The sequence below is a fragment of the Microplitis demolitor genome, chromosome 2 (genome assembly GCF_026212275.2).
Source record: "Microplitis demolitor isolate Queensland-Clemson2020A chromosome 2, iyMicDemo2.1a, whole genome shotgun sequence".
In the NCBI taxonomy this organism is placed as follows: Eukaryota; Metazoa; Arthropoda; class Insecta; order Hymenoptera; family Braconidae; genus Microplitis; species Microplitis demolitor.
In genome coordinates, this window is record NC_068546.1 from 16,681,319 (window position 1) to 16,825,497 (window position 144,179).

At 30.8% G+C, this 144,179-nt stretch overlaps 3 protein-coding genes across 5 annotated transcripts; 1 reads left to right on the top strand and 2 right to left on the bottom strand.

Moving 5' to 3' along the window:
• Positions 1–7,762: 7,762 nt before the first annotated feature.
• On the bottom strand, positions 7,763–100,353 carry LOC128667378 (uncharacterized). Of its 2 annotated transcripts, none has more exons than XM_053737111.1 (6): positions 100,179–100,353; positions 11,394–11,608; positions 10,100–10,221; positions 9,823–9,995; positions 8,512–9,163; positions 7,763–8,439 (listed from the first exon to the last, which is right to left on the bottom strand). In XM_053737111.1, the coding sequence occupies exons 2-6, from the start codon at positions 11,593–11,595 to the stop codon at positions 8,035–8,037; spliced, it is 1,554 nt and encodes a 517-aa protein (XP_053593086.1). In that variant the 5' UTR covers positions 11,596–11,608; positions 100,179–100,353; the 3' UTR covers positions 7,763–8,034. The 2 variants fall into 2 exon arrangements, with proteins under 2 accessions (XP_053593086.1, XP_053593087.1); XM_053737112.1 differs by lacking the exon at positions 100,179–100,353 and adding an exon at positions 14,131–14,215.
• LOC128667377 (uncharacterized) lies at positions 18,017–20,552 on the top strand. Its single transcript, XM_053737110.1, has 4 exons — positions 18,017–19,499; positions 19,596–19,893; positions 19,978–20,390; positions 20,464–20,552. Exons 1-4 carry the CDS (start codon positions 18,366–18,368, stop codon positions 20,515–20,517), a joined length of 1,899 nt encoding a protein of 632 aa, XP_053593085.1. The 5' UTR covers positions 18,017–18,365; the 3' UTR covers positions 20,518–20,552.
• Positions 100,354–112,992: 12,639 nt separating the features above from the next.
• On the bottom strand, positions 112,993–116,476 carry LOC103574395 (uncharacterized). Of its 2 annotated transcripts, XM_008553836.2 has the most exons (4): positions 116,293–116,476; positions 115,740–115,818; positions 115,548–115,610; positions 112,993–115,450 (listed from the first exon to the last, which is right to left on the bottom strand). In XM_008553836.2, exons 1-4 carry the CDS (start codon positions 116,335–116,337, stop codon positions 115,272–115,274), a joined length of 366 nt encoding a protein of 121 aa, XP_008552058.1. In that variant the 5' UTR covers positions 116,338–116,476; the 3' UTR covers positions 112,993–115,271. The 2 variants fall into 2 exon arrangements, 1 of the variants encoding a protein (XP_008552058.1); XR_549239.3 differs by having other exon boundaries at positions 112,993–115,651; positions 116,293–116,471.
• Between the last annotated feature and the right edge of the window lie 27,703 nt (positions 116,477–144,179).

Genomic DNA, 144,179 nt, shown 5'->3' on the forward strand with positions numbered 1-144,179 from the left:
ACCTATTGCAACCATGCGTTCACAGTCGCTACTTCTATAAGTTTGTATTGCGAGAAATAAAATTATTTACTGATCAATACTGTAAATTTTGACTTATTTCAACTAAACATTCTTAGTTGCCATTCTTATGATTTAGTATTGCAAAAAACCAAATAATTTACTTAACTGTACAACAGACTCAGACCTATTGCAATCATACATTCACAGTTGCTACTTCTATAAGTTTTTATTGCGAGAAATAAAATTATTTACTGATCTATACTGCAGATTTTGACTTATTTCAACTAAACATTCTTAGTTGCCATTCTTATGATTTAGTATTGCAAAATACCAAATAATTTACTTAACTGTACAGCAGACTTAGACCTATTGCAACCATGCGTTCACAGTTGCTACTTCTATAAGTTTGTATTGCGAGAAATAAAATTATTTACTGATCAATACTGTAGATTTTGACTTATTTCAATTAAACATTCTTAGTTGCCATTCTTATAATTTAGTATTGCAAAAAACCAAATAATTTACTTAACTGTACAGCAGACTCAGACCTATTGCAACCATGCGTTCACAGTCGCTACTTCTATAAGTTTGTATTGCGAGAAATAAAATTATTTACTGATCTATACTGCAGATTTTGACTTATTTCAAATAAACATTCTTAGTTGCCATTCTTATAATTTAGTATTGCAAAAAAACAAATAATTTACTTAAGTGTACAGCAGACTCAGACCTATTGCAACCATGCGTTCACAGTTGCTACTTCTATAAGTTTGTATTGCGAGAAATAAAATTATTTACTGATCAATACTGTAGATTTTGACTTATTTCAATTAAACATTCTTAGTTGCCATTCTTATAATTTAGTATTGCAAAAAACCAAATAATTTACTTAACTGTACAGCAGACTCAGACCTATTGCAACCATGCGTTCACAGTCGCTACTTCTATAAGTTTGTATTGCGAGAAATAAAATTATTTACTGATCTATACTGCAGATTTTGACTTATTTCAAATAAACATTCTTAGTTGCCATTCTTATAATTTAGTATTGCAAAAAAACAAATAATTTACTTAAGTGTACAGCAGACTCAGACCTATTGCAACCATGCGTTCACAGTTGCTACTTCTATAAGTTTGTATTGCGAGAAATAAAATTATTTACTGATCAATACTGTAGATTTTGACTTATTTCAACTAAACATTCTTAGTTGCCATTCTTATAATTTAGTATTGCAAAAAAACAAATAATTTACTTAACTGTACAGCAGACTCAGACCTATTGCAACCATGCGTTCACAGTCGCTACTTCTATAAGTTTGTATTGCGAGAAATAAAATTATTTACTGATCTATACTGCAGATTTTGACTTATTTCAACTAAACAGTTTTTTTATTCAATAGTCAACATATTATATATCTGGTCGAGAATTCTGATTCACTTCAATAGAATTCAATGGGAAATTTTCGATAGAATCTTATTGGAATGAATCGGAAATTTCCGATGATAATATTAATTCCGATTGAAACCGATTCATTCGGATAAAACTCAATCGGATTTCTATCGGTCTCAATCGGAATCCTGAAACAGGAAGTTTTAAAAACCTGTCATATTCTTAAAAATGAAACAAATAGAAACTTTTTTATTTCTCGGTTGCTTTTGAATAAACTTTAAAAAAAATAGAAATAAATTATTCCAAGTAGTCTCCAGGGTCAACAAAATAACTTGATTTTAACTTTTCTGACTTATTTGACTTGCTTTTGACTTAATTAACTTGATTTTGACTGCTATAATGCTTTTGACTTAAATATGACTTTTTTAACTTAAAAATTTAACTCAAATCCAAGATAACGAGTCTTTAATTTGACTTGGTTGGCGTAAATGGGTACTCAGTAAGACAACTGAGTCGAAAGCAAATCAAAACCGAATGAATTTTCGTGTCTCAAAATATGAAGACACATTCGGTTTTGATTTGATTTAGACTTAGTTGTCTTACTTAGTACCCATTTACGCCTACCATGTCAAATTGAAGACTCGTTATCTTGGATTTGAGTTAAATTTTTAAGTTAAAAAAGTCATATTTAAGTCAAAAGAATTGTAGCAGCCAAAATCAAGTTAATTAAGTCAAACGCAAGTCAAATAAGTCAGAAAAGTTAAAATCAAGTTATTTTTTTGGACCCGGACTACTATTTTTCCCTATATTTTCTGAAAAAATCAAAATTTCCTTGAATACATCTCAGTACTTCAATATCTGAATTAGCTTTTCTACAGCTTATAAAATTATTTACATGCTCTTTCAAGTGCGTTACATATAAAAACTCTTAAATGATTTTTAGGTTCATGCAAAAATTCCAAATATTCATGAATATATTGATCTCTATATTTTTTATTAATAGTAATTGGTAATAACAGTCTTGACATCGAAATCTACAAGCCTGTTTTTTTCTTTTATAGCTAGGAAATAATATTTATTACAGAACAAACAAGTCATTCGAATATTCTTTGTAACTTAATTATTTTATCAAATCGCACTAGTTAACATTATTATTATTTAAAAATACTGTAATGAGAATACTAAATATAAGAAATGAAAACAATGAGGATATTTTTGTCGTCCTCAATATAAAAAGATAGAGCTATGTTATTTTGTTAAACACTAGATAACTTATACAAATTAAATTCTCTTTATATATATATATATATAGTTAACATAAATGCCAACAATATTAGATCTTACTTTTTTCATTTACATGTCATTTTAGTTTACTCATAAACTGGATTAGATAATTAAAATTATAGTATTTATTTGTTTACTGCGATACTTAAAATAATAATAGTGAATAAATTATGATATCACTATTTCGTAATTTTTGTATTGATATGTTATAATTGTAAGATTTGAAGTAAAAAGTAAGTATGTTTTTTATAATGTATGTTCACTAAAAGAAAAGTAAGTAAATTAAAAGTGATATCAACGCATGTGATTGTCATAAACAACAAATGCCTTATTATCTAATGGTAAATAAATATATATATATATATATATATATATATAGTTAACACAAATGCAAACAATTTTAAATGCTACTTTTTTTGTAATTTCTGTGTCATTTGAGATTACTCATACATGAGATAATTAGACTTTTTTGTCACAACAAAATTATGGTATTTGTTTTTTTACTGCAATACTTAAAATAATAATAATAAATAAATTATGATATCACTGTTTCGTAATTTTTATATTGATGCATGTTATAATTCTAAGATTTGAAGTAAAATGTACGTATGTTTTTATATAATGTATATTCATTAAAAGAAAAGAAAGTAAATTAAAAGTGATGTTAAAACATGTGATTGTCGTAGGCAACATATGCATTATTATCTAATAACGTTACTATATTTCGCGGTTCATAAAAATGAAGAGTTTGATAAGTTATGAACTCATATTTATGCATTTTTTTGAGTTCGTAACTTTGTAAAAGATCATTTTTTTTTAAACTGCTGTAAATATTAACGATGAAAGCAACTTTACATTCATCTATTTGGCTAATTTTTTCTTTATATATGCTACATATACGACCATATACAGGTAAGTCACCTGTAGTAAGTTTAATAATAGTATCCGTATTGTACTTGATATTCTTAATTGTTACGCTTTTAATTTGAAAATAATTATCTAAATTAATATGTGCAATATTTATGTTATGAGATTTAAAATTTTTATCAAGATCTTCATAAGTAATTGATGCTTTAAAGCTTTCGTTGCTATAAAAAATTTTAGCTGAAGAGAGCTGTTGTTTTATAGCAATTGTTTTAGGTAAGTTTATTGTATTCATTGAAACTAATGCTCCTTTTTTAACTGGTTGATGTTTCGCCTCAAAACGCATGGACCAAATATGAATCAGCGGACCTACTATTTTCATAATTGTTGAATAATGTAACATAAAATGATGTTTAGGCTTCATAGTTTGTTTAAAAAGTTTTACATACAAAATATGATGTTGCTTAACAAGTGTATCAAGTAACTGTATATCATCGTCACAAATTTCTGTTTTTAGTACAAGACAAACTATTTGACGCAATAATAAGTTTAGTTTCCAAAGATTTATATTTTTACGGGGGACAAGATCAGCCATTATTAAAGAAGCATGTAAAATAAAATTTTTCATTTCAGCTGCTGTCATCTTTAGATATTTATTTGATAGTTGAGTAGGAGTTATAGCTGGTGGTTTATTGACATTATTAGGATAATTAAAATGAATAATTCTGAAATTTAGCTCATCTAGTGAAAATAATTTATGAACGGTAATTAATTCATATAAAATTAACCCCATATCATAATTACAAACCCCTTCGAAAAGATCGTGCATGATATCAACGCAATAATTTTCCGTTACATGGAATCCATCAACATTATTCCATATACATTTTTCTTTAACTCCAGTTTCTTTTACATCATTTTCTAAAAGATCTGCATTATAATTAATCTTATCACGTAACAAACAATTATTGATATTAGATTCTTGACAAGACATATTTTTATCAATTTTGCAAAACCTACAAAAGTAATTTGAATTAAAGCTGTTAGTAAATCCGAGCATTGTGTTCAAACCTAGATTATCTCCAATTATTAACGTTAGTTTAAAATAAATTTTTATTTTGGTTCCCTCTATATCTATATCTACGCCATCAGAAGATAAAGCATTCAATTGCTTAATGATATTGTCATACACAATTTTAGATCCAAATCTTTTTATGTCACTAGTGTACGCAATTTGAACAAGAAATATATTGCTAAGTTGAGATCGGAATTCCGGTGGTAAACAAGGTATAGAAAGATACATTGCCGTCATACTCTGAATACCTGCATGCGAACCTAAAGGGTTTCCCGATTCGAACGCATCTTCATAAATAAAAACGGGTAAATTTAAGCATGTGAGATTTGAAATTTTGGATTTCCAAAAATCTGTCTGGATTATATTTTCAATTTTTGTTTTAATTTCTAATGTTTTCATATAGTTCAGAGTCATTGTTAACACGTTTTTCATTTCAAAATAATTCTTCAAAAATTTTGCTAATGGTATAACAAATCCTTCGCATTTTACGAGCTCTATAACATTTATACGCAGTTCTTCGCGATAGCCATATATTACCGGAATAGGGTCTATGAAATAATTTCGTTCGCGTAATTCTTTGAGGAACATATGCTCAGTACTTATATTTACAAAACTTGATTGAAAATTATCAAACTGCTTGTAAACATCATTCGCAAGTGTTGGGTTAACTGATTTTATGATAAACGCTTTTAAAGAATTTATTTCATTACTATTTAAAATACTAGTATTAATTATTTTTATGATATTTTCTGCTTGACTACGAGTTAAACTCAAGTCACCATATAAATTTGTAGCAATACCTAAAGCATTCTTAAAGAAAGATGATTTGTTTGCTTCTAATGTAGTTATTAATTCATTTACGTTCAAGCTGCTGCAAGGTATATTGTGGATTGGAGAGTTTGATGACTCTGGTCTCGAATGACAAATCGGCTCGAAATTAACATCTTCATTATTACAACTAAGTGAACTATCTGAAAGATCTGATTTTTGATGACTTTTTTTATTATGATTGCGTAAGGAACTTAAACTGTTAAATGATCTACAGCATGCGCTTTCAGCACAGTTGTAAATTGCAACAAATCGTTTATGAATGTATCTAAAGTGATCTGGTATTGATTTTGCTAATACTATTTGATGACATTCTGGGCAAGAAGCTTTCAAAGTATCCATAGTGCTTTGTAATTATTATGCTAATTGATATTGTTAACTTAGTTCTTGAGTAATTTTTCATAAAGTTACAGTGTTTTAGAAACTACTAATAAGTAAATATTTTTTTAGACTCAGTATTTTAAAATTAATTAATATTAATACTATTATTTCAAAATTATTCATTAATTAATGATGAATTAAAAAAACAATTAAGTACTTTTTACTTTAAAACCGTTTATCTTTCTAAACTATAAAATAACTTAAACAATTAGTGTTTTATAAAATATTATAATTTTGACTTTTATAGTCTTCAATAAAGTGAAAATAATAATAAATGTTTTAAATCTTTGTCAAAGATTTGTTTCAATTAAAAATTGTTCATTATAAACTAAACAGTATCTATTTTAAAATAAGATTCTAATCATAACTTATATAATTTAAAATACCTCGAGGAAGAACAGCGTCTTAAAGAATATTCTAAATTATTCATAAGCTATTGAATCTTTTAATTATAACATTTAACGAATTATTTATGTCACAAATAAGGTAGCGTAGCGATCACCAGATAAAAATTAAAGTTGTAGTGTTTTAAAAACTACTAGTAAGTGAAATATTTTTGTAGTCTAAGTATTTCAAGATTAATGAATATTAATACTGGGTTTGAAATGGTTCATTAATTAATAATTATCAATTAAAGAAAAAATTAAGTACTTTTTACTTCAAAACCTTTTCATCGTTTATCTTTCTAAACTATAAAATAACTTAAGCAATTAGTATTTTATAAAATATTATAATTTTGACTTTTATAGTCTTCAATAAAGTGAAAATAATAATAGATGTTTTAAATCTTTGTCAAAGATTTGTTTCAATTAAAAATTGTTCATTATAAACTAAACAGTATCTATTTTAAAATAAGATTCGAATTATAACTTATATAATTTAAAATACCTCGAGGAAGAACAGCGTCTTAAAGAATATTCTAAATTATTCATAAGCTATTGAACCTTTTAATTATAACATTTAACGAATTATTTATGTCACAAATAAGGTAGCGTAGCGATCACCAGATAAAAATTAAAGTTGTAGTGTTTTAAAAACTACTAGTAAGTGAAATATTTTTGTAGTCTAAGTATTTCAAGATTAATGAATATTAATACTGGGTTTGCAATGGTTCATTAATTAATAATTATCAATTAAAGAAAAAATTAAGTACTTTTTACTTCAAAACCTTTTCATCGTTTATCTTTCTAAACTATAAAATAACTTAAGCAATTAGTATTTTATAAAATATTATAATTTGGACTTTTATAGTCTTCAATAAAGTGAAAATAATAATAAATGTTTTAAATCTTTGTCAAAGATTTGTTTCAATTAAAAATTGTTCATTATAAACTAAACAGTATCTATTTTAAAATAAGATTCGAATTATAACTTATATAATTTAAAATACCTCGAGGAAGAACAGCGTCTTAAAGAATATTCTAAATTATTCATAAGCTATTGAACCTTTTAATTATAACATTTAACGAATTATTTATGTCACAAATAAGGTAGCGTAGCGATCACCAGATAAAAATTAAAGTTGTAGTGTTTTAAAAACTACTAGTAAGTGAAAAATTTTTGTAGTCTAAGTATTTCAAGATTAATGAATATTAATACTGGGTTTGCAATGGTTCATTAATTAATAATTATCAATTAAAGAAAAAATTAAGTACTTTTTACTTCAAAACCTTTTCATCGTTTATCTTTCTAAACTATAAAATAACTTAAGCAATTAGTATTTTATAAAATATTATAATTTTGACTTTTATAGTCTTCAATAAAGTGAAAATAATAATAAATGTTTTAAATCTTTGTCAAAGATTTGTTTCAATTAAAAATTGTTCATTATAAACTAAACAGTATCTATTTTAAAATAAGATTCGAATTATAACTTGTATAATTTAAAATACCTCGAGGAAGAACAGCGTCTTAAAGAATATTCTAAATTATTCATAAGCTATTGAACCTTTTAATTATAACATTTAACGAATTATTTATGTCACAAATAAGGTAGCGTAACGTTCACAAGATAAAAATGAAGATTTTTTGAGTTTTTATAAACTATTGTTAAGATAAAATAAAACAAAAAGTTTCATTATTTTATCTAAGAAGTAATTAGCTATGCTGAAGATTGGTTACCTGATATTTAAAAAAAAATTATAGTCTCTTAAAAAATATTTGACAAGACAACAATTTCCCAAATTAAAGAAACTATTCCTTTCTTAATGAATCAATCTTCATTCACATCTGAATTATCTTCCGGTTCTAGAACTTCATTCGATGCTAAGTTTCGTAACACTTTTTGCAGTTTACTGACGCTTTGATAATTAATTTCCGAATTTTCGTTAGACTCTCTTTTTTTACTCTGAATGATGAAGATTTCCTTTTCTATAAATGACCAAACTTGAGCACTTGAAGTTGTGTACTGAGTATTAAGAGCAAAAGAAGCTTTCAAACAAAAATCAACTGCACTAGTAACACTATCACACTTGATTTTTTCATCATTTATGATTGTATAAGCCGCTACAATGTTCTCCAAAGGTCCCACAGCGATAACAAAAGGCTGACGTGTAATTTTATACTTGACACACAAAGTTTCTTGGGTTTTGATTGCATTATCTAATTGATCAATGGTCTGTAAAAGAACAAAAATTAATAACTGTAACAAGACCAAAAAAAAAAAAAAAAAAAAAATATCACTACGTACATTAATCCAAGTTATAAATCCATTAGCTTGTTCAGCATTAGATGGTCTCCACGCTTTTTTTACACCTACTTTCATTGATACTGGCTTCAATAAATAAGGCAACACTTGCCAAGCTAAAACTTCACGTGGTACTTGGTCAGTAGTAATAAAAAAATTCGTACACACTTTTTTAGATTTTGCGATTTGCAAAATTTGTTTGTGCAGTATCGGCCACCTATTCAATAATGCTTTAGGATCGGCAATGTCTAATAACTTAAAATCTAACTCTAACAATTCTTTCGCGAATGGTGTTCTGAGTTGCATATAATTTTCAAAGTAAAGGAAAATAGTATCAATGTTATCTCTTCGATACTCGTGAGTTTTTTCCCACAGATATAAAATTGTCTTTTTATCATCTAAAGACACGTTGGCTAATTGACGAATAAATACTTGACTGGATTCCACCAACTTCTGTTTTTTTTCTGATGCTTCTTTTACTTTTAATTTTTTAAATGTTGACCTATACTTGCTGGCAGTGTTAGTGATTCGGTTATATAATTTACCAGAAGGAGCTTTACGTTTATGGCCAAGTTGGTACCAATCTGTTACATTTTCATCAGGCCAAATAGCTTGAATTTCTTTTCTCCAGATTAAATATTGTTCTTTTGTTCCACTGCAATAAAAATAAAATATTTAAAATATCTAGAAATGCAAATTGCTAGCAGTTATTGTTTTTCAAAATTAATTAAAGAAGTTAAGGAAAGAGGCTGATGAATAAAAACTAATTATTTTAATAGCTTTTCGAGCTAAAAAGAAGTTCAATTTGATAAACTGAAAAAAAACAATACTGTTTTCAAGTTTCTGCGTGTTTGAATCCTCCCGAGTGTATATTTGTTCCATCATAGTAAAAATATACTCCAAGCAAGAAACATTTTCTTGATTTAAGAATTTTTATACTTATTTTAAGAAAATATTCTTGGTTGGAGTACATTATTACTAAGATTAAACAAATAATTTTCTCGGGAGGATTAAAACACGCAGATACTTGAAAACAGTATTTTTTTTTCAGTGTACGACTCTCCAAGAATACAAAAAGTTGAAAGTAATCATTGAGGATCCCTAGACAGCATTCAAGTTGAAATGACTGTTTTACGACGTCTTCTTGAAGGTGTCATTTTTAAGAACTCATAATTAATATTTCTTAAAGACTCCATAAATAAGACAGCAGTCTTGTGACTCATCAAGACGTCATTTTGCTATCTGGGTTCCCGAATTTTTAGGAAATCGACGATTTTCTTAGTGGAAAGTTGAAGAAGGTTTTGTACTACTTACTATATTCCTTTATTCTGAGATATTATATGATCCCCAATAATCTTCGCTAACTCGTCAGCATTCTCGGTTAAATGTGACTGATCAAGAATGCATTTTCCTTGGACTGATGACTTTAAAAGACTTTTCAATTGATTTCCAGGCACATATGCAATTTCTACTGGTGCCCTTGGTTCCTATAAAAACAATGTAAATTTAATTTTTATTTCTTCTATCAGCTAAAATAAAGTGTAAGCCTTTAGTAAAAACATTAATGATATTTGTCATAACAGATACGTACAAGCTCTTTTAATAACTGCTTCCTATTAAGTATAAATCGATGACGATCTCCATAAAGAGGAATGAGTTCTTTAATGTGATCATCTGGCATTTGTAGTAATACATCTTTGGTTATTTTTTCTCCTAGTGAAGGTGAATTTGGAAATTTGAAGGATATTTATTACTATCAATAATAATAATAATAATAATAATAATACAAATAATTTATTTGTATTATAAAAGTATTACAAATAAATCTTAAACTCTTGGAAATCAACCCTATACAATATTTAAAACTTGATGAGTAATAAATAGGTGTAATATTATTTATTTTCAAAGACTAATCTGCAAAAGAATTTTTTTTTTTATTTAATATGAAAAAGAACAAAAAATAAGTTCTGTAAAGAATCTATTTTCGAACCAAATTAGTTAAAGAACTGAACGCTGAAGAGCTATATCGATATACTCGAGTAAATTATATTTTTTTTATCAATATATGTTTATTGTTTTCCTACTACTATTAGCATTTTTCTATGATATATAAATAATAAAGTAATCTTTAATAATTTAACAATGTGTACGATTATTGGTAATGTCACAGTTCATAACATAAATGGCACGTGGCCCAATTGGGACGATAGCCAAAAGAAAAAACATAAATTAAAAAAATGAATTAGTATGTCAATAATGGGATTCTTATTAATAATAGAGGCTAATACTTTGCGTTAAAAAAAATACTATTTCTGATTTCATTAAGAACAACTAATAAGTAAGGTAAAAGCCCCTATACCCGCCCAGTACCATTAGTCGTTCACTTAAACTGTTTAAAGCGTTTTTTTCTAATTTTTATAAAAAAAATCTTAACTAAAAAAATTATTATTGATAAAAAATTATTTGTGAGTCTAAATATGTTAAAACATAATGCATCAAATAATTTTATAATAAATTATAATAAATCGGACTGACTATTTCTTATAAAATATATTTTTAAAATTTAATAAGTTTTATACTATGAAAAAATAAAGTGTTGATTGAATAATGGTACGTGACAACTTTCAGTGAGCAACTACGGGTAAACTCAAGGATCTTATTTCAAAAATTTACAGACATCAATTATCAACATTATTCTTCAAGCTAAAATTTTATTCTAATACTAAACACTACAAAAAATAACTATAAAAAAATATGATTATTCATTTTATTTGTTAATTTATATTAAGTGATTTTATCTCACTCCAATGAAAAGTGAGCTGGTATAGGGGCTTTTACCTTATGACCTTATTTTACTAACTTAAATATCAACACCTGGCACTTACGTTCGAAAATATCAACATATTCTTGAAGATTCCATTGAATCAATGTGTTTCTGAGGAAATAAGCCTCATGAGTATCATTTTCGACATAAGATGCAGTTGATGACAATTGATTGGAAGTTGATGCTGCATCAGCAGTTGAAGACGAAGTAGATAGATTTTGGTTGGCCACGTTTAATAAATTTCTCCGTTCAGGATCTGCCATTTTACAGTAAATCCTGTGGAAAAAGTCCATAAAAATTTTATAAAATGTAAACTAATGCATACATAAGACCTCTATTGGATCTCACAGATTTAAGATCTTAAGGGGATCTTATACATACATTTGTCACTATTTTGTAAATTTCAATAAACTTTTTTCACAGAGAAGAATTACAAGATTACGAACTGCAGATCATTTGATATTCTTCAAAAGTGCCAGTAGTAACTTAGCTGTAATTCCAGCTTTTTACTTGTGTCCGCTGAGGAAGTCATTTTTCCCATGAAATTGACATTTACTGACTTGCGGAACGTAAACCAATGAAAGTACACTGGAAACTTTAATAGGATTTCATAGGAAATTATATTCCCTTCAAAAAAAGTCCTATGAGTCAAGTCGCTAAAGTCCATAGTTTCCAAGTTATAGTGACATTAATAATTTTAAAAATTAAATATCAATTGTCATTTTTTTTTTTTTTTTATTATATTTTCCAAATTATTGAAATGACTATAGCTCGGAAACTATGGGCTCTGATGACTTGACTCATAAAACTTTTTTTGAGGGGAATGAAATTTCCTATAAAATTCTCGTTAACATTTTTAGTGTGCATTAATTGGTTAACTTTTTGCAAGCCAGTAAAGGTCAACTTCAAAGGAAAAATAACTTCCGCAACGGACACAAGTGAAACAGCTGAAATGACAGCCAAGTTACTACGGTCACTTTTGAAAAACACCAAATGCCTTACAATTTGAGACCAAAACCGCGTCGATATCATAAAACGCAGCTGAGTATTAGAGAGTTAAAAAAAAATTCATTTAATTTACGTGTATTTTAAATGGGAAATCTTTGAAATCAAATGAAAAGTACTGGATTAGAATTAAAAGCTCAAAATTGGCAGAAATTTTTGTTTTAGCATAAAAAACAATATTTTGCTTGATGAGCAGCAAAAAATATACTTTCGCCGAATACGAAACACCCTATTATATAAATATTTATATGTTCATTAAAATTTATAAAACTTATAATACCTTTGTCATAAATACCTTAAAACATTCTAGCTCTACAAAGTCAAGTGACTTTTGTATTAATTAATAGTAAATTTTGATAATAAATTCGAAACAAGTAAAATTTCAAAACATAAGAACTTTGAAACGTTATTCACGGACTAACTGGGCTGAATGTCGACCGGCGTCTAGCCTACTACTGAAACAAACCGAAGTTATAAACCAGGAGCGTATCATGTGATGGCACGACGGTAATATTTCTATGACATTAAAAATCCAGAGAAAAATTCTTTACGCAAATTTTTATCGATTTTAAATATGTTTGGTAGTTGTTTCGAGAAATATTTTTTTATATTTTTATTAATTTTGAATTTAATAAGCATAATATGATTTAATAATTTAATAATAAATTGAATGGTGTAAGTAATTCTATAGTTTTTTTTTCTGACATAATGTACACAGTTTATAATAAAATATTATTTAGAATATTTTTTAAGTCGTCGTTGCGTCAAAAATTACCACAGGAACGTTCTCGGCACTTGTGAATCTTAGCCTGTCACCAAAGACTCGGATCGAGTATGCACGCGTGACTGATACTCGTGATCGTAAGCGGCGAAGTTACAAAATTAACAAATTTTTAACGTTGAACAAAATATTATTTAAAAATTATACTATTTCAATGCGCAAAATATTCAATTTTTCAAATACGATCTGTGATACTTGTAAAAATAGGCAAGAAATCACAATGACAACAATAGTGTCGCAATCGTAAAAGCAGCAAAAGCAGTTCCTCTTAACAAACCGGATGTTAACAGTACCAGCGACACTACTGTGATGCGATGCGAGCGGGAATTTTAAGTAACATGGCGTCGCGACGTTAATACCTTTTACGTTCTTTTAAGTTATTTTTTTCTATCAATTTAATTTTATACATCTATTTAATTCAAGAAAAAATAATATAATCATATAGAAAATAAAAGCGAGTTAATAAAAAATGTTTTCCAGTATTATTCTGTTATGATAAATTGTGAATTTTTGAAACAAAATTTAACCCTTTTTCAATTAAAATTTTAGTAATTGTAAACCAACAACATTGCGCGAAACAATCAAATTTCTATACAAAAATTAATAAATCACCAATTATTTATTCTCAATATCACAATTGCAGCTTTCGTAAAGAAAAAATTTATTTCATTAAATGCGTTTAATATCGAGAATTTTCTTAAAAACAAAAGAAAAACTGCGTCTTTCCGCGACACTACTAATATGTCAGCAAAGAAAGCGCAAGCGACCTTACACCAATGAAATTAGCGGGCTTTGTATTTGTGTAGACTAAATTTATTCCGTTATTATTAATTATTTTGGTTCCCACTGACAAACGAAGATTCAAACGCAATTTTAAAATTGCGTGTATCGAATAAGATAATAAAGAACGGATTTATATAACTATATAAATATATATATATATACATACATGTGTATGAATATGAATGTTGATCAAAATTTATAAAAATTAAAATACCTTTGTCATAAATACCTCAAAATATTGTAGTTCTACAAAATCAAGTGACTTTTGTATCAATTAATAGTAAATTTTGATAATAAATCCAACACAAGTAAAATTTTAAAACATAAGAACTTTGAAACGTTATTCACGGACTAACCAAGCTAAATGTCGACCGGCGTCTGGTTTACTACTGAAACAAACCGAAGTTATAAACCAGGAGCGTATCATGTGATGGCACGACGATAATATTTCTTCGACATTAAAAAGCGAGAGAAAAATTCTTAACACAAATTTTTAACGATTTTACATATGTTTGGTAGTTTTTTCGAGAAATATTTTTTTCATATTTTTATTAATTTTGAATTTAATTAGCATAATATTATTTAAGAATTTAATAATAAATTAAATGGCGTAAGTAAATGTATAGTTTTTTTTTTCTGATATTATGTACACAGTTTAGAATAAAATCTTATTTGGAATATTTTTTAAGTCGTCGTTGCGTCAAAAATTACTATAGGAACGTTCTCGGCACTTGTGTATCTTAGCCTGTCACCAAAGACTCGGATCGAGTATGCACGCGTGACTGATACTCGTGATCGTAAGCGGCGAAGTTACAAAATTAACAAATTTTTAACGTTGAACAAAATATTATTTAAAAATTATACTATTTCAATGCGCAAAATATTCAATTTTTCAAATACGATCTGTGATACTTGTAAAAATAGGCAAGATATCACAATGACAACAATAGTGTCGCAATCGTAAAATCAGCAAAAGCAGTTCCTCTCAACAAACCGGATGTTAACAGTACCAGCGACACTACTGTGATGCGATGCGAGCGGGAATTTTAAGTAACATGGCGTCGCGACGTTAATACCTTTTAAGTTCTTTTAAGTTATTTTTTTCTATCAATTTAATTTTATACATCTATTTAATTCAAGAAAAAATAATATAATCATATAGGAAATAAAAGCGAGTTAATAAAAAATGTTTTCCAGTATTATTCTGTTATGATAAATTGTGAATTTTTGAAACAAAATTTAACCCTTTTTCAATTAAAATTTTAGTAATTGTAAACCAACAACATTGCGCGAAACGATCAAATTTCTATACAAAAATTAATAAATCACCAATTATTTATTCTCAATATCACAATCGCAGCTTTCGTAAAGAAAAAATTTATTTCATTAAATGCGTTTAATATCGAGAATTTTCTTAAAAACAAAAGAAGAACTGCGTCTTTCCGCGACACTACTAATATGTCAGCAAAGAAAGCGCAAGCGACCTTACACCAATGAAATTAGCGGGCTTTGTATTTGTGTAGACTAAATTTATTCCGTTATTATTAATTATTTTGGTTCCCACTGACAAACGATGATTCAAACGCAATTTTAAAATTGCGTGTATCGAATAAGATAATAAAGAACGGATTTATATAACTATATAAATATATATATATATACATACATGTGTATGAATATGAATGTTGATCAAAATTTATAAAAATTAAAATACCTTTGTCATAAATACCTCAAAATATTGTAGTTCTACAAAATCAAGTGACTTTTGTATCAATTAATAGTAAATTTTGATAATAAATTCAACACAAGTAAAATTTTGAAACATAAGAACTTTGAAACGTTATTCACGGACTTACTGGGCTGAATGTCGACCGGCGTCTAGCCTACTACTGAAACAAACCGAAGTTATAAACCAGGAGCGTATCATGTGATGGCACGACGATAATATTTCTTCGACATTAAAAAGCGAGAGAAAAATTCTTAACACAAATTTTTAACGATTTTACATATGTTTGGTAGTTTTTTCGAGAAATATTTTTTTCATATTTTTATTAATTTTGAATTTAATTAGCATAATATTATTTAAGAATTTAATAATAAATTAAATGGCGTAAGTAAATGTATAGTTTTTTTTTCTGACATTATGTACACAGTTTAGAATAAAATCTTATTTGGAATATTTTTTAAGTCGTCGTTGCGTCAAAAATTACTATAGGAACGTTCTCGGCACTTGTGTATCTTAGCCTGTCACCAAAGACTCGGATCGAGTATGCACGCGTGACTGATACTCGTGATCGTAAGCGGCGAAGTTACAAAATTAACAAATTTTTAACGTTGAACAAAATATTATTTAAAAATTATACTATTTCAATGCGCAAAATATTCAATTTTTCAAATACGATCTGTGATACTTGTAAAAATAGGCAAGATATCACAATGACAACAATAGTGTCGCAATCGTAAAATCAGCAAAAGCAGTTCCTCTCAACAAACCGGATGTTAACAGTACCAGCGACACTACTGTGATGCGATGCGAGCGGGAATTTTAAGTAACATGGCGTCGCGACGTTAATACCTTTTACGTTCTTTTAAGTAATTTTTTTTTATCAATATAATTTTATACATCTATTTAATTAAAAAAAAAAAAAAAATGTTTTTCATCATTGATTGAGTACAAAACTATCCTTAAAATAGGAGTCCACTCTATTTCACTACTTCAAATCTCCACGACAAAGACAGTACTATTTTATCATAAAGAATTGTGAATTTTTGAACCAAAGTTTAACCCTTTTTTAAATTCCAATTTTAGTAATTTTAAACCAACAACATTGCGCGAAACGATCAAATTTCTATACAAAAATTAATGAATCACCAATTATTTATTCTCAATATCACAATTGCAGCTTTCGTAAAGAAAAAATTTATTTCATTAAATGCGTTTAATATTGAGAATTTTCTTAAAAACAAAAGAAAAACTGCGTCTTTCCGCGACACTACTAATATGTCAGCAAAGAAAGCGCAAGCGACCTTACACCAATGAAATTAGCGGGCTTTGTATTTGTGTAGACTAAATTTATTCCGTTATTATTAATTATTTTGGTTCCCACTGACAAACGATGATTCAAACGCAATTTTAAAATTGCGTGTATCGAATAAATAATAAAGAACGGATTTATATAACTATATAAATATATATATATACATACATATGTATGAATATGAATGTTGATCAAAATTTATAAAAATTAAAATACCTTTGTCATAAATACCTCAAAATATTGTAGTTCTACAAAATCAAGTGACTTTTGTATCAATTAATAGTAAATTTTGATAATAAATTCAACACAAGTAAAATTTTGAAACATAAGAACTTTGAAACGTTATTCACGGACTTACTGGGCTGAATGTCGACCGGCGTCTAGCCTACTACTGAAACAAACCGAAGTTATAAACCAGGAGCGTATCATGTGATGGCACGACGATAATATTTCTTCGACATTAAAAAGCGAGAGAAAAATTCTTAACACAAATTTTTAACGATTTTACATATGTTTGGTAGTTTTTTCGAGAAATATTTTTTTCATATTTTTATTAATTTTGAATTTAATTAGCATAATATTATTTAAGAATTTAATAATAAATTAAATGGCGTAAGTAAATGTATAGTTTTTTTTTCTGACATTATGTACACAGTTTAGAATAAAATCTTATTTGGAATATTTTTTAAGTCGTCGTTGCGTCAAAAATTACTATAGGAACGTTCTCGGCACTTGTGTATCTTAGCCTGTCACCAAAGACTCTGATCGAGTATGCACCCTGGACTGATTCCTAATTAGTTTATTTATTATCGAGAAAATGTTATTTGTTGACTATAAATATGAGCGTAAGTTATGATACTGAAGTTAGACGACGTCTAATAATTTTAGTATTTTTTCAAAAACTATAAATTAAAAAAAAAAAAAAACATTTTCAATAATTGCACTTATAGTTCTTTTAATTTTCTACATGTGTGTTTTTTTTTTTTTAATGAAATGGTTGAAAAAAAATTTCAAAATTTTTTAATTGTCTGCTAACTTCAGGATCATGTGTAAGTTATCAATAAAACTTGACTGATCTATATTATATCGAAATGTAGATAATTGGAAAGAGTTTTTCTTTATATCAATTTATTTTTATTATAAGTATTTAATAAAATTACGTACCTTATTGTAGATTAATGATTAAGTTTTAATATTGGCACTTTGCATTCACTCTAACTATTGAAATTGCGCGCGTTAGATTTTACAGATTCACAGCGTTTCCAGAGTTACCAATGCGTTCACGCATGCGTCACTTTTTGGCTGATCTCACGGTAGAGAATAATAGTTATAGTAGCTTGTGCTTTCGTTTTGTAAGGAGGTTATCTACAAATGTAATTTAAGATTCTTAATTTTTCTTATTAAAAAGTAATATAAACATTTTATTATGGAACTCTGTCCAGAAGATATGGACTTAAACGTCATATTAGACAATTATATTCGTCGTGATCAGGAAAAATCAATTGTCAAGGATAAGTTATCTGCAATGAAATTAAAAATATCAAATGTTTTACCTGCTTGTTACCGAAGACCACTTGGTGAAAAACGGTATTTCCTACCGATTGAAAAACCAAATCTTCGAGAGTATCCGAAACTCAAAAATGATAAAGGCGAGTTTATTTTAAATTTAATTTTGACTCCTTTACCGCTGAATGTGACTCAAGCGGAGATTGAGTACTTACTCCGTAATACTAGAGTATCTTATGAATCAGTGAGAGTTATTAAACGTCATAAAAGAGCTATGGCGTTTGTAAAAGTAAAAAATTTACGTGCTTCTCTTCGATTTCAACTTAACGGAAGAGAATGTGTATACATATTAAGAAATTCGTTTATTGCCCGAGTTATACCAGCGCATATACAAACAGAGTCTTCAACTTTGACTCCAGTCATCGGTCGACTAAATGATGAAGATAAGTTCAGCACGATACCTGAACCAGCCTTTAGTAAAATTGTAAACTATCTGGAATTTAAAGATCAAGTATCTCTTATGCTAACCTCAAAATTTTTGACCGATAAAATTTGGAAAGTCAAAAAAAATTTAGAAGTTATCGCTAACAATCATAAAAATACGCAATGTATTCCATTTTATGTATTGCAGTACTATTTATCCCCGTTCAACGCAGGTTTAATGTATTATTTTGAGAAAATATTATTGTCTGATCCAATCCAGTGTCAACAATTGAACATGGATTTGTCGCCATTGATAATTCCAAAATATAAAAATTGTAGCACGTTAACAGAACTTGATTTATCAGCGGTTAAAATCTCATCAATGGCAATCGAAGATTTAAAAAATTTCTCTAATTTAACTTCACTGAAAATTGGAGCTACTACTGGGTCTTGCGATTATCAAATAAAAAGCTTATTTAAATATACGTCAACGAAAAATACACTTATCACATTTGGTGTTTATAACAATATATATTTTTGTGGATCATCACTTGCAAGCAGTACAGCATTGAATATAAAAAATTTATTCTTGGTTTATTGCCTGAAACTTCATCTCAGAGAAATACAGAAGGTATATAAATTAAAAAAATATTTACATATTAAAATGAGTTCTGTTAGTCTCAGAAATTGAATAAATTCAAACCAACCTTACATTTTTTGCTTATAGTTTATCACCAGTTGTAAAACATTAGATGTCCTACGCATTGAGAGATGCTCACATGTCGATAACACCCATTGTTTTTCTCAGTTGTTTCAAAATTTGGAAAATTCCGAATTAAAAAGAATTGAACTAATAAATAGCTCAACTCATGTTCACCACTATTTTGGTTTTCAATTCCCATATTGGGAAAATCCTGCTATAAATTTAAAACATTTATCTATCACCGGTTTTGACAGGATCGATCCAGGTGTTATTGATGTAATAATAAAAAACTGTCCTATTCTAGAGGAATTGAATATAATTGGTTTGTACTAATATGTATAATAGTAGTGTTTTAAGTTGTAAAATTATTCACGACAATGAATTAAAATTTATCTTTACATTTTAGATTTCGATTTACAAAAATATTCTATCGAATTTTCATTAGCGAATAACTTGAAAAGCATAAGCTTGGTAAATGTAATTAACATCAATAAAGACTTTTGGAAAACCAAAATGCCAGCTGTGGAATTAGCTTGCTTCAGATTAAAACACATATCATGCAATGACATATCGTTATTTATTAAAGAAAATGCAGATAGTCTGGTTGAGATCAATGTGCTTGAAAACTCTCTATATAATCTTGCAATGTTAAGTGACATGGAAGCACAAGAAAATTTATATACATGGAAAAATCCAGTAAAAGTAATTGTAGCTAATAAATTTATATATAAATTGCAAAAATCAAGGTCATACTTATATAAAAATATTTTCCCTGTGAACCCGTTGGTAAAATTCGTAAATAAATCGTCATTATATCAGGTAAAATATATTTGACTCAAAATTAAGTAATATGTGCATTGAAATGTAATAAATTTCATTTATATTTTTGTAGGAATTGAAATTATCACCAAAAACACTCATCGAGTATAAGCGATTTTATCCTTAGCGTCTGTTAAAGTAAACTCTTCATTCCAATAAATCTTTACTCGTAGGTTATGATATAATGAAAACTTATTTTATTTATATTTTTTTAATTATAATAAAATTTATTATGTAATGATTTTATTTCTTTTTCTTGTAAGAAATTCATTTTTTTTTTGTTCAGGGAAATTAGAATAAGTCTACATAAATATTTAAACAGGAAATAATATCTGTTGTTAGTGGCTTGTAAATTATTCAAAAAGTAAAAAAAACATTTTTTTTGGATTGTCCTTTTTTTTTTACATAACTCATAAACCACTTGACTGATTTGTCTAATATGATCGAAGTACCTAATGGTTGATAATACCACAAGAACTAAATTCACGTACAAACGAAGTTCGCCAATAATTAGCGAAGATTACTGAACGATTACCGTCCGATGCAGAGTAAAAATTATAGAAATTGAAAGTGAATTTCATTGGAATAACGAATTAATTTTCACCAACACTCATTGACGTTCGTGGAATAAACATATCATCGAATAAGACATTTCTTAAAGTATTTTTAAGATTTCTGGATGAATGAATTTTTTTAAAGGATGTAATAGATACTTTGATATTCAAAAAAAAGTAATTGGAAAATAAGTTTGAAAAAATTTTTGTCGTTCAATTATTATTCGATATTTCAAAAACGAATGAGCCGATTGAGATCTGCGACACGGCATTTAAAAGGGTTGATTGAGACTTAGATCTGATTAGTTTTTGGATTTGGTCGTTTTAATCATTTTAAAGATATTTCAAAAATAAAAATTAAAAAAAAATTTTACTTTTTCGTTTTTTTAAAAAAACTTTTAAATGGTCCATTCAATTGATTTTTAATTTCTGTTCCGAACGGTGCACACCGCTTTAAAACTTATCTGAGATTCTAAAATAAAGCAGTCAATTTTCAAATTCTTTTATCCTATAAAATTGGATCAAATCTTCTAGAACGCTCAATAGAAATTGATATTTGTTAAATAAATATCGATTTTTAAGTATCTTGGAGTCCTAAAATAAAACCGATAAAAAAAAATTAAATAAAAACTTATGGTGTTTGTATTTTCAACTCTTAAAGTCACGAAAATGAGCCATGATTTAAAGTTTTGAGTCCGAGGGGCTTAATGTGGAGATCGTCATATTTTATAGTTCAAAGAGCTTAAGACAGAAACGTATTATTTACTGAGTTCGTAGAGCTCAATAACAAACATATACATACAATTTGAAGCGTTTTGAGCCATTAAGTTATGCTCATTCTAATAATCTAATAATTGGACTCTCATAAGCGACAGTTTATTATGTTTCAGACAAATCAGAAGTGCTTCACACTCATTCTCAACAGAGCCCACTTATTACAGTAATTAGAAATCGTTTCCTTGGGAAGCTATGATAATATAGTATAGTTAATGATTATATCAGTAGTAAAAGGAACTAAATATATACAGTTATATAAACCGACAACTATGCTATTAGTTAAATCAACTATTAAAATTATTTTGTTTTACTATTTAATATTAAATAAATCAAAATGGTTGCAGGTACTTATTTCTGTTTTGCATTACACTGAAGCAGTTGTACATTATTTAAATATAAATATATTGTTAGAGTTACTACATGTTGACAGTCCTCATAACTATATTTTCCTTTGAATTTGTTTTTATACTCGATGGTTAGTCAGCAGAAATATCCTACAATTGTTAAATAAACTTGAAATTGACTGTTTAGGGAACTAAGATGAAATAGTACAGTTGATGCTTTTATCAGTAGTAAAAGGAACTAAATACATACAGTTATATAAACCGACAACTATGCTATTAGTTAAATCAACTATTGAAATTATTTTTTCCAACTATTTAATATTAAATGAATCAAAATAGTTGCAAGTACTTATTTCTTTGTTGCATTACACTGAAGCAGTTGTACATTATTTAAATATAAATATATTGTTAGAGTTACTACATGTTGACAGTCCTCATAACTATATTTTCCTTTGAATTTGTTTTTATACTCGATGGTTAGTCAGCAGAAATATCCTACAATTGTTAAATAAACTTGAAATTGACTGTTAAGGGAACTAAGATGAAATAGTACAGTTGATACTTTTATCAGTAGTAAAAGGAACTAAATACATACAGTTATATAAACCGACAACTATGCTATTAGTTAAATCAACTATTGAAATTATTTTTTCCAACTATTTAATATTAAATGAATCAAAATAGTTGCAAGTACTTATTTCTTTGTTGCATTACACTGAAGCAGTTGTACATTATTTAAATATAAATATATTGTTAGAGTTACTACATGTTGACAGTCCTCATAACTATATTTTCCTTTGAATTTGTTTTTATACTCGATGGTTAGTCAGCAGAAATATCCTACAATTGTTAAATAAACTTGAAATTGACTGTTTAGGGAACTAAGATGAAATAGTACAGTTGATACTTTTATCAGTAGTAAAAGGAACTAAATACATACAGTTATATAAACCGACAACTATGCTATTAGTTAAATCAACTATTGAAATTATTTTTTCCAACTATTTAATATTAAATGAATCAAAATAGTTGCAAGTACTTATTTCTTTGTTGCATTACACTGAAGCAGTTGTACATTATTTAAATATAAATATATTGTTAGAGTTACTACATGTTGACAGTCCTCATAACTATATTTTCCTTTGAATTTGTTTTTATACTCGATGGTTAGTCAGCAGAAATATCCTACAATTGTTAAATAAACTTGAAATTGACTGTTAAGGGAACTAAGATGAAATAGTACAGTTGATACTTTTATCAGTAGTAAAAGGAACTAAATACATACAGTTATATAAACCGACAACTATGCTATTAGTTAAATCAACTATTAAAATTATTTTTTTCAACTATTTAATATTAAATAAATCAAAATAGTTGCAGGTACTTATTTCTTTGTTGCATTACACTGAAGCAGTTGTACATTATTTAAATATAAATATATTGTTAGAGTTACTACATGTTGACAGTCCTCATAACTATATTTTCCTTTGAATTTGTTTTTATACTCGATGGTTAGTCAGCAGAAATATCCTACAATTGTTAAATAAACTTGAAATTGACTGTTTAGGGAACTAAGATGAAATAGTACAGTTGATACTTTTATCAGTAGTAAAAGGAACTAAACAAATTATATTGTATGAGACGACAACTAAACTCTTAATCGAGTCAACTATTGAGATTATTTATACGAACTATCACACAGTCACTAAGCTAACATAGTTACTGTAACTAGTTCATGTTAATCGAGTTAATGATAAAGGTTATATTGTGTTCACTACTAAGCCTTGTTTTAAAAAATTGCAGTTTTGTAGTGACCATAATAAGGCAAAAATAGTTTCATAAGTTTAGTTAATGTAACTATTTTTTTGTGCTGATTCACACTAGTGCATAGTTCCAGTAACATTAAAAATTGGTTAGGGCCACTATTTTTCCATATCTGACGCTGATTAGTTAAGGCTACTAAGCACTTTTCTCTCAGTGAAATACAATTTATATCTAAGAAATCAATAAAGCATCATTAACGCAATAATTAAATAAAATCTTACATGTAAACAAACAATAAGTATAATAACAATGTCGGATGAGACGTGTGAGCAGCGTGTGCTGCCCTCTGTTGCTGACCGACCTGATGCAAGACTGCCGCGATATTTAAATATCGTGACAGTATTAAGTGCACATCTGTATATTAAAAACTAAAATATATTGGACACAATCTTTTTCAAAACAAAATATTCTAGCATTGAAAATCTCTAACTTTTTGTAGTTACGATAATGCTATAATTTTGGCTACGAATGTCGCGAGTGAACCTTAAAAATTTTGTATTGTGGATAGTATCATTAAATTCTCTCCGTGTATGGATTGATTCCAAAATCAAATAAGCTCCAAAAGTCGATAAGTCGCGTCGAATGCCGCCTCAACCACCAAAATTAAATAATTTTTTTAAGAGATCGTTAACGAAAAAATTCAAAATAAGTGTTTTTTTCTAACAAAATCAAAATTGTTCAATTGATTCTTTTCAAAAAATTGCCAGTGTCACAGGCTTTAAATTGCGTCGAATACCATCTCAAAAGTCAAAAGATGTCTATTGGTTCAAAAGATATCGACGATGAAATATTTAAGAAATAACGATTATCCTCATTTTCCCAGGATAACTCACTATATAATGTCAAATATATCCCAAATTAAACAGAGTCTAACATATTACAGTATTTTTGATCACGATGGGTTATATTACAATCGTTTTATTAGTTTAAGGTAGTTCACTCGCGACATTCGTAGCCAAAAGTATAGCGTAATCGTAACGACAAAAAGTTAGAGATACTCAGTGCCAGAATATTTTATTTTTGTGAGAGACTGTATCCAATACCTTTTAGTTTTAAATATGCAGACACACACCAATACAATCATACTGATGAGTATAATAAATATGGCAACGCTGCAAACATTTATGTTGAATAGTCTACAGATTAAACGTATAAGTAGCAATCTTTATATAGTGTGAGTTTAATATACATGTAGTTTGTTATTGTTGACAATCACAAATTTTGGATAAAATAAATTTTTGTGCATATTTTCATAATTTTTTTTTTTAAACTTACAAGAAAATCCCTTATAAAAAGAATAAAATTGTCCGATATGTACTACTTTCGATATCATAATTTTAAAAAATTCTAAAGCTATTAGAAAAACTATCATTAATATGAGTTAATACCAAAAAATATTTTTTTTTGTTTGTTTAATATCATTGAATAAATGTTTAACATTCATAAAAATTATTTCGAAAACTTTTCCAAAAATTTTTTAACCTCCAATACTTTCATGTTCAAAAATTAACCTAACTGAATGACATTTAAATTTCCGCGGGTTAAGTATGACGACTGCAACGTTGCCGAGTTGTGATTACTGTACCCCACCAGACGTCAAGTATTTTAAAATTATTTATATTTTAGGAATCAATATTTTTTAAACAAATCGGTCAAGAAATTCAGAGATTATTTCAAAAAATTTCTAATTTTTTCATTCAACAGTGGATAAGTTTTTAAAAAAATGGTAAGAACCGTTTCCAAGATATTCAGGAAACCACATGTTTTTTTTATACTTGGTAGATCTCCGGCATGTTAATTATGAACTTTTTGATTGTTAATATCTCGTCTTACAATCGGTGAAAAAATTTCGTTTTTTTATTTCATTAAATATTAGACATTTTTGTTAATCTCATGTTTTAATTTCATCGCATTCCTAAGAAAAGTCGTTTTGAGAGTGAACTAACTTAAGTAATATTATCGAAAATATAGAAAAAAATTTTCTGTTTTTTACATTTTGTGCGGATGTTTTATAAATATACGATTACATTTGATTTAAAACTCATTTAACTTACTATTAAGATTGAATTTACTGATTTTTGTCGGAATTCATTGACTTCATTGAGCTGGATCGTAAACAAAAATTTAAAAACTGCTTGTTGGAGCTCGAAGAACACATAAATACGAATGTTTAAACAAAGGCTATTCGGCAGCCGAAATAGAAGTAGATTTCTCCATATTTGATTATTTTCATCTTTCAAATGAAAGTTAATTGCGAAATAAAATTTGTTTGACATTCGTCAAAATTCTTAAGGCAATAAAACAAAAAAAATTGGCAAAATTTTAAGTTTGATGCGATAAATTGAACCTAACTGAATGGGCTTCAGAAGAATGTTTAACGATACTGCACTATGAGTTTTGGTTTAAAAGTTATTTAAAGATACGTATACATATGTTTGAACTTTTGAACCACTCATACAAAGTCGCCGTTAATGGAAAAAATGCCGTATGATGGCCGATGTCTGACTGGCGTTGCTCGGCCAACCATTAGCAATTAGCAATGGCCCAAACCTGATTAATCACCAGCAGCCGTTAAATTTTATTATCAAGATGACATAGTCAAATCGAAATGAGTTTACATTAGAATTTTTAGATGTATATGTTATAGTATTACTGGTTTCATTTCAGAATGTGATTTTTCATAAAAAAAAACGCCAATCATATAACGCTGCCGATGACTGGCAAATGAATGGCTCTTTGAGACTGGCTGATTGGTTCGCAACGTTGAGCTACTGTTGGTTAATCAGTGTTTAATGACTGATTTCTGTTAAATGAAAAAATCTACTAATCAATTATTGATTATTTAAATAACTTGTTATTGTAATTTTCTTTAATTAATAATTATTCATTCATGAAATAAACTAAGTTTTAATGAATATTTCAATTTTCTGATTAAAGTTATTCACAACTAACAAATGATATATTTTTTTAATTCGTTATTATTTGCAATGAACAACCGCAATTTTATAACTTTACTTACAAAAATTAATTTAATTAAAAAATAACTCATAAATTTTTTAAATAAACGTCATTTTTAATAATGGTGATAGAGCAAGATAATTCAACTGAGTTCTTGATTAATAATCGATTAAATTTAATGAGTTTTATTTAAAAAATTATGTATTTATAATAAAAACAGTACGAAATTATAATTTTTTTTATTATTATCTAAATAATAGAAAATATTAATTAAATTGCTCTCTATATTTCATAAAATCAAGTAGTTGCAGTAGAATGAATAAGTAGATCATTCAAAGGTATCAGCTCAACATTAATAGGTTCGTCAAGTAGCCAGCATTCAGACCCAGCAATTGGAAGGTCGGCAGTTCGCGCTCAGAGTCCAGCAGAATTTTCAACGAGTTTCTATTATATCATATACCCCACTTAAATATTTGAAATGTTATTGACCATGAATTCTACTAGGATAATAAAAAGAAAATTAAAAAAAAAAATTTATTAGCTTGCTGGCTACCATTAATTAACCGATATTCAAGCGCTACTAATGGGCCAAGGTTATCATCCCGCTATCACTGAGAGAAACCTCAGTAGATGCCACAACTCAAAAGAGACAACTATTTTAATTTAGTTGGTGTAACAAATTTAAATAGTTATTGTAACTATTTATTGTTCATATGACTTTAAAAAAATAGTCGAAGTAACTAAAATTATTTTTTTATTTATTTTTAGTTATCGCTATACTCAAGGTTTAGTAGTCACAACAAATACTAACTAGTTGAGTCAAATATTATTTAGTACTTAATCAAACTAAAATCGGGACTTAGAAAAAATTTCGGTGTTATAACAATACATTTTTTCGACATGATCTACATATAAATCGTTAAATTTGCATTTGAAAAGTGTTATTTTTTTTTTTTTTTTTGAGCACTGAAATCTTTTCAGCCCCACAACTTAAAATTTTTTTAAGTCTGAAAAGTCTAAATTGTTCTGAGTACCTGAGCCAAAAATTTATAAGACAAAAAAATTTGACCAAAATTTGTGTATTTTAGTCGATTCGGAGTTCCGTCACATAAATTTCTATTTTATAATCAAAATATATTTTTTTTCAGTGTGATATGTGAGTTTTTTTAAGTCCTGAAGGATTCATTGTGAGCGAAAACAATGCGGTTGCCGTAATTAAATTAATTTTATTATTTTAACGAAGTGAATACTTGTATAATTTATTCAGATAACTTTATGATATCAATAAGATGACTTTCTGACATTCATGCTGGACGGGAGTACATCGTCGGTCTTGCGTGCGTAGGGTACTCAGTTCGAATCCTTCTTAGGGCGACTGTGGAATAATTATTTAAGAAGCATGGGAAGGTTGTTAAACTTTTAATTTTAAGCGCGTGCGTCAGATAAATTTGACCAAAATATACATAAGTCACCTCTCATAACAAAAAAAAAATCAATAAATAAATAAACCTAACAAACCATTAAAACTAACATTTTAAAAAAAAAATTTTTTTTTTCTTAAAATCCACTAAATTTTCATGAAGAGAACAACTAAGTTTTTTTTGTTAGATCAAATATAATTTCATCATACTGATGAATGAAAATTAGTTGTTCTCATAACTACATATATATGGTTAACCGCACTATCCTACTTTAGTTACTGTACCTAAATATTATTTGTGTAAGTAATTATGAAATAAAGTTAATATTCGCTATTATTTTAAAGTCTTAGCAACTTTGAAAATTACGTTATGTTTAGTAAAAAATCTCAGTTGATTTAACGATTAGGGTTAGTTCTTTAAATGACTTCTTTGGATTTAATATAACTATTTTTAGTCAGTTACAGTAACAATAAAATCGTTGAATTAACTACAAAATAGTTATTGCAACCAAATTTAATCGTTACATTAACTAAAACTGATTTTTTATCGTAACTTAGAAAAAATATTTGTCTCCGTATTTCACTATTTTTTTGTAGTTGCAGTTACTGATTTTTTTTCTGAGTGGATCCCCATCCCAAATGTGCGTAAAGAAGCTTAACTTCAAAAACAATTGCAGGTAATACCATTTTCGAGCTCGAAGAGCTCGAAAATATATTCACAGCAATGTTTTTAAGCTCTTTGAGCTCGAAAACAGCGGGAAGTTTTGGGACTGGCCCGAAGGGCCAACTGACGCCCAGATTTTTCTAATAACTTTTACAAGTGACAATAGTCTAATGTAAATAATTAAGTTGGATACGACATATGCAACACGAAAAATAAAATCTAGCAAATTTATTATTTTTAAAAAAAATTACTATTTTACTGAGACAAACTTGAAACGGTCCAAAAATAATTTTATCTTAGTGTTCTTAACTACGCGTTTGTCTTCAATTTTTTGACAATCATTAATACATTAGGCCAAGTATTTAATAATGGTTATATTAATTACCATTAAGACGTTAATTAAAGTAACGTATCACAGTTCAATCGATCTATTCATCAGTAGCTGGAGAAACTATTTATGCGTAGTGTAATACGGTGACTACATAGTCAGGGCAGTTGCGTTGAATATTTAAGGTAGTTACAGGAACTATTGGATGATAAGCAAACTAAAATAGTCACTCGTACATTCTTTATTTGTAGTGGTGAACTAAAAAAGTATTGTCATTATTATTGCTGAAGTATAAGTTCTGAGAAGTTATATTAAATAGTTATCATAAATTTTACTGATACTTAGTTAAAACTACTATTTTCAAATAGGTTCGGACACTATAACATAGACAAAAGAAGTATAAATATTAGTTAAGATTACTATTTTTTCATACTCATCCCTTTCTAGTTACCACAACCATGCACTTTTCTCTTGGTGTAGTCCATTATTATAGCTTAATCCTACAAGATAGTTTCAGAATCTTGTGAGATCAGTTTAGATTTTATTATTTGAGTTTTTTTAGTACTATTTTTTTTTTTTTTTGATAATTCTAACTAAGGATTAAAAAAAACTTTTTTTTTTTGTTCGAAAATATGATGCTATGTACTTTCATAACTACATAGATAGTTATTCTAGCGCGTACTTAATTTTGAATTTTCTAAAATTAGAATTTTATTGATTTCTTAAATTTATTTTAAATAATTCAGACATTTTGAGAAAGACGCACTTTCTTTGAGTATTATATAATCTATCTTTTTTCAAGTTTATAGAACATTTCTTTCCAAAACTCTAAACTCAAAACTGTTAAATCAAGCACGTGGCTTGAAGACCCAAAGGGGTTCTGAATAGAATGGTTAAAAAAAGAATAAATTAGACGAGGGTGTATAAGATCGAAAATAAAAAAGTGCATGATAGCGAAACTTTCGTTGACATAATTCTAAAGCGATTAGCCGCACGCGTGACAGGACAAAGGTGTCGACCTGCAATTGACAAGTTCGAAATAACCGTTTCTCTTTCTCATGTTTAAAATAATAAAGAAAAGACACGAATCCGTAAAGGATCATTTTACGAGTGGATAATTGTTTAAGTGCCAGATCCAACAGTAACAGCTAAACTTTAGAAGTGTGTCTTACCATTCTTCAACTATTTATAGTTAACGTTGAGATTTAATACCATTTCACCCAGTATAGATAACAATCCAAACAAAAACAGTTCCTCTGTATACCTTAGCGCCAAGAACATGATTAACATTTACTTCTGACTACGTCAAACATAATCAAAAAAATTGCTGCAACCTATCTTCATTGTTTTTTTTTTAATTTCTGGTAAAAATCGAAAATTTTTCGATGATTACTATTTTTGATATTTCATTTCTTTTTATGATATAAAACTTTGATATTTTCTGCAGGTCCTCAAATTTTTTCGGAGTGATGTTTTTTCGATTTACATATTTTTTTCCAATTGAAAGAAAAATTATTTTTTAAATAGCCTTATTTCTCATTGCGCCATGCAAAAAATTTTTGACAGTGCGCAGAGAACTTCTAAATTTAAAAGGAGAAAATAAAAACAAAAAATTTTAATGGTAATCATCGAAAAAATTTGATTTTTTTTTCGAAAAATTTGGTTAAAAAATAGAAGGACGTTCTGAATAATTTTTTAATATTTTTTCCGAGAAGTGCTTTCAAAAACAAAGAAAATATACAAAAAAAATGGCTTTTGGTCCATTTTTGGACGAATGACGAGAATTCAAAAAAATTCTCTTTTAACCAAACAACAATAAGTGTAGAAGAACTTTTTTTTTGAATTCCCGTCATTCGTCCAAAAATGGACCAAAAGCCAATTTATTTTTTATATTTTCTTTGTTTTTGAATGCAGTTTTTGGAAAAAATATTCAAAAATTAGTCAGAACGTCCTTCTATTTTTTAACCAACTTTTTCGAAAAAAAATCAAATTTTTTCGATGATTACCATTAAAATTTTTTGTTTTTATTTTTTCTTTCCAAATTTAGAAGTGCTCTGAGCACTCTCAGAGATTTTTAGCATGGTGTAATAAGAAATAAGGCTATTTGAAAAAAAATTTTTTTTTCAATTGGAAAAAAAAGTATAAATCGAAAAAACATCACGCCGAAAACGTTTGAGAATATGCAGAAAATTTGAATATTATATCATAAAAAGAAATAAAAAAATCAAAATTCGTAACCATCGAAAAATTTTTGAACGGATGCTACCCCAAACATCAAAATCGGTTCATTTGTTCAAGAGAAACCGTTGTTGAAAGAATTATAAAAAAAATGATTTCTTTGGTTTTTTTGAAATTTCTCAAGAACAATTCGATAAACCAATTTCAAAATTTCATCAGCTCGAGAACTCAATAAAACGCGTCGACTGCCACCTCACCTGTCTCAATCGGTCGATTCGTTCGAGAGATATCGTTGGAGAAATAATGGTAAAAAACATTATTTTTTTAAAACAAAGGCATACAATAGTATATTACACACCTAGTGAAAGAAAGTAAGAAATGTCTCAGATCGCATGTAATTGTTGGCCGAGGCGAAGCCGAGGTCAACAAACATGTGATCTGAGGCTTTCTTATTTACTTCCCTAGGTGTGTAATATACTATTTCAAGCTCAAAAACGTATTCAAAACAATGTTTTCGCTCCTTGAACTCGAAAACAGCGAGAAGTTTTGGGGCTGGCCCGCAGGCTCAACCGGTAGACCGATTTTTTTTTTAATTATTTTGAATATTTTTTTTATAAATGTTTCTGGGAAATATTTAAATAATTTTTTTTTTATAAATATTGACATACTGTAAAAATATTGCCGCACGGAAATATTTGTTAAATATTTTAAAACTAATAGGATATAATAATTTAACATGGAAATACAGCATTAGAAGCACAGTCAAACTATAATATTTCAACTGGTGTCGTTACGTACGTAACGGTATTTTCGTCAGTCTCTCGCGCGTTTAGTGTGTTAGGTTTTACGTTCGAATCCTTCAGGAGATAGTAGCGAAATTTTAATTATCAGAAAGACGAGGGAGCATCTAGGTATGATATTAATATGCTAATGCAGTAGAAAAGTAATTGCCCTTGGATTACAATTTAATGGAGGATAAAAAAAAAAAAAAAAAAAAAAAAAAAAAAATTAATTTTTTGAATTTATCATAGTTGAAATAATTGAAAGCACTAAACTAATACAGTAGCTAAAACTAAAAAATTCTTAATAGTGGTTACTCTATTTATATTATAATGATAATTATGCTGAATGTGGTTTGCTGACTATCGACGTATGTTTGTCATTACAATTTTCTCCTGGACATGCTGAATAATAAACTGTTAAATTTACTACTGAATAGTCACCTAAACTATACGTTTCTGTAACTGTTAACTACTATCAAGTCAGTTAACGAAACTGCAGTTAATGATGGAGGTCTCATCAACTATGTTTTTTATAGCTCGGAAAACCATTTTTTTTTTTTTTTTCAATGTAAAAGTCTGAATTTCTCGTTATTTTTTTTTATCGTGCTTTCCATACAAATGCAATGTCATAGCAATCTTAAAGGATAGTCCGCCTTTTTTATCTTTTACTCACTGTCATAATTTGGTAAACTTTCGGGCAAAGAACAAAAGTAAAGACTTTTCTTCTAAGTTTTAGTTCACAAGAATCGTTTGCATGCAACGCCCTAATAGTGTCTTGGGGTTTTGTCTCTTTTTCCACTATATATATATATATATATATATATATATATATATATATATATATATATATATATATATATATATATATTAGGTTATTTAAGTCGTTTTTACTCAACTTCAACCTTGAATAACTTTTGAAAAGGTGAACTTCGCAAAAAATGTTATGAGACCTTTTTTGTAGAGCATGAAATTTCCTTCAAAAATATGTATCTTGACTAGAAATAATTCTAATATTTCTAGTAGTTACAAAAATCCAAAATAAAAGTAAAGAATTTAAAAAAAAAATCAATATTTAAGGCACGGTTACAAGGAAACGGCTCGTTTTACGTCAATTTACTAAGAGTTATTTTTTGTAGGGAATTTAATTTCCTTTAAGAATGTGCATTGTTCAAATTTTTCAGATAGATGATTTACTAGTTTTGGGTAAAAAATGAAATTTCTGTCAAAACACGAATACTCGTAACGATACACCTCTTAATATCAATATTAAGGGCTTAAACTTGCACAATAATTTTTTTTTGGTCATCAGGAATAATATTTTCACAGTATCGAAAAAAAAAAAAAATAGTCGATTTTTTTAGCCCAGTCTAATATATATGTGGGTCATTCTCAGTTAAGACGTAAATTCGACGTCCCCGGTGAAAAATCATCTTTTAAAACTCGTGCTCATGTAAGTGGTCACTCAAATTCATTTCTTAATTTGATTTAATTTCGTCACAATTTCATCTCAAAGTCAGAAAACATCTTTCCCCTGGCTTGTCCCCGGGCTGATTCTGTTTATGTATTAGTAATTTAAAGTGCCTAGAAATTAAATAGATTATTTAAATTATATATTTCAGCAAAATAAATTTAATAAATTCTCGTAATCAAGCGAGTAAAATTGCATGATATTTTTTTTTTCTTAAAAAAAATTACATTTAAGTTTGTCCCCTACATTTCGCGTCTCGTCCCCTGGCATATTTATTTTCCTGTAAAGTCGGCATTTGTTTACCGACTCGCGGGAATTTAAGACCTTGAATGAACGTCATTGAGTTTATACTTTGTAGTCAGCACCACTGGAACTAGGTGCGCAGTCATTTTGTTATTTATTTCATTACTGACACTCTGTGGATATAGTTGAGACTTAGTGAATGGAGTCTCTTCCCTGGTAAGTTTTATTTTAAAAATATTTATCTAAAAATTTAATTCATCTGTATACTTACTTCTTGTTGTGTATAGATTCTAAGTTTTCTTGGTTGATTGCGTACAATAAATACATTTGTCATTACTTCTGTTTTTGTTACTAAAAAGTATCTCCCCTGTGTGTATCTCTCCTGTCTTGTACATGCCAGGGGAAAGACACGATATCCAGGGGAGATATGAAAACTTCAAACTAGAATTTTATTTACTGTTATTTATTGTTTAAAGGTTGTATATTGTTATTTAATTTAACGTATAAATATATTCACAATATAGTTCATTGAAAAAACTCGATTATTATGTTTTTTTTACAGAATATGGCACTCTGTTTATCAAGTGTCTCCCTTGGATTGAGTATCTCCCCTGGTTTCTTATGAAACAAGATAAAATTAATAAATTGACTGACCTTGCAGACACGTTTAGAATGATTGTTTTGATCGAAGCATTATAAAATTTAATCAAATTTTATAATATTTTATCGTGTCGCGTTTTATCAATAAGCGATTTACGTCTTAACTGAGCATGATCCATATATACTAGGGTGCTTTATTTTAGAGCAACATTTTTTTTTATCAAGTCCTACCTGAAAATCTTGTAGCCAGTAAAAAAAACAAAAATTTTGAGCCACATGGCAGCTCTTAATTCTGATTTTAACCCGTTGCTAATCCATTTTGTATTTTTCCCATTTAAATAACATTGAAAATTAATTTTTTATAACTTTTTCCTTCCACTCACCGTATTACAATTTTTTTTTTTTGCATTTTGGCTTATAGGCTTTTTTTGAGGACTAAATTTGCTACAAAAAAGGTCCTTTGAGTCGAGTCCGTAACTCGATTAGATTTCTACACAAATCGCCTCTTAGATTGACATTTCGTAAATATAACACTAAATCTGATCTAGTGCCCAAACTATTGATAATGGATAAAAAATGTAGGGAACAATTTTGTATGAAATTTTATGCCCTACAATTTTTGTAATCAAACAATTTGTCCTAACTCTCGAAGTTTAGTAACTACATGGAAAAAATTTCCTGTTGCTGCAACAGGAGGCAGTCATGTTGCAGCAACAGGAAAAAACCCTGTTGTAGCTACAGAATTAATACTGTTTTTGCGACTTAATAGTAAAATATAGTTACCTAGCAAAAAATTTTGCGTCATTGCGTCAAAAAACTTAATGTCAAAAATTTTTGTGTTAAATATTTAATAGTTTTATGTTTACATTTAACATTTATTCTGTTAAATCAACCCAAAAAGTGTTAAATATTTGACAAAAAAATTTTTGACATTAAGTTTTTTGACGCAATGACACAAAATTTTTTACTGTGTAACTATATTTTACTATTAAGTCGCAACAACAGTATTAATCATGTAGCTACAACAGGATTTTCTCTTGTCGCTGCAACATGACTGCCTCCTGTTGCCACAACAGGATTTTTTCCTGTTGCTGCAACAGGAAATTTTTTTCCGTGTATAGCCTCTTAAAATATAAAATTGGGGATAAATTTGGTTTTCACGTCTCCAAGAACTAATTTAATAGATCTACGTGAAAAAGTTGAACCCAGAAATTGTATGTCATCGGACTTACTAAAATCTAACCGCAGCAAAATTTTTTAAACCAATTAATCTACAGCTAGTACTGGTTTTGTGAGTCTCAAATATTTAAGAAACTTTTTTTAAGATATTTAAGTAACTTGATTATTTATGTTAGGTCTAAAATTCATGCACAATTTATGTAGTATCAGTATTTCTATCACAATTTTTCGGTTCGATTTTTTCACGTAGATCTATTAAATTAGTTCTTGGAAACGTAAAAACTAAATTTTTCCCCAATTTTATATTTTAAGAGGCTATATAGTTACTAAACTTCGAAAGTTAGGACAAATTGTTTGATTACAAAAATTGTAGGGCATAAAATTTCATACAAAATTGTTCCCTACATTTTTTATCTATTATCAATAGTTTGGGCACTAGATCAGATTTAGTGTTATATTTACGAAATGTCAATCTAAGAAGCGATTTGTGTAGAAATCTAATCGAGTTACGGACTCGACTCGAAGGACCTTTTTTGTAGCAAATTTAGTCCTCAAAAAAAGCCTATAAGCCAAAATGCAAAAAAAAAAAAAAATTGTAATACGGTGAGTGGAAGGAAAAAGTTATAAAAAATTAATTTTCAATGTTATTTAAATGGGAAAAAATACAAAATGGATTAACAACGGGTTAAAATCAGAATTAAGAGCTGCCATGCGGCTCAAAATTTTTGTTTTTCCGCCAATTACAAGATTTTCAGGTAGGACTTGATAAAAAAAAATTTTGCTCTACAATGAAGCACCCTAATATATATATATATATATATATATATATATATATATATATATATATATATATATATATATATAACCAAGTTTTGAGGACACGATTGCGTCTACAATTCGTATCAGATCTTGATGGAATTTTTTACACTTATTCTATGGGCGATTATCACGGTTAAGTTTACAAATGGGCTAAATCGGTCAATTAGTTTAGAAGTTATGGCTGTTTGAGATTTCCACGATTTTTCGGAAAAATTAGTTTTTTCCCACTTTCATGTTCACATAATTTTAAAACTAATACTCATAGACGACTTCTGTAAAAAGTATCTGAAAGCTTTTCTAATAAGCTTTAATTTATGACCTTAAATTTTTTGTTCTGACCATTTCTTCCAATAATTTGATAGCCTTGAAAATTTTTATAGAAGCAAAAAATGATGAAAATATGGTTTTCGTTTCACATAACTTGTGCATGTCCCATTATAATCCAGTTTTGTCACTTGTATTTTATTGTGCACAGAATAACCTGTAAATTTCACAGCTATTTTATATTTTTAACGTATTTTTTTTCATTACTTATAATGTATCAAATGTACCTCTCCCCCCCTATCATTATGACTGGTCTTGTTATTACGATAGCACTCACAGTTCTTATCTGATCTTAATGATATTTTTTACACTTATTCTATAGGCAATTACCTTGATCAAGTTCGAAAATGATCTGAATCGTTTGAATAGTTTTGAAATTATGGCTGTTTCAAATATTCATGATTTCTCGTAAAAATCAGTTTTTAGTCACTGTTAAACTTTTAAACTAATATTCATAGACAATTTCCGTAAAGAGTATCTGAATGCTTGTCTAATAATCTTTAATTTATGACGCTAAGCTCGATGTTTTACCATTTCTTCCAATAATGTAATAGTTTTGAAATTGTTAAATAAATCAAAGAATGCTGAAAATATGGTTTTCATTCCACATAACTTAAGCATTTCCCATTATAATCTAATTTCGTTAGCTGTATTTTGTTGTGGATAAAATAACCTTTAAATTTCCCAGCTATTTTATATTTCAGAAGTATTTCTTTTATCACAAATGATGTTTCAAATGTACCTGCCCATACAAAGTTGCCGTTAATGGAAAAAATGCCGTAGGTTGGCCGATGTCTGACTGCAGTCGCTTGGCCAAGCATTGGCAATTAGTAATGGCCCAAACCTGGTTAATTACGAGCAGCCGATTAATTTTTCATCAAGATAGCGTAGTCAATTCGAGGTGAATTTTTATTTAAATTTTTTGATGTATATGTTATGGTATTACTGGTTTCATATCGAAATATGACTTCCCGTACCGGAAACGACAAACGTCATACGACGCTGCCGATGGCTGGCCAATGAATGGTTACTTATGACTGGCCGATGATCGGTTTGTAACGTTGGGACATTATTTTGTGAATTAGTGGCTCATGATTGATTCTTGTTAAATGAAAAAATCTACTTATCAATTATTAATTATTCAAACAACTAATTATTACAGTTTTATTTAATTAATACTTGTTTTTTAATTAAACTAAGTCTTAATTAATAAATATTTTAATTCTCCGATTAAAATTATTTACAAGTAACAATTAAAATATTTTTTAATTCGTTATTATTTGCAATCAACAACCGCAATTTTATAACTTAACTTATAAAAATTAATTTAGTTAAAAAATAAGACACATATTTTAAAAGTAAATGTCATTTTTAAGAATGGTGGTAGAGCAAAATAATTCCATTGGGTTCTTAATAAATAATCATTAAATTTAGTAAGTTTTATTTTTAAAAAATTATTAATTATAATAAAAATGAAATTGCTCTTTACATTTCATAAAACCGAGTAGTTGTAGTAAAATGAATAAGTAGATCATTTAAAAGTATCAGTTCAACATTAGCAGGTTGTCCAGTAGCCAGCATTCAAACCCAGCAATCAGAAGGACGGCAGTTCGCGCCCAGAGCCTAGCAGAATTTTCACCAAGTTTTTTTCACATCATTTACCCCACTTGAATAGTTTAAACGTTAATGATTATGAATTCTATAAAGAAATTAAAAAAAGAATTTTTTTTTTAATTTAATTTATTCGTTTGCTTGACTGATTGATGGCTGCCATTAATCGGCCGATAGTCGAGCGCCATTAATGGCCCGAGGTTATCATTCTGACTAGAAGCCGTTTATCGGCCAATAAAAATTGCCATTGCTGAGCCATTAATCGACATTCTTGGCCCGGTAATGTCCCGATACAGGGCCGATTTCCAAACTTTGTATGGGTGTACACTCTATGATTGTCATTTTTACTGTTTTATGATACTTTCAAAGCATTGAAAATTTTTTTTAATATAGAAAAATGCATTTTTTATGGTTTTAAGTCTTAGTAACTCATGCATTACACATTAAAATCTATTTCCATCAAACTTTTCTTGTCGCTAATAATATAATATTTTAATTTGTTTATACTGGAAGATAATATTTTGTTAATAGCAGTACCGTTAGGTGATAGTAACCATCTAAAAATTAAATAAATATTGTAGACTATGAATATAGCAATACTTTATTTTCGAAAAGTTTATATTGGTATATTATCTATACAATTTTTTGTCAAATTAATTATCTAAAGTTCGCCGAGAAATTTCATACCATGACTACACACTAACCCGTATCACAAGATATTTATGTACGAAATTAACTTATTCGATCGATTAAGTAAGAAATCTACCTTCCATTTTGGCTGCCGAATGGTCTTTTATTTTAAATCCAAATACGATTACTTTTCACGAAGTTACACTTGAAAGAATCACTAAAAATTTCTAAAACTTTGCTGTTCCTTTAATTTATGGCATGAGTGTATATACATTTCTATATTAGGGCGCGTCATTTCGGAGCAACAATTTTCTTTTTTTTTTAAGTGCATCGGAAAAACTTTTAACAGACGGATTTATCAAAAAATGATAAGACTTTTTTTGTAGGGTGTTTATTTTCCTGCAAAGATATATCCTGATCTCATGTGTACGATGAGCCATTGCCGAGAAATAAAATTCTAAGCTTAAAATTTTTTTTTCCCATGTTATTTAAATGGAAAATAGAAAATTATGATTCGCGACCTCTAAATATTAATATTAAGAGCTTATATTTTCACAGGAACTTTATTATGACGTCCTCTGACAGAATTCCACGGCCATTCAAAAAAAGAGATTAGTCAATTTTTTTGACGCACCCTAAAATATATATATATATATATATATATATATTAACACCACAACACATATCTATTGTTTCTTTCTACTTTTTGAAGTTGTAGTCTCTTAGAATTTGAACTAATCCATAGTTTCCGGATGAGCAAATTCTAGTGACATCTAGAATTGAACATTTCGACTTCGACCGAGCAATGGATCCAACGTATGGATTGGAACGAAAGATCCGGGATAGACTCCGAACTGAACGACCGTGTTTTTGATATTGTACAATTTGACTTGACCAAACGAACAATTTTCGATTTCGACTCTTGAAAAACGCGTTTCTCGACTTTCGAGAACGAACTGAGTTTTGATCAACGAACAATTAATCACAATAAATAAATTCCGAGTGAACAATAAACTGCCGTCTGTAAACAAGCCGAAGCATCGGCGCGAAACCTGAACAAAGTCTACGACTGACTTTTTTTGTTAATGAACAAGTGAAGTGCGTTCGCGTGATAATAATTAATTAACTAATTAGTTAATTGCATGAAGTATTTGTATGATAGTACAATTTGACCCGTTACTGAACTAGAATATTATTTCTATTTCATTTGATTTCATCGAGCAATTCTGAGAATTACGGATTATCTCTGTGTCTTATTCGTACGGCAGTAGAGTCTTGCCGCGCACAATACTCTGACGTCACTCGTCAAGTATTCCGTTAAAACGCACGTTGTATGTGTGTGTGTGAAAAATAAAATAAGTATTTTATTTCGACAATTGACTGTTTTCTTTGAGCAATAAACTGATTTGTTTTTTTTTTTATCAATTACGGTTTGTACAAACATTTTTTTTTGTGGTTTATATCGAGTCAAGCTGAAACCGGGAAACTCATGCAAGAGCTGCCAGAGTTGAACGACGGGGCCCTACTTGGCTCAGCACTGGGGAACCTAGTTTTGTCACACCTATATTGGCCCATGCTTGGCTCAAGATTGGGTATTCAGTTCTGGCCGTTACAATGATTACCCAGGCTTGGACTAAGACTGAGTTCTCCTGTCTTGGCCATTCAATGGCCAGCCAGACTTGGGCCAAGACTGGGCAACCTAGCATTGGCCATCCAATGGCAAGCCAGACTTGGGCCAAGGTGGGATTACCCAAGTTTGGTTATACCTATGGTTTAATAAATAGATCATATTAATGAATCAGTTCAACATTAGTAGGTTCGTCCAGTAGCTATCGTTCGGACCCAGCAATCAGAAAGACGGCAGTTTGCGCCCTGAGCCCAGCGGAATTTTCACCGAGTTTTTTTCACATTATCTACCTCCTTTAAATAGATTAAACGTTAATGATCATGAATTCTAAAAGGTTAATAATAATAACATTTTTTTTTTAATTGAATTTATTCGTTTTCTTGAAGCATGGGCCGAGTCTAGCAACCAAGTCGGACCCCGTGGTTATCATTCCAGAGTCCTACCAAGGCTGGCTTACAAGCTTGGGCCAAGGTTTTACATACTTGGGCCAAGCCTGTGCCCGTCGTACGTTCCTCTCTGGGAAGTATATTTTGTTTTGTAACCGCTAATTTTTGGTTGTAATACCGATCAATTATTTCTTTTGTTTAATATACGATTAATTATTTTGTTTAATTCTGATCAATCATTTATCGTAATCTTGAGTTTCTGACCTTTCCCCGATCTGCCAGCCTGAGCCGATTTATTTTTGATAATTGTAAATTGGTGATTATAAAATTTCCTGGCGCCCAAAATTTAAATTTTTGTAGAAGGTTGTAAATAGTACGCGTACTCGGACTTCATTCCGGTAGTTCCCCGGTGGTGAAAAAACCCGTTACAATATATATATATTTGTAATTTATTTTTCTTATAATATTTTCATAAATTTTATCTTTATTAGTTAGAAATCTCGATCGTGTTGTTAACTATTTTTTATGGCGTTTGTTCAGAGTATATTTTAAAACTTTTTTTCACAAAATATAAAGTATTTTGTCGCGCGTACTTTGGTTTGAGGGTGTTTTGACGTCGAGTATTTTGTCGTGGGTATTTTGGTTTGCGGGTGTTTGGTTGCGGGTATATTGTCTTCGGGTCAAATGTTACGTAGCCATCAATTCACTTGTTAATTTCTTTCGTGAAAAAAGGACACCTCTAAGGGATCCAAGGGCGAAGTCCCGGTAGTGTAGGGCCAAAGCCCCGGTAGGGTCCAGGGGCAAAGTCCCGGAAGGGTACACGGGCAAAGCCTGATACAAATAGAATAAAATTTGTTGCCCAATGAAAAACATTAGATGTTTGCATCCGTTTTTTTGGTCTATTTTTTCTGGTTCTATTTTTTGCAGGTCTATTTTTTCCGGGATCCCGTTAGTATCTACCCGTTTCATACTGCAGTTTCAGTGTTTCTTAATGGCATCATTTCACATACCTGATGAAATAATTTATTACAAATAAGTCTTATAATCACCATGCAAATAATAAATTATTTCATCAGGTTTGCGAGATGATGACACTTAGAAACACTGAAAATGCAGTATGAAACGGGGAGAGACTAAAGATAAGTTGAGAATAGGAAACATAGGTAGCGTTAATTTTACAAGACAAACCCAACAAAAGCAGTGATGGGATTTTAAACAAAAATCTCCTAGAACATTCTAATGTTTTCTAATGAATAATGATAAAATTTATCGATATATTATAAGAATAATAAATTTTTGAATAGAGAACTTCTATAATAGTAACTTTCACGATAGAAATTCGAGTGTGTACGAATTTCCCCGAAACTCAAAAATTAAATTGGAATTGTTCGAATTATTAATCAAAAACTGTTGAAATTAGTGTGCATTGAAGTTTGACGATTAATATCTTTTAAACGGTTAATTTTATCGACTAATCATACCATATGCGTAGAGCAGTGAATTTCCTATAAAACCATGACGTACGCGTATCATAATAATCTTTTCTTGACAAGATATAAAATTCATAAAATTATAAAAACCTGCCTGAGAATAATCAAACTTCAACTTTAAATAACTTTGGAACGGTGAGGTTTACAAAAAAATTGTAAGAGACCTTTCTTGTAGAGGATTCAATTCCTATAAACTCATCAGACTAAATATTTTTTCCAAATAGTAAATAACGAGATATGACTTTTTTCTCCTAATAATAAGAAAGCAATAGAAAACTGAGAGGCGGAGGACTTTCCTATTAAAATTCAGAGCTCATACTTGAAGATAATTTTTTGAAGATGTCTACCAACATATTGTTCAGCGTATAAAATGAAAAAAAAAATAATCGATTTTTTTCGCCCATCCTAGTTAGTGGAAACCTAAAACATGCAAACCTTCTCAATAAGACAATTTATAGATAAATTGAGTAAAATATAAATAGCCCGAACTGGGAATCGAACCCAGACCATGTCGGTATCGCGCCGAGTGCTCTACCAGTTGAGCTATCCGGCACTATACTATATTCCGTTCAATTTCATCTATAACTTATTGAGCCATACCGTCCATCGTACGGTATTAACACCAATTTAATATAGTGGAAACCTAAAACATGCAAACCTTCTCAATAAGACAATTTATAGATAAATTGAGTAAAATATAAATAGCCCAAACTAGTATATATATACTAGACACCATTTAGCTTTTGTATCTCGGATTTTTTTGAAACTTTTTTATCTTTTAGTATAGGTTAAAAAAGGCCCTCATGATTTTTTTCTAATTTTTTCCTCCAACCGTTTTCGAGATATCAAATTTTGAAAAATATAGAGATTTTTTTTTTCAAATGCGTACAACTTCGCGAAAAATGGTTTAAATCAAATTTTCATAGAGACAAAATATGTTTGTTTTTAGACATCTTTTCAGTAAAAAATAAAAAAGAAATTTTTTTAACCACGCTACTATTGAAATGTTAAATTTTTAGTATAAATTGTCGATTTACAAAAAACACGTACAGATCGATTTTCCTCATAATTTTTCACAGCAGACTGTCACCTTTTCTACAACTTTTTCAGCGATGCTCATAATGGGATAACGATGGGATTTATTTTTTTTCGATTTTTTAAATTTCACATTCCAGTTTTTTTTAAAGAAAAATGTGTAAAAAAAATATCATGCTCAGGATTTACTATTAATAATTATCTGTCACACAATTATCATCAAAATTTTCAAATTTTATTTCCACAGAAAAATTATTAAACGTGTAAGGAAATAGATGTGAATTAATAATAATTTAATTAACGAAAATATGCCGAAAGTATTTGACAGCTTCGTAGATGGCGTTCAACTCGCGGTCTTACGTCGACAATTTTTGAATCGACGGGGACGCTTTTCGACTGGAAAATGCCAGTGGTTCCCAGTTGTTATCCACTTTTTGTTGTAAAACGGCTCCAATACCCATTTCGGATGCGTCGGTAAATATTGCCCAGTCAGCATCGATTTTAGGATGAACCAACAGAGTAGCACCCGCGAGAGCGCGTTTAGCTGACTTAAAAGACTCTTGAAGTTCTGTTGTCCAGTTGACTGGATAAGAGCCTTTGACTTTGATCATCCCAAAATTTTGTTTAACGGTGCTAGAATTTCTGCAGCGTTCTTAATAAACTTTCTGTAAAAATTCACTGTGCCGAGGAATCGACGAAGAGATTTTACGGTGGTAGGAGACTTGAAATTGACGATAGCCTCGACTTTTTCCGGTAACGGCTTAATTTCATCTTTGGTGATAACATGGCCGATAAATTTTACTTCCGGTTGACCAAACTGGCATTTTGGTACATTAATTATCGTGTAAAAATGCAGCAAAGTCGTCAAGATAACGCAACGAGTATTTGTCGATGAGCGTTCGATCGTTAAGCGGGCGGTAAACACCGCAAGGCCTCCATTCTCCAGACTTCTTCTGTGCTAGATGAAGTGGTGAAGCCGCGGCGCTGTTGGAAGGTCTGCAAATACCTTCTTTGATCATTTTGTGAAACTCGGCTTGTGCAATTTTTAGTGCATGAAACTGGCGGTCTAGGAGACGTTCGAATATGATGCACCGTTAAATGTTTTTTTGTTCGACACTGAGTAACGTCAGGTCATGTAATATCGGCAAATTCTTTTAACAATTCCATATATGCAGAATTACTATCGACTGCTTTCATATTTGTTTCTGCCGATATTGTGTGAGGATTTCCGGGTGTCAATAAACCAGTGATGCCATCACGAAGGCATCTTCGTTTTAGGTCGACTAGTAAGTCATAATGACTTAAGAAGTCTGCACCTATAATCGGTTTAGTGACGTCAGCAATGTAGCGTTGCTACAATAATTACGATCGATCAATTTCGGAAATCTACGTCGAACATCGGTTTTTCTATATTCCGTCTCTACCTCATTCGTAGAGACATAATAAGATACAATACTGAACTGCGTACACGCATTCAAGAATTTTTCATTTTGTATACTTTCTTTTACTGGGTTAAATACGTTTATCGACTGAAATGATGACGATCCCGATAATTGAGATTTGAAGGTGTCTTCGTCTGATGACTGATTTTATTTTCTTGTCGCTGTCGGTTTCAGAGCCTGACATCACCCAAGAAAAATGTCTGTAATTCGGTACTGTGCTACCGACAGATTATCGATGATACGCGGCTCAGGAATGTGTAGCCGGTGGATCGGCCTAATTCTCTATAGTATTTCCGGTAGCGGAAAGAAAATTATACGTGACACTGCACGAATAATTAATTACAATTTTTGATCACAGCTCGCAAAGACTTGTATCACAACTCGATTTGCACTAATGGTCTCTCGAATTAACACTGATGCGGCATAACGTCCATACGATGCCCAGCAATGCATCTGCGGTAATAAAAGATAAACACTGCACAATGATAAAATAATCACTGCACTAATTAATTCAAAAATAAATTCACACAAAATTAACTGTGAATAAAAATCACGGTCTCGCCGATTAAACGGCAACGTGACAAAATATTCGCGGCAAAACGATACGAGAACTCGCTGAATTTTCAAACTGTGTAATGCACGTGTTCGACGCTTCCTTTAACAAGAGATCACGTGGGGGTCACTAATTTAGCGGTTAAGGGTAAAAATTAATTATATTAAAACAAATTATTCAAACCAAGTAATTATGTAAAATAAATGTTTTATTTAACCAACGTATTAAAGACAATAAAAGAAAGTATACAAAATGAAATGCTTGAATGCGTGTACGCAGTTCAGTATTGTATCTTATTATGTCTCTACGAATGAGGTAGAGACGGAATATGGAACAATCGATGTTCAGCGTAGATTGCCGAAATTGATCGATCGTAATTATTGTAGCAACGCTACATATATATATATATATATATATATATATATATATATATATATATATATATATATATATATATACATATATATATGTATTAGACCGGTTCAAAAAAATTGACTATTTTTTTTTTTTAAAACCCGCAGTGAAATATCTTCCTATTCATGAATAAAGAAGCCTGTGAAAACGGGAGCTCTTAATATCAATTTTCAAAGGTCGCTCATCGTAAATTTCTATTTTACGTTTAAATAACATGGAAAAAACAGTTTTTTAACTTTGGAATTTTACAACTCATTTTGAAATTAACATGTCGGGGTGAGAGATAAATATTTTTGAAGGAAATTGAACGCTCGAACTAAATTGTCTCTTATGTTTTTTCTTCAAGTCTACTCTTTCAAAAGTTCTTCGACTTTAAAGTTCAACATGTAATTAATTTAACCTTTTCTTCTTAATTTTTCTTAAATATTTCATAATTATTATTGAAAAATAAAAATTTGTCTAAGAATATTAAATTATCAAGTTTAACGTCGTTGACAAAGTAGATTTTTATTGTTCTACTATGAGAAATAACTGACTTTTCAATTTAAAAAATCTGAAATTGATTCTCTCTTTGAAGTTTAAAAAAAAAGCTGAATTGTATATACATAATTTTTCGGTAAAACGACCAACTGTGGTTTGTGGGAAATGTTTTCCAAATTTTAATAGAGAAACATTAAAATAATCATTCATTTATTTTATAATGACCTTTCTACTGTAATATCTAAAGAATAGTTGTTTCAAAAAGAATGTTCAAGAAAGTGATACTTTAAAATTTGATATTATTATTTCAATAAATAAAAAAAGATTGTTCCTGAATAAGTATCGTCTTTTCATCAAAATGTCAACGTGGGGTTATTGATATTTAATTGTTGTTAGTAGCATTTCATTGCTTATGATTTTGATAGCTAAAGTGAAAATCGTAAATTTTATAAGCTAAAAATAATCATGATAAACTTAAAGCTATTATCTATACCATTTAAAAATTGTACAATAATTCTTTTCGAAGATGAGTTTTATTATTGTACCTCAATTTAAGAAAGACAGGTTAAACTGATTACATTTTGAACTTTAAACTTGAATAACTTTTAAAGGAGTGGACTTAGAGAAAAAACATAAGAGACAATTTATTGAGAGCGTTCAATTTCCTTCGAAAATATTTATCTCTCACCCCGACATGTTAATTCCAAAATGAGTTGTAAAATTCCCAAGTTACAAAATTTTTTTTTCCATGTTATTTAAACGTAAGATAGAACTTTACGATAAGCGACCTTCGAAAATTGATATATATATATTGAGACAATGTGAATTGTCTTCGTCGTCCTCAGCCTTTCGGTTCCCATTTTTCCCCGTCTTCTTGTCGTCTGAAACTACACAAGTCATAGTGTCGTGGTCACATGACTTATTTTCACGTTGACGCATGACCGTAACGGTGAAGTGGGGACAGAGTTCAGAGGCGAGTCCCAGGCCCTCAATTATCGGTCAGACACTTCGATCTTGGATCTATTAGCGTTCAGAGTTATTCTAAATTAATTTTTGTTAGCTGGCAATTCTACTTGCATTATATCAATCTGTTACGATTCAATTTAATTATTATACTTTATATTTTACTGGCAACTTAGTTTGTGATTCTATTGTTTATTATATATTATTATTTTAGTATAAAATATGTTTAAGTTAATTAGTTTATCATTACGTTACCGCTGTTACATCTATAGTATCAGCGTATTAATTATAAAGAATAAAATCAGTGCGATAACCAACGCTTCCCCGTCGCCATCCATTGTTATTTGGACCATATCGATTGTATTCTGCGAGAACATTTATTGTAAGTAATTGAAATTATTATAACTGGCAATAAACTTGCATACTTTCCTTTCTACCTACTATCTTTTATTCATATTCTCAAATACTGGTAAAATTATGTAATAAGATCCAATATTTATTGATTAAGCTGCATAAGATAATTGAATTAATTGTAAGAATTAATTTATGAATAATAAGCCGTGAGGTAAGTTGATGAATTTTCATATACGTTGTCGAGTTTGAATAAGTGCGGGTCTTTGCTATGCAAGAACCCCAGCCCACTGGTCTGTCCAAGTAAAATAAAAATTTGTTAGAGGCCAGCCTAAGCCAGGGTTCAACCCGCGAATTCTGGTGGCTGCTGGTAAAAATCGCGAAAGCGAAAAGCGATTCGTCTCAATATATATATATATATGGAGTATTCCATGCCAAATCGACCACTTTTGAGGACGACCCCTTAAAGATTTGGCTGAAAATTTTTTCTCTTTTTCTACCCTATTAAAAACATTTCTCATAATTCTTTCGAATTTTTTCACCCAACCAAAAAAAATTATAAATTTAAAAAAAAAAAGCTTTTTTTATCTTAAATAACTATAACTTTTTCAAAATTCGAATCATTGGGACGTTTTTTTTTTAATTTTCGTTTTTAAATGTACTTTTCAAAAAAAATATAAAATGAATTATCGCAAACTATCTTCATTGTTTTTATTGTAGATTTTTGATAAAAATCAAAAATTTTTTAATGTTTACCATTTTTGATTTTTTTTCGTTTTTATATAGAACTTTGACATTTTCTGCAAATCCTTAAATTTTTCCAGAGTGGTGTTTTTTCCATTAATATTTTTTTTTACTAACCGAAAAAAAAATTTTTTTTCCACTAGCTTTCTTTCTTATAACACCATGCTTTAAATTTTCGAGAGTGCTCAGAGAACTTTTAAATTTGAAAAATAAAATTTAAAAAATAAATTCGAATGGTAACCATCCATATAATTCGAATTTCGTTCGAAAAATTAAGTAAACAAGAAAAGGACCTTCTGAATAATGTTTTTGTATTTTTTTTCCGAAAACTACATCCAAACACGAAGAAAATGGAAAAAATAAAAGTTTTCGTTTCGTCCATTTTTGGACAAATGCTGGGATTCAAAAAAAATTCTTTTGGCCATAAAACATTGAGTGTAGAAGAAATTATTTTCGAATTCCCAGCATTCGTTCTTATTGTAAAATTTCTTGCTAGAAAATTATTCACGCCAAGACAACTCGTACATGAATCCGAGAGAGAAAGATAGAGGCGCGTGAAGTAGAGAGAGATAGCGTCAGTCGTTGGCGTCGGTTTTTTAGTGTCTCAAAATTCCTTACTCAAAACTGATACTTGAAAATCTGAAAATCGAAGAAATTGTCGTGATTGATAAGATTGCCATATTAAATTATAAAAGAAAACTTTCTAGAGTCTGTAAAATTATAAAGAAAATTTTTGCACGAATTGAGTCCAAGGGAAAATTCGTTAACTAAATAAAAGTGTGTGTGTGTCTGAATTTAGTCCTGTGGACGAATAAATAAATTGTAAATTAAACCTCTGTGTGTGTGTGTGTGTGTGTGTGTGTGTGTGTGTGTGTGTGTGTGTGTGTGTGTGTGTGTGTGTGTGTGTGTGTGTGTGTGTGTGTGTGTGTTTAGAGAAAATTATTCCAGGGGAATAAATTTTTAAACTTATATTTTAGATAGTAGATCCTGGGGATCCGACAAGTTATACATTTTGTTCTTAAATTAATTGTAAAAGATCCAGGGGATGAGGCCGGTGGCCAGTGATTATTAATAAAAGTCCAGGGGACTCGTGCGTTGAAATTAATAAAAGTCTAGCGGAAAAAAATTTTAGTTAAATAGTTGCTAAGAATAAAAGTCCAGTGGACGAAGTATCGTTATTATCAAATAATTATAAGGTATATAAAAGACCGGTGGGCCAAATTGTCAATTGGTAAATAAAAAGTTAAAATTTATATTGATTTAAAGTGTATGTTAAATAAATTTAATCCCTCAATCTCCTCACTCTTATAATTTTTATCGACCCTGATTTCTACTATAACATCTCCGGTTCTGGAAGGCCGCGACTTATCTTCCAGTGGTGCCATTATTAACATCAATTAATAAAGGGGCCTAACTTGGCAAGGTTGAAAAACACCCTTTTATAAAGTAAAGCTATTCTTTTGTTTACTCATAATATAATATCAAATTCGTGTAATAACAAAAATGAATTTGATGCTTTTTTCTCAAAAAATTGATAATTAATAATATGAAATAAATATTTTGAACGGATTTCTTGAACCAAGAAATTCTTGTTTGGATAATATTATTTTATTTTCTCAAAGTAGTATATTCCTGAGCTACTTCTGCTGAGTACCTGTAACAGAATGACTTGGTAAAAAAGTCTTTGAGTTGAAGAGAACTTAGCGGGTAGTCTGTTTTTTGTTTGATAGTACAAGAGATGGTGACCCAGTCTTCACTGAGTACCTTATCATGGGTTTTTTGTTTTTTCGTTATGTTTTTGATTGTAGGCTTGTCTAATTGTACGCTGTCTGATGAGTCACATTCTGATGATGAATCGTTGCTTTTTGGTAGGTCATATTTACGTGCAGAGGAAATGTTGGAATGCGAGCTAGAGGGGGGGGGGGGTTCAGCCTTTTGGCACCGGAAGGCTCGGGAGGGATTGAGGGGATTTTAAATTCTTGCGAATTATCTAGAGTATTATTTTTATCAGTTATATTTACAGGATTGCTAGGAGGGGCGGCACTTGGTGGCAATTGTGGTGACTCATTGTTCGAGAATGTTTTTACGTTGGGAGGATTTCCAGTAGGAAAATTTTTTGCCAAATGACCTTCATTGTTACAAACGAAGCACGAGAGTATATCAGTAGAGAAGTAGATGTGGTACGAAGTATATTCAAGAACAACTTTGATTATCTGGGAGTTTTTCCTTGTCTTGTAGAGATATATAGGCCTGTCTTCTGAAGCTTAGAATGTGGTTGAATTCAGGGTTTTGGATTCGAACTCTTAAGAAAGTAATCTCTGACGATGACTTGATTCCTATTTTTGAGAGTTCTTCTTCAATGAGAGTGTTGAGAATTATGGGGCAGACGTTTCACATAACTACACATATGCTTTTGGTAATTAAATGTCCAATTTGCAGTATGCTGTTGTTCACGTTGATTTTTGGATGTTTGCTCCCCTGTTTAAAAATATTGATTGAAAAGAATTAAAAATGATGAAATTCGAATTCTTCTCAATAATTTCAATTCTTTTGTTTGTATATACAGATATACAGTTGGCATGGAGTGACCGCTTCTCAATTCTTTTCAATCAATATTTTTAACCAGGGTCACAAGATCTTGGACCACTTTTTTGTTAGCAAGGTAAACGCAGATTCTATTGTTAGAGATTCTTGATGCAAATTTGATTAACTCAGGCATGACATAGAAGGCGAGACTGGAAATATAGTCTTAGATTTGTGCTTCTGGGGCTGTGTCTATAACAATAGCTTGTTCTTTTGTTGGATACTGTTGACTTTTGGTAACGTTAACGTAAGTGGCATTTTGATCTTTCAGTTGAGACATTTTTATTATTTTAATAGCTGTCCCTCTCGGGACACCTATGTCTTGGAGTTGGACTTTGTTATACACTGAGAAAACGCAATTATTTAGTGGGAAATACAGAAATCACTGCACTAGTAGGACTTAATGTAAGTAGACTCGTAGAATCAACTTAGGACTGTTCAGCTCAACGGCTAGCTGATGACTGAATGAATATTTGATGAAAATCAAAATAGTAAAACATCTTCTTTCAATATTTTAGTAAAAATTATTTGTGAATTCTTGTTGAAAAAAATTTATTAGAATAAACGTATCTCTTTTGGAGCTTTTTCTTTTCTTTTTCGGAGCTGATTTAAATTGTACGATATTTACAATACTAGATATACTGATGTAAATAATCAAGTCTGAAATTGAAAGTAAAAAGATAAGTAAAATATTGAAAAATAATATTATTATGATGCCCTTTTTGCTAAAAATATATGAAAAAATAATTCTTGACGAATTAAAACCAAAGCTAATAAAAATATTGATGTTTTCTTGTTGGTTAATGTAGATGGTCTCAGGGGCTGTCCACGCCCAAACTTGATTTTTCGGAAAAACCTAAAAAGACATGTCCTCTACTTTATTTTTCCTCTTTTGATCGCCGTTGGCTTCGTTAAAATCGAATGAATAAATTTTTTTAAATGTCAATCCTTTCAATTTTTGTTCTATTTATTTTTTTTATTATAATACCAATAGCACTTTTCATCATATTTCACCCCATAAATGATGTCATTGGTCCCATTCGATTATTCAAACTGCAAGTATGCAAAACTTGCAAAAAAACCCTTTGGAGCCTTAACTTTGACGGGTGATTTCACCCCCTAGATATGTTTATCAGCCGATAAAAATTGTCTATTATGTATCATGAAATACGCAGTTATGTACCATGAAATACGCAGTTTTGGAATAAATTAGGTGGATTTTCATCATCAGAAAGACATTTTGATTTATGTTCATCTATATGATGCTTTGCTACTTCCAATAGCTTGGGTTTATTTTTCTGGTGGCGTATTCTCTGATTTTTTTTTTTTTTTTTTAAAAACTGTAAGGGGTGGTTTTTTCAAAAAGTGCGTAGATTTTGTTGATCGGTTATTGTGCATCACAAGTATTTTTTTGTTGTTAGCTGTTGTGAGAACAGGTGTTGGTGATCTACAATTAAGTTTAGGTTGTTCTAGTTTATCGATTTCAAGTAAATCCTCCTCGTTGATCTCAAATCCATCAGAGAAGTAATCGCATTCCATTTCACCATTTGGAGATATCTTGTCATTCGTTGGAATTATTACTTCAGCTTCAATGATTTTTTCTGATGAACTCGTTAACGTATGTGGTTTAAATGGTTGTGGATTAGTTGATGTAGCTGGTTATGGCTGAGCTGATGTAGATGATTGTGGATCAGTTAATGTCGATTGTTGATGATTAGTTCGAGCGAATTCTGAAGCATGAGTTATGTTCTCATTTATTTTTTTCGATTCTTCATGAATTTTCTACATACCCTGTAAATAAACAAATTATCCATGAATAAAATTTACAAAAAAAAAAAATATTACTTAGATATTTAAATAAAATTTAGTAATTAAATAAATAAAAAGTAACCTTGAGTGATTACTGTAGACTTCCAGCCTCCAAATTATTTTAACATTGTCTCATTAGCACCTGGGTCAGACAACAGTGTTGTGTCAAAAATTGACATAAATGACGTTTTTGTGGGTATTTGGCCCAAAGCCGAAGCCTATTGACCGTGAACACCAGAGATCTTTTATTAAGGAGGATAGGTTTATTGTTTTAATTAATAATACAATATTTAAATTTTAATTTCTAACTACATTGTCAATTCAATTATAAAATTGTTGAGATTGAGAGATTATTCTCTGATAACATTGTTTGAGGTAAGTACTAGATCATTTTCAATTATACAATTTTTTCGTACGATATTTAAATCTGTTCAGTCACGAGCTTGATCATTTTTGAAAACCTTCGTGTACTTTCGGTACGTCCGGGAACTACCAAACTCGCTACTGACTGCAAGCCAGAATAGTGCCGGGTCACTCGCTATCTGGGCCCGGTACATACAATTTCTAACTCATGGCCTTATCAAGACGCCATGAGAACCCGCTACAAGCCGGCCAATCATATAATTCGTTTTATATTGGCCAGCCTCTGAGAGACTTCGCTATCAACTACTTCCTGCTGGCGCGCTTTAAAGCCAATAGGAAAATTCGTCTTATACAGCAAGGCTGTCACGTCCCCATCGAGCGGCAACGATGAAGAAGTCGCCTGCTCAAGCCATTAACCGACATCGTGGATAGTTCAGTACAAATACAGCTATCCGTCTAACAGCCTTGCTCAGTCTAAATTATTCTTGTGTAATAATTCCGCTTAACTTGCGCTAAAGTATTCTCAATAATTAGCTAGTATATCAAGGCTCCTGATTATTGAGTATATACAAAAATTGTTTCTCGTGTCTAATTAATTATAAATTAATTACAACGCGTTTTTGATCCGCTATCGACCACGTATCGAGTATTTATGCGTGAATTTTATATTGTTTGCATTCGCTATCACGTTATTATTGAGTCGCATTCGCTATTAAGTATTTTTCCCACAAGTTTTCAGTGTACAAATTGTCAATCAAACATCTAATTGATAATCTGTAATTTTTGTGTTAATCTTCAGTTATTGAATTGACGACACCTACACCAGAATCCCTTTGTGTATTCTCTCAATTTAACAAAATGAGTTATTCATAATTAATAATAAAAATATTAGGTGGCCAGCTGCCGACTCCAATTACACAATCCAAAAATTATATTTACTATATTAATTTTAAATTACACGTGTATAAATTTTAATTTTATAATTCGAATATTTCTAAACTGAACGTTTCAAAATTTTATTTAATACTTTTATTTTATTTTGTTTTACCTGTTTTCCTGTGTGAATACTTGATGAATTTTAAATTAAGTACTTATACTAGTTTAATTTATACTACACTTTTTTTTCTTTTTTTTCATCTTAGAAACTTGTTCGCACCTTGATGAATGCAGGCAGAAGAGAGCGAGACTTTTCTTCTTTTTCTCGGGCTTAAAATTTTTTTATCTGCCCCTCCATATTTGTTACCTTGGTCGGTGCACGTATTATTCTCCTCACTAAGATTTTCTTTAACAGGTACTTTGCTGTTCTCGTGACTCATTGTATGTTATAAAATGTTATGAATTAAAAAAAAATTATTTTGAAAATTATAAAAATTAATCGGACGTATTAACAGAGTTGCGCCAGTTCTTCGGAAATAATGCCCGGTATATAATTTAGGATTAGGTAACTTCAATTGTGAAGATATAGCGCTCGGTCTCTCCCTAATGTTATTTCTGCAGATTCGTTGTTTGTGAAATTTTCCATTCTGATATTTGAGAAAAAATCTGTCGGTGAATGATTCCTTTGCTCTCATTGTAATATATTGCTTGACTTTATTGTAAAAGAATTCTCCGATGACAAACTGTTGAGGGACATCTTTTGTCTCATTGATAGAAACCAGGAATTTTTTACCACGCTCTTCGACATCTTGCACTTTAAATTTGCTAATCTCGTTACATCACAGAGCTCCACAAACTTCAAATATCAGTATAACATTATTAGAGGAATTTCATATAAATTAATATACAATTTGATGAAAATTATGTTATCTGGAGCTGTTTTTATAAATCTTGAAATTTCATCCCACTTGAAGATCAAATATTTTTTCGGCTTAAATCCTTTAGCATTATTTTTGACTAGACTTGTAACAGGGTGAAATTGAATTTACCGCGTACAATGTAAGTCAAAATAAGATCTAGTATGCGCATTGTCGCTCACGTGACCTAACCACCCAGGGTTTTCCAGGGTAGGTTGCGGCTAGTCGACCGAAAGTGAAAATTCCCAATGCTCGACCGTCAGTCCCCCAATTAGAATTAAGTAGGAGTCCGAAGACGCCCGAAGTCGTGCAGAGAGCGAAAAATTGTAAACGGAAGACGGAACGAGAGACGACAGTTGTCACCGGAACGACCGGACCGATCAGACGTCCCAACAGGAGAGTGAAATTAAACATCTAAGTAGACGTCATTATCAGACTCCAAAAATAATCAGGTAATTATTTAATCTTGACTTGGTTTTTATATTGTGGAACCAAGCCATAAAGTTTTTTTAAATTTTTACAAGATACCAGGCAGATAGCCGGTACTTTTTGGTAACAATACTGATTGCGTCTGAATAGCAGGTTGAAGGAAAGTACGAGAGCCGGAACGGGCTGGAGTAAGAACGAGGCAGGAGTTGGAATGAGACGAGACAAAACTACCTGAACGAAACTAAAACGAAACCGGACGAGACGAGGAAAATACAGGACGAATTCCACGACGAGAAAGATCTGGAATAATTGTTGTAAAGGTATTCATATTAATTTATTCCAGGCAGGAAGCCGGAAAAATTAATTAAGTACATAGTTGTGCATTGGGTAACGTCACATCTAAATTAGGTGTCCGTAGATAAGTAAATTCGTAAATTAAAATTAATTAAATCAACCGGAATTTTCATGTATAAAATAATTAATTAATTATCTCCAGGCAGGTTGCCGGAGCGTTTGCAAAGAAAATATTTCCAGGCAGGTAGCTAAATATTCTAGGCAGGTAGGTAAATATTCTAGAAGTTTCCAGGTGGATCGTGTAACCCACGCACCGGAAACTGCCATTTATCTAGTCATAATCACTAGTCGGTAGTATTAATTAATTATAAGTAAATTAATAATAAAACGAATAAAATAATTATAAATAAAATTAGTAGTAAATTGTCTCGTGAGAAAATTATAAAGGTCTGCGATCAAGGTCACCTATTATAAATTAAATTAAGTCAATTAATAAAACAATAATTAATTAAATAAAATAAATAATTAAAGAAAACGAATTAATAACATAAGGATAATTATTTTGATATAAAAAGTACCGGAAATAGGCCACGTAGAAAAATGTGTAATTTGTAATGGCTGAACTTTGAGTAAAGATTTTGGTGTACGTGTCAATGATAAAACGGAGTACGAAGTTTTTGGTTTTAAGTAAAAATAAGTAGTAGTGAAAGTGATGAAATAAAAGGAAAAAGAATAATTAAGGGAAATTAAAAGTTAAATAATAAATTAATTAATAATTATTAATTCTTTTAAATTAATTAATTTATTTAAAATTGCAGGAAACCTATTTTAAATTCAGAGTGTGTGTTAAATAAAGTCCAGGGGACTGAGTGAGTGTGTGAGTGAATTAAATCAGGTTTAGGGGTAAAACTTATTGTGATATTAATTATCTCGCGAAGGTTAAGCGATTTTAAATCTAATAGTAAGGAAATAAAAGTCCAAAGGTAGTTGGCAAATTATTGTTTGTGTGTAAAATGCCAAAGATAGTTGGCCAATTTTAATGAATAAAATATTGCGGGTTGCTAAATAAATTAGGTTTAAGTAAATTGATGCGGGTGTAATAAATAAAAGGCTACAAGGTATATAAGGTTTATAAGGTTTAATGAAGTTATAAGGTTTATAAAGGATAAAGGTTTATAAGGTCAATAAAGTTATAAGGTTTATAAAGGTCATAAAATTAACAAGGTTCATTAAATAAAAAGGTCAAAATTTTCAAATAAAATTATTTAAATTATTTATAAATTATCCTTCCTCGTCCTTCTCTTATAATTAAATAAAAATTACACCTCCCCTGATGATCTAAGATCCAGCTCTGTGAGGCCGTTATCACTTTCAGTGGCGCCCTTGAAAAAAAGACGACCAGAGTAGCAGCATAGCCCTGTTATAGGCTCTTTAAATTTTAAATTTAGTAATATCAATGTTCTCTCGTGCATACAATGTTTTTTTCAGCATCAACTGCAGGCTCCCTAAGTGGGCAGTTTAAGTTTTTTACTCAAGTCTTCAAAATATACAACTAAATTTGTTTCTGCTGAACTTGATAGAAGGCATTGATTAATTAATTGCTAATTTTTATAATTTTTGTAAACTAATGTATACCGATCACCTGACTTTTTTGGCAGTGTATCCGATTGTATAATTAGTTCTACTTCATTATCGAAATTTCTCACTATCTCCTTTTTTGTCTGCAGATTCGTTAGTGTAATGAATGCATTTTTTCCTCCCGTTGTTATAGAGGGCAAATGTGCAGCTTTAGCAATGCACGAATCTTGAAGAAAAGATGCGTACTTTTGACCGAGGTATAATGAAAAACTGTTTACTAACAGTAAATTAATTGTTAATAAATAATTGTAATGCAGGCTTCTAAAACCGTTATATAACGGTTCTAGAGCGAACTAAGAGGCAACGGTTAATCGATTAAATAAAAATTGTAAATTGGATCATGTAAAATAGAGTTAATAAACAGTTAATATCAAATCTGTACTTGGTCTAATTTACATATGTAAACTGTTTCTTAACGCATAAAAAACTATTCATAAACTCTTATTTAAGCCTAAAAAGACTATCTATAAACGGTTATCAAACGATTTGATAACAAAATAAAGTCTGTTTTAAAACAGCTAAGTTCAAGCAAACTAAAACGAAAATTGTATATTATAGCTTCTTCCCCTAAATGCAAAAATATTCACGAATCAAGAAAGATCTGTTTGTTCGAGAATATACTGTGAAAGCTTTGATAATTAAAACAAGTTTTTTTTCTTCAATTCCTAAGTATCACATTTTTTCTTTAAAGGAGAAAATCCTGACCATCAACTAATTTGTATTCGATATTATAAAGCATTTATGTATTTTGGTGAAGGATACTCGGTTGATATGATTACTCGCACCATTTGTCAGAAATTTGGAAAGTATCTAAGTAATAAGACAGAAGTTCTCTTATACTTTTACTGTACATACGGTAAAAAAAAAAATGATCGATCCTACAGTTTTCAAAATATCCAAAAAAAAACGAAAAAAAAAAAAAAAATTTTTTTTTTTTCGTATTTCTTAAATATCTCAGAGTATATTTAACTAAATGATCTAAATTTTTGTGAAAATCTAAGTTCAGAAGAAATCTTTCGAATGCCGCAAGAAACATCTAAATCAGTTCATTCTGTCACGGCTGATACGTTCAACTCGTATCCTTACAAGTCGTTAAAATAATTTTTTTTTTAATTTTGAAAAAACAGTACATGAGAAAACTATTTTTCTCAAGAACTATGACGACATAGTCAGAATATAGTAAGACACAGGCGGTAACACAAAACGATGCGTTCCGAATAGACCTTCAGTTTTTTTTATACAATAATTAACAGAGTAACCATCAGTAGTGTAGATCGCATAAAGGAAGATCTGTCCACCTAGTATCTGAGAGCCCGAGACCTCTTGCACTTAGACCCTTTTTTTTTATGACACCGCCTTACTGACGCCAACAGTCGTACCGGACAAATATACCTACCTGAGCGTTGACAATTAAGTCGTACTGTCCCACACAGAGAAGGTACTAATGTGATACATGTACTATAAATTTCTATTATTCTACAGATTTCATCAGTTTTCACTTAACGAACTTTTAAAATTTATGTATCCGTTCTCATTTAACTAATCTAAGTATAGAAGCGGTAGTCTTTTCTTTGATTTTTCATCTTAAAACTATAGACCACTCAACTAATGCGCACCTGCATGTGATTCTTGGAAATTAGAAAAAGCTAATGGGAACCTCCAAATTTGTGGCTTCCTGCACGAGCATGCTCGGCGACAGAGTGGCACCAAGTCATCAGCCTACTTGATAGTCAAAATCTATTTCCCAGGGATCACACGTGTGCATGGGCTTTGAACTTTCGGGCGAGTCCGAGTCTTTTCGTATGGGAAACAAGTCACCACCACTTTTCATATGTGAAGACCATATAAAAGGACCATGGACTTTAGCTCATCAGTTCTTTCGGGAATCAAACTCGAAACCTTACTGAACTCTGGACATTTGACGGTGTTCGTAGCTAGAGGATTGATATCTCGATTGAGCATTCGGTTAACGGTAGCTGGGCATACGAACCGGACCTTGATTGTTGTAAGTCGTGAGCTAATATCAATCGGGAGCACCGGTAGCGTTGATTATCTTCATCTTATTTTAATCCATTTAATTTCATTTTTATTTTTATATTGAATTATTAGGTGTACAAAAAAGTTCTACCCGTTTTTTGTCAAAAAAAAATATATTTAAAAATTTTAAATAAAATACAAATTTTAATCAAAATAACCACCATCAGCATCTACTACCCTTTGCCAACGCTCAGGCAACTGATGGATCCCACGGCGATAAAAGGCTTGATCTTTTGTCGAAATGAAATCATCTATTGTTTTTTGCATTTCGTTTTCATTTTGTAAGTGTTTGTCAGCCAAGTAATTTTGCAATGAACGGAATAGGTGAAAATCACACGGTGCAAGGTCTGATGAATACGCCGGTTGCGGTAAAACTTCCCACTGTAAATCATTTATAGTGTGGTGGACGATTGAACTTCTATGAGGCCTGGCGTTATCATGCTGCAGTATCACTGGTCGAGGTTTTTGTCCCGCAAATCGTCTTTTACTGTTGATTTCATCTGCTAATTTTTTTAATTGACAACTGTAGCGTTCTCCAGTAACGGTTTCTCCTGGTTTGAGTAACTCATAATATAGCACGCCCCACTCATCCCACCAAATACAAAGCAATATTTTTTTCTCAAAAACATTACGTTTTGGTGTTGATGTCGTTGGTTGTCCTGGGTCTACCCAATGTTTTCGACGTTCAGGATTCTCATAGTAAACCCACTTTTCGTCCCCTGTTACAAGTTTCCACAAAAAACTTTTTTTTTTATGTCGTGAAAGCAACGACAGGCAGGTGTCAACTCGTCTCTCTCGTTGTTCTGGAGTTAATTCATGAGGTACCCATTTTCCTTCTTTTTGAATCTTACCTAAAGCATGTAATCTTTCAGAAATAGCTTGTTGAGTAACGTTTAACTTTTTCGCAAGTTCTTGTTGTGTTTGTGCAGAATCTTGATTCAGTAATTCTTCCAATTTCTCGTCACTGATTGTTGAAGGTCTTCCAGAGCGTGGTTTATCATTTAAATTAAAATCTCCGTTTGTGAATTTCCGAAACCATCTTCGACAAGTACTGTCATCAATAACACTGTCACCATAAGTTGCACAGATTATTCTTTGAGCTTCAGCAGCACTTTTTCCTTGATGAAATTCATATAAAAGACAATGGCGGATATGTTCATTACTTACTTCCATTTTTAACTTAATAAAAAAATATATATATCGAAGATTAATATATTAAAAGTTTGATGAATTTAAAGAGTACAAACAGCTGTGCATGTACATATACGTATTTATAGCTAACCTATCAATAGCTGTTAGATAACTCCATCTTTGAAAAACGGGTAGAACTTTTTTGTACGGCTAATATACCACGAGAAACGTAAAAAATCGAAGATTATTTTACCGCGATAAATGCGAAGATTTTGAATAATATTTTACCGCGAAAAACGAAGAATTTGAATATTTTGATACTATTTTTACCGTGAAAATACGCAAAGATTTTATAACAAATTTATATTTATATTACCGCGAGAACGCGTTGTGAATAAGTGTCCTGTGTTACTGCTGACAGTCCTGACACCTCACCTAAACCTGTTTAGGGTAAGTTTTAAATATTGTAACCATTATCTGGTATTTTTATTTTTTCATATACTTTGAAACATTTATAAACCATATGCATGAAACATTTACTTTTATATTTACTATTCTAAATATTGACATTTGTAACCCTTCTGTATTTTGAGAATATTTAGACCTTGATAAATAAATACTCGTTAACATAAAACATTTGAAAAACATTATTTATCAGACAATTTTACTTTAACAATGAGATACTAGCTTCACGAGACTTTTCGGCAACCCACTTTCCTTTATCCTTTATTTTTCTACCTGTCTAGCCGCTCAGACCGATAGTTCACCGTAGATTTTTGAAAATCGGGGTGAAACCAATAGCTTCCCGAATTTTTTGAAAATCGTTGATTTTCTTAGCGGGAAGTTACAAAAAACAAAAAACATTTTTCTTTATTTTCAATAAGCCATAAAATGTTCGATTAACTTTGCTTATAACGTACATGGACAAAAAAAAACAGCTACTTTTCTTATGTCTGCATAGGAACTATGACTATGTTGACATCGGAAAAGTTCTTATGTCAACATAGGGAAATTTCCTATTGCAGTACTGAAAAAAATACTATGTACTCATTCGAAAAGTAATGGAATTTCTATTTATCTCAACTGTTTTTTAACTGTTACTTTACCGTAAGGTATTAATTAAACATCGGTTCTTGAGAAAAATTTCTTAGTCAAATAACTGCTCATTAACTGTTTCTTTACTTGTTTTTTACCATTCACGAATGGTTTGGATGAAGTATTGTAATTGAATAATAACGATCTTAGGACGGTTTTAAAAAAGTTCAATTCCAAAGAAATAACTATATTAAAATCGTCTGATTTCGATGTTGTTTTTATCTAAAAACCGTTTTTTTTATTCGCATACTACAACTATACCTAAACAGTTTTTACTTCTGTGAGGAAACTACACTAGTTTTACGATTGATCTTGTTATATACTATTGCATGCCTTAAGCGCGAAGCGCCCAGGTATGCTCTACTCTCGGCTAAAAATCGTGATTTTCATAATTTAAACGAAAAAAATTATGTATAAAAAGCATATTGAGATAAATAATAATAACTACAGAACACGTTAAATAGATTTTCTTATCGATTCAACAAGATTTCTTAGAAAAAACTCGTTTTTTTGTCGAATTAAACGAATAAGAGCGTGATATTCACAGAGGCACTGGGCTTGATAACACCTCAACTTTGTCAAAAATCATTTTCACGATTTAATTTTTTTTTTTTTATTCCTTAGGGAATTTACTAAAACCTTTGTGAAAATTGTGTGTCAAAATAATTCCGTTTCAAATTTTAAGCAGATGCTTATTTACTTAAAATTACGAAGTATTCTTTTATAATGAAATCAACGTTCCTAGTATATTGAGCCTCCAAATTTCCCTCGACTTTTCAAAAGAATTATTAACTCTTTAATCCACTGACATAAAACAAATTTATATTTCTAAAAAAATTATTAAATATTATTTGATTAAAAATATATCATATTTGTTTGTTTGTTTTTTTTTTTTTTTTTTATTGATAAGTATTTATAAAGCATGAATTTGTTTATTTACGATGCTAGCTACTTATATCAACGACTACTTATGTTTATTTCTATAATTATATATTATATGAGAATATAATGACCAAGTAAAACTTGACGGCGTCTTGCTCATTGAACGAGTGACAAAAAGTTAACATAAAGTATTTACGAAATAAATTATGAAAATTTTAGGGAAAAGAGAAGCTTTTACGTAAAATATAGATTCACTAAAATTTAATTATTCAGTTTGGTCAGACGATTTGGGAACCCACGTATATATACACAAATAAAATAGTGTAATAATTTTTAATATAAATTGATTCACTATCATATTAATAACAATGAGACATATTGATATTCAAATGAGATAAAATAAATTGAACGTCAACTCCCGAAATGAGAATTCCACTTTGTCATTTTAAACGAGGGGTGACGACTCCTGGGTTCGTGATGTATATATTAAAATGAGTAGTACAATAAGCTATATCAAATATCAATAGAATCGAGAATACAGAGTATAGAGTAAATTATAATGTCACTAAGATATAAACAGGCGTTGGATGAAAATAGGACCTACCTTCCGTTTTGTCACGTTCGGTTCGATACCGTCGAAGATAAAGATCTTTAGAATATCGTTGAATAGCATACATTTTGATAAATTGAAAACGCAAAATAATAATCAAAAAAGAGAAATGTATGAATGATTTGGGATAGTACCTCAATAAGATCAACGGAAAATCAAAAACAAAATTAAAAAATGTCGTCTGGAAGACAGAATGAAAGGCACATTTCTCAAGAGATGTATTAAAAATATTAAATCCATATAAAAACTGTAATAGTTATTAGAACCTAATAATTGAAGTATAGACAAGATTCACCATTGAAATGATATTGGCTTATAGTGCCATTAATACACATGCTTATAAAATTTTCTATAAACGAAAGGACATATTGTCAATAAAATTATAGCAGCATCAATGTTTTGATTGAGGAAGGCAATTAGAAAATATAAAAAAAAATTTTAATCCTTTTTAATTCTTCCATAAGCTTTAAATGCTCATAATTTTTAAGCATTCGGTCCTTTTCAAAAGTTACCCCGAGTGGAACTATCACCGCCATTTTTATGACTTAAAACACTAATGGCGTCCTCAAAAAGCACGGAGATAAGTAAACACCAGGTGACAAATAAGGGCAAAGGTATATAATGGCTTGTCTTAAATCCTTAGTGATTATAAGTGGAGGTAGCCCGTATGGGCTGAGAAGAACTTGCACCACACCACTAATCGTAAGCAAGCAGCTGACCAGAGCTGAAGTTTAGTACCATGGGAGACCCATTCCAAGCCCCACTTCGTCCGGAGTCTCTCTATTTCCTGAGATGAGAGGAGTGGTTCATATGAGGTCGGATTCGTGGTGGCTGTTGGTAAGGCACCCATATGCACTGCATGCCTAATGAGTAAGCTAATGTGAGCTTATGCTCATATTTCGCTTTTATATATAGTGGTGTCATAATATACAAATAGGGTTACTGAACGCGAGTATGCCCAAAAGGGTGCGGTATCGGTCTCCCGTCAAACGGAGGCGGACTTAACAGTCCCGTTACATTAATTTGTTTTTTTTTTTTTTTTTTTCTCAAAAGTTCCAAGTCACCCATTATTCAATAATTTGAAGAAATTTCAATTTATTCAATTTTCTAAATACTTCACAATAATTTTTAATCACTAAATAGTAGTCAAATTTTCTGACTGTAGAAAGAATTAGGACGATTCAAAAATATAAGTTTTTTTGAATACTCGTAAATACCTTTTGATCACTTCATACTAATTGAATTTCCATTTTATTCGGAGATTCAGAGGAAATCGAACATTAATATTAAGAGCTCAAACTTAACCAGAATTTTTTTTTTCATCATCTTTAACGATATTTTCACGGTAACTAAAGGAAAAAAAATTAGTTCTTTTTTTTGGCACACCCTAATATATATACATACATATGGGGCATTCCACGCCAAATCAGACGGTTTTAAGAATTTTAATTTTTGATTTCCGTCATTTTCTTATAGTTTTTAGTACTCATCAAAAAACTCATCCTCCTAAATTTTGAGATTTTTTTTAACATTGGTTCGAAAGGTATGAAATTTTCAAAAAAACCGCTCTTTTCATGGTTTTTTACTTAAAACTTTTTGAAAATTTGTTTAAATAAAAAAACTCAGAGAATAAACAAATTTCGTTATTCCATGTACTTTTAGAAAAAAAAAAAAAAACAAATAATTTTTTAGAAAAATTTTTCATCGTTACTTTTGAGTTTTAAAACTTTAAAGTCGTTTTCTGAAAATCATGCATATTTTGATTTTTCTGAAAATTTCTGTCAACAAACTACTATATATTTCACAACTTTTCAGATAGTTCCGGTCGTGCACCTCCGCGGCTACTATTTTTTTTTCGACTATTGAAAATTAAAAAAATTTTTTTTCCGCTACAAATTATTGTCCGTACCGATTTTGACACTGTGCACTTGTTTTTCTTACATATTGAAAATTGATTCCGATATTTTTTTAATCTTAGTATGGATTTAAAAGTAGTAAGCAAAAGTTAATGCTATTTGTGAGCAGTTATAATAAATGTTTTGATTTATTGAGAAGCAACTATTTCGAAGCAAAAGAAACATTAGATTTGCTATACAATTTAGCTAAGACCATTACAGGAGCTCAAAAATATCATATATTTATTTGAAAAAGCGACGAAATTGTATTAAAAACGTTTTTAATTATTTCCGTGTTCTTTTGAAAATTTTACATAATGATTGTTTTATGAACTAGAGTACTCCTTAGTATATATAGCTCCGTCGCTTTATCGAATAATTATAAGATACTTTAGAGCTCCTGTAATGGTTTTGGCTGAATTATATAGCAAATCTAATGTTTCTTTTGCTTCGAAATAGTTGCTTCTTAATTAATCAAAACATTTGTTATAACTGCTCATAAATAGCATTAACTTTTGCTTACTGCATTTAAATCTCTACTAAGAATAAAAAAATATCGAAATCAATTTTCAATATGTAAGAAAAACAAGTGCACAGTGTCAAAATCGGTACGGACAATAATTTATAGCGGAAAAAAAAATTTTTTAATTTTCAATAGTCGAAAAAAAAATAGTAGCCGCGGAGGTGCACGACCGGAACTATCTGAAAAGTTATGGAATAGATAGTAGTTTGTTGACACAAATTTTCAGGAAAATTAAAATATGCATGATTTTCAGAAAACGATTTTAAAGTTTCGAAACTCAAAAATAACGCTGAAAAATTTTTCTAAAAAATTATTTGTTTTTTTTTTTCTAAATGCACATGGAATAACGAAACTTTTTTATTCTTTGAGTTTTTTTATTTAAAATATTTTTCAAAAAGTTATAAGCAAAAAACCATGAAAAGAGCGGTTTTTTGGAAAATTTCATATCTTTTGAACCAATGATCAAAAAAATCTCAAAATTAAGGACGATGAGTTTTTTGATGAGTACTATAAAATATAAAAAAATAACAAAAATTAAAAATTAAAATTTTTAAAACCCTCCGATTTGGCGTGGAATGCCCCACACATTAACTGCTTTTTTTTGCGACTATTTCTTTATTCGCTCCCATCTCGAAGTTTTGTTAGAAACACCCCCGAATAAATTCCTTGAGAGTTTGAGTCCTTAATATTAATATTAAGTACTTTCCCAGAGCAGGTGAAGATTTCCCGTTTAAAATACACGTAAACTCGGGTTTTTATTTTTTAAACTTCTATAACTCCGCGGCATTCTATGATATCATCTCACCCAAAGTCGGGATTTTCTCAGAATTAAATGCTCTACAAAAGTGTCTGTTGTCGCGAACTCGTAACTCATACGGATGAGGTAGTACAGACCGTTAAACCGAATCTTACTGATTTGGTGCTAAGAACCTTTTTTGTAGGAAACTAAATTTTCTCTGTAATTGTCATATATATTTTTTCTGTAGGTCTTGTTGTTTATGAGATAATGAGAGAAAAAACAAGAATTCTATGAAAAAATTCAGTTTAGCGGTCTGTACTACTCCACCCGTATGAGTTGCGACTTCGCGATAACAGACACTTTTGTAGAACATTCAATTCTGAGAAAATCCCGACTTTGGGTGAGATGATATCATAAAATGCCTCGGAGTTATAGAAGCTTAAAAAATAAAAACCTAAGTTTACGTGTATTTTAAATGGGAAATCTTCACCTGCTCGGGGAAGAAACTTAATATTAATATTAGGCCTCAAACTCTCAGGGAATTTCTTTGGGGGTATTCCCAACGATATTTCGGGATGGGAGCAAAAAAAAAAATAGTCGCAAAAAAAGCAGTCTAATATACATACATCTTAATAAGGTCTTCTGGTAAATTTTGATCAGCAGTAGTAACGTTACCACCCTGATATCTTATCCTAGAATCCTGGCAATCCGGCGAGCCAATCCATAATTGAGTTAAGGGTTAGATATAGGGTTAAATTAAGTTTAAATATTAGTTAGTAGTAAGGCAAACAGAAACGTTACAGGAATCAGTAAATATCCATGTATCGTGCTTGAACACGTCATCATTTCAATATATATTAGGGTTTTTCATAATAAAAATTTTTTTCTTATGGTCTCAAAAGTTAGTCTTAGGTATAAAAAAATCCTCCCAAAAGAGCAGCTCGAAATCCCAATTCTACTAAGAGCTCAACGAATATTAATTTTCCCGTTCAAATTGCATGTAAAAATATTTTTTATTTGTTTTTCAAAAATAAAAGTATTAAAAAAATTGTTTTCGAAAATCGAAATACATAGTCTTGTAGAAAATTAAACCTTTTAGAAAAAAGCTTCCGAGTGTTTTCTCCGGAGAACTAACAAAAAAAAAGTTATGAAGCTTTAAACTACACGACTGGAAAAAATTAGAGGATCAAAAAAAAATTCCAAATTTTTGGGCGATTTTCAACAGGCCGTAACTTCGAGAAATTGTCGTACAAAAATAAAAAAAAGACATTGTAGCTCTAGGTGTCTAGTTTTGAATTAGAACTTAAAAATTTTATAGCCTCAGTGGTTTTTGAGTAATCTCAGAAGTACCAGCGACAAAAAAATTTTCAAATTTTTTTTTTTTCGGTCTGCGGGCGTGGAAAATTTTTTTTTCACTTAGCCACTATAAGGATCAGATACCTCCAATATTCAGCTTTAATTTCATTTTTTAGAGACCTCGATACGTCTACTTCTCGCCGAGATATCGGTCTTCAAATGGAAAAGGACCCTTTTGTATTCGATTATCGATATCTCAGCAACCAATGATCGCACAGAAATTAGATGGTAGGTTTTAAATACTTGAATAAATTCTTGAACAATTAGCCATTGCTTTTCCGAAAAAAAAAATTTTTCCTTTTGTCACATGAATTTAAAAATGCAAAAAAAGGGCTTTCGGTGGTTTTTTGGAAAATCAAGCGCTGGTTCGAAAATATTGTTGGAATCAATAATGTGAAGTGTGCCTTTTACAGTTTAATATGTTTATAAAAACCCTACAAAGAGCCAGATTAATCCAACCAGTCGTTTTTTTTTGTTTCACTCAATTGAATTTTTGAAAAAATTGAAGGATCAATTTTTTTGCTCTGAAAAGCTCATAATCTTTAACAAAATAAGAAAAAAAAAATTCCCTGAGCTTTATCCACATATTTATTGCAGCCAGTGCTTAAATTAAAAAAAAAGAAAAAAGCTTTTTTTTAAATATAAAAAAAAAATGTTTTTTCGGAATAGCTTTAGAAAATTTAAAAAACCAACGCCCAATTATTTTTAACACGTTTCCGTCGTTGAATTCCGTGATTTTGCTGATCTCTCGTTCATTAAATTCAAAAAAACTTTTTTTCTTTTTTTTAATTTTTTTAAGCACTGGCTGCAATAAAAATGTGGATAAAGCTCAGAAAAAATTTTTTTCTTATTTTGTTAAAGATCATGAACTTTTCAGAGCAAAAAACTTGATCTTTTAATTTTTTCAAAAATTCGATCGAGTGAAACAAAAAAATGGCTGGTTGGATTAATCTGGCTCTTTGTACACTGAGAGACGAATCTATTCGCCACGAATAAAAACACGTATCAGAATTTTTTCTAAAACATTACTACATATTAATAAATTTTAATTACATATAAGTATGAATTTCATTTTATAATAATAAAAAATTTGATTGCAGAGATGAGTTTTATCAAAAATAAAATTTCATTAGCATTCAATAAAATTTTATTAGTATTCAATGAAATTTTATTAGTATTCAATAAAATTTCATTAAATACAAAAGTGTGTTTACTAAAATCACCACAAGCTGTGTTCTATGACGGTCATCTTTAATTCTTATGAAAGTGTCGAATTCGACATGATTTGTGTGTTTATTATTTTTTTCATGAATTTAACCTAACTTCAAAAATTGAAAATGTTGTTTTTTGATGAACTATACTGGAATTAATTTATAAACTTACAAAAAATAAAGTATTTATTAAAAAATTTAAATTATTCTATAATTAATGTGATTTAAAAAAAAATATCCACGTATCAAAAATCGCCCAAAGTTTAAAATTTAAAATTCTAACCTAGTTAACACTTTTTACTTTAAATCTAAGGATAACTTTTAATATTCTGATATTATTTACTGCTAATAGATAAATTTGTCTGTCAAAACATTTTTCAATTTCAATTCATCAATGAAATACAACGAATTTTTATATTTCACGCATTCATTTATTAATTATTCACAACATTAATTTACAACGTTCGCCTCTATTTTGCACGTCCTACGGCGGAGTGTGATTGATGCTCAATAGCCGTTATGGCTCTCTATTGGTAAAAATAAACTGAAAATAAAATAATAACCAAAAGTCCCACTTGGAGATATCCCGAATCTCCCTGGACACACAGCTCTGCTCAGGCTGGGTTAGAAATCCTAGTTGTGCGCCAGTTCGTGTGTCCCACGAACAAATTCAAAGAAAATAAAATACGACGAAGAAATGAAAATGAAAATAAAATTAAAATACAGGATAGCAGTTTCAGATTTTAGGAAAAGGAAGCAAGAAAAAGATAACGGTAATTTAAATAAATAAAATCTAAATAACTACCGGGTTGATAACCATTTGTTTCCAACATATTTTAAATAATCAATTAATTAATTAATGGTATCACATAACCAAATAACAATATGAAAGATAAAGTAATAATAGTTCACTTACAAATATGAATACTTGTATCCGTATACCAATTATAAAAATAATAATGTATAAACAATAAATATCGTAAACGCAAGAGATAATTTAATGCATGTAAACAATGATCTCACTCGCACGTGATATTCAAAAACTAACAATATAATCTCAAGATAATCTTTAAATACTTAAAGTGAATATTTCGTAAAATTAAGCCCCTGGTGAATGCTATGCACTATTCACAAAATTATAATCGTAAATAATAAATTTAATAATAATAATTAAATTTAATAATAATTACAAAATAATAATCCAAATATGCAAAATGCATGTCATAACAAATACTAAGAAATAATACATAAAAATCATAAATAAGTATTAAAATCCCGTTGAACATTTATCTCATATACCTTGTACTACTAATGAAATAATAATCAACGCGTATAAATAATAATGAAAATAACCAAATATCTATCACAACCAATATTTGGTAATTATAAAATAATACTGAATAATTCCACGTAGTGCATTACTATTTACTGGGCACAATAATCACGCATTCCATCATATGCTTATGACAACAAGTAATACTCAACATTCACTATCTCTCTTACTCTTTTGAGTTAGACAAATGGCCACCAATGGGAGAAAAAAATTACACGCCAATGTATTAGCCAAAAAGTACTTACAGTTTACGTAATTATTCAACTCCCTTGGTTGCACGATAATACGGTAACTGTATTTTCCTTTATGCGTTATACCATAATACTCAAATAATGCCACTGGATTTATATTATTTCCTCAAAATACCGAATGGCGTCAAATGTATAATTATTAATGTAACAGAGCACAAACGCTACTCTTACAGAGACTTTCCCACGCCTGACCATGGCACCACGTGAATCTCATGCCGGCACCTAGGCCGGCGCCATTTTGTCATACATCTCACTTCAACCAAATGAAGATATATGATTGTCGCATGTTATTTTTTCCTAGTACCACCAACATAGTACATAACTTGGGCCGTGTAATTTATCCAGTTCCCGACACTAAATGACCAACTGTATCTTTCATAATTAATTCTTAATATGAGTTAACGATAAATCAACCAATGATTTATTCATAAAACTAGTAAATTTATTTATAATAAATAAATTTACAGATGCCAACTGTTGCGTTGACGTGCATGCGCCAACCAGCCAAAATAATCATAAGCATATAAATAAAATGCGCCATTATTTTCCCAGCGCTACAAAATCCAAATTTATACTCAAATTAATCAGTGAAATCTCCTGATTCAAATACAATTTATACCTAGGAAATCAATTAAGTATTAGTAACGCAATAATTAAAACAAACTCTTATATGTAAACTGTTGTATAGCCGCCTGGTTGACTATAGTAAAAGATGTTCTTTTAATTCGCCCTTAGGAACTTGGAGGTGTTCAACTCGCGGAGAATATTTTACACGCCAGCGCGCGAAATATAAATTGAATTTGAATTTAAAACAAATATTTTATTGTAGGTTCTACTTTTAACTAAATAAAACTAATGGTTTTATTGAGTAAAATAACAATTATTTTTGTTCATATACTTTTCACAACTGCTTGTACTTTATAAAAATTATACTCTCTAAAAATAATCAATATTCAAAAATGCTTGTTAGGCTCTGAATGAATGAATTGCGAATGCCAAATTTTAGAGTGTCTTCCTTCATTCTCCTGTGATTCTTCTCTTCGGTTACGAGAGAGGGGGATGTGAGAATAGCGAGGGTGGTCGCGCACGCTGTTGTTAGGTCCCACCATCTCTCGCTTTCATCCCCTCTCAATAGAGCGAGTCCACGCGGACTTTGGCGTCACAACAGCTTCATCTCCCCCGGGACTGTCGCTGCCATGAAGTCTCGCCCTATTGTCTGCAGCTTAGGTCCAGCAAAATAATCCCTCAATTGTTTATGAATATTTTGGGAAAGTTTTGCCAACAAGAGGATTATAGTCATAAAATATGGCAGTTAACGTCTGGCAGAGGATCCTCGTGGGTTTTCCCGAAATATTCATTTATCTTATATTCTAAGTGACCATTACAATAATTGTGCTCTTATTTTAATTTTTATTTTATATCTACTAATTCTATATAACTACTTTATATTTATTTATCTATGTTATATTTAAATATATAAGGTATTCAAAAGTCCCGCTTATAAATATAATTAGTTTCTTTTATTCTCTGTAAGATGGTCATAGAGAGCACTGAGTAACCCGTTGGCTATACAACAAAACAAATTATAATAACAATATATCGGAGAAGACGTGTGAGCAGCGTGTGCTGCCCTCTGTTGCTCACCGACCTGATGCGAGACTGTCGCGATATTCCAATATCGTGACAAATTCATTTAGCATATAAATAAACACGTAGTCAATACTAATAAACATTTATTAAATACTAAGAAAATTTAAAACGGGATTTTAATAAAATTTTTATTTGTATTTAGTAAACTTTTTATTTGCGCATGACCATAATACGTGTTTTACTAAATACAAATAAATTTTATTACTATGTTATAAAAATATCTCTCAGTGTAGGGTTTTTATGGACATATCAAACTGTAAAAGGCACACTTAACATTATAGATTTCCACAGTATTTTCGATCCAGCGCTTGACGTTCCAAAAAACCACCAGAAGCCTTTTTTTTTCTTGCATTTTTAAATTCATGTGACGAAAGGGGAAAATTTTTGTTTCGAAAAAGCCATAGCTAATCGTTCAAGAGAATTTATTTAAGTATTCAAAACCCACTATCAATTTTCTGTGCGATCGTTAGTTGCTGAGATATCGATAATCAAAGACAAAAGGATCCTTTTTTTTGATGCGTTTTCTTCCCGATCTCTTTCCTTCCCTATAGGCCGGTCATCGTCCAAAATATTGAATTTAAGTTCAAAATATTCAATTTACGTTCATTACGTTGAAAACGTTCAATTCACGTTGAAAACGTTTAATTTACGTTTAATATTTTGACTCGGGGATTCAAAAAATAACTAATTTTTTTTTCTTTTCGGACACAGGTTTAAAAGTTTTATTCAGACATAAAAAGTAGCAGTAAAAAATTAGAGCTATTAATATTAATATTGTAAGGTTTCGCATAGCATTTTTTTTTTCATAACAATAACATGGAAAAAAAAATTTTTTGCGTCTTCAGATTTTTGTAACTAGCTAACGATGCATCATAGGATAAATCAACAGGCATATTTTTGTAGGGAATTAAAAGCTCTATTAAAAAAGTCTCTCATCATGTTTTGATAATTCCATTTGTTCAAAACTTATTTGAGGTTGAAGTCGAATTTATATTAAATTTTGAAATCTTTTTACTTACCTGCCGAAACTATCAGACTTATCACAAAATATCATAAGATCTTTTTTCTAGACACTTTTATTTCTTACAAATTCTTACTTATAAAGTTCTTTCGAATTTCGCATTGTTTTCTAGTTATTTTTATTTCAATGTCAAGCTCTTAAAATCTATTAGAAGACTATTTTTTCTATGAGATTGACATTGATATGAAAATAACTAGAAAACAATGCCAAATTGGAAAGAAATTTATGAGTAATAATTTATAGGAAATAAAATTGTCTACAAATAAGGTCGCATGATATTTTGTATTAAGTCTGATAGTTTCGCCGCAGAGGTAAAAAGATCTCAAATTAATATAAATTCGACTTTAACCTCAAATAAGTTTTGAACAAATGGAATTATCAAAAAATAATAAGAGACTTTTTTGTAGAGCATTGAATTCCTTACAAACGATGCCTGTTGATTTTTCCTATGATGCATCGCTAGCTAGTTATAAAAGTCAGCAGCAGCAAAAAAAAATCTGTCTACCGGTTGATCCTGCGGGCCAGCCCTAAAACTTCCCGCTATTTTCAAGCTCCTTGAGCTCGAAAATATTGTTTTGAAAATATTAGATTTTGGAATAGTTTGGTTGAGTTGTTTCAAAGATATTCGCTGTCACGATTACAGATCGTGATGGGCGTAGGTACGATATTCGTATAAAATATAGTGAATAAAAGGGTACTTACATTGATCAAGGACCGATCCTATTACCTAGGCTCACGTGACCAAATGCTCAGTTTATTCTATTTTATATTTGATTCGCGCCCACACAACATCGTTGAAGACAATATTGATAAAACCCAAAATGATTTCCAATTTATTATGTGACTGATCTAATTTCACAATCAAACGTCGAGCGGTAAACGTAAGATTGTGTACCCCCTACTGTGAACTATCGGTCTGAGCGGCTGGACAGGTAGAAAAACAAGGGATAAAGGAAGGTGGGTTGCCGAAAAGCCTCATGAAGCTAGTATCTCATTGTTAAAGTAAAATTGTCTGATAAATAATGTTTTTCAAATGTTTTATGTTAACGAGTATTTATTTATTAAGGACTCAATATTCTCAAAATACAAAAGGGTCACAAATGGCAAAATATAAAAGTAAATGTTTCATGCATATGGTTTACAAATATTTCAAAGTATATTAAAATAAAAATACCAAACAATGGTTACAATGTTAAAACGTACCCTAAACAGGTTTTGGTGAGGTGTCAGGACTGTCAGCAGTAACACAGGACACTTATTCACAATGCGTTCTCGCGGTTAATTAATGTGATTCTAATTTATCGAATTATTTATTTATTTAGTATACCTCGTTTTTTCAATTTCAATGTTTATGCGTTTTTATACCTCCGTAAGTTAAAGTAAAATGAAGGTCTTCGCGCTTCTCGCGGTAAATAATTTCAATGTATTCGAATTCTTCGCGTCTTCGCGGTAATATTCAAAATCTTCGCATTTATCGCGGTAAAATAATCTTCGATTTTTTACGTTTCTCGTGGTATATTTCAATATAAAAATAATAAAAATGAATGAAATTAAATGGATTAAAATAAGATGAAGATAATCAATGCTGTACCGGTGCTAAACGGTTGATATTATTTCACGACTTACAACGATCAAGGACCAATCGTACAATCTGGGCTCACGTGATCGTATGCTATACACTAATATCGCGTTTATTATGCTTCTGAAGCTAGTAGAAAATAATATACCGATTATACGAGTGCGTACGACGATCGAGGACCGATCCAATGATCTGGGCTCACGTGACCGAATGCTCAATCGGGATATCAATCCTCTAGCCACGAACACCGTCAAGTGTCCGGAGTTCGGTAAGGTTCAGAGTTTGATTCCCAAAAGAACTGATGAGCTAAAGTCCATGGTCTTTTTATATGATCCTCACATGTGAAAAGTGGTGGTAACCAGTTTCCCATACGAGAGGACTCGGACTCGCTCGAAAGTTCAAAGCCCATGCACACGTGTGATCCCTGGGAAACAGGTTTTGACGATTAAGTAGGCTGATGACCTGGCGCCACTCTGTCGCCGAGCATGGCCGTGTAGGAAACCATAAATTTGGAGGTTTCCATTAGCTTTCTCTAATTTCCAAGAATCACATGAAGGTGCGCATGAGTTGGATGGTCTATAGTTTTAAGGTGAAAAATCAACGAAGACTACCGCTTCTATGCTTAGATTAGTTAAATGGGAACGGATACATAAATTTCAAAAGTTGTTAAGTGAAAACTGATGAAATCTGTAGAATAAGAGAAACTTATAGAACATGTATTCCATTGGTACCTTTCCTACGTGGGATAGTACGACTTAATTGTCAACGCTCAGGTAGGTACATTTGTCTGGTACGACTGGTGGCGTCAGTAAGTCGGCGTCATAAAAAAAAAGAGCGAAGTGCATGAGGTTTTGGGTTCTCACGTATTGGGTGGACCGTTATGCGACCTACACTACTGATGGTCACTCTGTAAATTATTATATATAAAAAACTGAAGGTCTATTCAGAACGCATCGTTTTGTGTTGCCGCCTGTGTCTTACTGTTTCTGACTATGTCGTCATAGTTCTTGAGAAAAATAGTTTTCTTATGTACTTTTTCCTCCCAATAGAAAAAGTAATATATAAAAAAAAAATTCTTTTATATTTTTACAACTGGTAAGGATACGAGTTAAACGTAACAGCCGTGACATCGCAAAAAACTGTTTTTTACCATTCCTTTCTCCCACGATAACTCTCAAACGAATTGTCCGATTGAGATGGCTAAGGCTGCAATCGATGCGTTTTATTGAGTTCTAGAGTTTATTAGATTTTTAAGTCTATCGTATAAGTCGTTTCTGAGAAATCAATAAAAAACTAAAAAAAAAATTTTTTTTTTCGTAATTGACCAATATCTTTGAGTCTACTTGATCAAATGATCTGAAATTTTTAGAAAAGTTGATGGCCAAAAAGGTCTTTCGATTGGTGCCATAACCATTTAAATCGGTTTGTTAGTTAAAAAGTTATAAGGAGTTTACATACATACATACGCACACACACATACATATATACACACACACATACATACAGACACTTGAACATCATTCTGAAAATAGTCAATAGCTTCCTAGGACCTCACAACGTCAACATCTAATGAAATTTCGAATTTTGCAAATCGGGGTAAAACAATAACTTCCCGAATTTTCCGAAAATCGTCGATTTTCTTAGCGGGAAGTTAAAAATTTTTTCCATGTTATTCTTGTAGAAAATAAAAAAGTGCAATGCGGAATCTCTCAATGTTAATATTAAGAGCTCTAATTTTCACAAGCATCTTTTTATTCTAAATGAAATTTTTGAACCTGTTTCCGAGAAAAAAAAAAATTTGTTATTTTTTTAACCACCCTAATATACATAATACGATGGCCCAAGAAAAATAAACTATTTTTATTTTTTTGAGTTTTTTTATAAAAAGCTGTTGGTTTGCAATGTTTTAAGAATCCTTGCCAAAAATCAGCTCGGTAAAAAATTTTCAATAGGTCGGTCACGAATTTTGAAAATATCAAAAATAATGAAAATTAGAGTTTTTTATTTTTATTTTTTTCTTTCTCGTGGCAGCAATAGTTTATATTTGTGAAATCATGACTACGCTGAAAAGGAGGTGGGTAATGATCGGGTTTTTTTTGTCCATTGGTAAATTTATGTTATGGGTATTTTTTTTTTTTTGTAATACTGTACTCAGACGAAATGATATTTCTAGGTTTTTTCAAAAAATATTTTTATTAAATAGACAAAACCGAGAAAAAAAAACGTTACTAAACTTTTTGTAACAAACTTCTTCGATTATATTTCCTCCTGGTTTTCATTGACTGAATCGTCACTGGACCATCCAGTAGCAGCGTCTTGAAGTGTATCAGCATACCTAAGACTTGGTGTTTTTGTCTGAGTTTGATTATGGCGCCAGTATCCGAAGTACCAAAGTATAGACGCAACATGTGCACAGCAGCCAACAACTCTAGTACTAACTTTGCACTTACAGTACCATTCAATGTTTGGATTATGACCTAAACCTATTCTTATCCATATGTTATATATTTTTAAACTTGTGCGTCATGATCTCAACTGGAGTCAAACAACTGAGGAATCTTCTCGATGTACGTAAAGAGAGTATACACTCGATTGATTAAGTTGTTCGTGAGTGTATGATTGGCTTTGCTTAAGCTAATATATTCCAAGAGTTAAATATCACAGCTCCTCCCAGGTTAATCGCGGAAAATCTGGAAGATCAGAATCGCTTAACAAAGTCCATATCGCCCTTTTTCATGCCCAGCCCTTTTTATCAACTGTTTGTTGTAAGTAATTAGGCTTTTTTACTAAATCTAGCATTCGTTAGGCTATTACATTGTCGTTCTCAACATTGTTTAGTCTTGATGGGTGAAAAGCATTAAGAATTGCACACATGATTTTAACATAATCTCCAATATATGGTTTTTGAATATTTGGGATAACATTATTTAAAGCTCTCCAGTTCTTAAACTTGCCGTTTACTGATTCAACTACTTAACAAATCGATGTCAACAAACATGTCTCGTTAGCGTCTTCTGTAGTAAACTGTGCTTGTTTGTCCAGGAATGCAGGCATTTTAGGTACCAGGCCCATTTCTTCAAGAAGCTCCAAACAATCTCGGAAACCTCTATCAACGATAGTAACATCATTAAATTTGAATTATTCTCTAATATTATGGACATTATTTTTCAATATAGGTGTAAAAATATTCGCATCGTTATTTTTAAAATCTGAAATGTAAGGTCCGATAACATCGAAAATGTATCCTGTTGTCGTTGCCAACATCATGGGTTTCACCAATGGTCTTCCTTTATGTACCGAATAACATCGCCTTTGAAAAGTGTTGGAAGGATTGTTCAGGGAAATGGATGTTGAATAATATAATTATTTGATTTATCAGTTAACTCTTATATTTATTTATTTTTTACACACACTTTATGTATTAAATACGTTAGGTCGCCCTGAGCGCTAGAGAGCAAGTACGTGTGTTGCAGTCAGTGGAAAACGCGGAGACTCTTAGGCTACTGCGCACACATGTCGCGCATACCACCATACGCATCTCTGACTCTTTCTCAGGATCTGGCAAAGTCTCTCTTATACTCCCTCTCTTTGTATCCGATCGTCTAGGTTTCTTATACTCTATCTGTAACAGAGAACAACAAATAAAATTTAATTATTTTAGCTTACCAATATTTCTCTAAGATATTTATGATTATCTAGTGCTAATGGTTTCGTCATTATGTCTGCAATATTCTCTTTAGTTGCTATCCAGTATAACTCTATTTTCTTCCACGCATTGTTTTAAAAAGTCTCCATGGGTATTTGCCATGTGTTTTCTGCTTCCATTTTTTTCTCTTTCTAACATGTCTCTGTTGATCTCTTCTAAAACGTTATCAAAAGTTTTTAGTTTGTGACTTCCATTTTTTTGGTACATGGCATTACATCAATTTAATGTAGTGGAAACCTAAAACATGCAAACCTTCTCAATAAGACAATTTATAAATAAATTGAGAAAAATATAGATAGCCCGAACTGGGAATCGAACCCAGACCATGTCGGCATCGCGCCGAGTGCTTTACCAGTTGAGCTATCCGGCACTATACTACATTCCGTTCAATTTGATCTATAACTTATTGAGCCACACCGTCCATCGTACGGTATTACACCAATTTAATATAGTGGAAACCTAAAACATGCAAACCTTCTCAATAAGACAATTTATAGATAAATTGAGAAAAATATAGATAGCCCGAACTGGGAATTGAACCCAGACCATGTCGGTATCACGTCGAGTGCTCTACCAGCTGAGCTATCCGGCACTATACTATACTCCTACTGAACGGTTATCACACCAAACTGTGGCTGAAATAATGCTTTGCCAATTATAAATCTTGTGGCTTTGTCCATTGATATAATTTCTTGACAAGCGTCACTCATAGCTCGATACTCGGCTTGGTACGTGGAGAGTATCCGGTATTTTTTTTGTGACTTCTCCAAACAATCACATCTCCAAATACTCTAATAACATATCCTCCAGTAGATGTTGAGTCTTCATGATCTCTGAAACTAGCATCAGAGAATGCCTCTAATATCTCTGCTTTACCTGTGTACTTCAAACCTAGAGATGAAGTTCCTCGTAAGTATCTGAAGATTCTCTTTACATCGAGCCAATTATTTTCTGAAGGTTCCAATTTTGTTTCTGGCTAAGTAATTTACAGCAAATGCAATATCTGGTCTCAGTGCATTTGCTAAATACATTAAGCTTCCGATAGCTTCTCTGAATGGTACTCTTTTGAACTCTTTGCTCTTGCTCATAATTTTTGTTTCTGTTTCCTCTAGTCTTCTTCTTTTACTTCTGTTCTCGACTTGTCTTGTGACCATTGGTGTACTCTGGGGTTTGCGGTCTTTCATATTGAATTTCTCTAGGATATTTTCAGTGTATCTCTCTTGGTTGATGCTCATCCATCTTTTATTTCTGTTCCCCAGTATTTGCATTCCTAGGAAAACCTTTGGTTCTCCTTAATCTTTCATCTCAAAAGCTCTGTTTAGATGACTTTTAATTTCCTCTAACTTTAGTTTGTCGTTGCTCGCTACCAGTATGTCATCTACGTATTTAACTAAAATTGCCGTTTTACCATCTTTTCTCCATATATATAAACATGGCTCATGTAGGTCATTCTCTAACGCAAGTTTCTTAATTTCCTCAGTGAATCGTTTGTTCCACTTCTTTGAACTTGTTTTCAATCCATAAATTGATTTTTCTAGTTTGCACATCTTCAACTTTCTTATGTGTTCATCGACTTCTAAACCATCTGGAATCTCCATTCGTATTTCTTCCACTAAAATTCCGTTCAGGAACGCTGTCTGTACATCTAGTTGACAAGCATGTAAATCATATTTGTTTATTATTTCTAGTGTTGCTCTAATTACTGATAATTTTGATACTGGTGCATATGTCTCTTTGAGAATATATTGATCCTTATCTTTGAATCCTCTTATCACCAGGCGCGCCTTGTATCAAGTATTTCCATCTGACTCTAGTTTTCTTTTGAACACCCATTTAGAATGTATGATATTTGCTCTTTCTCCATTTCCTTGTACTTCTGCTCTTTCTACTAGTTTCCAAACTCTGTTTTTAGTCATGGACTCAATTACTTCTCTGACAGCTGTTATCCATGATGCTCTTTCTTTCGTTTTCATTGCTTCAACATAATTCGCAGGGTCTTCATTTAATGAAACAATGAGACAGTGTATAGCTTCGTCTTTACTTTTGTCCTTTTTGTCTCTTGAATTTTCTGGAGGATTCAGATATTTTGTAAAGCTGGTGTCCTCTACTGGTTTGTGAATGTAATTTACTTTACTCTGATCATCTGTTTCAAATTTTTTCTCTTACGTCGACTTCTTGTACATGGTTCATTTGGTCTTGCTTGATCCTTTCTGTTCTCTGTTATTTTTGATGTTTTTGTTTTCTTACTTGGTCTGCCTCTTCTCTTTGGTTCAGCCTTTTCAGTCTCTTTCACAATTTCGATTTCCTGTTCTGTTTCTGTTTTTAAATTCTACTCTATTTGTAATTCATCTTCTGGAGCTCCTTTATTCTCTTCTAACTGTTGCTTCTTGTATACATCTTTGTATACAATTTTCTCTTTGAATTTCACGTGCCTCGACTCTAGGAATTTTCTAGAACTTCGATGCCATAATAGGTAACTTATGGGTTTATATCCAACTAAAACAGCTTTGATTGCACGTTCTCCGAATTTTCAACCTGGTTTCGGGATCTTTATATATCCAATGTAACCAAACCTTTTAATTTGTTCGAAGCGACAGCTTGCACTTGGTGCAAATTTTGTTAATGATGTCTGGTAGTCTATTGACTTGTGTGGAGTTCTGTTGTATGCGTGCACTACTGCATCTACAGCTAACTCCCACATACTCTGAGGTAGTCCTGAATCGAATATTTACGCTCTTACTTTTCTCTGAATTGTCGCGTTGAATCTTTCTGCTACACAATTATGTTCTGGTGTGTATAGTGATGCAAACTCCGTCTTTGTTTTCTCTCTTTTTAAAACTTCTAAAAATTTTCCTCCGGTGAACTCTGTACCTTGGTCTGGCCGGATGTAGCATACTTTTTCATCCCTGCCAAATAAGTTCCAAGTTGATACCAAGAATTTCTCTAGTGTGTCTCCAGACTTATCTTTTGATTTTGTAGGGTACGCTCTGCTAGTCTCGAGTAATCATTGATGTATACCGTGATGAATCTCTTCTGTTCAGGATACCACGTTGATCTAGTCGGTCCTATTGTATCCGTGAGAATTCTCTGAAGTTGTCTGTCTGATCTGGTTCTTGACTCTTTAAATAGCAATTTTTGCATTTTTGCCATTGTGCATTCTTCAAACTCTTCTACTGATTCGTCAAACTTGACTTTCTCTAATTTCTTGAGAATGCTTCGAATTTTTTTTCAGGTAATTTAGTGAAGCATGTCCTCGTCTCACATGCCACAGCATGGCTTCGTTTAACTTCTCGAACTCGCCTCTATTTTTCTCTAGTATATTCGTTGAAACTATTTCTTCTAGATTTCGAATTGACTCTATGTCGTCGACTTTTGCTGTTTCTCTTGTGATTAAACTGGAATCCCAGTTTTTTAGTTTTTCTTACGAGCTCTCGATATTTAGTTTTTTAAGCTCTGATTTCTCTGATTGAATTTTCTGACTCTACTATTTTTGATGAAGTGAGATTCTCGTCCTCTCTCCCAATCACAGAATCTATCAATTTTCTCTGATTCTCTACTCCCTCCCACTCTAATAACTTTTTATCTTGATCGATTCTTTGCGATTGATTTTTAATCTCATCGTCTTTTATCATTACTGCTCTGCAACAATACACGTCATATTCTGTCTTCATGCCTTGCTCCTTTCTTAAGTGATTTTTAACTTCGAAGTTTAAAACCCAGTTAGGTTTTTCATACTTTCGCTTTGAAATCGTTTTATTGGTTTCTTTCTCTATTACTTCTAAATTTGTATCGTCTAAATGGATACTAAACCTTGCATTGGCTCGTTTTCGTAAAGATAATAAATTTTCGGAAATATCTTTCGTGCTTATTACATTAGATAATTTAATGACCTTATTTTCATCGCCGTTCGTGTGAAGCAACAGATCACGTTTGCCATATATTATGATGTTAGCCGATTCATTTTTATTTGCGTTCTTAATTACTCTGTTTTCATATTTTTTAAAATTACTGAGAATGAGGCTGTCATTTATGACATGATCAGTTGCTCCCGAATCAGCTATGAAACTAATGCATTTATTTATTTGACTCTTACCTTCATTGTGTTATTTACTTTCCTAATTTTTCCGTTATTTCTTTACTCTTTTTCGCTATTATTACTACTCTTAAAATTGTTATTACTCTTAAAATTATGACTTTTATACCCTTTCTGTTCATTTGTTTCTAACCCTTTTGACTTCCCTTTATAATTTTTATTATCTTCGAGTTTATTAAAACTTTTAAAAGTTTTATTTTTAAAATAATTACCAGCGTACCTTTTATCAAATCTACCGAGATACTTCTTGTGGTCGCCACCCTTGTGATTTGTCATCTTCTGGCACACGTAACAGTTCCACATGCCCTCTTTCTTCCATAAGCAAGCTTCAGACCAGTGCTCTTTTTCAGAGCACCTGTGGCACTTATCGTTTTTGTTGGTACTCTTTGTATCGACTCTCTATACTTTTGTGTTGTCGATCTCGTCACTCTTTCTCTCTGCCTCTAGCTGTAAAATAAATGACTTAATTTCTTCTAGTGTCGATTCTTGGGAGTTTGTTCTCTTAATTAAATCTGCATCTCTTAATTGGGGAATTACTGGCGTAACTGCTTGATAGAAAGCAGATCTTAATTCTTCTTTTGTTAATTTAACTCCGTCCCCACAAATCTCATACTCTCTAACTATTGCTTCGAATCGTTTACAAAAACTATTTACCGACTCGTTTCTTTTCATTTTAATCGCGTATAAGTTTTTCCAAACTGATGCTGATGTGACATTGGTCTCATCTCGTCTTTGCCCTTTTAAGCTTTTCGAAATTTCTGCCGGTTCAGTAATACCCAAGATTTTCTTGTAATAATACTCATCTATGTGATTTATTACGATATCTCTAACAAAGTTCTTTTTCTTGGGTATTACTGTCTCTGAGAAGTTTGTGCTATTTAATGCGTTTGATTCTAATACATCTAATAATTCGTGACTTGTTAACTTTGACTGCGAGTAATCGTACCAGATGTCAAAGTTAGACTTCTGAGTTAACTTATAGTCTCTTCTAATGTTTATTTTCATGCCTAGTAAATCTCTTTTCTCTATACTTTTTTTAATTGACTCTAACTCTTTATTGATTTGATTTTTATTATTTTCATTAAGTTTTGCTCTTTTATTTAAATTTATTGGCTCTGGATTTTCATTTTGTCTTTTTAATCTCTCTGTCAACGGGTTATTATCAACAGTAGAAGGTATTACCTCTAAACTCTTAAGTCGTTCTTTTAATGACTCTAACTCTTTTCCTGTCAGATTAGACATCATCTGGACCATCTTCATTGCTTCTCCCATGACTTCCGCTAATCTTTCTGCTGTCCTTTCGACAGACATGGTAGTAGTTACCATGGCAGTTGTTTGTCTCGTCATGGTTGCCATGGCTTGTTTAATCTGTTCATTGAATGGAGATGTCATAACAATGTTCTCTATTATCTTCGGCTTATTTATTCTCTCTGACCCTGATTAAACGAAACGATTTGTGACGATAAAAAACGATTAAAAATAAATCATCATTAATCATCTTAATCGTCATGGATTTTCAGATTTAATCGTCCCAAATCATCAAAAGACGATTTATTATTTTACGATTAAAAACGATTAATGACGATCAAAATTTCAAATCGTCATAAATCGTCTTTAATCTTCATTCGAAAAATTTCAATCGTTTTTAATCATCAATTGACGATTTAAAACGATTAAAATAGTTTTAATCGTCACAAATCGTTTTGTTTAATCAGGGGAATTAACTGTAAATATTAATCTTATTTTATTGTCTGGATTTCTCTAATTTAAATGTTGAAGCCTCCTCTAACTCTATTATTTAATATTATTAACTCTTAAGCTCTTAAATTTGACAGTTTTTCTCTTCTTACTATAAATGATGTTCAGAATCTTTTATGAAACATGAATGACTTACCTTTTAATGTTGTTTTCTTTGAGACTTCAGCACTCTTCAATTTGATCTCAGAATTCTCAGTTTTCTGCTCGTTTTCTGAGTTTTTCAGGACCTATGTTGTCATGTTTTCATCATCTGCATGATCTGCATCTTTTAAATCATCAACTTCATCTTGATCTTCTGAATCTTCCACTTTCTCTATATTCTATGCATCTTTCTCTTCGTTCTTTTCAGATTCCTTTATTCTGGATAAATCAAGAATTTGAATTTTCTCCATCTCTGCCTCTGTTCTCTGGTCGTCAATCATCTTATCATTTGATTCTGCCATCTATTTCGGGTTTTTGAAACAAATAATTTTTATTAACTATTTTGTAAATATTTGTAATGATTCGTTTTAACTCTATTTTCTCTACCCTAACACCTGACAGTAATTTGTTCTTCGTTTCGTGTTTCTGAATCTCAGTATCCGTACGACAGATTACATCAATTCGAAGCAGGACAATGAATCTCCGCGCGGCATTACTATGGCCCTGCACACCTGTACCAGTATATGATTTCTCGCACGGCAATGAAATCCCACTGGAGTTGGTTGATCATGCACAGATGCCAGGACGCTCACAAGGATTCTGCATTGCCCCTAGCTAACGAGCATATAACACTGCACGGCAAGTGTCATCTACTCGTTGCCCCGAAATTTCAATGTAAAAAAAATGTATTTTAAAGTATTTTATTTCCTTTCGTATATGTGTTTGTGCACATCTCTATTTCTTTGTAATACTCGTGTAAAATTTTTTTTTTGTATTTTTTTACTACACATTTACTATACATTTTCGTTTATTAAATTATGTATATACATACATACACATATACATATACGCATATATATACATGCACCTCTTTTTTTCTCTATATAGAAAAAAATAATAAAATACTCGGCAATTCCTGGAAAAAGCTCGAGTTCTTGCGTTTGTTACTTGCGTGTCTCGGCAGGCAGGAGCTGGCTTGAACAGACTTATTGCAAGTGGTAACGTTCAAGTCATACCAAGCGCGCCAACCGCCTCTTTTTTTTTTTTTATTTTACTATTTCTATGCCCATGTATACATATATTATTATGTGTGTATGTGTTAAACAATTCTTGTGCACACTCACACATCCGTAACTAAGTATTATTTTTGTGTAAATACTACGCACTTTGTTTTTATCTATTGAAATATCGTGTATATGCTTTTACTTCTATCTCTGTTCATCTCGAGTTTAATTATTTATATCGAGCTCGTTATTAAAATGTTGAGCTTACCTTGTTATATTATTCTTATGAATAATGTAACCTCTGAAGCTCTTCTTGAAATAAAATTTTCACTTAACTAAAAAACTTTATTTAACTACACTACAAGATTTACGCAGTAATGCGTGCACCTGGGCCTATAACCTGTTGGAAGGATTGTTCAGGGAAATGGATGTTGAATAATATAATTATTTGATTTATCAGTTAACTCTTATATTTATTTATTTTTTACACACACTTTATGTATTAAATACGTTAGGTCGCACTGAGTGCTAGAGAGCAAGTACGTGTGTTGCAGTCAGTGGAACACGCGGAGACTCTTAGGCCACTGCGCACACATGTCATGCATACCACCATACGCATCTCTGATTCTTTCACAGGATCTGGCAAAGTCTCTCTTATAAAGAGAATAATTACTACTTTTCTGAATGTAAATATGTGTACCATCTGCGACAAGAACAACAGTGTCATTATTATTGTCTGAGACAAATAATGTTTTTGCCAATGGTCGCGTGCGTTCTTCAATAATTTTCGTTCTGGTAACATGCTGCATCCCAAGATGCAGTGGGACAAAATTATTTATTAAAACTTGTCGAGCACAGTGTACAAAAAAAGAAATTATTTTTTCTTTGTCCCTTAGTCGAAACTACGCACTTTCCTCCTCAATTTTAAGGCCTAAAGTCTTATTTACCTCCTCTGGTGGAATTACACGCGCCCCATTTATATCACCAAGAGCACAAATTTTTTTCGTGCCGACAGAAACAGCTGGCTGCTGCCATTCAGTGATCGTCTACCACTTTATCAATAAAATTTTCCACAATAACCGCATAGACCATTGCTTTATACCTATATACGTCAGTATTTTTGTGTCTCGTTGTATCTAATATATTAATAAACATTGTACTTACAATAATCAGATAAATGAAAAACTTTTATCGGATTAATCTATGGGTAAGTATGAGGTGTTAAAAGATTTTGATGCAGAGGCAAAGTTAGTTATTAAAACAGCAATTTTGCCAAATAAATCAGCTAATAGATACCAAATGGTCTACGAAGGCTTTATGCCATGTATACAAATAAATGTTTTATGCCAAATAATTTATTTGTTTATGTATTTACTAGCAGCCACCTGCCCGCTTCGCTGGGCACACTATTAATTTTAATCTTTATTAAAGTAGACGCAATTCCTGAAGAAGCAACAGCAATAGCAATACTTTTTTCACTTCTAATTTTCGCAAGCAACAAATTAATCAAGAATGTTTTTCCCGTTCCACCAGGAGCATCAAGGAAGAACAATCGTCCAGAATCAGAAACGACACTATTCAATATAGATTCATATGCTTCTTTCTGTTCTTTATTCAGTATCGGAACACTTTTTATCACTTCTTCGGTTAACTTATCAGTGTCATAAGCTAATTCATTTAAATATTGTTGATTAATAATACCAGATTCTTGTTCTCAAGATGGTGAAGTGAGACCAAATTGTAAAAGAGTCTTACCTGACATAGCAATGACCATATCTTCAAGATTAATCAAACATTGATTGTAAACAACATCAACATCTAACTCAGAGTTTTCGCGATTCCTACTCATTCGTTTTTTAATATCGTCCGTGAAATTATCTCGATATTTATCCCATAATTTAATCGGATCTCCAACTTGGCAAAAAACTAACATATAAAATAATACTGTAGATGATTCATAGAATATTAGTATTTAATATCTTTCTACTTTTATTCTAATGATTCCTCTGAATTTAATTGACAACTGAATTTGTTATTACAATTTATTCATTTTGACAGTTATTATAACAACGGTTACCATGGTAACCACCTTGATAACCATAGTAACAGTAACCATGGCAACGGTAACCATGGCAACGGTAAGCATGGCAACGGTAACCATGGCAACGGTTACCATGGCAACGTTGGTGGGAGGGGGTAGCATACGTGATGGTTATCGAAAAATCCATTTTGGCTAGGAATTGCGCAAAATTCCTTCTTATCTCTCATCTACAGTGAAAAAGGAGTACCTATGCCAAATTTTAAATGAATCGGTCAAATAGTTTCGGAGATCTGGTGATGAGTCAGTGGTATTTCGCTTATATGTATATAGATTAATATATTTTTTAGTGGCAAAAAAAAAAAAATCTAGTTCACAGGTGTGAATTTATTGATTTCGAAAAAAAGTAACTATTAATTATTTTTTGTAAGTATAATTATGTATTTTTTTTGTTTTGTTTTTGATGTCTGCCTCCGCCAACCAGATGCACTCGCTTCGCTCGTGCTTTCAGATGTCGCGGGGCAGGCATCAAAAACACAACAAAAAAAAAAAAGAGAGACAGAAAAAAATTAAAGTTTTACGTATGTCTGAACACCACATGGGAAGATAGTTGAAAGCCCTTCCCTGTGTGATAAGATGCCCGAGGTGAAGCAGGAATTTCAACTTTCTTTCCTTGTAGTGTAATATACTATTTTCTTAAACTAAATAACACGGAGAAAACACCATTTGAGGGACTGGTTCAAAGTTTCACAAGCAATATAGCTAAACAAGTGCGATTTGATCTGTATTTCGATGAATGAATCCATGACTTTACTAATTCAATAATATTGTCAAAGTTTTCAACCGTTAATCCCATTCATGTATAATAGTCAGAAACAGTGAGCTGTCCTGGTATGTCAAAATCGAAACCTTCTTTTTTTGCCACTTTTCAGATTTCTTGTAGAAGATTTTCAATATCCTTTTCACTTAAGGTTGTTCGGACATTACTGCGACATTTAGATAAAAATCTGAATTTTTATTATCTTATTAATTAATATCAGATACTTATAAATTAATTTTTTCAGGTATATGTGATGAATAGTTTTCGCGTTATTAATTATTGAAATGTCGTAATTTAATAAAGGTGTATAGGAAACGTAGACGAAATGCCTTTCTATCGAATTAAGTAGTTGCTCTTTATAAAGATAAAAAAACAAAGTACTTTTCTCTTTGATAATTAACTATCGTAGAATACGTTATAAATAGTTAAAAAGTGTTCTGACGAATGATTTTGAAAATATTTTAATAAGAAGCACAGATAATCCATAGAAATATTTACCCGCCATGATGAAAAATAATCTATTCACATGACTCAGATGAGTGCGGCAACGTCGCAAGAAATAAAACGTGCTAACTTTTAAAATGAAAAACATAACTGATTATTTTTGCAGATGCATATCATATTTTATAACAATTTTTAATTTTATTCTTAAATTTGTAATTGCGGTAATCTGAAAAAATCGAACAAATAACTTTTAACATATTAATACAAAATATTATACATAATAATCAGAAGTAAAATAATTTTGAATTAGTAAAAATAATTTCTATCACTCATTTTTAGATAGATTTCTTTAGAAATCGACCTACTGCAATGGGTCTCATGATGGAATTATCACAGATTTTTGTCACCATATGTCTTGTTTTACCTCGTAGAGTCAAAAAATACCATCCGCTCAAAAATTTATATATGTATGTATGTATATATCTAAATATATTTATATATATATTGAGACAATGTGAATTGTCTTCGTCGTCCTCAGCCTTGCGGTTCCCATTTTTCCCCGTCTTCTTGTCGTCTGAAACTACACAAGTCATAGTGCCGTGGTCACATGACTAATTTTCACGTTGACGCATGACCGTAAGGGTGAAGTGGGGACAGAGTTCAGAGGCAAGACCCAGGCCCTCAATTATCGGTCAGACACTTCGATCTTGGATCTAGTAGCGTTTAGACGTATTTGAATATTCTGAATTAATTAATTACTAGCCGGCAATTTACTTGCATTGTATCAATTTATTATTATTTAATCTAGTTATTGTACTTTATATCTAACTGGCAACTTAGCTTGCGATCTCATTATATATCGTATATTATTATTATTTGAGTTTAAAATATATTTAATTTGTTAAGTTCTTTATTACGTTACCGCTGAGACATCTGTAGTATCAGCGTATTAATTATAAAATATAAAATCAGTGTATTATTTGAGTATAATAACCAACGCTTTCCACGTGGCCATCCATTGTTATTCGGACCACCTCTATTGTACTATTATCATACATCCCCTGGATATATCGTCTCTTTCTCCTGGCATGTACAAGACAGGGGAGATACACACAGGGGAGATACTTTTTAGTTAAAAAAACAGAAGTAATGACAAATGTATTTATTGTACGCAATCAACCAAGAAAACTTAGAATCTATACACAACAAGAAGTAAGTATACAGATGAATTAAATTTTTAGATAAATATTTTTAAAATAAAACTTACCAGGGAAGAGACTCCATTCACTAAATCTCAACTGTATCCACAGAGTGTGAGTAATGAAATAAATAACAAAATGACTGCGCACCTAGTTCCAGTGGCGCTGACTAGAAAGGATAAACCCAACGACGTTCGTTCAAGGTCTCCAATTTCCGCGAGCCGGTAAACAAATGCCGATTTTACAGGAAAATACACATGCCAGGGGACGAGACGCAAAATGTAGGGGAACAACTTAAATGTAATTTTTTTTAAGGAAAAAAATATCATGCAATTTTACTTGCTTGATTACGCGAATTTATTAAATTTATTTTGTTGAAATATATAATTTAAATAATGTAAAATGAGCGAATAAACTAATTGGATCTGGTTTAGGCGAGGTGAATTAAACAATTAAAAATTACACAGATTTTATCAATAAATAAATTATAGATTTATTTACACTTATTTACACTTAAAATTATGAGAATTATATACAATAGCGAATGCGACTAGATAAATTTATACGCGATAGCGAATGCAACTCAGTTATTTTATTCACGTATAAAAATTGACACGTGGTCAGTAGCGGTTACTTCAATGATAATTAATTAACAATTAATTATCGTCACAAGAACAATTTATTTATTCTCAATAAATAGCAGCCTTGATGTACTGTCTAAGTATTGAGGATAATTTAGCGTAGCGATTTGATTTAGTTTCACACAAGTTAATAAGCGAAGCGGTTCAAGCACGAGGTTGCACGTAGCAAAGACACGTTGTAGAATGAATATTGGTAGCGTTGTTGAGTCGTCGAGAAGCTTGGTGTCGACGTGGCAGCCTTGCTGCATATAACGAATTTTCCTATTGGCTTAAAAGCGCGCCAAAAGGTAGCAGTTGATAGCGAGCTCTCTCATAGGCTGACCAATATAAAACGAATTTTGTGATTGGTCAGCTTGTATCGGGTTCTCAGGACGTCTTGACACGATCCTGAGTTAGAAATTGTATGTGCCGGGCCCAAATAGCGAGTGACCCGGCACTATTCTGACCTTCAGTCAGTAGCGAGCTCGGCTTCTTCCGAACCGAGCGGAAATGCACGAAGCTTGATTTAAATTAATCAAGCTCGTGACTGAACAAATAATCTATTTAAGTTCTAAGCACTAAATTACTAATACATGAACAGAATCAGCGCGGGGACAAGCCAGGGGAGAGATGTTTTATGACTTTGAGATGAAATTGTGACTAAATTAAATAAAATTAAGAAATGAATTTGAGTGACCACTTACTTGAGCACGAGTTTTAAGAGATAATTACATTTTTTTAAATAAATTTTTTTAAAAAAGATGATTTTTTACCGTGGACGTCGAATTCACGTCTTAACTTAGAATGACCCATCTATATAATTACATTTTCAATTTTCGGGGAAAAAAATTTAGGTTTTATTTTGATTTACGGGGTACTGTCCGAACAACCTTAAACAATTGTTAATACTTATTGGATGTAAACTTCCATAAGCTGGATCTGTGAATACTTTACCAGAAAGATGATCCTTGCAGTATCGTTTCCCTGTTGTTATATATGTTCATGTTTCTATGAATTTTTGTGTTCGTGCTGTGCGAGGAACTGTCACAAGGTTTTTTTCCCGATTACATATTACGCACAGCGTATTTGAATTATGACATCGAGGTAATGACAACACTATTTTACGTTTTTCTAATGCAGAGCCTCTAGATATGGACGGCTGTGCACTATCGACAACTTCCAAAGATGTAGTAGAATTTTTAATCTCTAATTTACGACTTGCATATCTTTTACATGTAGAACACACTGTGGCATTGTTTTGTAGATCGTAATTTTTATGTCTTCTGAGAACAGATAGAATTTTTTTATTAGAAATAACACAATAATCACTTTTGATTTTTAACCACTTTGTACAAGAATCGCACTGATTTTCAGGCATTATTTTTTAAATGTATAACATTCTCCTCTATTTTACGCGTCTCACGGCGGAGTGTGTTTGGCACTCAATAGCCGTTATGGCTCTCCGCTGGTGAAAAATATCTGAAAATAAAATAACTACCAAAAGTCCCACCTGGAGATATCCCGAATCTCCCTGGACTCACAGCTCTGCTCAGGCTGGGTTAGATATCCTAGTCGGGCGCCAGTTCGTGTGCCCCACGAACAAAATTAACTCAAAATAAATACAACGGAGAAAAATGAAAATGAAAATAAAAATAAATGACAGGGTAACAGTTTCAGATTTTAAGAAAAGGAAAGCAAGAAAAAGATAGCAGTATTGTAAATAAATAAAATATAAAATAATACCGGGTTGATGACCATTTGTTCCAAATTATATTTTAAATTATAAATTTAACACTCAGTTGTATCGCATATCCAAAATGAATAGGCAACAAATAATAATGAATAGGCAATAAATATCTTAAACACAAAATAGCTTATCGCATGTAAATAATGCTATCACTTGCCCGTGATTTTCACAGATATAAATACTGGTAACTAATAATAACCGCAAAATAATAATTTACTACTTGACAGCGTATCAAATCACTCGCACGTGATATTTCCAAAATAAAAATAATAAGATAATCTTTGAATACTTTACGTAAACAATTCTCGTAAATTAAACTACTGGTGAATCTTACGCAGTATTCACACCAGTAATATTATTTAAACAAAATAATACCTATACCAACAATTATCAGAATCAGTAATAATTATAATATAATATTTAGAAGCTCTTGTATCAGTCACACGTAATAATAAAAATAATAGTAACGCAGGAAAATAATAATAATAGCAGTAATAATTTCCATTAATAATAAATGACAATGAAAAATAACCAAATATTTATCACACTCAATATTTGGTTATGATAAAATAATACTGAATATTTTTTACTGATTGTATTACTATTTACTGGGCACAATAATCACGCATTCCATCATATGCTTATGACAAATTATTACTACTCAGAATTCACTATCTCTCTTACTCTTATGCTATAGACAAATGATCACCAACTCGGGAACCAAATTAAACGCTCACGCTAAATTTCGACTCAGTAACATATATATTCAAAAATATGATATCGATGTGTTTAGTTCGATTACTAAAGGCTGCTGCTCGATGGCTATTTATGCAGCTCGGGTTATCTTCGTTGATGATTGTTGGAGTAGTTTGCTTCTCCTTTAAGAAGTCTAGCAATATTCTTAGCCAGACAGATTCTCTCCAAATTTCAGCTAGTGCTACTATCTCAGCTTCTGTTGAAGAGACCGAGACGCAGTCTTGTTTTTTACAGCTCCAACTTCTGTTGCTTTCCAATACCTTGAAGAGATAGCCGCTGTTTGATTTGCGATCTACTCTCGATTCTGCCCAGTTGGCATTTGCATATCCGGACAACTCCCTTTTTGTGGATGGTGAGTCGCTTAGCCTTAGCTCCTATTTTGAGGTGGTTTTCAGGTAACGGAGAATGCGCTGAAGTTCGTTCCAATCTTGTTGTCTTGTGACTTTAATGTGCTGGCTCAGTATTGTCACAGGTGCTGATATTCCAGGCCTGGTGTTTACACATAGGTCTAACAATGACCCGATTAATTTCTGGTACGCAATGCTGTTGATGATTGGAGTTGAGTGTCCCATCTCATGGTATCCAGGGTCCATTGGTATATTGGATCCCTTTGTGTTTGACAAACGTACTTCTTCTCATGTCCTTTCAATGTAGTCTGACTGATTGATGAAGAAATCTCCTAACCTATTGCGTCGAATGTTGATACCTAAATAGCATTTTAAATCACCAAGGTCTGTGACTGAAAATTGTTTGTTCAGGTTTTCGCAGAGCCTATTTAATATCTCTTGATCTTGACTTGTGACCAAAATGTCATACACGTGGACGACTAAGAATGTATCTCCGTTAGCTTCTTTCCTTCGAAAAAGGCAGGGATCTACTTCGCATGGTTCAAACTCAAGTGCTTCAAGTGTTTATTTAAAAGTATCATGCAGTCTTAGGATCAAGGATTCTAACAAAATATTTCCTGTGGCCAGCAATCGACAGTAAAACTCTGAATGTTGTGTGTCTTACGACCGGTGCAAATACTTCGTCATAGTCTTGTCCGTACTTCTGTGTAAATCCTTGTGCAACTAGTCTTGCTTTAAATCTTACCGGTTCGTTGTTCGCGTTTTTCTTCAATTTAAATACTCATCGACTAAAAACAAAAGTTTTGCCTTTAGGAAGTGGTTCGAGAGTCCAGGTGTGATTGTCTTGACGAGATTTGATTTCTTCTAACATTGCTTGTCCCCAGTGTTTTGAGTTTGGTCCAGATAAAGCTTCTTCTGGACTTCTAGGTTCATCTGAGAGATTTTCTTTGGCTTTACGAGTTTTATCAATGTCCATGCCTATAGTTCGATCTAATAGTGACCAGTCTAGTTGTTCTGCCAGTCTTTCCAGCCTGATGCCTAGTGGAACATCATCAAGTAATAATGTGGACTCACTTCCCCTTGATGTGACACTGTAATCTATGTTTATCGTAGTGTTATCGATTGTTACTTGACTTTTTATTAGTTTTTCTTCACAGTCAGGTGTCTTGGCCACTGTAGGTTCTTCGATAGACAGGTTTTCTTCAGTCATATTAATTTCTGATGTTTCGTTATGTTTTATCAGTTCATTTTCCACGAAAATAACATCTCGACTTATAGTAATTTTTCCTGACTCTCTGTTCAGCAGTCTGTAGGCTTTGGACTCTTGAGAATAACCGACGAAGGTGTATGTGGCAGCTTTATTAACCAATTTTTGTCTTCTTTCTTTAGGTACGTCAACGAATGTCTTACAACCAAATACTTTGAGATGAGATATATTGGGTTTTACGTCGTGTCATAATTCAAAAGGCGTTTTAGTTTTATTTTTCGTAGGGAGTCGGTTTTGTAGATAGCAGACTGTTATTACAGTTTTTCCCCAGTACTTTTTTGGTAACTCAGCTTCGATTAACATGATACGTGTTGCTTCTAGTAGGTATCTATTCTTTCTCTCGGCAACGCCGTTTTGTTGCGGAGAGTATGGAGCTGTCAGCTGTCTCTCGATGCCACGAGTTTCCAAGTAATCGCTGACTTGGTGAGATAAATACTCGCCTCCACGATCGGATCTAAAAATCTTTGGCACTTGGTTAAATTGTGTTATACAGTTTTCAACATAATTTGTAATTACTGTACTTGCCTCAGATTTTTTAGCTAGAAGAAAAAGTTGACAATGTCGGCTATAATCATCCACAAAATTAATGATATATCGTTTACCGCTTGGTGTCTTGACTGGTAAGGGTCCATAAAGGTCAATGTGAATGAGTTGTCGCGGCCCTGTGGAGAAATGTTCTGAAGCTTTTGGAAAAGTTGTCCTTGACATCTTCCCCTTGATGCAGCTTTCACAAAGAGAATTTATTTTGCAGTCTTCCACTTGAATACTGTTACATCCTGGATGACGAACACAAGTTATTCAGTTAATTTTGAGTCAAAGCACTTAAGCAATTTACTCGGGTAGCGGGGACCTCGCTATTTAGTGTCGAGTATGTCAATATACGAAAATAGGATGTACGAGGTGAATGGATGTGCCTTATCACTAGATAAATGAACAATTAATTAAACTTACAGTTGGTTTATTCGGTGACACGCTTAAATATCTGTGGACAAAATATCCGCGATAAAATATCCGCAGACAAAATAACCACACGACAAAATAACCACATGACGAAATATCCGCGGACAAAAAATCTGTAGACAAAATATCCCTAAGAAAATTCAATGATAATAAGACTTATTATTATAATCATATGTAATTTCGCATTAAGTATTTGATGAATTAAATGATAAATGTATAACGTTCTCTACTATTTCACGCGTCCCACGGCGGAGTGTGGTTGGCGCTCAATAGCCGTTATGGCTCTCCGTTGGTCGGAAACTGAAAAATAAATAACCCAGAAAACAAAATGTCCCACCTGGAGATATCCTGAATCTCCCTGGACCCGCAGCTCTGCTCAGGCTGGGTTCGACAACCTAGTTGGGCGCCAGTTCGTATGCCCCACGAACAAAATTAACTCAAAATTAAACAACGGAGAAAAATGAAAATAAAATTAAAATGAATGACAGGATAGCGATTTCAGATTTTAGGAATTAGGATAGCAAGAAAAGATAGCAGTAATGAAATAATAAAATTAAATAACTACCGGGTTGATGACCATTTGTTTTAATTCTCAATTAATTAATTACTTAAACAACTAGATCGCATATTCACATAACTAATAAATTGAAAAATAATAATAGCTCACTGACAAAACAATAATAATAATAATAATATGCGTATATAAAATTAATTCAAACAATAATAATTCTGCAAAACCAATAAATGTCTTGAAAAACCAACGCACATGTAGTAATAATTAATATTTCAATCACAAGTGAAAATACGTAAATTCATTTCAATTATTTCCAGTAACACTTCCCAGTAAATTCCACTGGTGGATTTACGGTATTTCAAAATAATATTATTTGGACGCAAATAATAAAATAGATACCACCTATTGGGTATAATAATTATGACTGGTATTTATACCTTGATCACTCTCACGTGATAATTAAATAATAACTTGATGAGTCAAACTCAAATTAAATATAATAATAATTCAAATTAACAATAATTAATAACATAAATTAAAAATACTCAATACGCAAATTAATAATAATTCACAATCAATATCCAGTTAAATAATAATTAATAACTCAAATTATTAATATTCAATACGCAAATTAATAATAATTCATAACTCAAAATGATAATCATTCATAACTCAAATTAATGATAAATGCTGAATGATTTCACTGACTGTATTTATATTCACTGAGTATAATATTCACGCATTCCATCATATGCTTATGACCAAGTATTAATACTCAGAATTTACTATCTCTCTCACGCTTATGCTATATACAAATGTTCACCAACTCGGAACCAAAATTACACGCCAATGTATTAGCCAAAAAAGTACTTACAGTTTACGTATTTTTCAACTCCCTTGGTTGCACGATAATACGGTAAATGTATTTTCCTTTATGCGATTTATCAAATGCTCAACTAATGCCAATGGGTGTATATTATTTACTCAAATACCAAATGGCGACAAATTTATAATAAGTTTAATGTAACAGAGCACACACGCTACTCTTACAGAGACTATCCCACGTCTGACCATGGCAGCACGTGAATCTCACGCCGGCACCTAGGCCGACGCCATTTTGTCGTATATCTCACTTTACCCAATGGAGATATATAACTGTCGCATAGTATTTCTTTACAGTACCACCAACGTACTACATAACTGTGGCCGTGTAATTTATCAAGTTCCCGACGCTAAATGACCAATTGTATTTTCATAATTAATTCTTAATATTATTTACTGGTAAATCAACCAATGATCTATTCATAAACTAGTAAATTTATTTATAATAAATAAATCTACGGATGCCAACTGTTGCGTTGACGCGCATGCGCCAACCAATTCAAATCAATCATAAGCACATAAATGAAATGCGCAACCATTTCCCCCAGCGCTACAAAATCCAAATATATGCTCAAATTCATCAGTGAAATCTCCTGCTTCAAATACAATTTATACCTAAGAAATCAATAACGTATTATTAACACAATAATTAAATAAAATCTTACATGTGAACAAACAATAGTTATAATACAATGTCGGATGAGACGTGTGAGCAGCGTGTGCTGCCTTCTGTTGCTCACCGACCGGATGCGAGACTGCCGCAATATTAAAATATCGTGACAAATGTTTCAAAAAATATGATTTTAATAACTTTCTTTTACTGTTATTTTAAGTATGAAAAGTTTGATGTGATGAATTCATCCCTTTGTTACGTTAGTTTTCAGGATATTCTTCCACATCATTTTATGAGTGGGTATATTTTTGTAATTGCACACACACAAAATTCGTGAAAAAAGAGCGCTATAATTCACACCTTTTTATGTATGTATCAATCATATGTATTTTCGCATGAAGGTTTTTGATTGATTAAAGATAAATGTTAATAAAATATCATTTTAATAACTTTCATCTACTGTTATTTTAGTTATGAAATTTTTGATCTGATGAATTCATATCTTTGATATAGTCATTTTGAGGATATTCTGTCGATAGATATTATTTCCGCGGATATTTTGTCATGTGGTTATTTTGTCGTGTAATTATTTTGTCTGCAAATATTTTGTCAAGGATATTATGTCGTGGATATTTTATCCACGGATATGTTGTTACGCAACCGTTTATTCAATATAATAAATTGTCAGGATACAAGATTTGGCTGAGCTAGAGACCAGATTGTTGATTGAGATTCGCTTCGAAATAAATTGTTGTCATGTGGCTTGATAGTTGGTTATGGTTCTTGAATGTTGAGAATTGTTGATGTAAAAATGAGCAAAAGGGGTTTACTTATACAGGGTAGCTGACAATCTATCTGAATATACACTTTTAAGATCACGAAATTTATTGAAATATGAAAAACAATATTTAGAACAGAAACAATATTCAACGGAAATAATTTAATTAATTAAATTATTTGTAATGTTGAATAAAAGAATTGAAAATCGAAATCATTTTTATTTAGAATAATTCACTTTAAATTGTATTAATTCTGAATTTAATTATCAACGACTCCAACAAAGACATTAAATTTTAATATTTTGAAATAATAAGATTATTACGTTCCCTTCTATTTCACGCGTCCCACGGCGGAGTGTGGTTGGCGCTCAATAGCCGTTATGGCTCTCCGTTGGTTGAAAACTAAAATAAAACTAATACCGAAACAAAATGTCCCACCTGGAGATATCCTGAATCTCCCTGGACTCGCAGCTCTGCTCAGGCTGGGTTAGACAACCTAGTTGGGCGCCAGTTCGTGTACCCCACGAACAAAATTAACTCAAAATAAAACAACGGAGAAAAATGAAAATGAAAATAAAATAAATAACAGGATAGCGATTTCAGATTTAGGAATAAGGATAGCAAGAAAAAGATAGCAGTACGTGAAATAATAAAAATTAAATACTACCGGGTTGCTGCCCATTTGCATTTACTTATCAATTTAATTAATAAATCATCAGTCAAATATATATCGCATACTCACATAAATAATATCGAAAATAATAGTAAATCACTTATAAAAAAAATAATAATAGTCTGCGCATATAAAATTATAACTAAAAAAAATAATAATACTGCATAAACAATAAACGTCTTGTAAAAAAAAAATATATCTGTTGATAATTAATAGTTTCACTCGCACGTGACCATAAACAAAAAATTATCTAAATATAATCAATTGAGTCCCTCACAATATAATACTGGAACAATTATAACTATTTTATCATTCGCATGTGACCATAGAAATTGTTAAATAAATAATTTCATGTAAATTGTTTCCAGTAAAGGTTCCCAGTAAATTCCACTAGTAACTGTTACGGTATTTACAGAATAATATTATCTTATACGCAAATAATAAAGATAAATACCACCCGTGGATAAAATAAGTATGAATGATATTTATACCTTGATCACTCTCCCGTGATAATTCAATCATAAATTAATAATTCACACTAACGATTAATGATAATGATAACTCAAATTAATAATAACCAATATTCAAATTAATGATAGTTAATAACTCAAATTAATAATAATCAACACTCAAATTAAAAATACTTAATAATAACCAATACTCAAATTAATAATAATTAATAACTCACATTAATAATTAATAACTCAGCATTCTGTAATATATATATACATATATATGACTAGCGAAAACCCAGTCGCATATGTTTGTTATCACGTGACATAAAATAATGATAATATCAAAATATTTCCAAAATAAATATTCGGTATTCAAATAGTAATGAATATTTGCGATCAAAAATTAAACATCCACTGGGCTCGATCACTACCCATTTCATCATATGCTTGTAAAAGTCTATCAATAAATACTCATCAGCTACGTGATATTCACACGCTTGCAAATAGCCACCAACGCGGGAAAGCAAAGTTACACGCCAATGAATTTACCAAAGGTACTTACAGTCGTCATCGTAGTATAAATTGCGTATCGGTTCCATTGGATCAGCAAATTTAACGTAACAGCAATTAATGAAACTATTATCAACTGAAGTTGCACCTTACTTAACTCAACATTTTATCTGTATAGGTATCAAAACTCAAATGGCGTATCAAAATAATATTACAGGCTTTGTTACAGCAACACACCCTGCTCGTACAATTGTTTATCCACGTCTGACCACGGCAGCACGTGAGTTTCATGCCGGCCCCTCGACCGGCCATATTGTATATATGTATCTCATTTTAACCAATGGAGAACTATCTGTGTCTTATGTTAATTTTAAATAATACCAACGACAACTTTCCCGATGTCAATTGTGTAACTTCGCCAATTACCGACATCAAATGCCCAATTACTCCTAGCATTACTAATTACCATTACTATGAATTGCTAATCCATTAATGATTTATGCATGATAACTCTAAAATTAATTTATAATATAATAAATTTGTTGATGACAACTGTTGCGTCGCTGCGCATGCGCCGACCAACCACAATAACTACAAGCGTATAAATAAAATGAATAATTATCTCCCCAGCCTCATAAAATCTACTTATAATATCAACATAATCAGTAAATTTTGCTGAATTCATCGCATTTTCCACCTAATAAATCAGTTAAGTAACAGTAGTGTAGTAATTGAAATAAAATTGTACATATAAACAAAATAATCGTAATATGAATGAACGGAGAGACGTGTGAGCAGCGTGTGCTGCTATCTGTTGCTCACCAGCCTGATGTGAGACTGCCGCGATATTTAAATATCGTGACAAGATTATACGTAATCAAAAGCTTGATAATAAATGGGCATTGAGGACCGATTTGCGGCGGTTTATATAGGCGCCAACCATAGGCAAGGGGTAGCACGCGCGACCTAAATTTAATTTTGTTACCGAAAACTAATGTTATTGAGCAGAGTCGAATACTTGCGGGGTGTGGTGTAAGAAAAGCCGTACGTGACGATCTCGGATCGAAACTTCTAGAACAATGGTAAAGACTCAAAAAAAGACGATGGTAGAAGCTATGGGTGGAAGAAAGAGATCCAACTCCATGTTATTAGATAGGATTTATTTTAGTCTATTAATTACGGGTTATTAATTTGATTTATCGTATAGATGGTTATTGATCATTGATCCTTTTGTCATTATCTTTCGATTGGTTATAGTCATTTCCTCCCATCGTCAATGGTTTAAAAGTTATACCTATTTTCAATTACAATTTTCAATAAATGGAAATTATTATTAGGTTCATAGATAAATCTGCGATAGAGAATTACGGCGATAATCTCAATTTTTCATTATTTCAATTATTTGTCGAGTTATTTAAAGTAGAATTTAGCGATATAGTCGTATGTTAGCTTTCGATTGATTATAGTCATTCCTTTTTACGGTTATTGGTTGAAATGTTAAATTTATTTATAATTATTGCGGGGTAATTATTAAATAATCTGGAGTTATTATCGATTCAATTAGATAAGTTGTTTTACCGGATTATTGTGATATGTTTAGTTGATCGATATTTAAATTAGTTATCGAGTTCTTCAGGCTGAAACTTATCGATATAATTGTATGTGTTAGAGAGAGAAGTGACGAAATACGTCAGGTGATACGTCACAAGCAGTAGCGGTAGCAACAGGATGAGTCATGAGCCACGCCTTAAGAAAAGGTTCTAGATCTGAGTTAATGGTATTAAATGAGCTTTATTTTGGATGGTTAATTACGGATTATTAATTACGGTTAAGGTGTAGATGTTTACTGATTATTAACCCTCTCGTTATTGTCTTTCGATTGATTATAGTCGTTTCGTTCTGCTGTTATTGGTTAAATGCTACCTTACTTTTAATTATTATAGGATAATTATTAGATAATCTGGAAGTATTATTGATTCAATTAGATAAGGTATTTTACCGGATTATAATGATACTTCTAGTTTGTCATTATTTTAATTATTTATCGAGTTAATTAAAGTAGAAATTATCGGTATACTTGTATGGGTTAGAGAGAGAAATGAGAGATTCGTCACACGGTACGTCATAAGAAGAACCTTGGGAGTGCGAGGAGGCAGACCGTATTCATTCTATTAATGGAAGAAAGAGATGCAACCCAATGCTATTAGATGGGCTTATTTTAAATGGTTACTTACGAATTATTTGTTAAAATTAAGATTTGATAGTTTAATAATTAATCTATTTTTCCTTATCTATCGATAGGTTATGATTATTTGTCCCTATCGTTAGTGGTTTCGAAGTTATGCCTGTTTTTGGTTTTAAATAAATAATAAATTGCAATTATTATTAATTTCGTCGGTAAAGAGACACTAGTGAATTGTCATGGGAACCTTGGTTAATTATTATTTCATTTATTAGTTGAGTTATCAAAGATAGAAATTACGCGCTTACGTATGTGTTAGTGAGACAAGGGTGAAGCGAAAGATTTAGGTTCCTTGATCGACCTCTGATGGTTAGTTAGTTAGTATATAGGTTTTTATCTAAACGTGAATTCTATTTTTCCTTATCTACCGACTGAATATAATTTACTCCTACTGTCATAGTTAGGTGGCTATGACTTTAATTATTCTCTGTTAGATGTTGAGGAATTATTATTATGATTATTTATTCTATCATGGTATGTTATGGTTGTCCGATGTTGTGTAGTTAGTTGGTTAGTTGTTATCTTGTTTTCGTATTGAAACATTGAGATATTGCGTTTTAATTTGTTAATATTTATTTAATAAAAAGGTTCTTGGGTTATTGTGCAATATCTACTATTGCGTATGAAGCGTTATTTATGATTTTATTTACTGTCAATTGTGTTGATTATAGAGTTTATTACTATTTTTTTGTTAATAATTATCAGTTTGTTTTATAGTTATTTGAAATTTAAATAAAATTCAATATTTATTTGGATTAGTAGATACTAGAATGAATGCAGAGGGTCTAGGTGAATTAAATGTAAAGTCAACGACGCATAGATATGAAGGTTATCGGGGTGGTGACACTTGGCCTTCTAAGAAAAAACGGAAGAGCCTCGCGTGGCATTATTGAAATATGGTACTGTTTAGGTTGCAAGCATTAAAGAGCTTATCACGATTTAATTGATTGCTCAATTTATGAGTTAGGTTATTATTTCTTCATAAGCAATAAAAAAGGAAATTTATGGTATTCTTTGTTTACATCAACAAATTTTGACCACTCATCTGATCTTTGATATGTTTAGTTTTAGTTTTTAAGAATTTAGTTTTTATTTATTCAATTATACGACATTTTCGTATATTCGCATGTTACGCCGTAACAATACCGGATGCAAGATTTTCGTGTTCCAAGCGTCTGATGGCGTCTGGGTGTCGATGTGCTAATTGTCGATGCCATTGGTGAATGCGATTTTGTTTGTGAAAATTTTTTACGGTTAGTGCACTTTGTCTCATTCTCAGCGCATACATGCCGCCACATGTGTCTCCAACAGCCATTTCTGTTGAATTTAAAAAAATTTTCATCGTCCCGTGTTGGATTGATGCATTAAAACCCTCCTTGTCCAGCATAGTGATGGATATTATATAGCTATCGAAGTCAGGGACAAAGAGAACATCATTAAGTTTTAACGTTTTCATTACGTCTGAGTCATCGCTTTCGGCTTGAGCTGCATTAGCTCTTAATCTTTTGATTTTGTTTTTCCATTTTATGTATTTTGTACAGTTAGACTTGATATGCCCTTTCTTGTAACAGAAGTAATATTCTGTTTCTTTGTCTTTATTGCGGTTTACTTTTAGGGCTAGTTATCCGTTCTCACTAACTTTATTCAGTCCTTCTCGTCTTTTGTATTCGCCGATAATCGCATTCTTGACTATACTGTAGGTCAAATCCGTTATCGGTCTGACCTCCAAAGCAGTTATCAAGGGACCGTAGGAATCCAGGAACTGCATAACATCATCGCCAATTTTATCCTTTCTGGCCATTCCTGACCCGACGCTGCTATTTTTTTCATTAAATTGTCCATCTTGACTAAATGCTCCTCCATGGTCTGATCTTCATAATATGATAGACATAACTGACATAACTGTTTTAAAAGCATTACTTCGGTAGTCAAAGTTGCTTTCTCGTGGTAGCCCTTCAACGCTTCCCACGCTTCCTTGGCTAACATGGCATTCTTTATTAAGTTGACCTGGCTATCTTTAACTGATAGTCCAATAATGGCACTCGCTCTATTGTCCTTCTTTATCCAAGCTAGCAAATCTTTATCTACCGTTGGCGGAGCTTCAGTGATTACGCACCATAGGTCGTCTTTCATGAGCATCATCTTCACCTTGAATTTCCACATGGGGTAATTCTCATTATTTAGTTTTACAACCGAAATATTATCAGCCATATTACTTTAAATGAATAAACTTTCAATATTTTATTTCACTACACTTCAACGTCTCGAACTTCAACTTTATTACCACTGTGACCTCACCAACCAACTGGGCCCATAACTTGTTGGATCACTACAAGGAATATGGATGGTGATACGTGGTGATAAGATAAGAATTAGATGTAACGTACAAGGCATGTCTGCACAGGAAGCTTTATTATAAACGATTGAACTAAAGGATGACACTACAATTAGTATGTGCTATAGTGAGAGTTGAGTATGTATGTGTGTATGGATAATTAATGCATAAATTTTGTATGTATGTTTATAACGGTGCACTATGATCAACACTGATCGATTTTAAGAGCTCGGCATTAAAATGTAAATAACTAAAAGAGAATGCAGAATTTAAAAAAAATTTATCCGAGATAATTTGTAGGAAATAAAATTGTTTATAAAAAAAATTCTATGACATTTTATGATTAGTCCAATAGTTTCGCCGGAAAATTAAAAAGATCTCGAAATTTACTCTAACTTGATTTCAAGCTCCAATAACTTTTGAACAGATGGATTTATTAAAAAATGATGCGATACTTTTTTCGTAGAGCATTCAATTTTTTACAAGAAAATGTATTGAGTATTGCTGAATTCTCATTAGTTGACATGGTATAAAATTCAGAACAAGCAAAAACAAGTTCTTCAAATTTTATCAAACTTTGACGTCGGATATTTTGTGAATGCTTGAATTTATGCAAAAATGATAAAAGACTTTTTTGGTAGATCAGTAAATTTGCTACGAAGTGTTTGAGGAGAGATTTTTTGTATCTTGATTGTTTCGGAAGTTTTGTATTTTTTACCATGTTACTAAATGAAAAATCGAAAATTATCAATAGCCACCTCTAAATATCGATTTTAAGAGCTCAAATTTAAACTGACACCATATTTTAAGACATTCTTTTGATTTTTCAATGTTCATCAAAAAAATAATAATAGTCCCCTAATTTGAAACAGTCTAATATAATATATATTCAATTCCTGATCTCATTTTTTACAAATACGAAAAAATGTTGCAATATCAAATTTCATGTTTTTGAATCAAAAACTGATTTCTACTTCTATATCTCAGACTGGAAAGTCCGACGTGCCCAGGCTTGGTTTAACTATGTAGAACTCTGGGCCAAAATTATTTTTTTTTTTTTTCATATTTCGAAAGTATAGTATTTCAAAAATATACTGTTAAAATATGGTGATGATATTCCCAGTATTTCATATTCTAAAAGCTATTTAGCAGGCCGGCCGAGTGAGTAACTTTTATTCTATTGCTCGGCGGAAAACATCTGGTTCTAATTCTATAACTAAGTTATAATAACGATAAACAAGTCAACATATAATGAAAAACAAGAAAAACCGCAGAAATGCACAAGGAAATATATGTTCAAATCTAGTTTTCTTCAGAATTTCTTTAACTAAAACTTTAAATGCGTTTATCTCGAAACTACTTTTTTCTGCCTGGCGTAGTTGAAAAAAAAACTATACGGTCGATTGCTTTCAAATTAAACTATATTATTCAACACACCAACAGCTATCGCTGGAACTAGAATAAAATTTTTGCGCTAAATATTTCTATTTTTCAACATGCAAAATGTTAAGAAAAAAAATGCAATTTTTTTACTACAAATTTCAACAAAGTACCACTTTTTCAAAATTTTTTTTTTGTTTATCCTAGTTCCAGCGATAGGTATATTTATACTGATTAAAAATCCATTAAATTTTTTGGTTTTAGACCCATAGAAGAGCTGAATTGTTCTACGCCGCCCGGGTCCCTTTTTTTAAAGAAGCTGGCTTCAAAGCATCCAGACCACCGGGTCCCCTTAAATGATTTACTGTCTCATAAAAACTATTCTATTTCATTTCACTAGTTCTCTAAAAAAATTTTAACACCTTGGGAAAATTCATCTGGAAGATTCCCAATTCCACCTGTTAGATACTAGAAATTCTCCAATATTAATTTAATATTTAAAAAATATTTTTTTATTGTTTATAAACAATGATTGATGATTCTGGTCGCAGCACCACTGTTACATACTGGAACATTTTCAATATTAATTAAAATATTTTTAAATATTCAATTGTCTATTAATGTCCAGGTTTGGCCTCGTTAGAGTGTATAGACTCCTGGTGAGCCGTGGTCATCGATTATTTGATTAATTATTAATTTTTTTCAATTTTCGTGATGTAAAAATATCTTGATGCAATAACTGCCTTGATCCTCCATAATTTATTATAGCAGGTGAATGATAGGAAAATCGGCAGGAAACTTGAAGGAAACCCGAACTGCTGTTGAGCACTCAGGGTTATAGGACAGGGTGGAACAGCTGATAAGTGCTGGCCCCTGGGTAGTAATAGAGCTATAGATAGGTCATAGTGTAGGTGAAAATATTGGGGTGCCAATTGGCACCCCACAATAAGGTTGAATTAATTTAGGATTAATTGTAATTTATTAATTATGACTGGAGAGCAGAGATTCGAGCTCCATGAGCTCTCTCGTAAGAATGATTATTTAGTCATTATAAAAAATTTAATAAAGCCAACAGAGTTGACAAAATATTGACGCTGCATCTCAGGTTCCCTGTGAGAGAATCGTCGTGGTCCGGGTCCCATGCATCGTCATCTGTTTTGACTACCCACGAGCCACAGTGACTATCTTATCGTCACCGATTTCCGTTACATTGCATAAAATTATTTTATTAAAAATAATTAATTTAAGTTAACCAATAAAATATTACGGAAACGTAACACACCACTTTCTCGGTCTTCAAAACGTTTAGAAAATGTTTATCGGGTTTCTTTACACTTTTTCAGAAATTATCGGACAATTAAACTTTTGAAAATCTTATTCCGAATTCTACAAGAGTTATTCTGAGTTTTCAAAGAGAAATATTTCCACAAGGGCTAAACTAATATCATTGCTAAAACCATAAATTCTTAAGAGTGGTTACTCTTTTTATATTGTGAGAATAATTTTGCCGAATCGGACTTACTAACTGCAGAGGTATGATTGTGGTAACAATTTTCTTCTGGACATGCTGGACAAGAAATAGTTAAATTTACTACTGACTTGTCACCTTGAATATACTTTTCTGTAACTGTTGACTAATATCATATCAGTTAATGAAACTGCAGTCGATAGTAAACGTCAGTTGCCCAATTTCAAAATACAGTAAGGAACCAATTTTTCAAAATCGATATTTTAGTATTTTTAGTTCCAGTGGAGTCTTGTGAATATGATTCAATATATATTTCAAAAATTTTGTTTTGTCAGTTACTGTGTTTTGAAATTAAGCAGCTGAGGTCTCATTCAACTACGTTTTTCATAGTCCAGAAAACCATTTTTTTCTCTCAGTGTACGACAATTGTACTTGACGGTGTGTCTCTACGAAGGGAAACACGGTATGGCAACATTTTACAAAAGTCACCTCATGAGACCCGTTTTAATAACTATTATTATAAACAAAGTATTTAAAAAAAATTATAATGGGAAAATTTATCGGAGATAAAGAATTCTATAAAAAACCGAAAAAATGGTAGTAGTTTTAAAAAACCTACCTCACATAGTGTAGTAAGTAAAGTCACTATTTTATTGTTTCTCCCGGTTCAAAAGGCAGAAGGCAGCAAGTTGTTCTTTGCTTACTACAGTATGCACAGTGGTAAATAGGCGCAAGTCTTGAGTTTGAAGCACTCAGAAAAATCCACTAATTAACTACGTTATATTTTTTCATTATTCTATTATTATTATTATTATTATTTTTTTTTCTTTATTTGTTTATTTATTTTTTATGCACTTTTATGTACATTAATGTATTATACTTATTATATATTTCTTATTCATCGTTTATGAAATGCTTTACTTTTAGAGTACAAGTATTTCTATAGGATTTAATTTATATGTGTATTTCAAACACGAATAGAACCACTATCTGTTCACGCAATGTTAATTCTTTCAGGTGTTAATAATATTTCTGTTTATTCTTTTAACGATTTTTCAGAAGAACCTATTGCTATAAAGTGCATATATTACGAACTTAATTATTGTATTTATCTCTTTGATAGATTTTTCGGATAATTTTGCCATAGTCTATTATAACCCTAGCGGATCCGTTTCCACGATGGGTTTTAGTGTTAACTTAGTGTATTCCGAATGACACTGAAAATACACCGGAATTTCACGTGTATCACACGGTGGGCTTGTGAAAATTTCACTTTTTGTTTACCCTTGTTTCACACTAATCTGCTGACACTCATTACCATTGAATTTCCACTGTATATTCTCGTCGTTCAAGCGCCACCATACAAACTCACTGAAAACTCGGCGTATCAACTGAGTTTCGACGGTGTTTTTCGGTTAAAAGCGGTGTTTTGTCTGCCATAATGACACGGGGTTTCAACTGTGTTTCATCGGACGTTTAGTCTGCGTTTTCTAGCGTATTTTTTAAATTTTTAAAGCTTGGTGTAATTAGTATGTAAAATAGTTATTTTCACATTAAAGGAGAACGTGTACTGAAGAAAACCGTATAATATGGTGCAATTTAATCGTAAAATTGAAATTTCCACTAAAACAGCCACCGTGTAAAATAAGTGTAGTTTTGGTGTACTCTTTCTTTTGTTCTATCGGCAAGCGGAAAGGTAGGGTTTCATCTTTATTATCGGTCGGTAAGCCAGAAAAAATATATACAACCGGCCGCTGACCCTATGAAAAGTGCCTGTTTTTGTGACTGGTCGCTACCCTGATAGCCACCCTAACCATAAGTTAACTACAAGCTACTGCCTTATTTGAAAGGTAACTTAAAGGAAAGTGTTTGAGAGCAAGCAGTTACCTTTAAGTTAACAGTAAATTGTCTGCAACTTTCTATTTAATTTGACGACAAGTATTAACGTCAGACAATGACGTTAAGTTGATTGAAAGCTTCACTTCAAATTGACGGCAAGTTTTTATGACAAGTTACATTCAAGCTACTGCCGTAATCTGAAGCCAACTTAAAGGAAAGTATTATTCAGCCAAGGTTTACAGAAACTTTCTCGATAAGTTACCCTGAAAACACAAGTTGATCGTGAAAAAGTGGGTCATTCATTAGTTTCCGAGCAACTTGACGACAAGTTATCGACAACTTCAGCTTTTGCAACTTAAGGCTACAAGTTACCGCCAACTTTCTCAGAAAATTACTTATCATCAAAATTTTCTGCCCTTATAGATGGCACGCAGTATGATTGCTAATAATATTGTAGAAAGGGACTGGGGTGGTAAAGAGTACGTTTGAGTCTGAAGTTTCATTCGCTCTTTAGTTCTTCAACAGCTCATATCAATGCTTAAACCTGTTTTAGAAAAACTCAACGTAGCAACTGTGTAAAAAGATCATTAGTGTGGTAACATTTAATTATTTTTTTCCTTCATCTATAATCAAAGCACATAATATTTCAAGTAAGTTTTAAAAGTTCATAATTTGGTAACTTTTTCCTATCAATTATTTTATAAATTTAAAAAATATTTCCGCTCATATTAAAAATGGATCTAAAAAAATTTAACGAAATCGGTAGCCTCGAGAGACTGTTACCGGTGAAGAGGATGTGTGAATTGAAATTAGAGAAGGAATATCAAATAATGGAGTTGAAGAATGTCAACACCAAATTCGGACCAAAGATCGTCGTTAACATCGGTGTCGAATTCAATATGTATCTGCCAAATCGCACGGTGATTCATTTAAATAAACAGAAAGATGGGCTTGATGAGTTGAATGAACACGCGAAAAATCAGAAGCTCCAGTACTATTGAACCCGATACAATAAGTTTGACTTCGTGATTCAATCATAAATATTATATATATATATATATATATATATATATATATATATATATATATATATATATATATATGTGTGTGTGTGCGGGGCATTCCACGCCCAATCGGACGGTTTGAAAAATTTTAATTTCAGATTTCCTCAATTTATTTTTATTTTTTTGTACCCATCAAAAAACTCTCTTTTCGAAATGTTGAAATTGTTTTGATCACCGGTTCAAAAGATATCAAATTTTAAAGAAAACCGCTCTCTTCATGATTTTTTACTGATAACTTTTTAGGGGATGGTTTAAATCAAAATACTCACTGAATAAACACTTTCATTTTACCATGTACTTTAGGAAAAAAATTACGAAAAAATTATTTCAAGTGTTTTACTACGTGTTTTTTATTTTTAAAATTTAAATTGAATTTTTTAAAGTGAGTGCATATTTCGATTTTCTTTAAAATTTTTTACAGTAAACTACTACTCAAACCACAACTTTTTAGGCCGGTCTGGTCGTGGGTTCTCAATGGCTACTATTTTTTTTCGATTTTCGAAAATTAAAAAACAATTTTTTTGCACGACTCATGATGCGAAGCATCAGAATGTGTTTACGATCGAAAAAATTTTTTCGCCTCACTTCGGCAAATATTTCAATTAGTATACCTTTGTTAGTTCATGGAATAAAGATATGTTTCATATTATTTTGAAAATAATTTAATGGAGATTAATTCCATACTTTTCAAAAATTTATTTAGTTCAATAAAAACGGAAAAAACATCAAAATAGTCGAAAAAAATTTCATGTCGGTCAAGTATGAAACCCGTAGATACGATAACTTGCAAAAAAATCAAGTAATTAAATCAAATTTTTTTTCGAAAATTCTTTGAAAGACTTGTAGGTTCTCTATTGCAAATGACTCGGTAACTCAGTGTCGTTTAATTACAATTAATAAAAGAATAATAAAGGCTGTATAACTGTATCTATATAGCTATATAAAATTAACATGGATGGTGATATATCTATACATTATACGTACATTTATTCCACCAGAGGCGCTAGCAAATAACCGTCCTAGTACAACTGTTTTTTTTTGTGTTATTGCTAATTGGTAAGCCTGAATTTTTTATTTCAATTCAATTCTTTTTTTTTATTTACATATATTTTTTTTGTTATTAATCGAGATATTACCATTAAGTTTTGTTATAATTATAATAAAAATACTAATATAATTAAAAAACAAAAAAAAAACCCATTTTAATGAAAGAAAATTGTATATATTTTAAATTCACTCGTGCTTCCCGCCATTTTATTATTATTTTGCATGTGTTAATTTTAATATTTCATAATAAATGAGGATTATGAGTCGTGCACTTTTGGATTTTCCAAATTTTTTTTTCTATTTTATCAAATTTTATCACTGGTTTCTCTCTTTCAACGTATTTTGAAAAACTTCATGCATATTTTTTATTATAACAAGCATAGAAAACTGTTGATAATTAAAAAAGACTAATGATTATTTTCAATGCAACTTCCTGCACTGATAGAAGGATTTATTACTGAGTACTAAATGGATTTAGTGACAAAATTTTTAGTCAATTATTTGGGAGAAAAAAATATTTTGTGCCCATTCACATAATCTATTTTAATTTAATAAATGATTTTTTCATCTCAATTAAATCTCATTATGGTAAAATAAATATTTGTTCCCACCAAAAAAATGTTTGGTCATCGGTACTAAATATTTTTTTGGTAAGTTTTGTCGGTATATGGCTTGTTTAGGATTAAAACAACTTGCAATAAATATTTTCTTTATTTGGATAAATAACAGTATACAAAAAAAAACATTCATTTTAAATTTAAAAATATTGTCATAAATCTCTCGCGTATTTTTGTTTTTTAATTATTAACAATTTCCTATGCTTGTTATGATAGAAAATATAAACGAAGTTTCTCAAAATACGTTGGAAGCGAGAAACCAATGGTAAAATTTGATAAAATAGAGAAAAAAATTTTTTTTCAATTTTCAAAATTTGAAAAAAAATAGTAGCTATTGAGAATCCACGATCAGACCGGCCTAAAAAGTTGTGGTTTGAGTAGTAGTTTACTGTAAGAAATTTTAAAGAAAATCAACATATGCACTCGCTTTGAAAAATGCAATTTAAATTTTAAAAATAAAAAACACGTATTGAAACACTTGAAATAATTTTTTTGTATTTTTTTTCCATAAGTACATGGGAAAATGATAGTTTTTTATTCAGTGAGTATTTTGATTTAAACCATCCCCTAAAAAGTTATCAGTAAAAAACCATACAAAGAGCGGTTTTCTTTAAAATTCGATATCTTTTGAACCGGTGATCGAAAAAATTTCAACGTTTCGGAAAAAGAGTTTTTTGATGGATACAAAAAAATTGAGGAAATCAAAAATTAAAATTCTTCAAACCGTCCGATTTGGCGTGGACTGCCCCATATATATATATATATATATATATATATATATATATATATAATATTTAGCTCTCAAAAAAATAGATTTCGATTGATTTTAAAAGCTTGACATTGAAATGCAAAAAACTTGTGAACAATGCGGAATTTTGAAAAATTTTGTTTATAATAATTTGTAAGGAATAAAATTATCTACAAAAATGTTCTCATGACATCTTTTGATAAGATTGATACTTCCGCCGGAAAAGTAAAAAAAAACCTCAAAATATACTATAAATTTGAGTTGAAGCTTAAATAACTTCCGAACTGTGGGATTTATCAAAAAATGATAAGAGACTTTTTTCGTAGAGTGTTCATTTTCCTACAAAAGTATTTAATAGGCATAAAAATCCGTCGATCGGTTTGTGAGCTTGAAAATTCTAAAAAAAAAAAAATTTTTTTTCCCGTGTTATTTAAATGAAAAATAAAAAAATGGATTAAGGCAATACCACTATTAAAAGCCCGGATTGTTACCAAAATTCTTATTTTTAGTTATACTTTCATTTTTTGGACACCATAAAAAAAAATTTGTTTTTTTTTCGAAACACCCTAATATATATATACATTATGGTGTGTCAAAAAATCGACTAATGTTTTTTTTTTTCAAATGGCCGTGGGATCCTGTCATAGGATGTCAAAATAAAGCTTCTGTGAAAGTATGAGCTCTTAATATTGATATTTAAAGGTCGCGAATCATAATTTTCTATATTCCATTTAAATTATATGGGAAAAAAAAAATTTTTAAGCTTGGAATTTTGAACCTCGGCAATAGCTCATTATACAGATGAGCTCAGGATATATTCTTGTAGAGAGTTAAGCGCTCTACAAGAAAAGTCTGTTATCATTTTTTGATAAATACGTCTGTTAAAAAGTTATTGGAGCTTGAAGTCAAATTTATAGTAAATATCGAAATCTTTTAACATTTTCGGCAGATTATCAGACTTATCAAATTATTTCGAATAAATATTTTTCGAATTCCGCATAACTTTGTAGTTATTCCCATTTCAATATCAAGCTCTTAAGAAAATAGTGTTCTGATCGATTTTAAGAGCTTAACATTAAAATGTAAATAACTAGGAATATATGCAGAATTTAAAAAAACTTTATTCCAAATAGTTCGTCAGGAGTAAAATTTTCTACAAAAAAAAATTCACGACATTTTGTGAATAATCTGATCGTTTCGCCGGAAAATCAAAAAGAACTTGAAATTTACTGTAAATCTGACTTCAAGCTCCAATAACTTGTAAACAGACGAATTTATCAAAAAATAATAAGAGACTTTTTTGTAGATCGTTAATTCCCTACAAAATATATCCTGAGCTCATTTGTACAATAAGTCATTGCCGAGGTATAAAATTCCAAGCTTAAGTTTTTTTTTCCCATGTCATTTAAATGGAAAATAGAAAATTGTGATTCGCGACCTCTAAATATCAATATTAAGAACTCATATTTTCACAGAAACTTTATTTTGATATCCTATAACAGAATCCCACGACTATTCGAAAAAAAAAAACATTAGTCGATTTTTTTGACACAGCCATATGCATATACATTCTTCTATGCACAGACTTGGCACTTTTACATATAATCTTATAGTTATATCCTTTTAAAAAATAAACATATAGAGAAAAATTTTTTCTTTTTCACATAATGAAAAAAAAAAATAATTTTGAAACTATTACTCGTATTGTTATATTAGAAAAAAATATTATCAATAAAAAAACTGAGATCCCCGAATAAATAATGAATAAATGAATGAAGATCACAATTTTTTTCATCTCAACATAATTTAAAAAAATAGTAATAATTGTTGTTCTTTCAAAACATAATTAACTAGCTTGTCATAATAATAATTATTTTTTATAATAAATATTCCTAACATGTTCTCATCACCACCATCATCATCATCATCGTGGTCACTTTTTTCATCTTTATCCCACCCACCATCTGAATTACAATTAATAGATTTATCCATTAGTATCACAGTATCAGCAATAAATTTATTATCATCTGAGTTTTCATGGATCTGTAGTTCTTATAATTGTTGCATTTGTTGTTCTTATTGTGTTCGTCTTTGTAATTCAGCAGCTCCAACCATGCATAATTGTATAACTAAGTTTCCTGTAAAATAGTAGTCAGCTAAAGTTGGAACGGTTGTGACATCAATTTCAAATCGAGACCACCAGTAGTGGTTCTCATCGTTAATTATTAAATAGCACGATAATGTTCCGATTGTTATTATAGGTTGATTGTAGCGTTGCGTATCATCTACAATTCTCAATGAGTTAAGCTGTTGAGATACAGAATTAACAATATATCCCATCGTGAATGTGTTCAGCCAAATTAAGGAATACTCGCTTCATAATTTAAATATCTTGCCATAAATTGTTAATAGTTATTATTATTGTTTGTTGATTGCAGCTGGAAAGCTGGTGATGGAGTTAACTCAATTCCTTGATCTGTTAATTGAGCAAATCCACTCCTCCGTGTTCCTTCTAGATCAGGATACATTTCTGCCAATAAATTTCCCACAAAGTGATATCTCCATGGTGGTGGTGTTCGATCTCCTGGAATAAAACACCAGCTCATATTGATATCGCTTATTTGTTATTCCGTTGTTATATTGGCAACTGAAAGAATTGTATCATCAAATTTTTCACTAACTGCATAATTCCAACTGAGTTAATATTTCTTCCAATATATTTCCAAGTGTTAAACTCAACCAATCTATTGGAAAAAATCATTCCATATTACAAAACATTACCCATCTATTAATAAAAAAAAAAGTTTAATAAATCAATGTCTGAAAATCTAAAACTTGATAAAGAATTTAAGATACAAAGTATCTGTATTTACCTTGTTGTTGTTGTTGTTGTTGTGCTGATATAATTGCAATCATTGTTGTCATTATGACTGCTACTGTTGTCGATTTTATCTGTAATTATTATCAATTATTTATTAAACGAACATCACACACACACAGACACACACGAATGCGAACACACACACACACACACACACACACACACACACACATACACAAAGACTAGATTTTTAAATATCTTTAAATACTAACAATAGTAATAATAATGAATACATGTGCGTGTACATGATTTTCACTTTTTTTTTTATTTTTACACTACAAATTGTTTTAAGATTCTATTAATTGTATAAACATATATTAAGTAATAATTATTTTCAAAAAATTTAATATTTATTAAGAAAAATTATTATTTGATGATTTATCTATTTGCCACAAAACAACCTCTGATATTGAATCCATATTGTTATAATTTTAATTTTTGAAATAACATAATATACTTTTATGTGATTATTTATTAGTCGATAAATATTAAAACATTAACTGATGTATCAATGATTAATTAACTAATTTAAAAACAATACTTACAATTTTTATGAAAAACAAAACAATCCATGATCGGCACCAACACATTCAGACTCTTCAGGATTTAAGTTGGGAGATTTCCAATCATCTGTTGTCTACATTTCTTTCGTCTAGTATGGACAACCAATGAGAATACATGCGGCGTAAAGACTTGACACCTGATTGGCTCATTCTGCTATAAGGTAGTTGTGTTCTTACCGGCAAGTTATGACGTAAAAAATGTTAGTAAATATTTTTTGATGCACTTTATATCAAAATTACTATTGAATTCATATCCTGATGCGATATTGAGCATTATTTTTTAGAATCAATCAATCATATATAGAATAAAAATGAATTGTAATTTATGCGCGAAAAAAGGGTTGCATCCACAGAGGGGACCTCTACTGAGATAAACTAATAATATCACACATTGTTCAGTCACGAGCTTAGTTGATTCAAATAAGCTTTGTGCATTTCCACTAACTGCTGATCTGGATGCGCTGCTACTTGCTACCAAAAAATCGCTGGATGCTATCGCTGCTTTGGGAATTCTTATTGGTGAGTTGGACCCATTTTTAATTCGCTTGACTGTTCGTTGTTTGCCATCAGATTTACGAGTTGACTGGATGGCTTCGCTTGGGTTATTAGATAAATTTCCTACTTACCAACAGCTGTACGACATGCTCAAGGCAAAGGCACATGGGAAAACTCCGAAATTGGCACGAAGATAACCTCAACACAAGCTAAGGGTGTGGTTGAAAAACCACCAACTAAGTATTACGCTAAGCCAGCCGCATTAAGCAAGCCTGTAAGTGCTGCCATTGTAACCAACCACATCAAACGTCAACGCACATTGACGATGGTGCTGCCGCTAAATCAGTACAGGACGCTCCTGTAGCTGACCCAGGTAACAAATAGTTCCAAATTTGGTAGCTTTTGTTTTGAATTCGCTAACTTAGTGTGCTTGTAGCTCATTCGCTCAATGTATTACTCACGACCGCTATTGTAAAGTTGCATTCGCTACCAGGAAGTACATGTACTGCTCGTGTTTTTATTGATCAAGGATCGGAGTTATCCTTTGTGACGCATTCGCTAATCAAGAATCTGCATATTCAACTCAGTAAAGCAGCTGTTCCATTACGTGGGATTGGTAATGTGTCAGCTGGGAATTCGCTTGGGTCATGCAAGATGACGTTGCATTCGCTACATAGTACCGCTTCTATTACTATCCAAGCTCATGTGCTGGCTCTATTGACGGTAAACTTGCCGTCATTGACGCTAATGAATAAGAAATGGCCACATATAACTGGTCTACAACTTGCTGATCCAGACTTCTTGATTTCACGACCTATTGACATCATTCTGGGTGCAGCACCAGCTACGGATATAATCAACACTAAAATAAGAAAAGGGAGTGACAATGACCCAATCGCTAAGTCAACATTGCTTGGCTGGATCATATATGAATCTGTGGACACCGCTACATCGAAATTGACCGCTTATGGTCATCATGTCATTGTTGATGATCAACTACAAGACTTGTTGAGCAAGTTTTGGTATCAAGAAGAACCACAGACAGAATTCGCTACACGCTATACTGAAGAAGAAGAAGAGTGTGAACAACACTTTGTCAATACACACTACAGACAGTCTGATGGTCGATACAAGCTGCACAATACGCTTTACTACGTATTCGCAAACGATTGGAGGCCGATCCAGTCTACAAGAAGTTGTACTTTGACTTCCTGAAAGAGTATGAATACTTGGGACAAGGATTTACCACCGAATAGCTACCTATTGCCTCATCATGGGGTTCTAAAAGAACAGAGCACTACCACCAAGCTCAGGGTGGTATTTAATGGGTCCTGGAAAACAAAATCTGGCGTATCAATCAACGAGATACTTCATGTGGGTCCTAAGATTCAAATTGACATCAGTGACGTACTCATTCGCATCCGCTGCCATCGCTATTTATTCGCTACTGACGTAACTAAAATGTTTCGTCAGATTGCAGTTGACAAGGAAGATCATCATCTACAGCATACTCTGGTTTGACGAAGATGACATTCCAATAGTATTTGCACTCGCTACTGTTACTTATGGAACAACATCAGCTCCATATCTCGCTGGAAGAGCACTTTTACTTGCTGAAGATTAAGGAAATAAATTACCAAAAGCTGTCGAACCGCTAACAAATACACTCTACGTTGATGACATATATGGAGGCGCAGATGAACTTGCTGAGCCAATCCAAGTTGCTCTCGACACAAAAAATATGTGTATATATATATATATATATATATATATATATATATTAGGAAGTCCGTTATTTACTAAATTAGATTTTTTTACTTGGCCATGATATAAATCATTTATTTGTGATCAAAAAATAATAAAAAAGTTTATTCTAATGCCGTTTAACCCTGCCTAAGTAATGATACATTCTCATTTTAGTACAATGAGAAAAATTGTATTACTTGCTCAAAAATAAGTGCATAACAATGACTAATACATATTTGTGTAGGAAATTTCCCGTTCTTCAAAAAAGGTTTTTTTTTTCGTGAATCTAACTGTTTAAGAGATATTGAAGGTTAAGGTTTGATTCGTTTAAAAAAATTGGCGTTTTTGTTTGAAATTTAAGAACTCTTTAACATCTCAACATAAAATCGAGCGCTATAAATTTTTCAATAGGAAATTTATCGCTCTTCAAAAAAGGTTTCCTACACATTTCCTGTATATTTAACCATTTAAGTGATATCGAAGCTCAAAGTTGATAGATTTGAAAAATAATGTTTTTTGATTAAAATTCTATAACTCTCCAGCAAATGGATATTTAGTGAGGCTTTTGACAGCTATTTTCCGGAAATTTACCACCCTACAAAAAAGTTCTCTTTGATTTTTTTTGATAAAACCGTTTGAGAGATATTAAAGCTTTAAGTTGAAAGAAATTATTGATATCATCAGAGCAAAATTTTGAGTTGGTTTGTGAAACTTTTTTTTCTACTTAAAACTTAAATATCTCTTAAACGGTTGAGTTTATCAAAAAAATCAAAAAAACATTTTTTGTAGAACGGAAAATTTCCGACAAAAATTTGTTAGAAGCCTGACTAAACATCCGTTTGCTGAAGAGTTATAGAATTTTAATCGAAAAACATTATTTTTCAAATCTATCAACTTTGAACTTGGATATTACTTGAATATTTGGATTTACAAAAAAAGTGTAAGAAACCTTTTTTTAAGAGCGATAAATTTCCTACAAGAAAATTTACAACGCTTAATTTTATTTCTAGGTGTTAGGGAGTTATCAAATTTCAAACAAAAACCCCATTTTTTTTTATACAAACCAAACTTTGACCTTCAATATCTCTTAAACAGTTGGATTCACGAAAAAAACATACAAGACCTTTTTTGAAGAACGGGAAATTTCCGACAGAAATAAGTCTTATTTATTACTGTGCACTCATTTTTAAGTAAGTAATAACATTTTTCTCATTATAGTAAAATGAGAATGTATCATTACTTAAGCAGGGTTAAACGGCATTAGAATAAACTTTTTTATTTTGTTTTTTATTATTTTTGGATCACAAACAAATGATTTATATCATGGCCATGTGAAAAAATCTAATTTGGAAAATAACGGACACCCTAATATATATTTTCATGATACCAGCATCTAATCTCAAAGTTTCAGTGCCTCTACAGCCCGTCGAAACAAGCTAATTTCAAGCCGATGCTGCAAACAACTGCTAGCGAACTCGTAATTCAACAATACCTTCATACAGCGGGCAGAAACATGCGTGTTTCTTCCCTTAGGAAGAAACACAATTGTTTCTACCCGGTGTCAGTTATGTTTAATGTTCATTTGTTACCTTATTACTCTCATTTGTTTACTTGTCTTTTCAGTTTACTCATTTCATTTCTTAAGTGATAGTTTTAATTAAAATTACTAAAAAATGAGTGAAAATAATATTTCTGTATTATTTACTATTTAATAAGTGACTGTAAATCACAGATTTCTCATTCTCTAACAGTTCTCCGCATTATTGGCTTGAAATTAACTTGTTTCTTACTGGCTGTTGACACTGAATCTCTAAGTTCCGATGCAGGTGATCATGAAAAATATAGTGTGTGACTCAGGATAAAACACGATTTCAGACTGCGGGTGATGTTAGCCCTCGCCTGCGACTCGGGCAGCCAACCTCACCCTAGTCTGAAATCGTCTTGTTTCATCCCTTGTCACACAATATATTATAGGGTGGTCGTTAAAAAGTAAATTTTCCTAGGCGCCCCATAAACATCTTCTTCTTAGTGAAAAAAAAACGTGGGGAATTTGTTTTTTTCTTGTTGAGTAAAAAGAACACGTGACATATCATGAAATATGCAAGGCTGAGGAAAAAATCATAAAAACTACTTAGTCGGAAATCAAATTCTTCATTAAAGAAATGCCGTCTGGCAGCCAGAATAGAAGGTAGATTTTTCGAAAATTTCCAGTACTTCAAGATCAATTTATCAATCCAAGATTTCTAATCTGCACTTAAAATATTGTTAGTATTCTTATATAGTTAGGGCGGTCCTCGATCACACAGAAGTATATTGCACAGAGAGGTAATTGCGCAGAATCAATTTACACATGTAAATATTGCATAAAAACCTTTAGCACAGATGAAGATTACCTATAGCATTTTTTTACACAGATCCCGTTTGCACAGAATTAGTTATAATTTTACCATCTGTGATACAGATTATTCAAACAACTTTACGAAAATGACGTTAGATGGATAAAAATCGTCAAATAATTCATTATGAAGATTTTCGAATCATTACAAAACCTTTATACAAATTTTTAATTAATTTTTAAATTAAAAATCTTAACCTTTCAATTCAAATTTATACTAAATTCAAAATTTTTTTTATTTTGCCGGTGAAACTATTAGATGTATCACGAAATTTCGCAAACTCTTTTTGCAAACAATTCTATCCACTACCAAATATATTTAGAAAGTTTCGAATTCACGCAATATTTTATACATGTTTTGTATATGTTTTCACATATAAAGCTTTTTCAAGCAGGTTTATGAGAAAGTAGTTGGCAAAAGTTTGGAAAATCCAAAAGTGCACGCCTCATAATGCTTATTCAATTTCGAAGTCAAAATAACTTGTATTTCTGTATTAAATAGTAAAACAAAAAAAAACTTTCGCCATTATCACGCCACTGTTTACATATGTCAACACTTGACGTTGACAAAAATAGAAAGAAAATTAAAAGAGAGCTGTGCAAAAATCAGCCACTTGGATGCAGCACCAGTAAAAGGCCCACAACAGAATATATATCTATACATATATTTGCAAAAATATCCGTCAGAGGTAGCACCAGCGTAAAAAAATATATACGGGATTATGTATACAAAAATGCTATCAGTCATTACATTTAATTAAATATAAAAAAAACTGTAGAAACTACAATAGTAAATATCGGAAGGATTTATCTTGAGAAAATTCTGAACAAAATAAGAAAAAACAACTCTCGATACGATAATCTTTTCGGCAGTTATTATGACTACGTCCAAAAAAAGTCTTTTGAAAAATCCAACTGTTCAAAAGTTATTTGAGCTTAAAGTCAAATTTATAGTAAATTTTAAGATCTTTTTACTTTTCCGGTGAAACTATCAGTCTTATCAGAAAATCTCATAGAATTTTTTTTCTAGGTTATTTTATTTCTTTAAAGTCATTACCAATAAAGTTTTTCAAAAATCCGCATTTTTTCTAGTTATTTTTATTTCAATGTCAAGCTCTTAAAAAAATTGTTTTCTGATTGATTTTTTATAAATTCTAAAATATATTTTTTGTATTTTAACTTATATTTTTTAAAAAATTTTTTTTCGTGGGAGTGTTTAACGCAAGGATTTTCGTATGCTCCAACTAATAAAAAAAGAAGTTGCTTGAACCAAGAGAAAAATTTCTTAGAAGAAAAAATATATATGTAGGAGAGGAAATTCACCGGTGTTAGACAATAGCAGTGGAAGTAAGTAGTTCGGTGCTCGCCACTAGGTGGCACTCAACCTCCTGTGCTGTTTCCGGTTAGATAGATATTTTAGAGTTTTTATATTCCAAACTTGGAAGCAATTCTGCCACGAAAAGTCCTCTGTCCTTCGACACAGTGACAAGTGCCATTTTTGGTTGTAATATAGTACATCCTATATTACTTCATATCATGGAAACTTATTGTTAATATAGATTCAATGCAGATTTTAAAATATTCGATTTATCAATTTTGAACGGTTTCGAATTATTTCTATTTGCTAATCCCAAGTTCCAATTTTCGAATTAATTTGAATCGTTTTTGTTAACCAGGGATAATATATAAAATTTCATAAAATTTTTTTTTCCCGAGAATTGGTAATTTCCGATTAATTTACAATCGAAACCTTCCGGGAGTATCTGACTAAATTCGATTTACAGTCAATCGGAAATTTCTGATTTTCAATCGGAATCATTCGGAAGTTTCCGATTAAATCCGATAGAATGTCAATCAGAAATTTTCGATTAAATCTGATCGATAAAATGCTGGTGTTTCTCATAAAAATTAGTATCATAATTATTGCGAAAACCAAGATCATTCTGATTGTTATTAATAAAAAAAATTCTCATCTGAAAAGCGACCGGGAAGTTTACGATATAATCAATTTTATTTTGTACTAACTATTTTATGGAAGCTATCAATCAAATCTGATTCTAAACATATACATTTTGCCGCGTTAAATACATACTAAAACTCATGATTTTCCTATGAATTATTTTATTTGGAAATTCCCTAATATAAACCAATAGATTTCTTTTTTTATTGGCGGTGAAAATTAGTAACGGGTATTTTCTGATTGAATTCTACATATTTTATTACATGTATTGGATATTGTAAGTAACTTCCAATAGGCTGATAATAGTACAAATAGAGAGCTATCACTAATACATACCGATGACTGCTGATTCAAAAGCTCATTAGATTCTGATAGGAAATTTTTTTTATTGGAATTTATCAGATTTTTTCAACAAGGTGGCGCCAACTTTCTCAGAAAGTTGATATTAACCTGTAGCTAACAGCTACAAAAGCTAAAGTTGTCGACAAGTTGTTGTCGTCAGTCGCAAACTAATTAATACCAACTTTCTGATGAGCAAGTAGTACCACCAAGAGATATCCAATATCACGTGTTGATATCAGCTGACGATATCACAAGTTGACATCTGCCGCCATTATCGCATGTTGACATCCGCCGTCGATTTCACGAATTAACATCCATTGCCGGTAACATCATCTTCAGCTGGTAGCGTGGACCACGACGTGCATCACCTATCGTCAATATATAGGGGCGGACCCTGATCACACAGAAGTATATTGCACAGAAAGGTAATTGCGCAGAATCAATTTACGGATGTAAATATTGCACAAAAACCTTTAGAACAGATGAAGATTGCCCATAGCATTTTTTTACACAGATCCCGTTTGCACAGAATTGAATGTAATTTTACCATCTGTGATACAGGTTATACAAACAACTTCACGAAAATGACGTTAGATGGATAAGAGTCATCAAATAATCCATTATGAAAATTTTCAAATCATTACAAACCCTTTATTAAAATTTTTAATTAACTTTTTAACTAAAAATACAAAACTTTCAATTCAAAATTATAATATCTTTAATTTCCAATTCCATATGAATTTACAAATTTTTAATTTAATGATTTTAAATTAAAATTTAATTTCCAATTTTTGATGAAGTTTTTTTCGTCAATAAATTTGCAACCCTACTCCAAATACATATTACAATAAAATTATAAAATTTCTGAAATAATAAAAGAGTTTTTCTGTACCTGAAAGTGAAAAATTAATTTTTCCTACAATAAAGTTAGTGGTAACTATTTATAATGTGTTGCGTGTATGAAAGTATGCATGACAGACTTCTAATTATTGCAAAACAATTTCTGAATGATAAATATATATTTATTAATTAATTATAGTACGAATCATAGTGTTTATTTGAATGAATTAATTATGCATGAGTCACATAATAATGGAATATGTAAGCTTTATTAAAAGAAACGATTTAAAACGATTAGAAAATCGAAATTTTAAATACTTTTTTATGCTCTTGAATACTTTGAATACTTCTGAATGGTCCTTCTTATGAAAATTTAACATTACAAATCGTTTCGAATCGGTTTTTGTAATCAGGGTAAGTTATATGATTTAGAGTATTTATTTTAATAAATTTATAATACGATCTCTTCAATAAAGGTCAACTTAATGAATTCTTAATTAATTGCAAAATAAAATTACATCAATAAATCATTGATAAAGCTGATATATCCTTATAATATCCCAAAAAATTGTTGGCATAGCGTTAGCTTGGTTGTGTATGATTCATGAAAAGTAGTATGATCTAGTATTTAGTATATACTAAAAATTGACATATTATGATAAGAAAACGCAGGATATTATCGGATATGCTCTAGTTCTCGCTCTCGCTATATAGCAATGCTCGGCTATAGGTAGAACTAGAGCATTACTAAATGCACCCGAATATTTCAAAAAAGTAGAGGTTGTGGATACTATTTTCAGAGGATTTTTAATTATCCACAGCGTTTTATTATATTTTTTTTTTTTTAAATTCCAATAAAAAAATTCTTATGAGTTACGAAAAATCGAAATATTCTAATAATTATTCAGTATTGTGTTCCAGTTATTTGTGTTTCAATGTCAAGCTCTGAAATCGATCAGAACACGACTTTTTCAAAAAGTTGACAATGAAATGCAAATAACTACACTTATCCAAAAAATTAAAGGAACAAAAAAATTTTATAAATTTTTTAGTAATTTTCGGAAGGCTGTATTTTCGTAAAAAATGATCGTATCGAAAAATTAAAAAATGCAAATTGAAGCTTAAAATCTTTAGTTTAAAGATCTTTTAGCCAAATAATTTTCTGAGCCACGGTTTTTGCAAAATCATTAGGAATAAGTCGAGACAAAATTTTTTTTTAATTTTTTAGTTTTGTTTTTTAGGTCTGCGGGGCTGGGAAATTTTTTCGCAAAAAAACCAATTCATATCTCGTTTAGGAAATTTATTCAGCTACAATTTGCTTCTTTTTGTTCCTCTGTACGACAATTTTTTGCTGAGATATCAGCCTTCAAATGAAAAACGATCTTTTTGTCTTTGATTATCGATATTTCAGCAACTAATAGTCGCACAGTAATTAAAAGGGCAGTTTAAGAAACTTGAATAAGTCCCTACATGATCTATTTTCGATTAAATAAAAAAAAAATTTTTTTTATCCTTAATATCAATTTGAAAAACCCACAAAAAATGGTAATTTTCTGGTTTTTTGGTCAACTAATCGCTACATTGCAAATATTGATGGAAAGGTTAATGTTACCAAGTAATTTTACAGCTTAATATACCCCCAAAAACTCTGGAAATTTTCAGATTGATCCCCTGAACTGTTTGTCCGGGCCGATTGCTGAAAGTTTTATAAAACAATTGAAGGAAAAAGTTTTGTTCCTTAATTTGTGTAATCACTACCAACATGAAGAAATTAATTTATTTCGGATTTTCTTGCATTTTTACGTTAGTTATTCGGTAAATGTAAGGTAAAGAGAAAAAATAATGTTCTTTTCCAAAACAAGAATTTTTTAATTTCTTGTTGTTTACGTTTTATTCGGGGTTTTTTTTTTTTTTTTGTTTTCTGGAAAAAAACATTTTTTTTCTCTTTACCTTATATTTAACGAAAAGGTAACATAAAAATGGAAGAAAATCCGAAATAATTTAATTTTTTCATGTTGATATTGATTACACAAATTAAGGAACAAAACTTTTTCCTTTAATTGTTTTAGAAAACTTTCAGCAATCGGCCCGGACAAACAGTTCAATGGTTTAATCTGAAAATTTCCAGAGTTTTTGGGGGTATGTTAAGCTGTGAAATCACCTGGTAACATTAACCTTATCATCAACATTTGCAGAATAGCGATTAGTTGACCAAAAAAACAGAAAATGACCATTTTTTGTGGGTTTTTCAAATTAATATTAAGGATAAAAAAAATTTTCTCTTTTATTTAATCGAAAATAGTAGGGACTTTATTCAAGTTTCATAAACCGCCCTTAAAATTACTGTGCGACCATTAGTTGCTTAAATATCGATAATCAAAGACAAAAAGATCGTTTTTCATTTGAAGGCTGATATCTCAGCAAAAAATTGTCGTACAGAGGAACAAAAAGAAGCAAATTGTAGCTGAATAAATTTCCTAAACGAGATATGAATTGGTTTTTTTGCAAAAAAATTTTCCGGCCCCGCAGACCTAAAAAACAAAACTAAAAAATTAAAAAACAATTTTGTCTCGACTTATTTTTAATTATTTTGCAAAAACCGTAGCTCAGAAAATTATTTGGCTGAAAGATCTTTGAACTAAAGATTTTAAGCTTCAATTTGCATTTTTTGATTTTTCGATACGATCATTTTTTACGAAAATACAAACTTCCGAAAAATTTATAAAATTTTCTTGTTCCTCAAATTTTTTAGATAAGTGTAATATTAATATATTTGCCCTATTAATATATAATAATATAATGAATAAAAATATATTGCTAAAATATATTACCAGTACATTTATTAATATATGTTTTTGTTATGTATGTTTTACATATATATTTTAATATATTTTTTTTTATATACATATATTCTATTGAAAGTAGTATATTAATTAATATCCCGGGAAAAAATGAATTTGCCTAACCATATTTATATACGATTATATATTAAATACATATAATTATATATGATTATATATAAATTTTTATATAAAATATATACAATCATATATGGACTAATGTATTATATGTATGTTTTATGTAAGTCTATATATGATTAAATCTGATTAGATCTGATTAGACCTGAGTTATCTAGGGCTACATATTATTATATATAAATCTATATATAATTAGATCTGATTAGACCTGAATTATCTAGAGCTATATATGGTTATATATAAATCTATGTATAATCAAATTTAATCAGACCTGAGTTATCTAGGTCCATACATGATTATATATAAATCTATATATGATTATATCTAATCAGATCTAATTTATATAGGACCATATATATATAATTAAACGTAAAGCTATGTACATAATTATATCTAATCAAATGTAAATTATAATTTTATTAATAATTGTTGATTTTATGTTCTTTAGTGACTTTAACATAAATATAAGTATCTGAATTTTTTTACTAATTATTGCAGATGAAGAGCCAAATTATATTTTATTTTATTTTGCCATTATTATTATTTATAAATCAATACTAAATTAATAATACATTTTGCTTACATTTATCGAAGTAATACATTTATTATAAATTATGTGTAATATTTCCTAAATTTTACATGATATATTTATTAGTATTTTAATAAAGTATACTTTGTTAATGCTATTTTTACCACACAGTTTTCAAAGTATTTGGTTTTTTGCATACACAATTTTCGCCTCTTATAAGTTGTGTCATTGTTTTAACATCAGAATACTTGATCAGCACTGTATCATTATTTTCTTTTATAGGAATAACGTGTTCAATAATACTTTTGGTTTTTATGTGATAGAAGACTTTGGTATGTTCAACAGTGAACCGTTTTACGATGAAATATAAATTCTCTTGAAATTTAAAAATGTACCTAATTGATCCATTGATAGCAGATTCACCAAGATCTATCTGTACAGTGTGACTATTTGTTTTCGTCATTTTATAAATCTTTGATGTATAGATACCTTATTAGATTAAAAAAATAAAATCATATATACTTGTTTGTACTTAAAGTTTGATAATATTCTAATGACAAATTCATCGTTTGGTGATAAGTTGATTTGTAATCATCATTATATAAATTTACGTGTAATTTTTTAATAAGTCTATGAATATTTTGTGTTGCTTTATTAAAATAAGATTGTCATTTTTCTTAAAAATTTGATGAATATTGAATAAAAATAAGACATAGTGGAAAAATTATTGATTCTAATTTGTATTAGATTATAAGTCAACTGTAATTATAAGACAACAATAACTTCCAAAATGTATGATTTCATCAAAATTTGACTCCAAATATTTGATTCAATTATACATGAATACATATGATTATATTTAACTGATTAAATAAGGCCAATGATTAGGTCTCATTAAATAATCATTGGCCAAATATAATTATATAAACCTTATATATAATCATATATAATTTTATATGATTATATATGATTAGACCTGGCCAATTTTCAGGTCTAATTATATATAAGTGGTTATATATAAATATATATGATTAGGCAAATACTTTATATAATTATATATGATTAGATCTGGCCAATTTTCAGATCTAATTATATATAAGTGTTTATATATAATTATATATGATTAGGCAAATTCATTTTTTCCCGGGTATATATTATTTTTTGTATATGTTTTTCAATATATTGCAAAATATATGGTTTCCAGTATAATGTAAAATATATGACACATTTATTACTTTTTTTAAGTTATTGCGTTAGTTATTCAGTACCTGCAAGACCAATGAAAAGAAATAAAAATAAAAAACTTTACTTTTTTTTTGTGGAATTGTGTAGAATTTGCAAAAGTATATTGAAAAAATAAAATTTTCAATATATTGCGAAAAATATAAGTTTTAATATAGTGGAAAGATATATTTCCAATATACTGCGAACCTTATATTTAAACATATAAATTCTTTCATATATAATCAATGATATAGAGACCAGAAACCAACAATGATATGGATCAAATTATATGGAAGCATATATTAAGATTATTATATTACACTTAAAAAGGGCGAAGTTTGATCCCAATTATTCGAGTGTCTCGCACGAAAGATTACATCGGTAGTCCCACTACTTTCATGTTATTTACCACATATTTAGAGCTTTTTTTTTTAACTGTCTGAACTTGGCCATCTTTATGCCGTTCCGTTGTTATTAATTTATTCGTTTAAAACAAATTTTTTATTTCACATTTCCCGGGTTGAGACAGAAATCATATTAATGGGTGGGAATCTCTCGTGCGAGGCACCCGAATAATTCGGCGGGTGAAGTTTGATCCTTCAATTCAGCCACTTCATCTGAGAGTAAACGCATCAAAAGTTCAAGCGTCCGGATCCGGCTTCCATGAACAATAAATTGGATACTTCCTGTTAATCCTTGAAGCAAACAAATCAATTTTCAGGCCTTTAAAAATACCAGCGATCTTATTAAATGCATATTCAGCTAACTCCCACTCAGTATCGGAATTATCAATTCTGGAAGAATAATCTTCCTCAATATTTTCTTCTGAAGGTATGTATGAGGCATGGACCCAAAGCTGACATTCCTCACACCAATTCCATAGCTCTCTCGCTAATTCTTGCAACCCTACGTAGAGAACACTGCCCATCCGATTAATATAAGTCATGGTCGTCGTGTTATCTACCCTTAATAAAATATCTGAATCCTGTAAATCTGAAGCAAAGCATTTCAATGCCAGGAAGGCCGTCTTCAACTCCAAATGGTTAATATGAAGAATCCTTTCCCCTTGATTCCATAAACAATTGGCATGCTCATTCTCACAAAAAGCACCGCATGTAGATAAAGAAGCATCAGAAAAAATTATTTTATCATAAATATTTTTCCGGATCTTTTTACACGGATTTACCAAAGCCTTCTTTCACCAAATCCAATCCTTCTGAATTGAAGTTGATAATTTAATGATCGCATCATAAGAACCACCATTATTATTCAACGCTTTAATTTTTTCTCGTTCAAACAAACGACAATGTAATAAACTATATTCCACAGCTGGACAATAAGCTACTAGAAAACCAACTAATGTAGCAAATTCACGAATCTTAACAACTTTTTTCATTTGAAAAGCTTTAATCTGCTGTGACAAAATTTCTTTCTTCTCAACTGGTAATTCTACAGTCATCAGACGAGAATCTAATATAAAATCCAAATATTGACATCTTTGATCTGGTACCAGCTTAGATTTGTCCATATTGATAATGAAACCAAGACGTTTTAGAAGATCAGTCATTGCATTAAGGTTTTTCACACATTCCTGAAAGGATTTTCCTAAACAAAAAAAATCATCGAAATATATCACCGAAGAAAAACCGTTTAAACGGAGAAAACCAACCACTGGCTTTAAAAGTTTAGTGTAAACCTGTGGACTTGAACATAAATCAAAAGGTAAACATACAAATTCATATATTTGTCCCTAAAAAATAAATCTCAGGAATCTTCGATGACCTTGCCAAACATGAATCAAAAAATAGGCATCCTTCAAATCGACAGTTCCCATGAAACAATCTAGTTCCAAAAGATTACAAGCAGATCTAAGATCTTCGAGCTTGAAATGCTCCGTTTGAATACAAAGATTTAGACCTTTTAAATTTAGAATAAATCTCTGCTGACCGTCTGATTTAGGTATAAGGAAAAAAGGTGAAAGAAATTGTTTAGCAACTGGTTCAACTGGAACAATTGCTCCAATCATCAGCAGTCTATCTAATTCCATCTGAATATATGTAGATTCCTGTCTCGGCCAAACTTTATTTAAAGGTGGTTGATCTTGTGATGGAATAGAAATGAATGGTATTTTATACCCTCTGACGCATTGAATAATAAAATTATCATCCGTGATTATCCTCCAAACTTTCAAAAAATAGCTCAAACGACCAGCAAGCTTACTTACATTTTCAGTATCTACTGACGATTTTGAGGACGAGGACGATTGTGTCTGTACTGATTCGACTTCGGATAAGATGTCTGCTTCAATTGGTTCTTGGAAGTCGGAGGTTTTTTCAATGGGAAACTCTTGTAGCTCGCCTAAGACCCCTACTTCTGTTGACTCGACGAGCTCCGGTAGTTTAAAGACTGCGATGGGAAAGTCTTTTTAGCTGGTGGAGGTTTCATTTCCTCACCCACCTTACCCATAGCTTTGGCTTCCTTAAACTTGTCCACTAATTTCTCTCCAAACAAATAACTGTCGGTAACACGCTTCTTCAGTGTTGTAGCCCATTGCTTAGAGAAAGTAGGTAAATTACAAGCTTTCCTCGCAACTGTCTAAGAACGATGAATCTCAGTCAAAAATTTCGATGCCGCCCAAACATTTTCCAACATCTTTACATTTTCAGGAACTTTTGAAGGAGCAAGGGACTCAATAACGGAAGAAAGAGCTGACAACGCCGCACCCGCAAGTTTCTGTGTCCAGCAAAAATAATTGTCTCTTTTGATAGTAGATTCTGTTAAGCTTCCAATTACTTCCTCATTCAAAATTGGTAGCTCTAAAGAAAATTTTCCCGCTCTCGGATATTTCTTCAGTAATGCTTCTTTGTCTTCCTTACGTAGCCCCTCTGAAATGTATTTTTTCCAGCGACTTATTATACTTGAGTGTAAAAACAATTCAGGATCTTTACCGGAAGGTTCATCACCCATAATCTGGAACACACTGTCATCAAGAGCCCAAGGAATATCCTCTAGTTCCTTTGCCTTAACGTCTGATTGAGTAGGACCAGTTTCTTTTGTTTCAGGACTAGAATCGGCGGGAGCAGTTGACGCCTGACCAGTTGTATTATTAATCTCCTCTAAAACTTTATCGGAATTCACAGAAACAACTGGAGTTTGAGCTCCAACCTGATTATTGGATTTATCAGGAGATGAAACATTTGGAGCAGACGAAGTAGATGAGGAAGTTGGTGGTATAGGATCACCTACGAAAGTAGATAGAAAAAACTTACGTTATACATATACGTATTCCTTTCATAAAACATAAATAACTAATTCAATAATCAATCAATTAATTTAATTTGACTCATCCAGATATTTGATATATTTTTTCTTTTCTTTTTACTTTTTTTTTTTTTTTCTAATTAATATGTTTACAAACAATCAACATTCATTTATTTTGAGAAAAAAGATTCTCTTTTTTTTTTTTTTAATTTTTGCTTTACCTTCCAGAAAAAATCAAATTATTTTAATTAAAAAACTATTTTATCTCTCGGATGAAACAGAATAAAAAAATTGTCAAATAAAAATTTAAAACATAATTTAAAGAGAATAAATCTCTAGCCTCCCGGGCTTATGATACATCTCGTGCATAAATAAAAATTATCAAAGCCTCTCGGACTTCCTTAATCAAATAAATATCCTCATGAATTCAAGGTACCTTTAGAATTTAAGTCACCTTGGTCCACAACAACTATTTCCGTCTCTTTTCTTCATTAGTCTCCTCTGAAAGCAACGCCTCCTTGAGCAATGAAAGACTCGCAAAAATATCATCCATCTTGTCTTCAACCTTTTTTTATCTTTTTGAAGTACTTTCACTCGATCTCTCACGGCTTCTCGATCTCTTTTTTTTATGTTCCATGATTAAAAAAAATCACGAAAAAACGATGCACAATAACGCTTTACGTGTGATTTATTTGACACATAAACAATGAATAAATTAATAACAACTAAATGGCATACAGATGGCCAAGTTCAGCCAGTTAAAAAAAAGAAAAAGCTCTAAATGTTTGGTAAATAACATGAAAGTAGTGGAACTACCTATGTAATCTCGAAGTGCGAGACATGAAAAATAATTATATCTATACTATCCATATATGGTAAGAAGATATTGAGTATTATCTTAGATAATTTATATAAAAAAATACACAACATTATATATGGGTAAATATATTATTATAAATATATAATCCAATATATGTAAAAACGATTAGAAAAACCAAATTTTAAATACTTTTTAATGCGATTGAATACCTTGAATACGTTTCAATCGCCCTTCTTATGGGCATTGAACATTACAAATCATTTCAAATCGTTTCTTTTAGTCAGGGAAACATATATTTTTCAATATAGATATTTTTGCCGCTATATAGTTATTACATATTCACTATATATTTTTTTATATACTTTTAACAATATATAGCTTTTCCATGCGAGAAGTTACCATAACCTTTGGAAATATCTCGCATGAAATGTACCTTTTTTGTCGGCAGTCGGTAATGTAGCTTTAAATGTATCTTTTTCACGTCACTATCCATAGCAGAGTGGGGTTATTAGTGAAAGGTGTATATGAGAATACAACGACATTTCCACTCTGGTTTTTCAAACGATTACTTCGTTTTTTAAAAAATATCAGAGAAATCGCAACGCATTAAAATTACAATACGTCAAAAGTAATTATTTACAATAAAAGTACTGAACAATCCAAGTAAGTCTTATCAGTACTAATATTGCATTTTAAATTCTATTTTATATTTTTTGTTTCTTATTTTTAAATTGATTTACAATTTAAAATGGATCTTAAGGAATTAAACAAACTTAGTAGTATGGAAGAACTATTACCCGTTAAGAAAATGAATCTACTTAATTGGTCAAAAAATATAAAAATATGAAACCAAAAAATGTTAAAACTCAATTTTGACCAAAAATAATTGTTAACATCAATAATGAATTCAACATTTATTTACCAAATCGACCAGTCATTCATTTAAATGAAAATAAATATCAATTCAAAAAATTAAATAAATTGGCGAAAGAAGTGAAGCTTCAAGTCTAATATTACGGTGCTCAATATAATAAATGTAAATTCATAATATAATCATCGAAAATGATTGAAGATTTTTTATAATCTTGAGTACTTAAAGAAGTATATGAAACTTGAATAACATGTTTTAATTTTTCAATGTATTCTGTTGTACCAAAAATTTTATTTATGTATTTATAAATCTATCTTAATTTTAAACTAAATAATATAAATAAATTGTACTGAATATATGAATATCATCGGTCAACTCATTTACACCTATGTGAGTATAGACTTTTTTCATCATAGAATCTTAAATTCGATTTTAATTTTCACTGGAATCTTGATATGAAATAACGAAAAAATATTCATAATTCAATTAAAGGAAAGTATAAGATTGGAATTTTAAGTATGCAAAGTAACTATTTTTTGCAATTAATTTTGACTTAAAATTTATTTAACATAGAATGAATTGTTTGAAAACATTAATTTCAAAAGTTAATATCTAATTCAGAGGATATTATAAAATTAGAATTTTCAAAATATTTGAAAATATCTGTTAATTATAAATTTTAAAAATTAGTACATCAACTGCCATTCATTTTATATCTTTACTGATGTCACCCTGATACCCTGATAGCCAAGTTGGCGAGAAACTGGCGTCCAACTAACAGCCGCAACTAGATGCCAAGTTGGCCGTAAAAGTTGGAAATCCAATAAATGGACGGTCACTTTCTAAGAAAGTTGGTGGAAAGTTGCCTTCAATTTTCTCAGAAACTTGCTCTCGAATTGTGGTTCTTCCCTGGCGTCAACTTTCTGAAAAAGTCAGCGGTCATTTGTAGCCAAAAGTTGCAAATGCTAGAGTTGTCGACAACTTGTCGTCAAGTTTGTCACTAACTAATCAATACCAACTTTTTGACGAGCAACGCGTGCTATCAGGGATATCTACAAGTTTCTGGTAAACCATGGCTGGATAATACTTGCGTGCAAGTTGATGCAAATCTACTGCCGTCATCTGAATGCAATTTGACGGAAGAACTTGCCATCAATTTGAAGTGGAACTTTCAATCAGCTTTACGTCATTGGGCGTGTTCGGTCGAATTAAGTTTTGAGTAACTTAGTAAATTTGCTCAGTACTTGGTTCAGCCGAACATGTCTATTGTCTAAAATGGAGTCGAATTGAATTCAAGTTTACCGACCATTTACTGTTAACTTAAAGGTAACTGCTTACTCTCTAACACTTTCCTTTAAGTTACCTTTAAAATACGGCAGTAATTTGTAGTAACCTTACGATTAGGGTGGCTATCAGGGAAAATGTTTTTTTTTTTCATTTGAGTAGAAATCCTAATAGCACAGTTTGCTTTAGCAAAAATCAACTTAAAAAAGTTTCGTTCAATTTTTTGTCAAATTTCCGTCAGCTGCGGACTCTTCCATTTTTTACGACAACTTGTATGCAACTTGCTATTGAATTTGACAATAATTTTTTATCCAAATTTGAATGCAAATTCACTTGGAAAGTTAACTAAAAAAAAAAATTTGTTAACTTTCAGGCAAATTTTATGTCAATTTGTTGTTAATTTGACTTGAAAAATTGTTAATTATTTTCTTACCGTTAAATTGTAAACAATTCTATGTATAACTCTGCTTACCTTCTGAAATAGTAAAAATGAACATGACCGGATTTTTTTTCTGAAAAAGTTACTTTTAAATTGAAGAAAAATTAACCGCAAACTTTTATTTTCAACTTTTGCTGTCAAGTTGACGGAAAATTCAGGCAGCAAATTTCAGATAATTTCAACATCAAATTACCGACAATTTCAAGCTAAAGTGGCTATTAGGGGATGTTTAGAATGGTGTAGTATCTATCACGCCTGTACGTCAGATGTCGTGAGCATTTAGTTCTCTAATTACTTATCTGAAATATAACTAATTATATAAAATATCGATAATCCAGTAATTCCTATAACATTTAATTAATTATATAAAATAAAATAATATAATAATTTTATTTAAGATATTTGAAAAACGAACAAATAATTATTTATATCGAACATTGAAGTACAAGCGACGAACAAACGAATTGTTAAAAAAAATTGCAAAAACTCGACTTTCCCCCGCCAACTTAAGCGAGCTATTTGATGTTAAGAATATGAGTAATATTACTATCTATCATGTATGATATTTTTACTACTTCAAGTTCATACGAAACTTACTTTTTAAGTCAATCTCTTAGGTCAACGGGTAACGGGTTAAACTTTCGAGCGCAAGGTCCACAGTTCGAATCCTGCACAAGCCCGAATTTTTTTTTTATTTTTTATAGAAATAATTATATATTATTGTATATAGCTATAAATAATTTTATATAATTATATAGGGCCATTTTTTTTCCTATAGTTTTTTTACTCGGGTGGGCATGAACAGACATGAACATACCTGATTAGACCTGAACATGCCTGGCCAGGTCTGCAGACCCGGCCATTTTTTATATCTGATCATTTTTTCCTGGGTTAACATAAATGATAACTAACAAAATAGTGTAGTTACGCTGAATTAAAATTCGTATTACTTGATATAAATATTAAATCATTATCATATCGTATAGTTGCGCTACAAATTTTTAATTATATACACTTAGCCCAAAATAGTTTACTTAGATGTATAGAAACAAAATAAAGCATATATCCGAAGAGTTTTAAAAAGTTGCATTTTTCGACTTTTCAGGGCTAAAAAATGCGATTCCTAAACTTTGTTTCTCATGCTCAAAAACCACCTTAAAACAAGCTCAGAACGTTTACTTAGGTGTATAGAAACAAAATAACGCAAACCCGAGGAGTTTTAATAAGTTGCAATTTTCGACTGTTAAGGGCTAGAAAACGCAATTTCGGGAATTTATTCCTCATCAACTGAATCATTTCAAAAAAGGCTCAGAACGTCTATTTAGACGTATAGAAACAAAATCAAGCATATCCGAGGAGTTTTGAAAGTTGCAAATTTCGACTGTTGAGGGATAGAAAACGCGATTTTGAAAACTTGTTCCTCATCGACGGAATCATTTCAAAAAAGGCTAACAACGTTTTTTTAGACGTATAGAAACAAAATAAAGCGTATCCGAGGATTTTAACTTCACTTAAAATAAATTGTTAAGTGTACATGAATAATATAGTTCTGCTAACTAGTAATTTTTAATTTAAATTACCCAACTCAGAACATCCATATTCACTAGTATCATCGTAATGTATTTCACTGCATAATAGTATCATCGACTACTTTTTTATAGTAATGTTTACTATAACACTTTGACTACGGGTACTACAGCCGATAGCTGAGATGTTTTTTTTACTACGTTTTTCTAGTTTCGAAAACCTATTTTTTTCTCAGTTTACTTTCGGTAGGATTAAAAACAAATATTTAATGAAACTACATACTTTCATACCATCCCAGATGAATGTTCTTTAGATTATAGTGGAACACTCGGTATCGAATTCTTACGCGAACATGGTGGAGTAATTGATATACTAGAAAATACTATAATTTTTAACCATTTAAATAATTTAGTATTGTTATTTACCGGAGGGAGAATATTTCGTTTTAAAAACTCGACTGAAAACAGCAATGTTTGTTCAAGTCAACAGTAAACTTGAAAAGGGTTATGTACGTCGAATAGAACTTGCAGACGGTATTTACGCAGGCGAAGCTTTAGTTAGAAATAATAATGGTATCACTTATTTGTATGCGATTAATGCTCTTAGTAAGGATGTTAAAGAAAAAATGCCAGTAATTCCTCTGTACCCCTTTGGGACAATTGAAGACGTGGATAGTACTGTGACCCAAGACGACACGGATAAATACGATAACAGTATCAGGGCCCGGGAAAATCGTGTTGACCAGGTGTTGAATCTCTTGCGTTTAGAACATTCGAATGAGGAAGAGCGTAAAGCAATAGTTTCTCTTGTAGAAAAATACGCTGACCTGTTTCATTTTCAGGGAGAATCACTGCACGCAGCAGAGACAGCCCCTGTTGAAAATATCTCATAGATTACAATAAAATAAAAGTGTATGGGAACCTAATGTGTGTTTGTCGCTGCCAATCCATATACATACCTTGACAAGTTTTCAAGCGAAAAATTCCGATAGTTTATTGGTATTTATACGTGTAAAGAGTTTTTATCTGGATTTACCAAGTTGTATTTTCGCTGCTAGCTTCCATTAGAATAACCACATACGCAAAGTAATGGAAGCTATAGTTTTCGATTGGCAGATTTAATAATAGATAAACATGATTCGATATCGTAAGGAATTAGATTGAGTATCTAGATTTAATTAGCATTCTTTCCTTAGAGTGTTGATCTGGATATCCACAAGTAGACACAATAGTAGTAGTAAGTTTTTATTGGAATATTCAGCGCCAAAAAAAAATTATTTTATTGGTCTTTATCAGTAAAAACTATAAAATGCACACCAAAATTCTAAGGAATTAAACAGAATATTCAAAATCAATTGAAGCTTTACGTTAAATGTTTCTATGAGAACTTCCATATTTAAAATTCGACGTGTTAGGCAGGTTTTTATTGGATTATACAGTGTTTAAATGACTTTTATTCTATCCGCATTTATTTGCTTAAGCTTATAAGCTGCAAAATAAAACCATAAGGAACCGCCTGGAATATCCTGATTTATTATAATTCCGTAATTAGCGATATTTAACAGGATCCACAGGTTAAACACAATGACAGCAGTAGGTTTTTATTTAAATATTTAGCACCAAAAGGAAATAGTTTAATTTGTCTTAATCTGTAAATAACTACGAAGCATATGCAAAAATAATAAGGAATCGTACGGAATATTCAAGATTAATTTAGGTTTTATGTCGAGTGCTTTTATGAGGACTTCCATATTGGAAATTTGGCGTTATTACCCAGTGAACACATCAACGTAACAGGGATGTCACATTTATAGAATGAAAACTTTCGGTTACGTAAAATCGTAAGTCACAAGTACATCACATCTTCATAACATGTATATCACAATTTCACATTCATTTACGTAACCTAGTTACGTAAAATAGTAAACGTAAATGTGATATTAATGTGACGTACATGTTACATTGGTGATTTAGCGGTGATGTTATTTGAATATCATATTTATATAACATAGAAGTCATGAAGAAATACAAATTTTACGTTGAGGTTATAGAACAGTGACTTCTAAGTGACATCATTTTCTATTAAATTGTACAAAGCACTTTTATGCGCTAGAAATTATAATTGCATTATTAAAAAAAATTAAAATCATAAATAATAACTATAAGAGATATTAATATTCGATTTATTGGCTGAAAAACATACATACATTTTTTATATGAAAGTATATTTCTATTCTAATAAATATTTGAAAATCTCCAAGTTCTTATTTTTGTTTATTTTTTTTAATACTGAAATATTTTGTTTTTATCCAAGTATCGTCCCACATGGGCCGATACGACAAAAATGTATCCGTTGAACTGGTTACTTCGAATGTGCATTCGATTGGGGGATAAAAGGTGGATCGCATGTATTCTTGGAGAAACAATTTGCGCGCCCACGAATATTTTAGAGGTGGATTCCTGAACTATCAAATATTTATTGTGCAGCGACTACATGCACTCACGTCAGACACTATTAATTTTTTCCGCCTGCTTGTAAATAATTATTTCAAAATTATTTTTATCGTTATTTATTTGTATTTAATTTAATCAATAAAAATAAAAAAAAACCAAAGAAAATGTCCAATGATAAAATAAATATATTTATAAGCAAATGAAAATACAGATGTAAATTTATATAAATTAATGGAAACGTTTACTCCATCGATTCGACATAAACCTCAGCGCGTTTCAATGTTAAATATTATTTTTTACATATATAAAATGCTAAAATATTAATTATTACAAAGACATACTTTTTATGCATAACCCGTTTTATCGCAATGCCGTCGAAATACGTACATCATTTTAAATTAAAATTTTTACATAAATGTGATGAAATTTTTCGATGTAAAGTAAATATAACTATTTTTTATGTAAGAATGATGTAACAGTATGAACATATCCGAAACATTACATTGTGATGTAAATATGACGATAAAATAGAATTACCAAGATTATGTCACTTATAAGTCGATTTTGTTACGTAATTTTGGGGTAATATCTAGAATGTAAAGCTAATGTTAGTATGCGATATAAATATAACGTCACATTAAGGTCACCAATGTGATACCACTCGGTCAGTAACATGCATGTAATCTTAATGTCACATTTATGTCACAAATTTGACGTACCATTTACATTACAGTTTATATAATCAGAATGTAAAATTTACGTTGACTTTGTTACGTTACATGTTTTCTAGATGTGATATCACTGTTATGTTGGTGTGTTCACTGGGTAGCAGGTTTCTATTGGATAATGCCCTGTTTAAATAAATTTTATTTTATCCATGGTTATTTGCTGAAACTTATAAGCAGTAATGTAAATCCACAAGGATTCGCCTGGAATATTCATACAAAGTATTCTATAATTAATGCTATTTTTCTGGATATCCGCCGGTAAAACACAGTGATAGCAGTAGGTTTTTATTGGAGCATCCAGCAACAAAATAAAAATATAATTTTATATGTTTTTATTCGTAAACAAGTATTGAACACTACAAAATTATAAAAATAGAAATGAAATATTTTAATTTAAATAAGGATTTTAGCAAAATTTTATAATAGAACATTCCCTGGTTGAAAATACCGATTCAAAAGAATTGAAAAGCGGTCACTCTATGCAAACTGTATATCTATAAATAAAAAAATTGAAATTATTGAAAAGAATTCGAATTTTATCATTTTTAATTCTTTTCAATCAATGTTTTTAAACAGGGTTAGTAAGTTGTGCTTGGACAGCGTTATTCTGCATAAAAAATGGTACGTATTAAAAGTTATAATATATAGAAACCAATTAGATGTATTTTAATTTTAATTTTTAACTTTATGATCATTGGAATATGTATTAAGTAGACCCAAAACTTTCCTTTACTTGGCCTTAATATTAATTAAGTTACTTTGGTGTTTCTGAATTACTTTCTTCCTCTTCGTCTCCCTCATCTTCGGAGCTGCTGCTACTGGATACCTCAGGTGTTTCTGGAATAGTATCATCGGATGCTGAAGATGCCACTAGAGTAGCATTATTGAATGCTGCAGTCGCTGTTATAACATTGGATACCTTAGATGCCCTTAAAGTATTATTATCCTTTTCTATAAAAGACAAAATTAAACTACGTGTACACACTTTTTAACCTATTGAATATGATACAAAAAATTTAATTTTTACGAGTTTAAATAAATAAGAGCAACTACATTTTTTCTATACCTTTTATTTTTGGTGCTCGTCACAAGTCGGAAATCTTTCCTCGGATATGCTCTTCATACAAATCAACTTCGATCTCTACCTGTTCCCCTCGTAATTGTTGGTCAGTTTTTAAATAGTGTTCAGAAATATTTGAAATCATGGTGTTTATCAATTTTATGCATGAATTTTCATTATAAAACTATAGAGACTTTTCTAAGGATCTTGCGAACATAAAAAAAAAAATATCGTATCAAAATTTTCGATGAGAATCCTTACGCAAAATTATAAGAAAATGTTTCATTTAATAAGTCGTGTTATGACATAAATAAACGTGGAATCGACAATTGTTTTTTTAATTTTTAATCATTTAACTTAATTAAAATTTATATTCGAAAACGTAAGGAGAATTTTTTAGTTATTGTTTAAGAAAAATCATTAAGAATTTATTTATTTCATTATGTTCCTCATGTTTGTACAGCTGTCAACATATATTATATTATAACGTTAATATATTATATTGTAACGGATGCAGTAATTCTTAGAAAAAATAATAAATTTTTAAATTCTTATAAAAATTAGTTCCTAAATGCAATATTATAAATCTTATCCCTAACATTACCTCTTATAGCCAGGGCTTTCGTTAAGTCAATGGCTGGCCTTGCTGTACTTTTTATTTTATTGCAGCTTTCGCCCTTAACACTGCATTATTTTGAATATTGAGCACCATACACTGCTATAGCAGTATTTTTAACAAAGATTGAATAAGTTGAAGCATTAAAAACTGTGCCATCATAGGTTTGTTGAGGTAGCCACAGCTAAGTGAATCTGAAAAATTTTATTGTAAAATAACAGCGATGATAACATATAATTTAATTTTTAATTTCAAAAACTGAAATTACACGATTGTTATCCACGCGCACGTATCCAAGAGCAGGAGGAAGGTGGATGTCTGCAATATTCAGCCCCACATCAGGTGAAGATGTAGATTGAACATCTCAAAATTTTTCAATTACAAAACAAAGTTAAATTATTTTTAATTTATCGTTTTTGAACGATCTTTTTGAAAAAGGAAAGCGCTTGGTTGAAGTTTAAGTATTTGTTGATCAGTTAGGAATTTTTAAGCGAAAAGAAAGAATACATCACGATTATGCTTATAAATTTGTAACGGGGTAAAATTAAACTCATTCAAAAAAATTTAAATTTAAATTGCTCTGGAATTTCCCGCGGTTGGTTAGTTATCGAAAACCGATGGACCCCGAAATTTAGTTTATCGACTGGTCCCCGGGAAACGCTAATTTTGGAGACTCAGCCTCCCTCCCTACTTAGAACTAATAAGAGTGGGAAAACTTACGAAAATAGTCGAGGGGTCTCGGACTTAGATATTAGTGAGTGCACGAGGTGAAAATAGACACCGTCGGACGGACCGGCGAGCGAGACGGACGAGTATCTGCGCATCAAAAAAAAGGTAATTATCTAAGCCCTGGAGAGGTTAAACGTGGAACCTTCCAGTAGCTTTAAAACTTTGAGAAGATTTATTAACCGTGTATCCGGCCGGAAGCCGATACACTAAATTACACATTGCTGATTTGTATTGAATTTTTCACAGATTTAATCAAAAATTTAAATTGGAGAAATTGGAGAATTTGGAGATTTTTGGAGAAAGAAAAGGAGCTGGAAATAATTCAGAAATCGGCAGAAGGACTGAAGGAGAGAAAGAAGGAACACCACGAGACAATTGAGTACAACAAGCATATTAAGGTAAATAAATTATCGGCAGCGGCCATAATTTATTTATAATTATTTGATAGAAAATTTAATAATTAATCGTGGGCAGTCGCCATTTCTGAGTCGTTCTAAGTAATATAGAATTCTCGGCAGAAGCCAGAATTCTTGTACTAACTGATTACGCGGTCCGTCGGACAAAATTCTCGGCAGAGAGGCCAGAATTTTGAATTATTCTTATTATTTAAAATATTTATTATTATTTAATAATTAAAAACGACGGGATAAATTAATTGATTACAATTAACTAATAACAGCCCAAAATTAATAATTTTATAATTAATTTATAATTACTAATAATTAAGATTGGAAAAATTTCTCGGCGTGGAGCCAGAAATTAAATTGGTTATAAGCCAAAATTTATTATAGTTTAATTAATAATAATTAATAAGAAAATATATAAATAAGAATTAGTGAAACTAAGAAAATTCAATAATCAAGTGCTGTGAAAAGTAGTGAGAAAATATTGAGAATTTAAATAAACAAAAGTTGAAGAGAATAAATTGATGTCAGTAAAATCAGTAAAATTTTGTAATGAAAAATCTAAAGTTCAACGCAAAGAAAAGACGCGAAATAGAGAGAGGTAGCGTCAGTTACTCGAGTTAGAAAATTTACGGGAAATTATTAAAAATTAATTAAATGATTATATATAAGAGAAAATTAAAAAGTAATTAAATTAAGTAACCTAAAATGTTAGTGAGAAAAGAAATAAATTAAATTCTGTGTGTGTGAGAATTAAGTCCAGTGGACAGAAACGAGATTTGATTAAATAAAACGTGTGTGTGTGTGTGTAATATAAAATAAAGTCCAGGGGACAAGATTTAATTAGATCCAGGGGATCAGGCCAGGGGCCAATTTTATATAAAGTCCAGGGGACTAAAGTTAATTAGATCCAGGGGATCAGGCCAGGGGCCAATTTTATAATTTAATTTATAAAGTCCAAGGGACTAAGTATTGTAATAAAGTAAATATAAGTGAAATAAAACCCGGTGGGTAAAATTGTTTTGAGATAAAGAAAATTTGTAAATTATATTAACAAAATATTGTGCAATAATTTTAATTCCTCATCCTTTCTTACTCTCATAATATTCAGCGACCCTGAAATTAATTTAATATAACATCTCCGGTTCTGGAAGGCCGAGTCTTATCT

Bases quoted from the DNA above. Each gene is read 5' to 3' on its own strand.
- LOC103574395 (XM_008553836.2), bottom strand. From the start codon at position 116,337: ATGTGTTGGTGCCGATCATGGATTGTTTTGTTTTTCATAAAAATT. The intron at 115,819-116,292 runs GTAAGTATTGTT...TAATAATTACAG, and splicing joins TTTTGTTTTTCATAAAAATT to ATAAAATCGACAACAGTAGC. The intron at 115,451-115,547 runs GTTAGTGAAAAA...GTTTTATTCCAG, and splicing joins AACTCAGTTGGAATTATGCA to GAGATCGAACACCACCACCA.
- LOC128667377 (XM_053737110.1), top strand. From the start codon at position 18,366: ATGGAACTCTGTCCAGAAGATATGGACTTAAACGTCATATTAGACAAT. The intron at 19,500-19,595 runs GTATATAAATTA...TTTTGCTTATAG, and splicing joins ATCTCAGAGAAATACAGAAG to TTTATCACCAGTTGTAAAAC. The intron at 20,391-20,463 runs GTAAAATATATT...ATATTTTTGTAG, and splicing joins ATAAATCGTCATTATATCAG to GAATTGAAATTATCACCAAA.
- LOC128667378 (XM_053737111.1), bottom strand. From the start codon at position 11,595: ATGGCAGATCCTGAACGGAGAAATTTATTAAACGTGGCCAACCAAAAT. The intron at 9,164-9,822 runs GTAAGTAGTACA...TTTTTATTGCAG, and splicing joins TCTCAGAATAAAGGAATATA to TGGAACAAAAGAACAATATT. The intron at 8,440-8,511 runs GTACGTAGTGAT...GTTCTTTTACAG, and splicing joins GATTTATAACTTGGATTAAT to ACCATTGATCAATTAGATAA.